The sequence below is a fragment of the Gallinula chloropus genome (assembly GCF_964237585.1).
Source record: "Gallinula chloropus genome assembly, chromosome: 3".
Classification (NCBI taxonomy): domain Eukaryota; kingdom Metazoa; phylum Chordata; class Aves; order Gruiformes; family Rallidae; genus Gallinula; species Gallinula chloropus.
This window is the reverse complement of record NC_140087.1, coordinates 34,670,493-34,792,388: the sequence shown is the minus strand read 5'-3', so window position 1 is coordinate 34,792,388 and position 121,896 is coordinate 34,670,493. Positions and strand designations below refer to the sequence as shown.

General features: G+C 44.1%; 4 protein-coding genes across 4 annotated transcripts; 1 reads left to right on the top strand and 3 right to left on the bottom strand.

Annotated features, from left to right (window-relative positions):
- Window positions 1-6,931: 6,931 nt before the first annotated feature.
- Window positions 6,932-24,298, top strand: LOC311189381 (solute carrier family 22 member 2-like; the record flags this gene model as incomplete). Its single annotated transcript, XM_084261051.1, is given in 14 exon segments — window positions 6,932-7,342; window positions 8,856-8,959; window positions 11,998-12,152; window positions 12,942-13,110; window positions 14,432-14,546; window positions 15,082-15,188; window positions 15,355-15,569; window positions 17,447-17,555; window positions 18,206-18,318; window positions 19,240-19,339; window positions 20,500-20,562; window positions 23,905-24,031; window positions 24,034-24,143; window positions 24,250-24,298. Coding segments are annotated over 14 exon segments (1,947 nt in total).
- A 520-nt stretch (window positions 24,299-24,818) lies between these two features.
- LOC311190546 (solute carrier family 22 member 2-like) lies at window positions 24,819-36,162 on the bottom strand. The gene is made up of 11 exons (XM_084262493.1): window positions 35,617-36,162; window positions 33,198-33,301; window positions 31,940-32,094; window positions 30,115-30,283; window positions 28,692-28,806; window positions 28,483-28,589; window positions 28,153-28,367; window positions 27,624-27,732; window positions 26,826-26,938; window positions 25,391-25,490; window positions 24,819-24,964 (listed from the first exon to the last, which is right to left on the bottom strand). Exons 1-11 carry the CDS (start codon window positions 36,025-36,027, stop codon window positions 24,898-24,900), a joined length of 1,665 nt encoding a protein of 554 aa, XP_084118619.1. The 5' UTR covers window positions 36,028-36,162; the 3' UTR covers window positions 24,819-24,897.
- Window positions 36,163-38,579: 2,417 nt separating this feature from the next.
- On the bottom strand, window positions 38,580-96,382 carry IGF2R (insulin like growth factor 2 receptor; the record flags this gene model as incomplete). The annotated part of the gene is made up of 48 exons (XM_084262492.1): window positions 38,580-40,295; window positions 40,674-40,743; window positions 41,356-41,520; window positions 42,628-42,811; window positions 43,300-43,484; window positions 44,999-45,145; window positions 46,096-46,210; window positions 47,255-47,391; window positions 48,378-48,612; window positions 48,898-49,044; window positions 49,444-49,651; window positions 49,795-49,956; window positions 51,004-51,153; window positions 51,902-52,114; window positions 53,754-54,016; window positions 54,958-55,080; window positions 55,461-55,587; window positions 56,197-56,387; window positions 56,759-56,895; window positions 57,741-57,838; window positions 58,526-58,656; window positions 59,011-59,217; window positions 61,192-61,279; window positions 61,646-61,824; window positions 62,488-62,631; window positions 63,211-63,378; window positions 64,132-64,306; window positions 64,998-65,099; window positions 65,815-65,916; window positions 66,934-67,113; window positions 68,611-68,773; window positions 69,192-69,307; window positions 70,374-70,551; window positions 71,701-71,848; window positions 72,174-72,305; window positions 73,215-73,361; window positions 73,746-73,886; window positions 74,192-74,356; window positions 74,774-74,877; window positions 76,111-76,291; window positions 76,432-76,594; window positions 78,119-78,233; window positions 78,866-78,986; window positions 80,126-80,255; window positions 80,651-80,749; window positions 82,393-82,517; window positions 87,966-88,099; window positions 96,153-96,382. 48 exons carry the CDS (start codon window positions 96,380-96,382, stop codon window positions 39,894-39,896), a joined length of 7,527 nt encoding a protein of 2,508 aa, XP_084118618.1. The 3' UTR covers window positions 38,580-39,893.
- Window positions 96,383-109,386: 13,004 nt separating this feature from the next.
- Window positions 109,387-110,376, bottom strand: MAS1 (MAS1 proto-oncogene, G protein-coupled receptor; the record flags this gene model as incomplete). The annotated part of the gene is made up of 1 exon (XM_084262052.1): window positions 109,387-110,376. The coding sequence occupies one exon, from the start codon at window positions 110,374-110,376 to the stop codon at window positions 109,387-109,389; it is 990 nt and encodes a 329-aa protein (XP_084118178.1).
- Window positions 110,377-121,896: the final 11,520 nt, after the last annotated feature.

The window sequence follows — 121,896 nt, the reverse complement described above, 5'->3', positions numbered from 1 at the left end:
GTAATTGCCTCTCTCATTAGACTGTGTTCACACCAGCAGTCCTAAGAGCTGCATGGTGATACACAATGAGCACGGCTGTCAGAAATTTAGAAAATCAGGTCTTCTAATGTTAGACCAGTTCTTACTCTGTTAGGCCTGGCTTGTGACATCCCAGCATGCCAGGCAACAGTCTTTTGCTGTCTCAAGGATTGAACGGGATTTCAGCAGGGGTCAGGCCAAACACAGGAGCTGCAGGAGGAGTCAGGGGGATCTGCCACAGATAGAGGCAGCAGGGAAGAGAGGCGAATCTGGGATCTTCAAAGAGGATCAACTGGTCTTCAAGGACAAGAGCAATCTACCTCCATGCCCTCCTATTCCTCTTCATTGTTCTGGGGTCAGGACACTTTGTCCAAGTGCAGGTCTGTCTGACAAAACAGAGGATCACCCTCACCTCCACACAGCTACCCGCTCCTCAGAGAAGAATCCCCTTCTCCTCCTCCCAGTGGCACCCCGCTGTGTAGGTGCTGTCCCCACTGTGTACATGTGGAGAAAGGCATGGGCTAGGACAGAGCTCCAGAAAGCAAGAATCTGGGGCCCCTGATGCTGGAAATAGTGGTGGGATGTGGTGCTCCCATGTCACCTTTGCTCTCCTGCCAGGCTGGCCACGGTGGCAGGGCCTGGACCAGAGCCCCGCAGAGGTGGGAAGGGAGCACCCCCTGCCCTGATCCCTGCAGGCAGAGCAGTCTCACCCCCTGCCACTACTTTTGCCCTGCTCTGAGCTGGGTCCCATCAGGCTGTGCAGCTGTGATACCCCATCACACAACACAGCAGTAAGCACGTGACTAACACACGCAATCTAGGAATTTATTAAGCAATCACACCCCCAAGACCTTTGTGCAAAAATAAATGCTTGCAATTAAGTATGTGTCTTATGTATGAGTCTTGCTTGCTCAGCCTTTGTGGAAACATCATTGTCTTTTGGCTGTCCTGGCAGCAAACCTGCTTACCACATGCCAGTTTGCTTTTTCCTATGGTGTTGGGTTTTTTTCTTTTTCTCTTTAAAAATCCGTCTTCCTTTAACCTGTGCTTCACCTGCAGCCTACTGAACTCACCTCCTCCTTCTTACTCAAGACAGGGAGCAGATGCCACTGCTGCAGGGTTGTGAGGAGCATCTATATATGGAAGAGGAGGAGTCAGTGCTCAGTTTGTTTAAACAACCCCAGAAATTACCATCCCCAGGCTGAGAAGAGTGAAATAGGTGCCTCCTCAGCCCTGGCCCGGTAACTCCAGGTACAGTTACCCAGCTCATTGTCTCTGACAATGAAACCTACCTCCGCCACCAGCAGAAACATACGTTGCGCTGCACCCTCAGTGCCCAGGTTCATTCCACCCCCATGTGTTTATCAAGTCCCTCCTCTAGGATCCAGCCTTGTAATACCTGTACCATTTATTTGCACTGCTCACTTCATGTCGAGTCCTGCTACCCTTAGAGCAGGTGTCAGCAGCTCATCTGCACAAATGAAATAACCAACCCAGGACTTCGACAGCAAGTCTCAGGGATGGGTCTTGTTCTTTCCAGCCATATGTGGCTGCTCACTAGGTAGCTGAAGCCCTGGGACCCATGTTCTTTAAGGTGACATTGGTGGCAGGTTGGGTCAGGACACAAGGGTACAGTCCCAATGTTGTACAGCCCCAGAGGGCTGGCCAGGTCCAACCTCAGCTGGAGTCACCCCCTCCAGGCAGCTCTGAGAGGAGTTTTGTGAACTGGATGGATGGGTGAGCTCAGGGAAAAGCCCTCTGATCAGCATTTAACAAAACCTGAGTGTTTTTCCTGAAGTGCATAGCACACCCTCCAGGCTCTGTGCTGGTAGTTACAGGGCTGCCGGGACTCCTTTGCTCCCCTTGGTAACCTGTTATCGCTGCCCTCTTTGATAAGAGGAGCTGTGCAAACCCCAGGCACATTGTGGAGTGACCTTGCTGTGTCCTTGGGAAGGCAGAGCAAAGCAGCAGGACCCTGGGGACCATGACACAGTTTCACAAAAAGCCAAGCTGCCCCAAGGCAAGTTCCCTTTCCCTGTCAGCTGGAGCATCTATTGCGCTGGCGTAAACAGCTCCTCACACAGCATTCAAGGAAGCTCATGGACCCAAGTACCAGTGGCACAGCAGCTCAAGAGCACTCCCACCCTTGAGAAAACCCATGCCACCACACAACCACAGAAATGAAATGTTCAGAGAACAAGCTCCAGCAACACGTCATGCGCTGCCATAGCAAAAACAGGGAGTGAGGACTGTGCACTGATCTGCCTTTGTCATCAAGGGAGATACTCCTAGGTTGCACAATACTAACTGGATCTAGACACAAATAATCAAAAACTAGAGGTTTTTTTGCCAAATATAGTGTGATTATCATCCAATAAAAATGTGTTAGTAGTATTTGAGCCAACCATAAAGTACACTTTGTTTCTCTCAGTTACAAAAAGCATACTCATGGTGCAAATAAATAAGAAGTGCAAACACATGTTGTTTGAAATTATTTGAGCAGTCTAAAAACAAGGTGTGTAGGCTCCCTCTATTGTCAGCTTTTAGATATCTAGCTCTCCGAGATGCCCCATGAGACAAAGCACCAGTGTATCACAGACTCTTTGGCAGTCTGTAGACTTGCTTAGATGTTTTTTGATGGGCACCTTTCTCCCAGTGGGATTCGCAAGAGATCAGGTGTTGACTGGCTACCCGCAGTCAACCCCATCACGTGCTCAGCACTTTATGCCCTGGTTAATTTGTCAGACATTGAACCCATGTGTCAACACCTCGTCCAGACTAGCTGTGTACTGCATGGTGCTCCAACTGTTATTAACAGCTCTGGGTGAACAGATCTGCTATTAACCACTGCTGCAGGATCCTGCTACACTTCTGGATATATGTATATATATATATGGAAATACCTGTCCTTCTCTATTGACTGGACAGGCCTGGACAAGAGGCCTGGACAAGTAGCTCAGCCTAGAAGCTCAGCTTCTATGAGGCTGACATTAGCTCAAGTGATGCCCTACCAAAAGCTACAAAACAAGTGGCTTCCCTGCCACTGCAAGGAGGTCATCCACTTCTTCCCCCTCCTTTCCAGCTCCCAGAAACTCCCAGACATGTAGTTCTCTCCCTTCCCTACACAGCTTGGTGTAGTTGGCCATTGTGCTGAGGGTGCACTCAATCCCACTGTCCATGTCACCAACATAGATATTATAACAGGGCCAGTCCTAATACTAACCCTTAAGGAACACCACTTTGCCACTGGTCTTTTCTTGGACATTGAGCTGTTGACTGCAACTCTTTGGGTGCAACCACCCAGCCAATTCCTTATCCACTGACAAACCCAGCCATCACATCCATGTCTCTCCAATTTAGAGGCAAGGATGTCATGTGTGACAGTGTCAAATGCTTTGCACAGTTCCAGGCAGATGACGTCAATTGGTCTTCCCTTATCCACCAACACTGTAACCCCACCATAGGAGGCCACCAAATTTGTCAGGCATGATTTGGCCTTAGGCCATATTGGCTGTCACTGACCACCTCCTTATTTTCCCTGTGCCTTAGCATGAGTTTTAGAAGAATCTGCCCCATGATCCTGCTGGGCACAGAGGTGAGACTGAATGGCCTGTAGTTTCCCAGGTCTTGCTTTTTTTCCTTTTTAAAAATGGGTGTTATGTTTCCTCTTTTCCTGTCGGTGTGAACTACACTGGGCTGCCACGACTTCTCAGATATGATGGGCACCTGTGCCTGTGTTACATTCACAGGAAACAGAGCTTTGATAAGGTCCATATGTGTATGTAGCCACTTAATCGAAATCATTACTAAACTGTGTGAATAAAATAACCCACAAGAAGAAATTCTTGTATGTGTACTCATATAAGAAGGCTTGTAGGAGAACATTTCAGGAGGCACCTGAATAGAAATGTCTGTCTGAAGCACCTCTAGTTAATCATTTTAGCCTCAATCATTTAACTCTCAAAAGCTTGAAAACCAGTATCTCTGAAGGGCTAGCCTGTTAGACCTTTTTGCCCCAGTTTCCCAGTCTTCAGGAATGATTTTGTCAGAAGATGCTTTCAGATCTCTGAATCAGGGCTGTTGTTTGACAGCAAAGAATTATATGTGCTGTCATTATCAGTATGCACTGATTTTATGGATGGATAAGACCTGTCTTGTATCTTTAATTTTTTTCTCCAGCAGTGTTTTAGGCTTTGCTCTGTTCACATGTCACCCTACCCTGTGGGCACACACCTAAAGCTCAGGCAGGTCAGTGCATGGGAATGCTTACCCCAGCTTTTGGAAGGCTGACATCTTTTAAAACCATCGTGGTAATGCTTCACTACTGCAAACTGAAGGGATTACTGATTGTATGGAGTGAACCTGTTACAGTTGGCACTTTCACAAACCTGTCACTGCAAGGCAACATGGGTCTTCTGTGGGAGGCACGGGTCCCCTCTGCTGCCTTAGGCATTATCACTGATTGATGTCATACTGCATCTGTGACAATAAGTAAAACAGGCAGGCCCATTTTTTTTATTGTGGAGGCATGGGGCATGGCATTGCTTATGTCTGTATATACCATCCCCAGTCAGAGTGATCTTTCTTCCTCCTGCCTACCAGAAGCAGCCTCTCTGGCACTACCACCCCAATCCTGCCTGGGCGTTCTGAGAACTGTGCTGAAGGGAATCAGGTGAAACAGCACAAGGGAGGGCTGTAAACCTTAGGCTGGGTGGATAGGAGACAGTGCTTCTTGAGCCCATACATAGTTCCACACAGTTTCTCAGCATGGATGTCACCCTGGAAAGCTGTCATGTGGCCTCCATTCACACGCACTCAGATCCAGCATCAGAACTCCGTGTGAGCCCGCTCTGGTCCCAGTGAAACAGAAAAAATCCTGCAGCAAAACATCTTAAAGAGACTGCATGAACACACTCAGGTGTGTCCAGGTGACAAGAGTGACATGCTCTTATGTCAGTCCGACTTCATAAGCCCTTCTGCTGGTGGGATGGACCACTCAGTTCTCCTAAGACTGGTGTCACCACACGCAGGAGGGAGTCTCAGCAGGATATTCGAGGGCAGTTCAGATGTCAGTAACAAAAACCACTGGACATCATGCAATGTGTGAAACTGCTCAGTGCTTACTCCCACTGTGGGACAATGCTCACTGGCAATACAAGAAAATACTCAAGTAACACGGGGGGCTTTCCCAGAGAAAGAGCATCGATTTGCCTCAAAGGCAGAGATAGAACCTTGTGCCAGCAAAACCCGCATGTGAGCACAACACTTGCTTCTTGCTCTCCCCAGCATGAAACTATGCTAGGCAGAATGAGTAAAAAGTAAAGCAGGTTTCCAGGATGATTTGTGCACTTCTTGTTGCATTGGATTTGGTTTTAGCTGTTAGTAAATGCATCAAATATGTGCACCACTGAGCAGTCCATGTGCAGGTGGGTGCAAGGTTTACAGGCTGCTGGTGCAGTGAGCTCCCAGAGCATTAACGGGGGGGGGGGGGGGGGGGAATTAGCCCAGAGCATTCCTTCTGATGTAAACCAGATCTGAACAGAGATAGGTAAACAGTTTCATAGTAAGTGGTCAAAGGTCTGCTATTTTCTTAGCTGGGAAATATGTTTATTATGAAGTACAGTCCCATTTGTGACTCTTGATGGCTCCTAGGCATGATGGTTGTTGTAAGTCGACAGGCTTCTCATAAATGACCCTGCAAGATATCATGTTACTTATCACCTCTGTTTTCCTCCAAGGTTCATCATTTACTTTTGTGCTTCATAAAACTCAGAGGGGTCACCATGTGCAAGTCGGGGGGAAATAAACTCCCTGTGCAGGGATTCCCTTCAGAAGCACTACACAAGCTACAAAGTCATTAGAGTCTGGCTTAGAAAGAGGGGTAATAAAATCTGCAGAAAATCTGCAGGCAGAAGTCTTTGCCTGTAGATATTTTTTGTCCAAATCCACACTTTTGATGTTCAGCTACACTGAACGTCTTCCAGTCTTCCATCATCGCTTACATTGTTTGACACAAGCTAATGGTTTACAGGGCAGGCAAACTGGGAACAACATGAAAGGACCTTATGAAACTGCAGCTATGGGAGCATGACATAAATCATCATCCCCCTCAGTAAAAGAGGCTGAGGATGCATCCATTGCTTAAGCACACATTTACACATTAGCATTGCCTAATAAATTCACATGAGTTAATTGTAAGGTATTTTTGAGATGAGACTGTGGTTTACAGCAGCCTCTGCCCACTGTCTCTCCAGGGTGGAGGGCAGGGTGGGCAAGCAAGGGCTGGTGATGGGACTCAGGGCCACTCTTGGCTCCTCGGGTGCAGGGCAGCCCTGTGTGAACCCCTGCAGGTTTGGTCTGGGCACCTCTGACTCACAAGTGTCAACTTGTACAGCAGCAGCTGGCCTACCTCTTTAGCTCTTAGGTGCCTAAAAGAAATCTGCCCTGTTGTGTCTACTTTGTTGCCCCCAAAGTAGCATGCAAGTGGTCATCTATACCCAGTGTAATTTGGAGTATGAAGTTCTTCAGCTGTGTATATGTGAGGGAGAGGACAACGTTGATTTCATAACACTTATGGCCTCTGAAAATGCTGCACAAAGGAATTGCCGCCTGCCCCGTACAGTAGTGACAGATTGAAGGGGCCATAATCTAAGACATCTGCTCTTGTATTTCAAGTGTGTCAAATACAAAGCAAAGTGAGAACAGAGGCCAAAACAAGAGAGCTGAAGTTTGTTTAGAAATGGCATTTGAGAAACAAAGGTTGTGATGCATGGCTTGACAGTTGACTAAGTTAATTAATTATTTGTTTGTGAGTTTTGAGCAAACACTTCAGCTGTTATTCAAGCATGTAATGAAAGCCAAAGGCCCGAAAAGCAGCCGGGTCAGACAATTTAATGTGTTGCAACACACAAAGATGCCAACCCTGGATGACATTTTAGAGCAGATTGGAGAATTTGACTTCTTTCAGAAACAAACCCTCTTTGTCTTATGCCTGCTCTCAGCTGCCTTCACTCCCATTTATGTGGGGATCTATTTCCTGGGATTCATCCCTGAGCATCGCTGCTTCAGCCCCGGGGTGGCTGAGCTGAGCGAGCGGTGTGGCTGGAGCCTGGAGGAGCAGCTCAATCACACGGTTCCTGAGTGGGGCAGCCATGGGGACAGTTTCAACAGCCGCTGCAGGAGGTACGAGGTGGACTGGAATGCAACGGGCATCAGCTGCACCGACCCCCTCAGCAGCCTCGTGGGCAACCGGAGCACCGTCCCCCTCGGTCCTTGCCGGGACGGCTGGGTCTACAACTCCCTGGGGACCTCTCTCGTGACTGAGGTAACACACTGTTCACCCAGCAAAATCACTCTTACCTGCATACCTTGAAACTAGAAGATGCTGGATTAGTAAGGTTTGGTTTGCTTTTGGTGCACAGCCTGAGCCTGACTGCTAATAGATGGTGAACATTAAGACTTGCTAGGGACTTAGAGCTAAGATTGATATGGATTAATAATGGTAAATGATTGCTTTTCCTGGGAGGGTAACACTGCAAGCTTGTCAACCATCAGACAACAGCTGTTCGCATAGTTCAGTATTTCAGTCACCAAGCTAAGGGCAGCACCCTGTAGCCCAGTCTTAAAAATTGCACACATAGGGGATAATCCAAACACATACTCACGTACAATGAACAGGTAGAAGATGGGGCTAAATATGTCAGATAATGAGTTAGCAAGAGAAGCGCTGTTTTCTTTCATGATACACTATCTAAACCAGGTAGTGAAAAACTCTGTAAATCAGTGCTAAGAGTTTAAAAGGCAGGAGCATAGGAAGGACCTTAAAAGCGTTCTCTTCTAATTCTCCTCCAGCCTCAAATTATTAACTATACCTAAACCATATATAGAAGATGTTTCTGTAAACCATTCTTAAAAAATCTCATAGTGGATATTTCACAGCTTCCTCAGGCAGGGAACATATATTCTCCAGCTTCACTGTCATCACCATTACAAACCAACTCCACCTCTGTTCCTCTGAGACAGACGGACTAGGGAAGAGAAGTGCTCTCTCAGCTCTCCTCCACATCAGTCAAGCCAGAGAAACCTATATAAGCTGTTTGGTACAGTCCCAGCAAACTTTTCTGTGTTAGAAAGGTTAATACCTTTCTAATACCTAATTAGATAAGCAGAGAGAGACATTCATGCTTCTTTCTGGGGCTGAAATCTAGTTATACCTGAATGAGTATTTCAGCTGTAGATCATTTAACGCCAGTTTGCCCTCCACCTCACTGGGTGCAGGTTGGTAACCTGTTAATTTCAAATCAAAAGCAAGTTACAGACTACTGATTCACAGCAGAGATAAGTCAACCAAAACCTGGGTGTTTTGCCAGAGCTAATGAGGAGTGGGACAGCCACCCCTTGGCTTCTCTCTGGCAGGGCTCATGGCAGCCCCACCACCCCTCATGCCCAACAAGGCTTCCACACAAGCGAGGTAATGTGTGTTTAGACGGGTCTTGGCATCTGGGAAGGAAATGACACTCCAAGTGTCTTCCAAGTTTCAAGCAGAAGGGAGGGGAGGAGAGGGTGAGATTTTTCTGAATTTTTAATTTGTTAGTTCAAAGTCTCTCTCTCTTTCTCGCTCTCCTCATGTGTCATTGTGCAATCATTTTCCAGGGTGTAACTTTTCCACAAGTTTTGGGAAAATCCAGGCAAAATGAATTGCAGATGTCAATTTAAGAGATTAGAGGTTTTCATTTCTAGGGCCTGTTTCCTAGTTGTGTGAGGTTTCCTTCCTCCTTCAAGTAGTCATGGGTTTGTGTTGAGTGTTCCTGCACTTCTAACTGTGGTTTCCCTTGCAGTTTAACCTGGTCTGTGAGGACTCCTGGAAGCTGGACCTCTTCCAGTCATGTGTGAACATTGGGTTTTTTATTGGCTCCATGAGCATTGGCTACATTGCAGACAGGTATGTAGTATGTGAGATGAACCATTTCCTCTGGTTATCTGCTTCTTTTGATGTCACTGAACAACATTCATGACACAAATTGGAAATGAATGCAATTAAAACTTGATTCACAAGGCCCATGTGTCTCTTACAAAGGGGTGGATGGTGGTTCCTAAGCCCCTGCTTCAAAAGGCTGCTGTGATCCAGGAATCTGTGGAAATGCCTTGGTCTGGCTCTGCTCTTACAGCCTCAATGGCTGCATGGGGAATTTGCATGTCCACAAGTGGAGAGATTTTTGTTTTCTTTCACAGTGGCAAACTGCACTGCAAGCTCAGAGTTTGAGATGAAATTTGAACTCGTGCACCAAGAATTATCTGCCCATCTCTGTGACAAATTTGTTTCACATTAATTTTAACAGTATCCAGGTGGCCATAAATCAGTTTCAACATAGGAGAGTTTTTCTCAGATGCAGAAATAGAAGTTGTTCCTTCCTTCCTAAGTTTTCTTTGGTCCCCTTTTTTCTCAGTTGGCTCTGTATCTAGCCAGATTTAGACATTATTATCCCTCATCTCCTCTTTTCCATCACAAATATCATTGTGTCATATATCTGTCTGGTGGGGTTATTTTTTAGGTTAGATTCTGAACAGATTTAATGCTTTGTAGCTGCCCTTCCTGTGCATATTTAACAAATTTTTCAGTAAAATGGGGAGAGAGGCTGTAACTGGAATATGAAGAGATGAAGGTAACACAGGGTGAACAGTCCTTCATTAGAGTCAGTCTGTCTTGGAGAAATGTTTGGGTTTTTTCTCTTTGTATTCTCCAAACACAGGAGAGCACAATAAGCAACAGCTTCTCCTCCCATGTTTATTAGGCCCCCCAAATCATCTCTGTTGGAGAGCTACTGCCACCATTCCCTGCTTTTCACTCTCCCCCTCCTTCAAGGGGGAAGGTCTGTGGGAAGGGACACAGGCATCCCCCACAGTACTTCTGCAGCATCACAAAATAAGGATGGGACTGTGTTTGACTTGCTGGTCCTTGATCCCATGTTTCATTTCAGGCAAATACATCATTGATTAGGTTGTGCACACCACCTGTGTGGGGAAAGCGGCTACCACAGTCCTAGCTTACCCTAACCTGTCTCTCCACACGGATAGACCTGCTTGTGAAGAAGCTCACCTATGCACAGACTGGACAGACTGCTTTCCAGACAAAGGCTGACATGCTTACACCAATTTTTGCTTTTCTTTACACACATTCTGAAAGATCTTGGTTCCTATTTCACATCAGAAACATACGTCCTCTCCCTTAAATCCAAATTCTCGTTTTCTGGGCAGTCTTCTAGTGACTTTGAAAGCATTTGGTCCTTTTTCCCAGAACTGATGCTTGGATAATGATGCACAGCTTAAGGCAGCAAAGGAGACGATACGTAGCAGCTACTCATCCAGGCATGACAGGACGGGAAACAACAGTGAGCAGATCCTGCGACCGTCAGAGGCACCACTCTTAGGATCACCTTTTCAGCACAGAGGTGGCTTAAGCAATCATGTTCACTAGCAAAGGCATTTCTTGGCAGCGTACGGCTGTGCGAGCCAACAGAAACCGGAGCTCGCAAGTCCACAGCCATTTATATCTGAAATACTCTCGCTCTCTCTGTGTCAAAATACCCAAGGATCTTTTTAGCAAGGCTTGTTATCAAGCAAAAGTATGAAAAGGCATGAAGGAGTAGGGTATCATTGCTGCTAAGATAAAAGCACATGCGTGTCATAGCACTGGGGGAGGTTGCTAATGTTCTGCTCACTGCCATCCTGCCCCAGCTCACCGTGGGCCCAGCACAGCAAGCACCCAGGAGCAGTACAAAATCCTGCATCCAGAGAGCGTCGTGCTTCTGGCAAAAAGAAATCCAGAAGCCTCAAATTTAATTGGGGGAGTGGGAAAAAGGCCTGGGAATTCTGTGTATCCTGGATTGGCGATATCCATCCCCTTCTCATCAGACAGCTGGAGTGCAGCTGGAGCGCAAATTTTCCTGTGCACTAGAGTGCTGCAACTCACTTTACTCAGGACAGCTCCTGCAAACACTTTGGGTGCTTCAGGGGAAGTTTCATAAGCTCTTCCCAAATGTGTATCTCTCTGACAGATTAGACCTGCTCATTTTCTTGATCAGTCTCTGGGCACACATCCAGTCACTGACGTCAGCATTCAGGAATCATAGGTGTCTTGGAAATGGCACCCCTTGTCCCTAGAGAGCTTCAGAGGTCAGCACTGACATGCAGCACTGCACATTCACCATTCAGAGCTGGGGCACAGGGAAGGAGCCTTCTCGTGAGAGGAGTCCTCACATGGTCTGAGGAGGCTCTCTTGGGCTGGCCATTAAGGCAAGTCAAAAATGTCTGCATGTCACGCTCATGACAGGAGGAAAGTTTGAATGATGGGATCTTATGGTGTTATTGTGGAGAACAGAAGACATTTTCTTTGGCTGGCATTTAGTGTTGTACTATTTTTGTTAGTGGACATTGACTAATTTAATGGGTTTTATAAATCATATTTCCAACTGAATATATATCTCTGTCAGCTAGAAAACAAATACCTTTCCAGTGTTCCAGTAAGTTTGTTTCTTTTGGAAACAATTTATTTCTGACTATTGATGAATCATGGTGAATCAGGGCATGATAAACAACAGGGACGTACAGTAACCTCTTCAAGAAGCACTTATCAGGGTTGAGGAAGAAATAGGTCACGATCACACTTATCAAACAAGATAGCCATTAAAAAAAAGCTATTGCAGCTCTCAAAGATGGGCTGAAGAGCCACATCAGAGCATTTCTTGAACTCATTATCTAAGTGATTGACCAGAAGTGCATGATGACCTGAAAACACAGGACAGGGGAGCCCCCAGAGCTTCCATTAAGATGAAAAATGCTGCAAAAGGAAAAACAGATGCAGACTTCTACCCAAAACAGGTAGAGAAGAGGGCTAGAGAGACCTCCTCCAGCCTCTTCAAACCCTTTGGCTTGCCACCCTGAACACTGAACCAGTTTCTTCTCTCTTCTTTCCCTCTGCAGATTTGGCCGCAAACTCTGCCTCCTGGTCACAGTCCTCATCAATTCGGCCTCAGGAGTTCTCATGGCCTTTGCACCGAGCTACACCTGGACAGTGATCTTCCGCCTGATACAAGGACTGGTCAGCAAGGGGGGCTGGCTGACAGGCTACGTCCTCAGTTACGGCAGCTTACTATCACTCTTTCAAGGCAGGAAACTCCTGCTCTGCAGCAGGGCAGACCCCAGTTGGTGCCTTCCAATTTTTAAGGAACCATGTGTGGCAAGAGCAGACAGTGACACTGTGCTATTTACAGCCAAACTTGCCTTAAATGCGGGTGTTTATGACCCAAGTTTGCACCAGCTCATAGATGTAAACTGAATAATTAGGAGGCAGCTCTGAAAACTAGCGAGCATTCATACCTGGAGAGGCACGTGCCAAAATGAAGGACAGGGCCTAGAGGCAAAATTAACTGAAAAAGCTGAGAAGGTGCATGGCACTCCAGGAAAGGCAGCAAGCAGTTCTGTGAGAGGTAACTCTTGTGTTTCACCGCCTAATTTCTGCTGCACTGCCTCCCATGTTTAGCGGGGAGGGAGGGTCTGTTCCCAAGCTGCACAGGAGGAAAGAGATGGAGGCAAGCGAGTGCCAGCCATTCTGTTTTCCATTTAGTTCTTAGCTAGTAAGAGTGGAATGAAGAAAGTAACCTTTGCCCTGTGTGGATGGGTGAGGGCCCGGCACCATCGACGGCAGGGGCAAAGTCCCCAGATGGCTGATAGAGGACAAATGGTCAGAACTTGCCCTGAGCTTCACACCATGAACCCATCAAAACCCATGCAAGTGCACAGCTAAGCACGGGGGAAGGGGGAGTGGGGGGGGGGGGGTGGGCTCCATGTGGTTTTGGCTGTCAGGACCTTCACTCCCCCAGCTCTCCAAACTAATTTATTTTCACTCATATGACTTGTTTTTGCAGTTGCAGAATTTGTTGGCTCAAAGTACCGCAAGGAAACTGGCATCATTTACCAGCTTGCCTTCACCATGGGACTCCTGGTCCTCACTGCCCTGGCTTACGCACTTCCGCACTGGAGGTGGCTCCAGCTGACGGTCACGCTGCCCAACTTCTTCTTCCTGCTCTACTATTGGTAAGTGCCCACTGTTACAGCGATGCTGAGCCCAAACCAGGGGACGGTAACTAGGAGTTGAAGCTTCTCTGTGAGGATCTGTGCCATAGTGCTGCACATAGGACATACAAGACAACATTGGCTCAGGTCTGGCATTTTCCTGTTGTTCTGTTCCCCATGCCCAGGAGTTTAGTCTTGATGACATCAGAGCAAGGGACTACCCACAACATGTTACATCACTTCTGCGTTTGCAGTCCTTGTCACCCATCACAAACTAAGAAGCTGTTATTTCTAGAGTAGTACTTGAGCTACTGTGAGAGTGAGTTTTTCTAACTGTTGGTTAAAATTGCTATTTTGTTGTGGTTTAACCCCACAGGCAGTTAAAACAAGCACACAGCTGTTTGCTCACTCCTCCTACCCCACAGTGGGATGGGGGAGAAAATAAATTTTAAAAAAATAAAACTTCTGAGTTGAGATAAATACAATTTAGTAAGACTGAAAAGGAAGACAATAATAACAGTGATAGAATAAAATAGAAAACAAGTGATGCACAGCACAATTGCTCACTACTCAAAGCTAACGCTCAGTTAGTTCTCAAGCCAAACTGCCTCCCAGCCAATCCCCCTGTTAGAAACTGAGCATGACATCATATGCTTTGGCCAGCCTGGGTCAGCTCCCCTGGCTGTGTCCCCTCCCAGCTTCCTGGGTGCCCCCCACCTCCTCATTGGCCAGGCCATATGAGAAGCTGAAAAGTCCGTGACTGCTTGGCAACAGCTAAAAACATTCCTGTGTTACCAGCACTGCTCCCATCCTAAATCCAGCTGCTAGGAAGACAATTGACTCTCACAGGCGAAACCAGGATATTTTTAAATGTAATCAACAGACTTTTGATGACTGTTTGCAATAAAATTGAGTGAAAATGCTCTTTATAAAATTCCATAACCACATCAGAGAACAGATTTGGGAAGGCTTTTTTTTTAAAAAAAAAAGTTTATTTTTAATGTGGAGAAGCTGAAGAATTTGGCTTACAGCTGTTCTTTTTTATACCCACAGACTATTATCCATCTCTGTAATATGTCAACAGAATTTCTCTCTGACTGTTTCCAAACTATAATAAACCGGTTTTAGCCTTAAAAAATAAAAACATAAAGCTACGTTGAGTGGAGCACAAATCAGAGTGCAATCACTGACAGACACAGTTACCACTGAGTTCAGTACCACCCTTGGATATTTGATATACTGCAGGATCCTTGTCTGAGAAACGTGGTCCCATGTTCATTTTCTCTGTGCCAGTAGTATGTGTTTTCCTGCCACCCAGCTGTGATGCTTATATGTGTTGCAGGTGTCTGCCCGAGTCTCCCAGGTGGCTCATATCTCAAAAGCAAAATGACAAAGCTATGGAAGTTATCAAGCACATTGCCAAGGGAAATAAGAAGCAGCTACCTCTCTCTTTCCAGGTGACCGCACTGCATTTGCTGCATCTATGCAAACCTCAAGGCAAATAATGTTATGAGTTTAGGATTGGTTTGGATTTAGAGTAGGGAGCAGCTTGGCAACGAAAAGCAATGTAGTTCCCTAAAGTGCAAGCGAGTTTTCCTCTCTTTGACTGCCAAGGACCCTCACAGAGCATATTTAGGAAAAGAGGCTTGCAAAAATAGCCAGCAGACAAGAAAAATTCTTTCTTAAATAGTATCAATCCACAGCAAACTCTCCAAATCTCATTAGTTAAAATTCTGAAAAATCCTTACTCTTTCGTTTTTTAAATGCTGTTCCTTGCCATGCAACAGCCTTATATGCATGTCTACATAGATATGAAGACTGTCTACACAAATGTTCATGTTTCCTTTCCCCAAACACTCTACACAAGTTATTTTGCCCTCACAAATGAAAATCCTCGTCCTCCCTTTAATCTAGAGGAAAATATTAATGTCAGTATTCACCACCTTGTCCCATGCCCACTGTTATCTCTTGTCCTATCACCTATGCTCCTAGAATCTCAACTCTGAAGATGAAGACGGAGAAAAGCTGAAACCTTCGTTTCTAGACCTGATCAGGACACCTCAGATCAGAAAACACACATTCATTTTGATGTACAGTTGGTAAGGGAAGGCTTTTGCAGCCCAAATAGAGGCGTGCGATTCGGTGCTTTGCTTTGTTACCATTAATTTAAGCCTGTTTTGCTCCCAGCCAGTCATACATCACAGTTCTTTGCATAAACTCTGTCCCAAAAGGTTTGTCATCATTTGCATCCTGTTGTCTGCCCAGGTTCACAAGCTCTGTCCTCTACCAGGGGCTCATTATGCACATGGGAATAGCCGCTGGGAACATGTACCTGGACTTCCTCTATTCTGCCCTTGTTGAGATCCCAGCCGCCTTCATCCTCCTGCTAACACTGGATCGCATTGGCCGCCGCTACCCCTGGGCTGCCGCAAACATGATGGCAGGTGGTGCTTGCCTCGTTACAGCATTAATCCCAGACAGTGAGTCATGCAAACCTCCTCCACCAATAAATTCTCTCCCTGTCTCTTGGCTATTGCCCTGGAAAATGGAAAACAATCCTTGTTCACTTGGCCCATGTCAGTATTGAACCAAATAAAGACAAATACCAGAAATGCCAATGTATGTCCCACCATCAGCATTCGTACCAGCTGATGAGAGGTTGGAGAAATGGGGTGAATTGAACTTCAAAAATGGCATCAAATCATATAATTATATAATTGCAGACTGGTTTGGGTTGGAAAGGACCTCAAAGCCCATCTAGTTCCAACCCCCTGACATGGGCAAGGACACCCTCTGCTAGATCAGGTTGCCCAAAGCCCCATCCAGCCTGGCCTTGAACACGGCCAGGGAGAAGGTAGACACAACCTCTCTGGGCAAGTCTGCAGATCATGAAGCATGCCATGTTAAGTCCACAATCTTTTGTCTGGCCTATAATTTAGATTTGAATGCACAATTCAGGGTTTCTATCAAAAAAAATCCCATGTTTTTAGTTTCTAGAAGGAAAAAATGTGTGGGCACATGCACACACTTAAACACCATCTGGGTACAGTAAGTGCTTTCTGCCAGGAATAGTGCTGCTGCCATGAGTGTAGGATGTTGAGCAACCCCAGTGACAAGCAGTTGGCTTTCGTGTAGCTAAGAGTTTGCTCCAAGCCCATGGTCTCAAAGCAATTTGTCCATTAAGGGCCATCAAATGAAATATCTTTCCTTTTTTCTTTATTGAATACAACTAGACCGAAACCATGGGCATAACAATGCCAAATAACTATCAGTTCACAGAGGGACAAGTACAAAACCACAAAAATGTTGTGGAAAAAATGTCATAGGCAAAAGCTCCAATGCATCCAGACAACCCGGCTCAGCCCACAGTTCAAGACCCTGCCAGGCAGCAGCACTCACCAGCAGAACCCAGCCTTCCCCACGTGCCTGTGTCAGCACTGCCAGCCTGGAGCTTATCCACCTTCAAAGCCCATAGCCCAAAGTCCAACCCTCCAGACAAGAGTGTTTTTTCACCCAGGCTGACTCTGCAGGGGTGGTGGGGTGGGCAGAGCCCCGAAAGGGAGGCAGAGATGGCTCAGGACTCCCACAGCTGCAATTGCTGCAAACCACGTGCAGCAGTGGCTGGTATCTCAGCCTGGGATGGGTTCTGTCAGCAGGGCTTACTGGCAGCTATGGGTCAGTAAAATACTTCCTGCGCTTGATGAGTCCTCCCGCTGACTAAATATGAGATAAACTTAGTGCTCCAAGTGTGCTGAAACATCAGAAGCCATGTTCATGGGTCTAAAAGTCCACAGGGCCTGCAGAGGTGTCCTGGATTGACCCCATATGCAGGCCTGGGGTATCCATTGGTTTGCAGCAGACATCTGCAGCTCCAGATGTGAAAGCAAATACAGAGCACACACTGAGAGATGGGGGGGACAACACATCTCAATTTGTCCCAGCTTGAAAACCCTCAGAAGCCTCTGTGCAAAAGTAAGGAGCATCTTGCTGTTAATCAGATTTCAACTACCAAGCAATGCAGCTGCCCTCCGTTTAGTTTTTGTGCAAGCAAGAAATGGTGTCTTGCTTAAGCTTTTGGTTAATGCACAGGATAACCCAATCTACCTTGTATCATTGATTTCTCTTCTGTGACAGCAACCTAGCAAAGTCTCAAGTTTTGATTGTTTGCTTGAATCACAAGACAATTGTATTCTAAATTCTTTATTCTGTGAAATGGAACACCATCACATGCTGTCCATTTGAGCTTTCATGATGGCAAACGTACGGTTTCCTCAAATCTCTAATGCTGTTTTAAGTCAAGAGCAGAAAAAAACCATAGTTTTGTATTCCAACCTTAAAGTGTGCAATGTCTTTCCAGGTCTCTATTGGCTTAAAATGACTACAGCTTGCTTGGGCAGGATGGGAATTACCATGTGTTATGAAATTATCTGTGTGGTTAATCCTGAGCTGTATCCAACATTTCTCAGGTAAGTGCACCATCTGCTGTGGATGCAGCTGAGGAGCCTGTGGCTCACATGCTGCCCTGGGAGAGGAATTTGTATCTATAAAGCATGCTTTTCAGGGGTGGAGGAGAGCTGTGAGGTGGTGCAGCAGAAATCCACCACCTTCCCTGGCCAAAGCCCCTTCCCCTTGTCTGAGCCCAGCACTGAAGCAGCAGGTTTCTGAGGGGACATGTAAGAAACCTTCCCAAACACTGTCCAGGCTTCCCCTTCCATTGCAGTTCAGCCAGGCAGCTCATTAACATCTCTCCTCCAATACAGGGCTAGCCTTAATGTATTGCCTCACCTAGCTCCCTCCTGACTTGCCCATTTCAACCTGTGGTGTCTCTCCATAGGAAATGCTCTGCCTGTACTCTCATTTGATTATGTTCACCAGAGTAAGGACCCGGCCTTTCTAAGCCCCTTCTTACGGCCCAGGGTGTCATCAGTTTCTTCCTTCCTGAGGCTCATGGCTCATCCCTCTCATCAGCTGCAAACCCCCTGGACAGGATGCTGACACTCCCTCATCCTGGCGGCAGGGCTGGGAAACACTGCTAGGGTGGGGAGCTGGATGAGGCACCCCCCAGACAGAGCTGATGACACGTGTGTGTGCACATACACGCGTGTGTGCTTTGCAGGAACCTGGGAGTCCTCGTCTGCTCATCCATGTGCGACCTTGGTGGGATCATAACGCCCTTCCTTGTGTACAGACCAGCAGAGCTATGGCACGAACTGCCCTTGGTCATCTTTGGTAAGAGAGCTGGGAGATAGGTCAGATGGCCACAGCCTAGATCAGTGAGCTTGGTGATCCACTTCCTACCTTTAAAAAAATACATGGAGAGGTATATATATACACGGGTATACACATGTAAGGTACAGCTTGGCAATTCTTTCATCTGGGTAATTGGAAGTTGAAGCAAAGTCACCTCTTAGCCCCTTTTGTAGAGAAGGGGACACCTTATTTCTGGAACAGCTCTTTCAAGCTTTGACTTGCTCCCACTGAGCCCTTCCCAAGGTAGGAAGATCTTTGGCTGCTGCCCCTCAACCTGCAGCGTGGTCACAGGACCACAGGTCTTGTCTCCCTACACAAAAGTCACATTCCACCTCCTCTCGGTGCCTCAGGGGACCTTGCCTGTCCCATGGCAATTCAGGGTGGTAAAGCAGCATGTCAGCCCTAATGTTAAGGCTGCTAATCTAAAAAAAACAAGGTTGCCTTGAATGTCTGCTACTGTCCATATTCAGTGTGCCTGCCTACACTACCCCAAGCAGAGCAAGGTCTAAGACTGATGAGAAGGTGGAATTGGCCAGATGAGCTGGTAGCAACCTTTCATGTGCATCCTAATCTAGACAAAGTGGGGATGACAGCTAGCTCCTATCACTCCAAACCTGCACCAGCTGCACAACCAGAGCCAAAACCTGTTTCCTTTGCATTCTGCTCACCTCTGGTCTGTGGTTCAGGATGGCTTTCCAGGCCCCAGATGCAACTCAAACATCAGCAATTACTCTGAAAAATGGGAATCACATAGATAGAGCCACATGTTAGTATCACTTTGAGGATTCCTTATTCAATTGCCAGGGCAGCTGTGTCTCACTGAGACTCTATTAGTGACTCAGAATTAAGCTTGGGCATGAAGATTGCCTTGCCTTTGTGATCCTTGTTCTGTGTGTGCAGCTGTGATTGGTTTAATTGATGGCGGCTTGGTTTTGCTCCTCCCTGAGATGAAAGGAAAGACTCTCCCCGAGACCATTGAAGATGCTGAAAATCTGCATAGGTATGGCATTAAAAGCACAGCAACTCTCCTTTACACCTGAAAATTCTGCTAAAAAACTTTCATTGTTCATCCCTAAGGATCTACTGGGTTTTGTTGTAGACATATAAATACAGTGGACGGCTGGTGGGTAACGCAGCCCCAGCGGCAATATCAGGCTGTGGGCTCTCTGGTATAATCTGCCCAGAATCTACTAACCTCTTACATGGGAGACAGACAGTAGGAAAAAGCACGGAAGGCAATTTCACCAGCATTCCAAAAAGCATCAGCCTGGGCTTTGGCCTTGGGAGGCATCTGTCAGCACGGGGAAGCATGTCCTCCTTGCCACAGTCAGCCACTGAAGGAGGCTTTCAAACAGGAAAGCACCATGGCACAATGGTAGGAGCTTTCAGCAGCTCATGCAGCCATCCTACCTGCCCAGGGAAGGTGAGGCAGAGGGGTGAAGGCATGGCTCCTCAGAGAAAGGCAAGCAGGTCAATATCATAGAACCCCTACTTGAGCTGGCTTTCACACCTGTGCAAAGTAAAGCCAAGGAACAAAACCCCCTTGGTCTCATGTCCCATGTGCAGCTGATGACCCCAGAGATGCTCACACCCAAGGGGACAAAGCTGGCTGAGGTGTGTTTTTAAATTTGAGGAGCAATACAGGAAATGTCTTGTGGTTTCAGTGCTTTCTCCTCCTGGCATGACTGGAGCACCTCCTAAGTGAGGGTAGAGTTCCACAGGCACTGGAGGAGCTGCTTGGATTTACTGAAGCAGATGAGGAGCCAAACACTTGGCCTTGTAAAAAATTGGTTGAGGCCAGGCCAGAAAGGCGTGGCAATGTAGAACATGGAGAGCCTGCATCTAGAAAAAGTTGGGAATCCATACATGCAATCACACACTCAGATATTATGTTAGAAGCCACCTAATTCAACAGCTTTCACAGTAGGAAGTGCCAGAGTTAACATTACTAATGCTGCGGCTGTGACAGGACTTCCAGTCAGCAGTGCAGCTGCAACGAGGCCACAGGAAGTCTCCAATTTACTCTTTATTCTGCTGCTCCTCAAAATAATGTAACCACATTTTAAAAATTGCCACTGATGAGACATCTGCCAAACCCAGTTTTTGATGAATGTAAGCACATGCATTACATCACTCTCCTTTTTCCCTTTCCTTCTACAGGCCCAAGAGAAGCAAAGAAAAAATGATTTATCTCCACATTCTGACTTCTGAAGATGCCCCCAAGTAAGAATCATATAACTATAGAATTGTTTAGGTTTTAAGATCAACTGAGTCCAACCATTAACCTAACACTGCCAAGTCCAGCACTAAACCACGTCCCTAAGCACCGCATCTATGCATCTTTTAAATACCTCCAGGGATGGTGACTCAACCGTGTCCCTGGGTAACCTATCCCAACGCTTGACAACCTATTTGGTGAAGAAATTTTTCCAAATATACAATCTGAACTTTGCCTTGGCACAATTAGAGGCTGTTTCCTCTTATCCTATCTTGTTGTTTGGAAGAAGAGATCCCTCAAAACCACATACAGGGTTTGAGCCAGGCCAGCACGATGATCTTTTCCCCACTGCACTCTCCCAGCTTCCACCAGTCCATGGCTTGGGGACTTCCCAAACCAGAGGTCATTTGCCCATATTTCCACTTCGATCCCTCGTGGATCATCCTTCCTTTCTATCTGCACTCTGAGCACATGTATGCTCCTGGGATCCCAGGGCATCTGACTGGCAGCAGCAACTCATATGGCGCGAGTGGGAAATTCACAAAGGAACATTCTTGCTTGTCATAAAACTAAAAATCTCTTTGTGCTGCTCAATCACAGCTCATTTCTGCAATGAGCAGGAGGGCACTCATGAGCCCACCTCACCTCTTCCAAGCTACACCTGATTCTGCCCAAAAGCAAGCATGTAGACAGTAACTGACTTACTGCCACAATTCCCCCTACACCCCTTTCAATTTCAGTGCTGCCAGTGGGTCTATGGCTCCTACTTCCCAGAGGCTGGCTTTGTGAGACAGCTCCTGCTGCCCAGCAGCAAGCACAGCCGCTGCCCCCCAAAGCCCCTGCCCCCAGAAGCCCCTATGCCCTCGCAGCTTACTCCTTCCAGAGAATTAAGTACAAAAAGTACATACGTTCTCAGTCCAGGCCTGCTTTTAAGTTTTGACATCCCGGAATTTCACTTGGTATTAGGCAAGCTGGAAAATGAAAAGGGAGGCAAAGAGGAGTTGGAGACAATGAAGCCATGTGACGTGGGCAGCTGCGTGCAACCATAACATCATTAGAGATGAGTGATGGGGAGGAGGGAGAAAGCCCCGTCGCGGATGCCCACTGGGAAAAGCAGGAAGGGTAGCAGGACACTACGCATATTAAAGCATATCCATGTTTGTATTTACACACGTGTCATGATTTAGCCCCAGCCAGCAGCTGATTGCTCACTCCTCCCTGCTGCCCAGGGTGGGATGGGGAGAAGAATCAGAAGAAAAAGGTATAATTCATGGGTTGGGATAAGGACAGTTTGATAGGACAGCAAAAGGAGAGGGGAACAACAGCAAACTTATCAAAGAACATATGAAGCGGGTGATACCCATCCTGCTTTGCTCACTGTCCAGAATCCAATGCCCAGCTGGTCCCTATGCAGCGACCCCTTCCCTCCCTGGACAGCTGCCCTCTTATATCCAAAGCATCACATCAAGGTATGGAATATCTCTTGGGCTAGTTTGGGTCAGCTGTCCTGACTGAATACCCTCCCAGCTTCCTGTGAAAGTTAACTCTGTCCTAGCTGAAAGCTGGGGCAGCTTGTTTGTTTTTCTAATGCCATGAGTTCATTTTTTACATGGCCAAATGCCAAAAAAAATGCGTAAGGGATAAGGACTGGGGTGAAGAGAGGAGTGGGGCAGGGAGTGGGAAGAGCAAAGGAAAGGATATGGCTTTCTAAGCAGATCTCCCTCAATAACATGCTGGAAAAAACACTGCTCTAGCACTTTTGAAGGTTGAAGGGTCCTCTCCACAGGCCTTTGGAAGCACTTAAAATGTGATTCACATCATATTCATCAACTTGTTTATATTCTCTGGATTTGGGGTTGTCTCTTGATCAGTCCCAATTCTGGGAAAAGGCACAATTTCTTCATTTTTAAAACATTTGCAGAACGTAGGATGATACAGTGCCATACAGCAGGGATGGGATCAGAGCATGCTGCAGATGAAACCTAGTACAGGCATTGTTTTGATCACACAAGCAATAGCAGAGCTGGAAACCACACAAGCTTTGTACTGGCCCATAGTATGTGATTTTCTGCCAAGTGATGGACACACACACACAAGAACACCTTGACACAACAACCATGTTAAGGTCAGACCTTGTAGACAATAAGCCTTAAGTCTTTGAGGCACCACAGAGCCTGAGGACATGTTTGATGGGATAAAATTAGCACTGGAGCCTCCCAGTGGGAGCTACGCTGGCAGGGAAGTGGTTGGATGGCAGCGCTGACAGCCGCAGCAGAGGACAAGAACAGTGCTTAGAAACTGCTGCCCTGGACCACAGCTGCAGCCAGGCTGTCCATATGATAATGCCAAGGAGGCCACCAAAAGCCTTGTAGAAGTAAATCATAGAATCGTAGAATTAGAATCATAGAATTGCAGGGGTTGGAAGGGACCTCCCTGAAACAGGGAGGTTTTATGCGGTTTTAAGTAGTTGGCCAGGACACAGGGGATTCTGAAAAGACCAGAGCCATTTTCATTAATCCGGACACAGGCACGTTCAGGCACTCCCTGTGTTTCCTGAGGCAGCCAGTGATGGGTCCCAAAATGCTCCTTCCCAAGCTCCAGGGACAAGCCCTGTCACTGAGCTGGTTATGCTCCAGCAGCCCTAGGAGCAGACAAGCTTCAGCTGCTATTCATGTGAAGGGAAGCTGGAGAAATGTTTTATCTCAAGCAGGACGTTAGACAGTTTGTCTCATGCCCTGGAAGAGATCCATTCCTACCACTTACCCAGGACATAAAACCTCTCTGCACTCCGAGAGCAACCACGTGCAGCTGCAGCAAATTTGACACATTTCATTGACTTCCCAGCTCCAGGAAGCAATAAGTGAATTGACAAGGTCAAGGAAATTGATGGAGGACATCTACCCTTATGGTCATTAAGGTGTCACCAGAAGCAAATGACAATGTGACTTGCAGATGACTGTGAAGAAACAGCTCCTACTGTGGCAGTAGGGGTGCTTGTGGAAAAAAACACCAGTGTGATGGGTCTCAAGAGTCAGCTGTTGTACTCAGTTATCCATTCTAGTATTTGGTTTGCCTGACTTCTTGTCTCCTCCCCCTTTTTCTTTCTGCACAGTGTTTCCAACAGGTTTCGGATCAATGAACCAGAATAAAGACAGATGCTCTGCCAGATGTCTTTTGTTGCAGAGTAGATATCACTGTGACCATGGCAGGACACCAGCTGTACAGGACACAATTATATGCCCACTGTCCTTCTTGCCCATCTCAGGACCACATTGTTCCTCTCTGGCCCTGAAGCAAATACTAGTTTTGCAACTGCCTGGGCCAAAGTCCCATCACTCCCGATCTGTCTTTACCTGGTCACAGCTCTGTTCAGCTGGACAACATGCTTCCCTGCCTTTGAGACCCTTTACAGCAACACTGAACATCAACCGGAGCTCAAGCCAGTCAAAAACAAGGGCAAGACCCCTTGCAAGTAATCCTGGGGGAACAGCACTCTGCCTGCCAGAGTCCAGCAACGCATCGCTCAGCTGGAAGCTCTCTCCCTGCAGAGGATCATTAAACAACCCCACACCCAGCATTATACATTGTCATACACCCTCACTGAGAGCCAGCATTGCCCGGGAGTGCCAGGGACCAGCAAGACCAACAGCAAAGGGGAGGCATGGTTCTGTTGGGCCTGTTTCCCTCTGCAGCTGCAGGACTGCTGCAGCTGCTATGTGGGAAAGGCTAGGAAAAGTGTGAAAGGCACTGGATATTGCCTTGGAGCACTGGAGGAACGTTGCAGGCCCAACGTTCCTCCAGTGCTCTCCAGGGCACAGGATCCCAGGCCAAATCCCAGCTTGGAGCACAGCTCACTCCAAAGGGATGCCACTACACAGCTGCCCCCTCCAAACACGCAGAGCTCCATCCTCAGCCTCCAGTGGAGCAGGACACTGGTGGGCTCTCAGTCCCCTGGCAGCTGGAATGCTTTTCCCACCCTGGAGTTCCAACATAGTATTTTTGATAAAACTGTGCATGCTTTTGCATGCACATTTATCATGCTATGGAAGCTTAGGAAAACAGCCCTGTACAAAAAAAAGGAAAAAAAAAAAAAAAAAGGATGGATTATCCACAATCAAGATGATATTAAGACAAGAAAATTGTAGTGGCTACACATTGAGAATACATACAGAGAGGGAAGCAGGTACACGATGATAGAGCAAATCCCATCAGACGCTGCCAAACGTTGTAAATAAAGGATAGGCAGACAAATTAAGAGGCATGTCAGAAGAGTGTTTATTCCAATTTGCTTTTCATGTGAGTGCCTTAAAGCAGGCTACCCCAAAAGAGTCATGCCTTCTTCAGCCACGTGCCACTTCCGACGTTTGGACATGGAGATAGATCTTTTTGGCCTTTTGAACACTTTGCCTGCAAGAATAACAGGACATGAGTAGCAAATCAGGAATGAAGGTGTTCAGTGATCACCCTGCTTCAAATTCTTCACTTGGTCTGCTTCTTCCCCAGAGAAAATGAACAGCTAATCCTCTAGTTTGGCTCTGACTCCTCAGTAGATACTTGCGCTCCACGCACAGCATGAGTAGCTGCTATCAAGAATGCCCTTTTCCCGTTCCCAGATCATTTGGGTTTTAAGAACAAATAACATTTACAATAGTCTTACAGCAGGTTTGAGAGACTAGTACAGCTATTAATAGGCCAGAGTCTGGAAACCAACTGTCAACTTCTTGGAAACACAGGAGGCAACCACGTAACCCCTGGGCTTCCCCAAGGAGCTCTGGTCAGGGAATTTGCACAATTTCAAGTAAAAGCTGCTAAAAGTTCATCATCCTGACTCACCCATGAAAGTTTTCAATGTCTTCAACAGTCTCAGGCAAAACTCTTCCTTTAGTTTCAGGTAGAAGCAACACCAATCCACCCGCAATCAAACCAAGAACAGCTTCAAACCAAGCAGATGCACCAAGAGTTTGTTAGCACACAGCAATTTCCAGCACATACACCACCTTCTACTGCCTGGCACAAAGGACTCGTAAACGGGATTTTAATTCCTCCTTCATGCAAGATGCACACATCAAAGCTCTTGTCATAGTTTTGTGTGGCTGGGTTCTGGTGGAGAAATGGCAGCTGCATGGTTTTTTTCCTCCTAAATGTGATTCCCAGAGGTGCTGTGACCTCTGGGCTTGGCCTTGGTCAGCAATGACTCTGGCCTTGAGTCAGCTGGTGTTTGCTCTCTGGGGCCTGCAGAGAGCTTCTGGCTGCTTCTGGCAGAAGCCACCCCGGCAGCCCCAACCCCCTCCAGCCCAACTCAGCCACACAAAGCTACAACAAGTCTATAAGCAAAATTGTCATGCCACCTCTGGAGAACGTGGCAACCACATGGAGACTGCAATAAGCCGAGTTCAGCAGGGAGTTCTAGACTGAACTGTGGTGGCTCAGGCTGGACAGATGACTGTAAAGAGGAAAGAACACTTTCCTAATCAGAGTGTATGCCAGGAAATGGATTAGATTTTTCTGCTATTTACATAACATTTAGAAAATACACACACAATTTATTATCGCCTACACAACATAATTAGCTTCTCCACTAATAATTTCTTCTAACTGCCTTTTATGTTTGGTCTTTACATTTTAATTCTACCAAACACCCTCCTAAATGTGCTGTCTGCAAAAACTTCACGTTGCCATTCAATACGTGGTTTATTTTTTATAAATAGTGACCTAAAGATTCAGCAGAGTTTTGCAGACCCTGACCCAAGAGTTCATGTAACTAGTCTGCAAACACTCATCTTGCATTTCTTTACCAACCTCTTTCCAAATAGCTGAAGAGCAGCCAGTTAATGGGCTGTCAGAAAAGCTGAAGTGTAACAGTCACGCTTGAATTCCATGAAATAGGCAATTATGTGACGCTCTAGGTTTTGGCTCTTGAACTGAGACAATATTCCACACAGAAAAGCAGTGATGGATCAGATTGGAATTTAGCAAGATATTAATTGCATTGAAACCTTAGAACATTTCGCAGCTCTTTGCCACCTGTTGAACCTGTGTTCACCTCCAGCTTCCTTTAAATTGCAAGGAACAACAATAAGGGCAAGGAAACATGAATGCATAAACAGACTCCAGGTTACTATAAACTGACGGCTGTGGCTTTTGTAGACAAGAAGGGACTCCTGATGAATTTGTGGAAACTGCCTTAGCTGGTTTTCCTTCCCTCTGAAACTTGGGCCTCACTGCTGCACCCCAGGAGTGGCTGGCAAGGAGGTAAGGTGGCACTTACCAAAGACTATCAGTGGCAGATCATGCCACACTTCCACCAGTCTATAGACAATGAATGGGACGATGATGCCACCAACATCACACAAGGAGGAGCAGACCATCACCCCGAGGTTCCTGGTTCAACAGCAAAGGGATTACATTAGTACCACAGAACTGTGGATGGAGGGGCACGGAACACAGTCCTGAGCCCTGCAGTGGGCATGGAGCTCAGCAGACCACGAAACACCAACAACACAGTTTGAAAAGGCCTAGTTTTGAACAGGTGGGCACATTCAGCAGTTATTTAGACACATCTGCAGGCAATGGCCAAAGAGGAAATTTTGAAGAATTAACTCCCAAGCTTTAGATTTCTGCAGCACGCTCTCCTGAGCTATTCACCCCACAGCCCACTTACAAATAGGGGGAAAAAATCCAGTCCTCACATGAAGGGCTTGAGTTAACATACATTCTCCATAGCAGACTCCACTCTGGACAGATCCATTTAAATGGTCTTGTTACTCAAATGAGATACAAATGTGAGCACTAAGAGGGACTTCAGGACTCTCATCCACCCAGGCTGTCTCCACTTTTCCCTTTACTTCAGCCACATGAATTTTCATCTGCCTTAAAGTATATTTGCTGTCCCCATGAATCTACTTTTTAAAGCACTTTACTCCATGTGTTTTATGTTCAGCAGTACCCGTGCAGTTCTAAAGCATTTGAGGATAACGTAGTTCAGCATAAAATGTAACATACCTGTTGGCCTCAACTACTTGTATCCAAGACAAAAGCCAATGGGGAGGAGGGAGGATGTACCTACCTGATGTATGTTGGATACAGTTCAGTGTTTACAAAGCAAACCATTTCAAAGGCTATTGTGATCCCCATTCTCCCGATGCAGGCAGCAGTCACTTTTAGCCAATGTATGTCTGCAGAGAAAAATGCATTCAACACTAAAAGTATCCCAGCAGGAGTCAGTTAAATACACCAGTGTCATTTTAGGGGGGGCTCTGATCCCATATCACTTGATGTTTTTAAGGGGCCTTGCTTCAGCTGAATGAGGGACTGGGAACAGCTGCTCCATGTGAGCTGGCATGGAGACCCTCCCAAAGTATCATGTGGGACATTGGGGCTTTCAGATTTATTAGAGTGCTATAAGTCACCCTCAATTTTTCTTCTGTATCATGAGAAGCACGGCTAAAAGTCAGGGAGGTGGCACCAGGTGATGGGTGTGGGTTTGCAGACCTTTGGGGCTGGACCTTGGGAAAAGGGAGAGAGAGGTGGGTGCTGACTCCAGGGGACAATGCCAGGCGTGGAAGCTGCCACATGGCCTCATGCAGATGACTCACCCTCTGGGATCAGGGCTGTTACAAGGCAGGAAGTCCCAGCCACCAGGTTTGCCACAGCCCAGGGGTAGCGCCGCCCTACACGGTCGATGGTGACGATGATGATGAAGGCAGCTGGGAACTCAACAAGTGCAGAATAGAGAAAGTCCAGATACATGTTCCCAGCAGCTAGTCCCATGTGCATGATGAGCCCCTGGTAGAGGATGGAGCTTGTGAACCTGGGCAGAGAAGAGCATCCCAGCTTTGTTAGTCAGTCAGAGGACTGAGATCTGTGTCTTGCTGAGGTCTCATAACCAAAGTTTCAAAACCAGCTCTCCAACATCGTCTTCTTACCAGTTGTACATCAGAATTAATGTGTTTTTTCTCATCTGTGGTGTCCTGACAAGGTCAATGAGCGAAGGTCTCTGCTTTCCACCATCTTCCTCTTCAAATTTAATATTCTGCAGAAGAGCAAGTGCAAAGTACAGTAAGCTTCTACTGGGAGGAATAGAGGGAAGGGACTATGATACTTGCTTATATGCATAAGAAAACTATGAGCTCACCTCAAAGTGGGAAGGCATCTTCTTCTGATTTTTTTTAGCCATTTGACTGATAATTTTCATAGCTTTGTCATTTTTTCCTTGGGAGATCAGCCACCTGGGAGACTCTGGAAGACACCTACAATACAAATTAATCCTATTATACACCAAAACTCACATATTACTCCCATATATGGATACTGTGGATAGAGGGGGTTGATTGAAGAAGCAGGTGTTTCTTTCTTTTAATATGGGGTTTTTTTGTTGGTTTGTTGTTGTTGGGGGGGGAGGGCTTGTTAGTTTTCTTGTTTTGGTGGGGTGTTTTTTGTGTTCCCTTACCATTAGGAAAAAAATAATATATACCACTGCTGAAGTGGGAACAGTAACAGTTGTGGTAGAGGCTTTACTCAGAGATGAGTTTATTAACGATAAATCGGTGAAGGGCTTTGAGCAAGAGTAGTGCTGCCACAGGGAGCTGTTTTGCAGCTGTGCCATCACAGGTTAAGAAGTAAACCAGCTGGAACTGGCTAACCAATTCCAAATATGACAAAAAAGAAGCCAAGGAATCATTTTCTACTATTCCTATCCTTTTGACCCATCTGGACAATTTCTCAAGTCAAAGCAATCAAACTGAAAAATATCAAAGGGAGGAGAGAATATGAAGTAAAGCACAACCTATGCATATAAACAGGAGGGGAATTGACTTTTTAAAAGGGTAGACAATGTCAGGACAAGGGGCAATGGATTGAAGCTAAAGGAGGGAATATTTAAATTAAAGATTAGGGGGAAGTTTTTTTTACAGAGAGAGTGAGGTGCTGGAACAGGCTGCCCAGAGAGGTGGTGGATGCCCTGTCCCTGGAGGTGTTCAGGGGCAGGTTGGATGAGGCCCTGGGCAAGTAGATCCAGGTTGATGGCCCTGCCTGTGGCAGGGGGTTGGAACTCTGATCCTTGGGGTCCCTTCCAACACAGACCACTCTATGAATCTGTGATTCTACCTGCCTTGTTTTAGTTGGACCACACAAAGCTGTGACATTTTTTCATTAAAAGAACACGTGAACAACCTGATACAGTTATGTCAGCATTTAACAATCTCTCAGTAACTATTTTTTTAGTGTAGGATCCACTAAATTATGTCAAACCATCTATTTTCCTTTATGAAATGCTTAATAAAAGCAATATATGATATTAAACAAGTCTCCCATGGTGTTCTTCAAAGTGGTCCTTCCTTCAAATAGAAGTCAGGTGCTGTGCACTGACTGAGATAAAATATCATCTCAGCTGCTGAAGGCTGCTGTTTCCCTCTCCATTTTGTACTAAGAGGAGCTACACAGCAAAGAGGCACACATAACCAAAAAGTGGTGCCAAATCTCCCTCAATGCAAAGCCCTGGGAGGCAGAGGCAGCTAGGTTTTGGGTTGTGGGCAGAGGTACAACAACAGCCAGTTTACCAGTAGTACAGCAATAAGAAGCAGGTCGGCAGGGTGACAGTGAGCTGCAGCCAGCGCCAGTGAGGTAAAGCATAAGCAATGGCATCAAAGACCAGGAGCCCAACAGAGAAGGCTGTTTGGTAGAGGATGCCCACTGTCCGCCGGTACTTCGGACCGACAACTTCCGTCACTGCAAACACACAGAGAGATAGGTGAATGACATCTCAGCACAGCACTGATTGACTCTGCAGGGACACTGGAAGACCAGTGCAGTGTTAATGACCTGAAGAAACCATCTTGGTAATCCTGGACTTCCTGGTATGAAGCCTTCAGAGAAAAATCCCCTGGTGCTCAAAAAGGAAGTTTTGCTTTTCTGTCACCAGCTCTCAGCAGACGAGAAACCCCTGCTCCTGCTCTTACACTGGTGGCCTAAGGCATCCTGTGCTGTCCTCTCTCATGGAAATTTCTGAGTAAATCAAAGCAGCTGAAGGATAATGTGACCCAGGAGACCATGACAACAAGGTTACTTATATCCTTGTACCTTTCCCTGGGCATTCAGTATTGGCCACCCTTAGGGAGAGGACACAAGGTTAAAGGTGCTTTTGGGCTGATTCTGTGTGATTTCTCTCTCATGAGAGTTTTGAGGCAAAACAAGAAGTAACAAGATTTAACTGAGGGCAAATATGAGGATAGGGCAAGTCATTGTCCTGATAGGGATTTTATGTTCTAAAATGGCAAAGTCCCCAGGAAGAGGTGATGAAGAAATCATTTGTGCCAGAAAAAAAGGGTTTAAGAGGCCAAGTCAGCATCTAGAATATGCACAGGAAGGAACAACCATGTTTTGGCAAAAGATGGTCTGGACTGTGGGCCAGATATTTTTATTTGATTTATATCAGACATCTGGATAACTGCATCAGCCACATATCCACACTAAAAGGCTTAATAGAAGTTTAGGGTGTTGACAGTTACATTTTTTCCACTATCACAGTGAAATGGATCACTCAGAGCTATTTGCTATGGCCACCCAACATCCTAATCCAGGTACAGCTCTATTGAGCGGCATTTAAAATACTTAATTTGCTGCTTTGGCCATGGCTTTGTGTTGAGTATTTTTGACAAGAGCCTGAACTCCACACCATAGGAGTCAGAGAAGTCCCAGGGAGCTCTACCACAGGCCAGAAAGTGGTCCTGAGCTGGCTCCAGCCCTGCTGCCACGCAGCCGTGCGTCACCGCCAGACGCAATCAGCACACGGCGTGGGGAGAGGCATCAGTGCAGCCTGGCTCCTCGCATTGCCCTGCAGTTGGCCTCAGCTCAGGCAACTGCATGGATACCCAAACAGTTTGTCTTTTCCACAGCAAGTACAGCCTGTTCTTCGGTTATTTTTAGGCTGCAAAGCCTGTGTTTGCCCTTTAATGCTCTTTGTGTTATAAAAATGCCTCCAATTTTCCCCACCCTCTGCCTGCCTCTTTAATGGCCACCTCTGTCATCACCCTGTCTGCAACTGGGCCTGAGCAGCTGCAGTCTGCCCCAGGGCTGTCTCCTTCCTCAGCTGGTGCCCTAGGGGTGGAGAGGAGCCCAGATCTGCAAACCGGAGCTGACACCACAGGGGAAAGCCCGCCCTGAGGCAACGGCCCTAATAGACCATCACTTGCTTCAGCTTTGAAGGCCACAGTTGCTTCTCCCTAAATGACAAGGCTTGAAAAAAGTCACAGAGAGAGAAAACTCTCAGAGGATAAAACAGCATGGGAGGCATTTTTTAAACAGCTTTTGTTCAGGGGGGTTTTGGGGTTGGTTTTTTTCATCCTCTGCAGCCAACCTTGGTCCTGGGAAAAGGTCTTAACTCACCCAGGATGTAGCCTGCGGTCCAGCAGCCCTTGCTGACCAGCCCTTGCAAGAACCGGAGGATGACTATCCACAGGTAGGTGGGCACGAAGACCAGAAGGATTCCACAGATAATGTTTGCAAGAATTGTATATATGAGGCAAAATTTACGACCAAACCTGGATTGGAAGATAGTATGTGTAAAGCAAAACACTGGCCATGGAAACACAGGCAGGTTAAATTAGTAAAAGCTTTGTGCATCTTTGGGGAAAAAAATAAAAATCCAGTTTTGCTATACAAAGGATAAAGACATACTGACTTTTATTCTTAGCCTGTTGTTCACTCATGTGCTTTTCTATACCCTGAGAAATTACTGTGCTGATTGCTCTGCAATCCCACAAAGGCTTTCAGGAAAAGGAAAAATTTCCCAAATTGAAGAACAATAATCCCCTGTTTACATTTGGACTGTGACTGTTATCCCTGGATTTCAAAACAGGCAGTTTAATAATCTGTTGCTTGGGGGGGGGGTTGTAACGGAGGCAAAAAATTATGGGTTAATATGATCCCGGTAAATCTTCTGCACCAGATTTATCACAGGTACATATACCACAGTCTTAACTCCAGAAATCTAGCATGTATGGACCTTGTTGTGAGTGGGATGCATTTCACAGCTGGAGCAACTCAGAGCCTGCTGTACTGACAGTCCTAGGCAGGAGGGGAACAAGAGGGAAAATGGACCTTCAAATACTGGCGTTTGCTGCTTCTTAATCCCAGCCTCCTGGGCTGGGGCAGCTGGCTCTGAACAGGGACCTAAAGGACATGGGGATTTCTGGTTTTTCACAGTCACTGCTGCTGTACCCATCTGGCAATGTCTGCATCTGCTATTTCAAAGTTTCTCCAAAGGAAGCAAGATTTTTTCCAAGCTGTAGCAACACAGAGCATGACACATTGAGTGGGGGCTCCACACTGGTGTTTCCTGGCTTCAGTTAATACCCCAGGGCTCAGGTGCAGCACAGTAGGGAGTTTGGGGTGTACAGTCCTAAAATAGTCCTTTGCAGGCTCTGCAAGACTCTCCAAGTGAAAGAACTGTGCAAGCCACCAGGTACGACTCAAAAGACAGAGCACTCACTCTTCATATCACGACTGAACATCCAGGTGGTTGACCTTATTTTGAGAACAGAGATGGCAGCAGTTGCACAACCTTTCTCTGCCTTTATCTAAGCTTAGCTGCTGAACACTGATAAGGGGGGGTCAGAGGGTTCTACTGTGAGCCCACACGTACCTGTCTGCAATGTAGCCAATGTTTATGGAGCCAATAAAAAACCCAGCATTCACAGAAGACTGAAAGAGGTCCAGCTTCCAGGAGTCCTCACATACCAGGTTAAACTAAAAGAGCAACCAGAAGCAAGAGAGTGAAATGAAGAGCTGGCTCACATCCATAAGTATCCTTTGATTCAGGTAAAGATCTTGTTTCTGTGTCCATGACCATTTAATCTGCACCCAGAAACCCTACTGACTTAAAATTAAGTGTCCAACATTAAAAAAAAAAAAAGGATCAAGCCCCCTTGAGCAGTTTCCTGGTATTGCCCATTCATGTCTCATTACTGGAAAGAACATAACTGAGTTATTACCTGTCAAGATTAGTACCCTAAGTTGTTTTAGGCCTCACAGATCAAGTTGGCATGGGCCTGATGACCACCCTGTGCTCTTCAAACAGCTTTTCTTGTAAATGATCATGAGCATTTCTAAGCAGTTCTGGTTGCCTCATACCCTCACATGCCACAGTAGTCCCTGCAGACCCCTCAAGACTATGGATGGTGCCTTCAGTAAAGGTATCCTAGACTCTTGCAGAAGTTCATCTCTCCACCTGCCTCCCTCATCCAGCTTCCTATGGAGCACCATCTCCCCAAAGAAGAGGTAATGAGGAGGTATCTGCATCTGTGTCTAAGGCCAGAGCGGTTTCTCCCTGGTCTGGCCTTTTGCTCTACTAAATTGACCTCCAGCCTAATGTGCCTGGAAACCCAGTATTGTGTATTCAGGGCCAAGCTTTATACCACACACGCATGCACATAGACCTGCCATTTGGCCTTAGTTCTCTTATCTCACTGAAGTAGACACACATAAAAGCTACTGAAGAGTCACCTATTTCCTAAAGCTGCCCTAACATGACTGAGAATCCCTTCACGTTCTACTGGTAACTGGACTTATTTAAAGCTATTCATCTTTAGTCAAGGTAGAAGCAGATACTTCTCCTGATGCTCTGTGGGGTTTCCCATGAGGGTATTCCTCCATGGGTAAGTTTGCTTTCCTTCAAGCAAAGTAACACACTTCACCCTTCGCTATTCTTCCCCTTGCTTAACTGCCAGATCAAGGGACAACATAACAGGGCCGAAGAGCCTTCACAGAAAAAGTCACATCCAGGAGCAAAACACATTGCCAAAATGCAGAGAGAGGTGTGTGATATTTCCAGCTGTCCTGTGAAGGAAAGAGGCCCACAGGTCTGGCCACGCACCCCCTTTAGGAAAAAGAAGTGAAGATGATCGATGTGAGAGTGTGACTGCACGAAGCAGTTCCTGCAAGATTTCAGCTTCCCACAATCTCAGGAGATCATGGTGAGTGGAACCTGGACCACAGCATCTGCTGGAGCCTTCTGCAGTGAGATGTGCCTGCTGCGCTGCTGCACCCTCCATTTGAGGTGTCTCCAGCTCCTCCCTTCAATACTGCACGGTCCATACTTTGCTGAAAGAAGTACACTTACAGTACACCACCTAAAACCTAGCTCCTACCGCTTGCAGAACTATAAAAGCTGAAGCTGCTAAAGCACAGAATTCACCTGCCCTTCTTGTGTGTTCAATAAGTGGGCAAAAGAATGCTGACATCCTTCATCTCTGAAAGGCTGGTGGAACTTTCTATGAAAAGTAAGTATCTGGGATGAAAAAATTGATTTTGTAACATTAAAGCACCTAAAACCCTAAGGTACCCCAAGAGCTTAAACACCATTCTCAGCTTATTTACATAATTGCAGAAATTGGATCTTCTGCAATTTATTCCTGAAATAAGATGGTTCATAGTAGGAGATGATTATCTTTTCCTTCACCCATATCCATTCAACCATATTTGAAACCAACATCAGAAGACTTTCTTCAAGAGAAAAAAAAAGAAGAAAGGAAAAAAAAGAAGAAAGGAAAAAAAAGAAGAAAGGAAAAAAAAGAAGAAAGGAAAAAAAAGAAGAAAGGAAAAAAAAGAAGAAAGGAAAAAAAAGAAAAAATTAAGACCTTCACATCTGGGCACAGATCCCAGGTATAATGGTGGGTCTGTGCAGCATGACCACTTGGGACCAGAGTGTTTTGTTTGTCATTCTGCGCGCTGCTGATGCCTCACAGGCGATGTTTACTCACCTCCACCAATCGGACCTCTCATGTGACGAGAGTTTCATTCAGAACTGGACTTTATCTACCGAGGGATTTATTTGCTGAAATATGCTTTGCTCCCCAGCTGGAGATAAAAGCCTCCTGAGCAGCCAAGGAATGCTTCACAGCAAGAGCAGAGGGGAGACAACTTGCAAAACTCCCTGCACAAGTTCACAAGAAGAGGATCCCCCTGTCCAGGTAAGCAGCCTGGGCTACACCAACCCTTTCCCACATCCCTCAGCTTGTCTGTAGCTGACAGGGCAAGCAAAGTGGGGGGCTATTTGTTTTTACCTCGGTCACGATAGAGGTCCCTGGGGAGTCGTAGACCCAGCCGTCCCGGCAAGGACTGAGGGGGACGGTGCTCCGGTTGCCCACGAGGCTGCCGAGGGGGTCGGTGCAGCTGATGCCCGTTGCATTCCAGTCCACCTCGTACCTCCTGCAGCGGCTGCTGAAACTGTCCCCGTGGCTGCCCCACTCAGGAACCGTGTGATTGAGCTGCTCCTCCAGGCTCCAGCCACACCGCTCGCTCAGCTCAGCCACCCCGGGGCTGAAGCAGCGATGCTCGGGGATGAACCCAAAGAAGACGACACCTACATACAGTGGGGTGAAGGCAGCAGAAAGCAAACACAGGACAAAGAAGGTTTGCTTCTGGAACCTGTCAAATTCTCCAATCTGCTCTAAAATGTCATCTAGGGTTGGCATTTTGGCATCAAAACCGCACCCAAAAACCTCATCTAGGTCTTCTCTGCAGCACTGATATATTTAGTTGGCAGCAAAGCTATTTAAGTAACAAAGACATTTGACCAAAAGTCAAGAGTAACTCCATAAATTATTAAACTACATGTTGCAAGCTTTATTTTTTAGGTTTCATTTGAAATCAGACCTTAATTCACCCAGGGGGAATTTGCATTTAACCCCTAATCAGAGCACATACATTCCTTTTTCCCAGAAAAGCCACTGAGAGCCATGACACTTTGGGCTTTGCTAGCCAAACCAGCTCCTCAAAGAAGGGGCATTTTAAGGAGCAAGTGCAGGTGAAGGAAAATTCCACCAACACGCAAGCAAGTGGAAAAAGTTTAAGGTAGCAGTTGCTGGGCGCCACATGTGAGCCGGGGCTTATCAACCAGGTTGTGTAAAGAACAGGCAAGCATGTTGTGAAACAGAAGGGTTTCCATTCCGAGCCATGTAATTAATAGGAATGGAACAGCATTCCCCCCAAGTCCAGCATCGTGTGTGCCTCACCCCTGCAGCCACCCTTGCTCCCCATGCTCCTCCATTTCCAAGAGCAAAGCTCCATTCCCATTTCCAAGGGCAAAGCTCTCCCACCTACATCAGCGAACATGATTCTCACCTGACCATGTTTTCACAGTGACACAAAAGATATAAAGCATTCACTAAGGAATCATGCACTAGGAATCGCTGGGAAGCCAAGTGAAATGCTTCCAAACCGATTTCATACCAGACAAGACCTATAAGACTTTAGGTAGAATTCATTGTGGGGTATCCCCCCAAAAAGTCCAGTTATATCAGGCTCCAATTATACATTATGCTGCCTACAGATAAACACTTGCTACTCCGACACCTTTTGCTGACAAAAACTGGTTCCATCAAGCGAAGGCAACACTTTAAAGATGGGGGCAGGAGGGAAAAAAGCAAAAAACAGTCTGGAAAGCAAATTGCACATACTAGGCAAGCAGACACACACACCCCACAGCCCTCCCTCTCAATACACTCCAGAAAAATAAGATGGCCTGGAAGGCCATTCTGGCTCCGGGACAGAAACAGACACCCCTCTCCGCAGCCACTTACAGCAGTGCTACACCAACCCCAGCACATCACCCCCCCGCCCCAGCATCTGACTTTGGACTCTGTGGCTGCAGGGGCTCCATGAGGAGCTGGGCAGCGGGACAGGGACACACAAGAGCATGGCAGCTGCCACGCTCACAGGACGTGTGCAGCCAGCCGAGGCCAAGGAAACTGAAAGCAAACCCTGCCTCTGCTAAGTGGGTGAGGTTTAAACCCATCAAGCTGCATCTTAACAACACACCCAAAAAACCCTCACATCACTTCTTCCCTAGTGGTTTTGGGCCATTGGATTATGCACATGTAAATTCCTCAGGAATTAAAAGAGTCAGATGCAGATCAGGCCTTTTCTCCTGCAGCCCAGACAGATTGGACAGTCACCATGCTGTGGGTCTCAGTGTCCCAAGAGGCTCGCTTCCCAGGGCGGAGACGCGCTGCTGAGCAGCAGGGCTTCTGCTCCTGGCCCAGCCATTTGTACATGCTGGTCTGGTCCCTCCCTATAGACAAGCAGGATATTCTACTGGAAAAAGAGTCTGGTGAAGTCACATATCCTGGTCTGAACAAGAGAAAACTCACCCGGCCTACCTACAAATGCCTAGGGAAAAAGTGGGCAATAGTTCCCAGACTAGGCACCGAAATTACTCACTGCTGTCAGCTGCATGCTAGGAACATATCGCTGACAATACTCAGATAAGTTCTCCCAGGCAGAGTATGTCTGCTCCCCCTAAGCATCTCTGGGCACAGCCACAGAAAGACTGTGCAGCGTTAGGCATTTAACACATGAGAAAGCATGTAATGCAGTGGATCATGGACAAGGGGCAATGGTTTCAAATCGGAGCATAGGAAGTTCTGCACCAATATGCAGAAGAACTTTTTCACAGTGAGGGTGACAGAGCCCTGGGACAGGCTGCCCAGGGGGGTATGGAGTCTCCTTCTCTGGAGATATTCAAGACCCATCCGGACGCTGACCTGTGTTGGACCCGATGATCTCTTGAGGTCCCTTCCAACCCCTACGATTCTGGGATAAAACAACTCCAAGGCTCCAAACCCCAAACACCTGGGGGAAAGGAAGCAGCGTTCTGGAGAGAACTGTGCCAGGGGTAACCGGCAGTATTAAAAATGCACTGTCGAGCCTCCCATTCCCCCCAATCAACTTAATGCTAAGTATTAAAAACACCACTTTTGGTTTAAGTATGACAAGATGCAGCTTTCTCAGAACTGATTCACAGCTTCACTGGTGACAATACAAGAGGAATTAACACCAGGTCTGCAAAAAGGAACGATACACCCCTGGGGCTAACCTATATATTCTGATCTTTGTCAGCAAACATCAGTTCTTGTTTTGAGCGAGGCGATTACGGTATTAATTATCCCAGCAAAAAAAAAAGAGTATCACCAGGCTGATGAGGGGCAGCATTACAGGCTGTAAGAAAGATACCAGACTTGAGATGTGGGATTTGGAATACCCACTTCGTATCTTTTATTGAAATTGCTGAATATATTACACTATTTCGATTCAAAATGGAGGTTTTTTTTATAAAAAGAAGCCATTGTTGAAACTGAGTAAGCCAGCCAAAAGGAACAACGAAAAGTTTCAAAAATTTCTGACCGACGCACATACTTGTACGATGCTTTGAAACCTCTTCATTGCCCATGATTTAATTTAGGAAGCTCCCGGGGAAGAGCAAGACTGCTAGAGGAAATTTGGCTTGTATTCTTCGCCAGCAACATTTCACATGAATCACCATGGCTGGGACCACAGCACAAGAGCTAGAAGTTAGGCTATTGGAAACATATTGGCCTTTTTTTTCCCCCCCTTGTAATTAATACCAGAAAGAGGTGTTGTGCTGACTGGGGCTCCTCTAGTTGTTGGCCTTGTCTTTGTGATGACAAACTGGGCAGTGCAGATGGTGTTATAGGAATTCTGCCCCTACGTCCTTGAAAACTGGTTCTCTGTGCAGTCGGCCTAGTCCAGCCATAATCTAGGGAAGAAAAAAACATCTTTGGGTGCTTTTCAGCTGCTTAGGCAAATACTGATGAAGTCAGTCATATGACCAGTACCAAAAAAACATCATGCAAAGAACAGCAACCATTTCAGGCTAAAGCTATACAGAGCTGTACCTTTCAGTCAATACCTTCAAACCAATGATCTGTTTAAATTAGAATGGATATTCAAATTTACAGGATAAATTAGACCAGTTCCAAAATTTACATCAAATCACCCCAACACACAAAAGTTATATTTTTCCTTGTCTTAGGATGGGTGAACCCATAGAACGATACCCTGCCGGCAGGAAGAACATGTTGCTATCAAGCAAACCTGAGTAGTGAGGATCAATAAATACAAGGAGTTAAAATGCTAGTAGTCGGATAACTTGAGTCTCAGGAGCCAGGGACTTTGTTGAGCCTTAATTCTTTCCTTTCAAAGGTTTCTCTTTTTTAAGCAAGCATTTATCACCTATGCTGAGGCTTAAAAAGAAAAAAAAAGAATAAACAAAAAAAAAAAAAAAAAACCCCAAAAAAACAACTGTCCTGGCTAGAGAGAGTCAACATAACTCAGCCAACTGGATGTTAGAAACCCAGTCATTACTGAACAGATCATTGTAAACAACCAAGAACTCTTTCTCCTCTTCCCTTTTCAATGGTTTCTTGTTAAAGGCAAAATTCAGAAAAATCTTTCAGGCTGAAGTCCTCATATTTGGTTGGAAATGTTGTCCGGTGTATATATAATCTCTCTATATATATTTGATTAGGCACAAGAGGGGTTAAACATTCAACAAGTCCTCATCACTATCATCATGAAAAGATACTGTATTTGTAGAGTTCTGTGCCTGCTGCTGGCCTGGCTTGGCTTTTGCTTTCCTTTCCTTTCCCCCATTCAGCAAATATGCTTTGTCATCACTTCTAAGACTGGGTTGCTTCTTTTGGAGCTGCTTGCTCTTGTCTAGTCCTCTTCCTGTCTGAATCTTTACATCTGGAATGGTTAACACTTCATCCTCACTGTCCAGGTCATCCACATGGAGAGAGTTAAAAGCTTCAGATGTAACAGACTTGGCAGTTACGTGACCGTTCTCCTGCCCCCCTTTTGCTGTTCTTTGACTTGGTACAGCAATCTCCTCCATAAGCCACTCTGTTTCGTTCTCATTAGCTTCTTCTTCGCTGTTTATCTGCAAGAATGACAAAAAACCATTTTAGAAACACAAGAGGAGGCTGCATATACCACCTGCTGATCTCCCCAGCTGCAGACCTCACAGCACACATGGCTGTGGGCTTAGCCTAGTCACAGGAGAGTAATTCTGTAGTTTATGTATTTGGCTATTTAGGCACTGTTCCTCACTTCCTCGACTCTATCTTCATTTCCCATTTCACGATATAAATGTAGATGCCTGGGCCATGTGGCCTTCCTGAAGCCACACTGTATGGTCTCCATGCACGAAAGGAACTAGAAATTAAAGAGGGTTGTTTATTTATTTATTAATTAATAAAAGCTTCATATTAGGAAAACTCAACAGGAAACAAACCCTGCTCTTTTGCAAAAGTATTACCTTTGTGTATTTATAGGAAACTCCTGATGTTCTTCTGCAGCAGTTCGTTATCTTGGTTATTACGATTTCCCTAAAGAAAAGGAAGAACACTGCATTAAGGAGACTGTACCCCCCTTACCAGCCTTCACTTTTCTTCACCACCAACAAATAGCAATTCACCAAGCCAGCTGCAAGCTACTGCACAAGGACACTTGACCCCAAAACACTCCAGTTATCAAAATTCAGTCCATGACAATGTGCATCTTTGCCCTTCCCACAGCTTCAGGGTGAGGGCTCTGAAACACCTCTGGCCTTTCTGTCTAAGGAGGGAAAAAAAAACCCAAAACCCAAACTTGCCTGGAAAGCAGATAATCAAGCAGGACTCGCACTTCTCCCTTGCTACCATTGTGTGGTTCCACCCTGACACCATAAAAGGAGAGGGATATCAAATACTAACTATCTTGTCACATTGTTTTAGCCTCCTTAATTAGCAGTTGCCCACAATAGAGACCATCTTAGTTCGAATGTGTACTCCAGCCCTCTGCATGGACCTTCAGACAGTAATTGGGAATTTGGAAAAAAACAGTGGTCCCACAGTTGACAGTGAGAAACAGAACTTGAATCGCTGGAGTTCAGTTTCCCTTTCACCCAGGAAACCAAGTCCTACCAAAGAAACTTCTAACGTTTCCCAGTCATTTCTTACCGCCTCTCTTTCTTGTAGAACAGCAAGATTATGAGGCATGCAGTGAGAACAACCAGGAGGACACTCAGCACAGCACCAACAGCCTGACTTCTCCTTGAAAGGCCTTTATGTACTTGGGCCTCCTGATCAGTCTGGTGCTCATTGTTTCCTGTATCACTGGTTGATCTAATAACATAAATTGGGAAGAAAAGGATGATTAAGATCTGTTGACCAGTTGCAGCAATCTGGATTAGAAACAAAAGGTTCAAAGAGATTAAACACGCCACGCAATCCTGTCAGTCCTGCCCAACAGCTGTAAGAACTCAACTCAGGGGATTTTGTTCTATATAAAAAACACTGAGAAAATAAAAGCATGCATACTGTGTCTACATCCTGGTCAGATGCATCCAACAGTGCATAAAACAAGCTGCCAAGCCACTCTCCATGACATTTGAAAAGTCACGGCAGTCAGGTGTAGTGCCTAGTGATGGCCATTTTTAAAAAGGGTAGGAAGGAGGACCCTGGGAACTACCAACCTGTGAGCCTCACCTCTGTGCCTGGGAAGATCATGGAACAGACCCTCCTAGAAGGTATGCTGAGGCACATGGAGACAGGGAGGTGATTCGAGACACCCAGCATGGCTTTACTAGGGGCAAGTCCTGCTAGTAGCTTTCTACAATGGAGTAACTGCATCAGTGGACAAGGGAAGAGTTACAGATGTCACCTATCTGGATTTCTGCAAGGCCTTTGACACGGTCCCCCACAACACCCATCTCTCTAAGTTGGAGAGATACAGATTTGATGGGTGGACTACTCAGTGGGTAAGGAATTGGCCGACTGGTTGTATCCAGAGGGTGATGGTCAGTGGCTCCAGGTCCAGATGGAAGATGGTGACAAGTGGTGTTCCTCAAGGGTCTGTGCTAGGGCCAGTGCTGTTTAATATCTTTATTAATGATATTGACAGTGGGATTGAGTGCACCCTCAGCAAGCTTGCTGATGACCCCACGCTGAGTGGTGAGGTTAATGTGCCAGAGGGACAGGATACCATCCAGAGCAATCCATCCATCTCTGTTTCCCATGCAAAACACGCATCTCCAGGCCCTGATCAACTCAGCAAACTTATTTAGTGGTCATGTGCCAAACACTGCACACAAGAAGCACAATTCCATCTACCTGGGGGTCTGCTTTTTTTAGCTTTTCATTTTTTTCCCAATCACATGAACAAAGGCAAAAAAAGCCTTTAGCTGAGAAGGGCTGACAAGAGCTGCTTTCAGAAAGTGGTTCACTACTCACAATGGACACACAGCAGACGTGTACCAGGTAAATAAATACTGGCAATCTGCTGTCTCATGGAGGAATTCAGGGATGCCTTCCTTTGCTTGTTGACTGCAGTGGAAGAAGATGGTTGAAGACACAAACTTTGATTTATCTTTACCGCATCTGGAGTCTGATGAAAATATGACATCCAAGTCATCATCTACAAAGAGAAGAAAACCTTATAGTTTACAACTTCCTCTATTAACACCAGACCCTGGAAAGTTATGGATTTGTTGTGCAGTAACAACTTATACTTTGCAGTATCTGCCAGTAAGCTTAATTTTATGTAGCTGATCCCATCATCTGCTATGAAAAGTGGGCTAAGCTCTTCACAAGAAAAAGCAGCTAGATAAAGGAGACCATTGCTCATGCAGCAGAAACACAGAGGAAAACAGGAGACCAAGTGTTTTATCTTGGATTGCTTCTGTCACAGACTTACATCAAGCATTAAGCCCAAACTCTATTAAGGCCACATCTGCAACTGAGCTTACACCATAAGAAAAAAGCCCCAACCTAAATTCTGCTGGGCAGACTCTGGATACCTCTACAGAAAACGATGAGCACAGATGTTGTGAAACAAAACCCATTTCCTGATGAAGCAACTCACAGGGAGTATCGAGCAATTCTGGCCACGGAGCAAGTACTTACCATCAACATAGTATTTAGCTTTAGTGGCAGAACCAATCCTCCGGAAGCGGCGCTCGTTAGTTTTAACCTGGCAGATGTTGGCACCAGAGCATTCTGGGAAGCTCGTGTTCCTTATGCCAGAAAGCTGGATTTCGTAGATGTATTTATCACTGTTCGTCCGTATGTCCCCAGAAGCTGTGTACAACCTGGGGGAACACAGAGCGAGTCTATCCTGAAGTCTAAACTCACGGATTTAGGTTATTCCCAAGACATAAGACCAGAAACAGTAGCAGCTGCTACTACTGGCTGATTCCAGAGTAAGTTGTGACTGATTCAGCAACCAGAAAAGAAGTCAGACCGAGGAAGGCTTCTTCCCTGAGCTTTACAAGTGAGGATTATCTTTAGCAGAATTTTTTGCAAGGCCACAAAAAGCAAGCTTTTCTGGCTGTAGTGCCCTCAACAGGTGTACGAGCATGTAAATACCTCCGAAGGACGACAGTAAACTGGAGGCAGAAGCATGGTTCAGCAGCTCACACACAAGCTAGCCTACTGACCATGAGAACTGTACTGTGTGCTCTGCAGCTGCAGCAAATAGCATAGTTTAACTGTCTTCTCCAGAAGGGTAACTAGCTCTACTCTAAGTGCCACCTAAATACTACTGACAATTGCATCCTTTCACACTGCTGGGCCAAGTGAGAACACTCTGAGATTCACAGATACTTGCTCTAGCCACCTGCTTGAAGGCTGAGCCAGCTCAAATATGACTTGCCTTTAGTCTCATGTTATAGCAAGTTTTCATTTTGTCCTGTCTTCCTCTTCTCCTCCATCCAGCCCTGTTTGATGGCATCATTTTGTTTTTTCTCTACGTTTGTGATGCCATCACCACATTTGCAGAGCAGGTTTATTCACAACAGTTCTGCTCAGGTACCCCAACCCTGCATGCTAGTGATTTGTGCCCCACAAGCAGGGTTTAATCTTCCCATAAAGCTAGTACGGACAAACTTGCTTCTGTAACACCAGCACTGAATATCTTCTGGACCTGAGTTACCTGCAATGTGTAGTGCAGTCAGTGTAGAACAGAACATTAAGAGTTGGAAGGGACCTTGAAAGATCATCTAGTCCAACTCCCCTGCCAGTAACTACTGATATGCCCCTCCCTCTCCTGAGTTCAGTCATGCTTGACCTCCAGAGCTGTCCTTCCTCACTTCTAAGGCTTCTGAAACACAGGTTCCTATTTCCATATGGATCCCATAAGCAGGAAAAAAGGTGCTACTTAAAAAGCCAAGCACTCAAGGTGGAACACGCCCTCCTCCCCCCCAATCAAGTTCTCTGGCACAGAATGAATGCCTACACACTACAGACACCAGCCATAACCCCCAATAAGGAGATCTAACACCAACCCATGTGCGTGATTTCTATGCGTCAGGAGTACAGCTGGAGACCCTCAAAGCTACAAGCCCTGCTGTGAGCAGCACTGTTAATCAGGCCTTGCACCACTCACCCATACAGGGTGAATTCAGTGCTTTCTCCGCTCAACAGCTCAAAACTGTTAAGGCAACACATAACATTCTCACCAAGCTCCCTTTTCTTAAAGTACTGCTCCAAAGGACTATGGTGGCGTGGGTTTTGTAGGTTGTTGGGCTGATTTTCTTTGTTCTGGATTGTTCGGGGGGGAGAGGGAAGGGGGAGAATATATATATATATTTTTCTTTTTACTTACTTGTAATAAACATCCCCTAAAGAGAAGTTTTTCCCCGTTGCAGGATTAATAACTGTTCCGTTCACCACCTCCACTTCTTGCTGCTTCACAGCACAAGCTGCACGTGTGTCCCAAGTGATGTAGTAAGCACAGTTTTCTTCATCAATCCTATCAAACAACAGACAGAACTGATGATTCCAGGAAACAGTAGCAAGTATTTTGAGAAAGGGCTAACACACAGCTGCTAACCCAAGTGTGTGAATGTCCCGCCTGATCATTATTCCAAGAGTAACCTAAAACAGTCAAGTAGTACTGAAAAAAAACCCCAAAACCCAACACAACACAACAGTTCAAGAGCTGCACTGCAGTTTTCTGCAGTTCCAAGACCTAAAAAGACCTGGCTGCATTTGAACTCCTTACTACAAATAGTTCCAGAAATCATACAGTTTATCAGAAGGTTTTGAGAAACTATTTTAGCTGACAAATGTGTCAGGCTGCTCTTGACAGGCTTAACACACTGCACATTATTTAACTAAGACAAAGAATATAAATGAGTCAGAATTTTCTGCCTGGTTCTTTGACTTGTACAGAGCATTTTGCTCAGTCTCCCCATTTCACAAACAGTATACAGTTAAGCGAAACAAGACTGAGCAAGGAGCCACCAAGCTGTCTTGGTATTTGTGAACATGCAAATATGCCTCACTTTGGACAGGTTCTAGTTAAAAAAATCTGTATTGAGGCAACAATAAACCACATTTTATTAGCTCAAGTCACTAAGCTACAGTAAGTGTTCTCTACTGAACAGATTTTGATCAAAGAGTGGTTGTACTACAATTGACATTGAGAACAACAGCATTTCAGCCATTGTCAGATCTAGTTTGGAAGTAGAATGCTTAAGTTTTTGCCCAGAAATTTTAAGACAAAAATGGATACAACTGTTTATGGAAGTGAACACGTGCAAGAACTCCAGAAGATCCATATTTTGTAAGTACAGACCAAGGATTATTTTAGGGACTGTCCAACAGAATGGACAGTCACTTCCTGAGACTTAAGAGTTTCCTAGAGAGGTACAAAGGAATAAACCATGAAGACTGGTGGTGTGTGAATTTGTTACTCACCTCTGCAGCACAGGCATGCCAACTGTTTTTGCACACTTCAGTTCTATAATAGTTGTTACTTTCTTGTTTTTCCTACATTCCTGCCCACTGGAGTAAGTAATATACACTGTATCACCTAGAAGAGAAAATGGTGACACTCAAGGTTTTGTAATGAGCTGGCAGAAATTCCCTTTGCTCATTTCCCAAACTTCATGGCTTTAGATTAACTTATAGGATTACTTTTTATTATGTTTTTCCCCCTGCATAGACTATGTATCAATTACAGCAATTCAGTAATCTGAGACCTTCCCACTGATGACCTTTCCACTTATTAAAGATAATAAATCACTCCTCAAAAACACCTTTGCATTTACATCATGCAGTGTGTTTAGGTCACCAGTATGGCCACAGTGAACTTTTACATTTAAGTTGTAATTTTTTTAACTTAACAGTAAATTAAGATAGCCATTTCTAAATGAACCAGGCAATAAACACATGCAATACATCCCTTTTATTTTGTAGATAGATGGAAAATTTCTCTCAATTTCACAAACTCATCAGCAATTTAAAAAATATTTACACTAAAAAATTTCGATTTTTTTAAAATTCCCTTTGTTAAGAGTGGAGTCAACTAATCATCTTTCACATGCTCCTTATACTGAAAAAATCAGTGGACACAGAACAAGTTTTTCAAAATGGGATGAACAAAAACAATTCCCCCCTCCCAACACTTATAAGACAACAGGGTGGTTGAGGTTGGAAGGGACCTCCTGAGGTCATTTGGTGAAAGCCCCTTGCTCAAGCAGGGTCATCTGAAACTGGCTGCCCAGGACCATATCCAGACAGCTGTTGAGTATCTCCATGTTAGGAGACTCCACAACCTCACTGGGCAACTTGCACCAGTTCTCAGTCACCTTCACTGTAAAAAATAACCAGTGTTTCTTGATGTTCAGATGGGTGATTTACTACTTACAGCGTTAATGACAACACTTTATCTGCTTCAATGCTTTCTCATGGTTTAAACACCACTTTTAAAGTTTGACTAGTAGCATTTACTGGGTTTGCTTATGAAGATTCACTGGTAAAGATATTTCAAATAAAGGTTTCACCATAATTTAAGAACCACTGGTGGTGAGGTTTAACCCTCTCTATCTCTCTACAGGAACAAAAGCAACTCTACCTGTCACATTCAGCTTCTGTGTATGAACAAGGCCAAGAACTTGAACATCTCCATTGTTGCTTTTCCTGCAAATACTGGCTCTTTCAGGGCAGCCTGTGGGTCCCTCATGTACCCTCTGACAGAGATTCACATAGTACCTATAGAAAACATAGTAGACAAAAATTCTTAAAAATTAATTTAGGCAAAAGTAAAAAGGGAGATATAAACTTTAGAATCCTCATGGGAAGCTAGCAAGGTTGAACAGAGTAAAATACTCTCATTAGCAGACACAATAAAGTATGTACTGAGGGTTAGCAGATTACTTCATCATTCTCAAGTAAATGACTCTCTGCAAAAAAAATTGATCATTTACCAGATTAGTTCACTAGCTGGCTTTGACCTAGGTCAAAACTAGAAATTGGAACTGAGTCAAGAAATGACCAAAAGTTTTTTCAGCTGTAAAGGTTATAGTCCTATCCAAAATTCAGCCTCTCTTCAGAGCTATACCAGTTAAATCCTATTGCAACAGAGGAACAGAGGCGGTGAATTCAGCTGTTTTGTTACCCCACAGTTTACCATAAATTTAGAATTAGATGTTCTCATCCCCACCAGTTCATTTTTGTTAGCTAGCTGGAGATGGGGAGAGGCTGGAGGGATTGATGACTTCCTGCCATTCATCTTTTTCTCTACATTGATACTTAGAGGAATGAGGGCAGAAAACCCTACTAAAACCTGAGACAAAGTTACTTGGTTGAGTCAAAAAACAGCAACTAAGTCATAAAGATTTTTGTTTGACATGATCAAGAATTTTAAAAAAGGATTTAAACTAATCAATAAGCTTGTTACAGTAGCAGTTTAACTAGAAAGCCTTTCAAAAGCTTCTAGTTAGACCTATTCATCCTTTAAATGGGTTACGGATAGAGGGAAGGGGTGAGAATGAAGACAGAAATTATTCACTGTCTTCAGATAGAATAGGCTCCTTTCTGGTTTTTTGTCTATATGCAGTGTTGTGTTTTGACAGTTTGAAGACACTGTCAGCAATTTAAAAAGAATCAGAATAGGGACCAAACAGAAGTACTGTGCTATGTTACAAATTCAGCTGTGTGATAAGCAAGCTGCTCCCTGGGAGCTGCTCATTACTCACGAGTTGCCATTGTGGAAAAAGATCCATGATCCTGTCAGGGAAGAGAGCATTCTCAAGTCGTAAGTTCTGTGTTTTTGGACAAATTTGCATTCCATCTTCTTGGGAGGACAAACAGCCTGAGTCTTCCATTCAAATGTCACAGCACAGCCAAGAGTTTCACTCAGAAGGTACGGTCTCCCAACACCAGCATTTTCATCACAAGTGAAGATAATGGTAGATTCCCTTTTTGCAGTTGCTGTAGGGGGAAGGTTGGGACAAAAATGAAAAAAAAATACATGCCTGAAAACCTCTCACAAAGTATGGGGTTTAGTGTAGCAATTTTGTGGTATCAAAAGTTTTTATCAATTATTGTTACAGATAGCAAAGACACAAATGCTTTACACAGCAATTTTATCCCTAGGTTAGCTTCCATACTTTTCAGAAAGCATTATTCCTTCCAAAATGACCAATGTCCTCAAAGCAGAGTCACCTCCCTGTATTAGCTCAGCTCCTTGAACATGAAGTATACAAAAGTTCTTACCATTGCCACAGAATCCCCACTTTCCATCTCCCTGGTAGTTTTCAGTTGTAGCACACCACGGCCTGTTCTTTTCTTCTGTAATACATTCCTTGTAGGTCTTCCCTTTGTACGTGAAAGGGAACACACAAAGCTCTCCCTCTTCAGTCGCTGAGAAGGAAAGAAACATCCTCTTAACATGCAGTAGAACAGCAGGCACATCCATACACAAGACCACATCCAAAGCCTGTATTTCAGTACTAAAGAATAGTCGCAGGCAGAGGCAGACAACAGGCATGCTGAAACACTGTGCTTAAACCCAACTAGAAAACTAGGATGCAGTGTCTGATTAGCTCTGATCATCCCTACAGAAAAGCTGCATTCTCTCACTTCCAGGAGAGATGTGTTGATGTTGCAGATTAACATCATGCGATTGAACAAAATGACGTTTCTATTAGTGCATGTAAAATCCACATTGCTTCACTCCTGATGCAACAAAACATTGTATTTTAAGGGTAAAAAAAGGCTGACAAGCTTTTTACATAAAAAATGGGTCTGCTTCAGTCTCACCTGGAGGGCAGCGGTCACCTCCTGTGTACTGCAAGACAACTGTTTCATCCTGGTGACTATAGTCCATCTTCATTTCCTCTACACTTCCAAACGATGACACACCACTTTCAGATATCAGACACACTGCCCCACCTTTGCATTTTCCCTGGGGCCAGTCTGCTGCCTTACTGCATACACCAACATGGTAGCTGTTGGCTCCAGAAAATACCTGTGTGGACATTCAAAAGCATCAGAAACAAGGCTGCCTCAGAGCCTGCCTACAGTCAACACCTACCAAGAACCACCCAAGTGCTTTATAAAGGAAGCTTCATGCAATTGCTTGCATAGTGCAGGAGGAAAATAAGGCATTACCTCAAATGATCTTCCAGAAAGGCTGGTCAGGTTAAATGTATAGTGTAGCTGTTCATCAGTCACAGAGCAGCCCAAAGTTTTCACTTTATCAGGACACACCACTGGAGTTTCCCACTCGAACACAAAACTGCAGTCAAGTTTCCTTATCATCTTTGGCTTGCCCTGGTACCAAAGAACACAGCAAGATACATTAGGTTTCTTTTTTAGAGAACTTGTTCTTCTTTTTGCATTTTCCTCCCACTTCAACAGTTAACCTCAGTTAATAGGACAAAACACCATGCCTCCATATTACCACAAGCAGCAAAACAAGTGCTGTACAAGTGAAGTACATTCTACTTAGCTCTAGAAAACAACCAGAGCAGTAGATGACGTACAGAAACTTTCTTATTATTTAGGGTCACGATTTTGATGTTCAATTTCATTGCAAGCCGCAACAAAAATGTGAGATCTGTGTTTCTTCATGGTAGAGAACATTAAGAAAGTTCACTGAGTTAAGATTTAGACAGGATGCCATTTCCTTTGCCAGATTTTAAATAAAAATATGAGTTTGGCCTGTGAAATATTCAGAGCTGCCTAGAGTTCGAGCTCATGCCCCATGTTGATGGAAAAAATCTCTGCTGAGTATCTTCAACAAGCTCTAGTTTGTCAAACATTGTACCTACCTAAGTGTTTCTCTACAGTTTGTTAAAGCATTTAAAAAGATTCATGAAGTGTTAGATTCATGCCACCACGCAAGCTTAATTTAATGTTCAGGTACCAACCTCAAATAAAGAGATAAGTGCCTAGATGCTAATTTTTTAAGTATGATTACAAAAAGGGTTATAACACAGGAAAATAATTTCACTATAATAACCTTGCAGTTACATTAGTTCCTGTGTTAGCTTGTGGTACAAGTACAAGGTTTTGGACCTAGACAAGGTGCAATACAGCATTAAGTTTAACGCCAGCAATCAGTTTTCGCTACATTACTTCAGTGGAATCTGATCCTTGAAACCATGAGAACCTGTTATTCTCAAGCCTAAAGTTCACGCACTCCATGAAATTTTGCCTGGTTAAGAATGCAAATACTAACTATATCCCTTGTTGAGCCAAGTCCACCCTCACAGGCTAGAAACAAATCCTCGATTTCATTTTAAACAAAGCTAACACTAGTTACTACTCACTTCCCATTGTGCTCCAGTATCAACAGAAGTTTAATAGATGTCTTACCAGACTAGTTCCTTGGCTGCAGTGAAATACAATAAGAGAAGTATAGTTCAATTTGTTGTTTATCTGACAAGGAGTTGTGCTGTTGTAAGTGATGTAAACTTCATTTACTGCCTCATTTAACCTGGGAGGTTCAGTAACACGACCAATATCCTACACAAGCAAAAATATGCATTAAGAGACACATGGGACACAACTAGATTTCAGATCATCCTAAAGATTCATCTGTTTGGTTTACATGGGAGCACAACTAGTGCATTTTTGGAAACCACATTCTGTACTCAAAGAACAGTTGTCTTATTTCAACACAAGTTGAGCAGCTCAAAACACAATTTGATTGTGCTTGACAAAAGCCAGGGAGATTCTACATCTTACAGGGAGATTCTTCTTTAAATCACTGTGTCAAAATACTGACACGTCTCTTAAAATAACATAGTATTAGCAATGGAGTAAGGTCCCTAGATCAACATGGAAGTTCATGGAAACAATCTCAACTTTTCATATGAGTCTTCTATAAACAAGACCATATCCTACTTTATATCACAACAGAATGTCATGGGACCAAGCATGCCATTCCTGTGCCACAGAATGGCAGACTAAGGGGCACCATAAAGGTGTCTTTATTTGGCACACAGCACTGCATGAAAAAAAAATTCCCTGTGGTAATTTTTCACATTTGTCAGAGTACAGAATCTTCTGATGCCCAGAATAACCACTGGGGTTCAGAACAGGAAAACACTACTTCGTAGGGGAAAAGGGATGAAAGGGAATTCTGCAGCATAGATTTTAGTTTCATATTCCCTTTGCCAAGTATCTAGTTCACGTCAAGCCTCTAGGCAGGGACACAGTTTTAAACGAGCAGGGAAACGCACATTTCAGTGACTGCAGGCACAGTACTTACTATTGGTGATCCACTAACAGGAACCATGCAAACAGCTGCTCCAGGTGGGCAGCTGACATCTTGGATGGGATTGAGGGGCTCACAAATGTTAATGTAGAAGTCTGGAGAAACATCTGTGATATCTTCATCCACAAATGCCTCATAATACCCAGTGCGATGGATCAGAGGAGACAGGTCAATAACAGAACTGCCATTCAATACTGAGCACTTCACCTACAAGAAAGTATGTTTTAATCCTGTTAATCTTTTATTACTTGCTTTGATTAATTGACAAATATCCTGTCCTTCACAGGCCTGGCTGCATTTAAGAGTTTGAAATTTGATTTAAGTAAATCAGCTTTTGTCACTATTTTTTGTTGTCTGTAGCTACTAAGCACCCACAAGCTGCATATGAAAAACCTCAGTCATTCCAATGTTCTTATGGAATCGAGTCCATATCAGAATACCAAGATGTAAAGCTCTGGCATGCATACTCCAGCATACAGAGTCGCTGTGTCTTCCTAATATCAGTAGATCCTACAGTTCCATCCTCTCCCCATTTTCCATACGTCACTGGACCACCTCTAATAAGCAAACTTGGTTATGACAACATAAAGTTGGTGTATTGCAAGTTGACAGCTTGAGCACTGTGTTGTGTTTCCTGGGAACCTAATCTTATGCATTCCTGAAGTACATAAGCTTGCTGACAACCTGCCTGTAACTTGGGAAGTCTGTTCTTGTTTAAATATTAGATAAGGAACACCAAAATTACCACTTAGTTTCAGGACAAATAATCACTGTTGCTACCCAGCTATCACCACAGTGAACTAGCTAGGGTCAACTAGCTAGGATACACTGCCAAGTGTGACCAGAAATGCACAAATGATCACTAAATAGAGATATTTGGTTTGAAATGTTTTTAGGCAGCGCTGATTTATATTGCAGCATGGTACATTCTACTGAAGAAGATACCAGAACCAAAAGAGGGAGAGGACACGTGACTGCTCCTGTCAGGGAAAGAAAAACTAGAAAAATGCTTTTCCTAAATAGAAGCAGGAGCTATGCTAGTATCGAGGCTGTGATGAGGAGGAAAAACAACTTGTCACAGAGAACGATGGTCACACTAGAAGTAACTGAGTCAGTGAAAAGAATTATTAGGTATCCACAAAGTTTACCATATAGCTCATTTAGCCTTCTACTCCCATAGCTGGATTTTACTCTGGGCGCCCACTGACTACTGGTAACAATTTAACTAGCTAAAATTAACTGAAGTTTAGCTCCAAGTATTGTCTGGAACACCACTTCTTCGAGAGTTGACCAAATCACGTTGCTACAGCAGGCATTATACAGTAGAGGCAGATCCTAAATTCATGCTATCAAGGTTTATCAGTTTTTGCAATGAGTAAACCAACCATACACTTATCTGGCCTCTAGTCACTTGCTTAAGAACAAAGATGCAAACATCCCTATGCACAGAGATGATACCCATCCCTCAAATCAACCTAAGCTCTGTTGGGTTGTTGCACTGGAGGATCTTAACCATCACTGCCCAAGAAGATGACCTATAGCTTCCATTTGAGCTGTACAGAAAAGCAGCTAAGCAGGTTCCACAGAGGGGTTATCCTGAAGCGTTAAAGTTTTAACTTGGCTCACCATGCAGACCAGGAGTTTGCCAAGTATTGTTCATCACTGCTAAAAAAATCAGTAGAAAAAGTATTTGAGAACTGCTATATGAACTTGGGTTCTGTACTACAAGGAAAGACCTTTCCCCTGAAGGAATTTAACACATACACTGCTATTATACCTAACACCCCATTCCTCCACCCCCACCAAATTTAGTCCCACAAGTGCCTCCCATAAAAGTAATTCTTACCTCTTCCTCACAAGCCAAGGAAGTATGCCAAGAGAAGTAACTAGTGCATGTCTGCACATCAAAAGACAGAAAAACAGGCCAGCTGTCACCTCCTACATCAGACTTGCATACAAAGCTAAAATAGCTTTTATGTTTCAGTTCAGGGTCTGCAGGGCAAGGATCTCCACCTTCATAGACAAGCTTTAACACTTGATCTTCATACGTTAAAGTTTTACTTGGTTTTCCAGCGTTAATTGGTTTTGAACCACCAGTGATGCAGACAGCTAAAGTAAAAAAAGAAATCAAGAAAAACAGATCAAGTCTGATGCAAAGTGCCATTCTGAAGGGCAGTTACAACACGAACAGCATTAAACTGAGCTGAACTGCATTGAAACTAAGACCAAATATTGTCTTTAATATTCCATTAACCAACAGAACGTGCTGCAGATACATATGTTTAAGCAAACACAGTGTTTGGTTACCACTTCTCTGAAAACCATTAGATTAATATGAAACGTCAGCCAAACAACATATTATTTTATTAAGATACCTCTTAAAAACTCAATCAATCCAATATTTTTTAACTACACAAAGATAATCTTTAATTCATAAGTGATACTCCTATTTTAGCATTTAAGATGCTTAAATATTCTCTCATATTTGCTTTGACAGAAAAGCTAGCAATTCAATCTGCTAGTAAGCAGCTTAAAATGGAAGTTAACATCTACTGATATTTCAGAAGCACCCAAAGCAGAAAAGAAAGTTAGCGAGAGGGGTGGTGAGGGTTTGAAGTACAGGCACAAGGCTTGGTGCAGACACGTTACAGCAATGCATTGCCATACAGCTATTTTTGTGTTCAGCTCACTTGAGCTGGAAGTTTGTGAAAAGGAGGAAGTTAAAACAGCCAAGAGGTGCAGTAGGAGCATCTACACCTCTGCCCTCATGTCCAAAAGTATACCCACCCATTTGGAACTAAAGGGATTGGACTGGAAGTGAGCCCATGGAAGTTTAGCAATGGAGTCAATAGGAATTCACAGCTTCATTTCCTAAAACTTGTTTTAGGATCTTTTTCCTAGCCAATTCAGCCACACAGGTGTTCTCTTCACACCTTCCACATTTGCATTAAAACCCACCCCTTGCGTTTTAATGTAAACTTGAACACAAGTATCTCCTTTGGGCAGTCTATAGTCAGGAACTACAGTATCAGAGAGGATAATATGCTTACCAGCTCCAGTACCACATGAACTTTTAACTTCAGCACAAACGTTCATCTCAATTTTCCTGTTGTGTGAATCGATGATGGTATAGCCAGACTCTCGCTTTAGCGATGTCAAGTCAAAGAGGTGACCTGTAGGCAGATCAGAGAATAATTTGATCTTTTTTTTTCCACATTCAAAATCAAGGTATTTCTTAGTATTAAAAGCTTTCAGGAACTTAATTAGGTAGGAAGGTCAACCAGCTTCTACTTTCCTGCAAACTTAGAAATGCAAGCAATTACTAATGCATATTAATAATCAGAGGTAAACTCAGATCTATAGACGACTTATGTTCCAAGGGACATTGCAGTACCTTACAAAATATTTCTACCCACCAATAAGCTTGTTATTGACTATCCAGAGCATGAGTCACATTGCCCTTTTGCAGTGAAGTCGTTACAGAACACAAAGGCAGCAGTGCCACTTCCAGCAGGCCTCTTCCACAGACAGAATCCTGAGCCCCCCTCCTTACCTGTGGCAGGGTTGGTTACCCGGCAGTCATTCTGCACGCTGCTTTTGAGAGGACACGCTGCCGCAGTGAACCACAAGAAGGTGTATTCACAATCTTCAATGGCCGCTATAATTTCCGGCTTCGATTCCTAAACATGAAACAGCAAAGAAAATGACATCTGTACTCTAAGATTTCATGCCATGGGGTTATCCCTGAAGCTCAACTCAAACACCAGTCCTGGGACTTAACAGAGCATCACGGCCCGATGCATTATCCCAAGGACAGGGTACTGAACTGTGACTATCTCAAATACACAACAGCACAGAGTCATTATCAGGAGCAATAAAATTGATGAGAAGAGAGCTAAAGGCAGCCTAGCTGGGCAAGAGAAAATCCAAAAAGGTGAGAGTAAGACATCTTGCCCCACAGAAGAGTACTTAATGGCAAGGCATATGGATGTGCAAGAGTTAAGAACTACACACACAATAGCACTATTTACCACTTGAAACACCTTCCAACCTGCAATGCATTGATCTGCAAGGTACAAACGGACAATCTGAAGCTATTACAGATGATAAAATCTGTGCTTGCAGATTGTACAAAGAGTATCTGAAGTACAAGCACTTATAAGCCAGTCTGCTTACAAGACTGAGAGCCACCCAACTACAGGTGAGAAGGGAATGGATAAGAACTGCCCACCATTCTCCATACACATACAGCAGTATGATCAACTTATAAAAACATAAAATCCACTTACAATTTTGCTTTCATCACACTTGAGACGCAATATTGTTGTTTTCTTGCGAATTTTATCTGGACACTGGTCCCCATTAATGTATTTCAGAACAGCAATACTATTTTCCCATCGGGGACCTTCTGCCACTTCCCCAAGACTTGTGCACTTTGTACCTTCCATGAGGGAGGCAGCAGCATCTGAAGGACAGGAACCTGTACAGATGTACGAAAACTATTACTCCAAACGTTATTAAGGCTTACTTGCCTGGAATAAAAACTTCCATAGAGAAAATTCTGAAGTTAACATCTCACACAAAAAGATTATTTTAATCTTTGAGAGCTATAGCAGAGTTTGGATAACGGTGGAAGAGCTAGACTGCTGAAGTTATAAAGAGAAGATAAGAGCTGCTAGTGAATCTCATCTGTCAAGCAGATGGAAATCAGGACCACCATCTACCCATCCATCTGGTACTGAAATTACACCACAGCTCCATATACTCCTGCTACTAACAACCAGCAGTACTGTCCTGTCACTTTCTCCCCTAGCTACAAGGAGAATACAATACATCTTTATTTGCTCTTACCTGCAGCACCATAAGGTACTAATGGCCTGCAGATATTTATATAGTATTTCTGTGCAGAAGCAACCAGAGTAATTGCCTCCCAATTCTCTCTGTGCCGTGTCAGAGATGAAAGGTCATAGAAGTTTCCTTCATCATCCCTGCAAGACAGACAAAGGATTCAAATTAAGAAACAATTTTTAAAAATCAAGTAATTCTAAGTTACAGTTCTTAAGTTAGTAGAACAAATTTTAACCTAATAAATCTATAAGCAGAGCATCATGCTGGAAAAGACATCTGTGCCAGACTCACTGCTCCCTACATACCTCAAATTCAGTACAGACACCTATCAGGGCACCAGCCATCCCCACAGTAACTTTCCACACAGCCTTCAGCCAATGCAAGAGTAATTTTGACTTTTCATTGAAGCAGACAGGCTTTCGGTGCATGACAAGCACAAACGCACAGTTGCAGTGGATTGCTTTACCTTAGGGTAGAAACCCATCATGATGCCAAATGTTAAAACTCTGGGCCAATTATTAGCTATGTTTGACCCCACTTATGAAACCTTAATGAGTTAACAGTTTGGTTGTCACAGAAAGAGATGACATTTTTCCCAGAGATTTGTTCAGTGGAAGTTCCAAACAGACAGCAGATTTATTCTTGATTAAATTAGCTATCATTAAATAATAAAATAGACACTTGGAAGAACATATGCTCAGACTTCAGCCATCAATAACTGCATACCCAACAGTTCACTTTGATACAAAGCTTATTCTCCAGAAGAAGCTCAAAGAAAGTATTTTTCATCGGTGAAATAAGTTTTAAGAAGTACAAACTGCAAAAGTTACTTACTGTACCATGCACTGGCACTGGAGGGCTGTGTTAGCTGGTTACCAAGTCAAAACACAATGGCTCAAGTGGCCCTATTGCACTGGGTTACAATAGGTCTGTATTTCTTTCTGTCCTCACACAGCTGCAAGTTAAGTTTGTGGAAATTACTTACTTGTAGGAGCATTCAGTAGATTTAACAGGTGGGCAGGCATACTGAGTGTGCCATTCAAACATGTAGGTGCAATCGGGAGTTTCCCTCAAAAATACAGGCTGAAAAAACAAAACACAAAAGGAATTCATTCATTCTTTGAGGGCACACTGCAGCTACTAAACATCTCAGTCTTGCTTCAAGATGATCCAAGAACTTGTATTTAAACCCAAACCATTCTACGATCGCCTTAGAGCCACACCATGCCTCTGGCCAGCTGAAAGCATGGCTTCTCCCAAACAGGAGTTCAGCCACATACACACCTCTGATAAAAGAGCAGTCACTAGGAGCTTCTGCCTCCTCCATGGAATAAGGGGAAGAGCAAAAGCAATGCTAGGCACCATTGTGCTTTCCTTTCCGTTCTTAGAGATATTGACAGCAAGTAGCCAGCTTAGCCTGGTCTATCCAAGTAATATCTGCTTTCCTGCAGATTTATCCTCTCATTTTTTTTACACAGAAATGGCTGGTATTGGTGGGAGAACATCACTTCCCAGCATCTCCAAGAGCTTTGGTAATGGCAAGCATCCCTTAAAGGAACAACATGCCCTGACTTCCTTGAGGCATGGCATAAATAGGAAATTTAAAACATTCCTCATTTTATATTACCTCAATCGCCTGTCTAACCTGTAAATGATCAGGCAGTCCCTGAAGGAAACTAGCTTGTGTTCTTCACCTTACCCTTCCACACATTAGGAAGAGGGCAACCACAGAATACAGTACTTATAGGAAGCATATGTTTTGAAACTAACCTCAGATGTTGTCTTGTCACAATAGAATAATATGGCAGTTGATCTTTCGTATATTTTATGACATTTTTCTCCATTGGTGTAATTAATCATTATTAAACCATTTTTGAAAGTCAGTTTTGTTGTAAGCAAGCCTAGAAGGAAAGAGTTAAGTAAACAGTTAATCCAGTGAATACAGGACCGCAGTAATGCCTCTGGGTTACACAGGCAGCAACAACAAGCACAATAAAGTACTGATAGAAAGACCTCAAACCTTCCTCTAAAACTAAATTGAACTAGTACAACTCCAGTACAGTAAGGCTGAGCCCATTCCCAATTTTGTGTCAAGACAACTACATACATGACATTTTATTTGCACACGAAACAGAAGTAGTAGAGTGCTTTATCTCATAAGACTTACAATATGAGCAAGAGCCTCTCTTGTATCACATAGTTACACACTGGCTAATCTTCCCATTCCCTAAGTTCCTTCCAATCAAGTGTTATACCTGATACTTTTCTGAAAGTACTGTCCGTCTTCTTTACTTGGCACGATGACACAGCGTGACCTGCCAGTTTGCAAGGTTCTGTTATTTCTCCACAGACTCTGAAGTAGTAGTCATACTCATCTGTGCTCACTTTTAAGTCTTTATTGGAAAGTGGCTTCAGGTTATAAACATGACCATACCTTGGATCTTTCACCTGGCAATCCTCTCCTTCAAAGAAAATATAAGAATTTAAAATATGATTCAATATCTATGAGTCATGACAAAAAACACTCAGGACAATTAAGGCTTCCTGGTATAAATAAGACAACAAAAATGAGTAGCTGGCACTGAGGGAGTAACACTGAAGAACCATTTTAGTCCAGCTAAGCAGCTCATTTCGGGATGTCACCAATATCTAGAGCTATGAGACTGAGCTACACATGGAACATTTTTTATAACTGCCACTGAAGCGAGATGTGAAAGTCACACTGCAGTTCAAAGAACTACCCCACAGTGGACTCACAGGTTCTTCCTTCAGCCATGCTGAAAGGTTAAGTACAGAACCAGAGATACTAAGTCCAGCGCTTGCTTAATTATCTGGAAAGAACAGCAAGGTCACAAGGCTGAAGCAAAAGCTGTGCTAGATGTCAGTCTTGTATGTCTTTTTAACAGCCATGGAGTTTACCGAGTTAGGAAATAATTGATCATAGGAAACGTCAGCTACACCTTACAGGTCTACCAAGATGTATACAGAAAAGGTTTGGCAAAATTCTAGATTCATGAGTCCAATCAGCTGATTCACATCAGTAACTTGGTGCCAATCAAGTTCTCCATCTTAAAACGATCCTTTGCTCAATATTCTGACATGTTTATTGTACCACATGATTACTATGCTCCCCTCAATTATCCAGCAAGTTAGTACCAAGTTAAAAACATCACATCAGTTTTGCTCCCTTCAAAACCAGAACTTGTTGTTAGTGTCCTTCACAGTAATTATGTGTTACAGAGCAGTAGCTTGTACGTACACAAGGCACAGAATCACAGACTGGTTTGGGTTGGAAGGGACATTGAAGATCATCTAGTTCCTCCCCTCTGCCCTGGGCAGGGACACCCTACAGTTAACCAGGCTGCCCAAAATCCCATCCAGCCTGGCCTTAAACACTGCCAGGGAGGGGGCAGCCTCAGCTTCTCTGGGCAGCCTGTGCCAGGGCCTCACCACCCTCACAGAGAATTTTTTTTTCCTTGTATCCAATCTAAATCTCCCCTCTTTCAGTTTCAAGCCATTAACCCCCATCCTATCACTCCATGCCCTTGTAAACAGCCCCTCTCCAGCTTTCCTGTAGGCCCCTTCAGGTACTGGAAGGCTGCAGTAAGGTCTTCCTGGGGCCTTCTCTTCTCCAGACTGAAGAAGTCCAACTCTCTCAGCCTGTCTTCATAGGAGGGGCACTCCAGCCCTCTGATCATCTTTCTGGCTCTCCTCTGGACTCCTACCAGCACTTCCTTGTCCTTTTTATATGATGGGGGCCGCAGAGCTGAACACAGGGGGAGTCTTAGAGTGGTACTCCGGAGTGGAATAGATTCATCTTATGCCATAAAATCACTGGTAGCTTCAGTAATGACTAGGAGTGTTGGGATAGATCCTCTACAGGAAGGCTGGATGTTTTACAATGTATTATCTGCAAGTTGCAAAGCAAACCTTCAAAGGCAGAGAAGATACCTGACTTCCCAAAGAGCCAACCAAGTACCAGATCTAGAACCTGTGATTCCTTCTTGCATGTCGTGGAGTCAACTGTGAGGTCTGATACTCTTCCCACTGGTTTCTCCTCCATTGCCTAACAAGGGTCAAGTTTACAGTGTAGCTTCCAGTCTTTACCAGGGGACAGGGACTTGCAGACATAGGATTAACTGTGCCCTCATGTAACTTGATGCTTTTTTAAGGTTTACAAGACACTAGCAAGTCTACCTGTGATGTAACAAGGTAGTACTGTGATTTGTCAGGGACAGCATTATTATTTTATTTCTTTCCCTATGTAGGGAAGTATCATTCTAAATTGTGTTTTTAATGTTAAATGTGACTCTTAGTTTGCTTAGAGCTCAGATGAGACATCCCTCCACAAGCCAAGAAACAAGCATAGCTTCATTAAGTATTTACTTCTTGTGCTGACTTGTTTGGTATTTTAAAGCTCAAACAACTACACTTACCTTCTGCTTTGTGAACAGGACATGCTGCCAATGTTCTCCAAACAAACACAAATTCACATTCATCCTCTTGCTCAAGCACTGGCGATCCCTACAGAAGAGAGCCATATGAAGGAGGCTTATTAACAATTACATTGCAAATCTCAAAATATACATGCAGAATTCTCTCTTATCACAGCTGCACAGTCTAAGATTTCTATTATCAAATAACAAGAGTACTTATTTTTAGCAAAGAGCCGCTTTTGACAGCTCACAGGATTCCATGGCAGAGTACCCTGTTGTGTTTTATAGGTTTAAAAAAGCAGTTGTAAGGCAAGATGAAGGAAGAGCCTGTATACAAGACACTACTTTTCAGAATTAATATCTCCATTCTAAGAGGAATAAAACCCTGCCTATTTTGTTATATTAAGCCTGAGCTGTAAAATTCTCTTTAATAGCAATTTGGATAGGAAATTACCATTGTTTGGTCGCACTGGAAGATAATACGTGTGGAATAACGCTGCTTATCTTTGCATGTGTCACCATTCAAGTAGGTAATGCTCAATGACCCATCAGTTGCAGCCTGTGGGCTTATCTGAATGACTCCGAGGTTTTGGCTTTTATCAGCGTATTTCACACAAGATCCTATGGCACCACCTACAGGAAAAAAAAAACAGCCTGTATTTTAATTCAGAGCTTCGACAACTAGAGATCATTTTATTGTAAAACAACACAATGGAGTAGCTTTAAGAGTCAGCCTTAATGCTCAAAACTCTGTCGCAAACCCCTGAAGCAGAACACAACAGAATACCTTCATAAATACACTCAGAGATATTGTCTACCTAAAGTCTTTGAGGCACAGAACAAGTTACAATCCTGCATTCACTGAAATCTTTAAAACTGCACTAACTTATCTGCTCCCACAGATGGACAGAAGTCTACAGCAACAGGTTAAATACATCTAACTGGCATAAGAGGAGGCATATGCTTCTCATTCTGGCCTCATTCACTTAGCAGGCCTCAAGACATTTAACTTTCTTCTTTAAAATAAAATCAAGGATACTGGCAAATCCTGCCCTTAGTGCATTTTTCTCAAATACATTTGCACACAACTCAATGCAAGAGTCCTGGTGAGCACTAAAGCTTGAGAAAGTCTGTTTATTATACCCTTGACACACCTCACCCAAGCCTATGCAAGTTCAGCGACTGAATGGGCAGGATTCAAGAAATCCTACTAAAACAACCAGGGGTATCAGTCTGCACGTGCTGTCTTGTATCAGAAGTCGTCACAGGGTACAAAATGCTTGCCACGTGGCTTACCAGGGCATCCAGGCACATAGGGCAAAGGTTTGCAGACATTCAAGAAGAACGTTCGCTTCTTTGCTTCCTTTGAAGTGTCTATAGCAACCCACGGTTCGCTCTCTTTGCTCAAGTCACTTAAGTCATACTCATTGCCAGCAGCATCTGAAAGAGGTATGGCGCACACACTACGTTGGAAGACAACCTACAACATTCTTGCAGCAGTATTGGGTTTGGAATGATAGAAGTTTCACCAATGAATACACAAAATTCAAAGTAATTTTCAGAATCACGTTAGATATCCATTAAGAGAAGGTATTGTTGCCATAAAAAAGTCACTAGGCCAAATGCAGAGCGGAGTTCCCTTCAACAGTTACTTCCCACAAGTAACTACTCCACAATTCAGAGGTCCATTTTTCTAGAGACCGATACTAAAGTAACCCATTTTCTTCAGAATTAGGCTGAAGCAGCACCCAGTCACGATAAGGATGAAAGGGTTTCAAAGTCATTATCGTCTCTCTTGTGCATGCCACTACGTTCCACATTAGCTTCTTGCTTACCTTCATAAATTAAGCCTGCTTCCAACAGCTTACCTCTTCTCCCTCTCTACAACTTCTATGAAGACTTGAAGTCTTACAAATGTCTTCACAAAAGGTATTCTTAAAGCCTTGCTCTGCAGAAGCTTGGTCAGTTATTCCTTCCAACGTTTCTCAGACAGAGCCCACCCAAATTCCAGGTACTTACCTGTAACCTGACAGTCTACTGGAGCAGGAGCACAGGCCAGAGCTGTGTGGAACTCAAAAAAAGTATCGTGGATGTTCAACACGCTGTTTATCTCCTCCCGCACAAACTTCAACTCCCCAGGGTAGGAATCATTGCAAATGAAAGTCACTGTGAACGTGTCTGATGTTCCTGTAAAACAAACACTTTCCTGCTGCTGGTTCACTCGGGAGTATTTGAACTTAAGTTTGAGCTTACACTTAACTTGGTAATTAGGAACTGTTAGAAAATTTTAAACTTCTTAAAGGAGAACACTACCTTATTGTTTAAGGGTTTTTAACTGTAGATACACAAGTCTTCTGTAGAGATCAGTGCTAGACTAGATTGCCTAGCAGCCACCACTGTCTCTCCAACTGGAGATCAGAATGCCATGACACATTCCCACAGCATCATTACCTTCACCGATCTGTGCTTCCTAGGTCTTTGATGAGATATATTTGAAGAAACAGAAACCCTATAAAACACCATGTCAGCTGTTCCAGGCATCTCTAAATTACATCACACAAAGCAAAGCTTTGGATTTGGGGTTTTTGTTTGTTGGTAAGAAGCTGAGTGTACTGACAACTGAATAAACAATGCTGATGCTATTTAAACACCGTATGTTCAATGCTGTTTAGGCCTCCTTTCCACAGCCCACAAGAAATGGAAGAATTGGGGGGGGGGGGGTGTTACTATTTGTCATCCACGTATCCTAGTGTTATCAAAGTGGTAAAAGGTTTCAAAGCAAAATATGAGAGCTAAATCACTTGTTTCCTGATGAATATTAGGTACAAAAACGTTATGACTGGGAAAAAGAGATATCACCATTTTTTGACCAATCTGACCATCGACAGAACATTTATATGATATCAACATCCATCTCCGCGGTGTATTTCCTTAACTCACCTAATTCCACATGAAGAGCACCTCTGTAGGTAAGGGTTAGAAACCCTTCACCAGACAGATACAGGGTTTTGTCCAATTCCACCAGCCTCACCGATGTCAGATTCTCTGCTTCACAACCAGCAGCTATCTTGCCATTGATTTTACCACAGTCTGGCATGGGTCCACAAATATTTAGCTAGAAGTTTTGAAAACATGTGGGTACACAGATTATTAACTGCATCAGAAAAAAATTAGGTCCACATAGCCATTTCTACATCAGTAAAACCCACTTGTCAAGAACTACTTCAAACAGCATGGAAGGTCTGTCCTTTTTAAACTGCAAGGCAACCAATTACAATACAGGAACAATATCCTCAATCTTCAGCTTACAGGGTCCACAAATTCTTCGCACTAGAAACTACAAGATGTGGTTTAGCAAGTTTGTTCTTTGACATAGAAAAGCACAAACCCAAAACAAACCCACTCTGATAGTATCTCTGGGCAGCCTGAGATAGATGTAGATCACATTAAGAACGCTGATATGGACAAATCAAGTCCCTTTCTAGGCTTTTACCGTCCATTTCTTCAGCACCAGCAAAAAGACAAACTGGTAACATAGAATAGAGCCCATAACTGGAAAAACATGCAGAGCCTCAGAAGAGTGGCTACCTTATGTTTGCTATGAACCAAAAGTTCAATGCTTTAAGACCACCTGAGATGAATCAAGTTATCTTTCATTCCTTCCCTCAAGCACAGTACCTTCCTGCCAACTGAAGTTTCATAACTGGACTGAGTCAAAGCTCCACCCGCGCACTAAGCAAGACCGGAAAAATGCAACAAGAGCATCGATATCCACGAGCGACAGATTGTACAGTCAGAGTCCTTACCAAGAACTTCTTCCCGATGCCAGTGGCCATATAGCCTTTTCCAGAAGCTAATGGCTGCAGATTGAACAGAAAGCCAGTGTTGGGATCTCGCACAGAGCAGGACTGGGGGGAAAAATAAAATTTAAAAAATTACAACAGCATTAGTTTCTCCATCTGTATTTCTTCCCTTCAAATTTGGCTCTTTAAACAAGTTAGAGGTAAAAGTAACAATTTGCACATTTTCCTGTTCATGTACCAATCAGCAACTTAAGCTACATAACCAGAATACAGCTCTGGCAGTAGCAACGCTTCAGTCAAACCTTTTGCACAGTTGCCCATTGACATCAGCAACATCTCAAAGAGCAATTTAACAGATGGCATATTTTATGTTATTTCAGCTAAGAGCAGGGAAATTTGAACTAATTTTTTTATGTTGAGACCTTTCAAGTAAAAACAACTGAGTAGCTCAGTGTAAAGAAAAACACACACACACACACACACAAAAAAGAAGCTTTGTTTGATGATCTGTACACAAGCAAGGACAACATCTAACCTTAGACAAACTCAGTTTTGCTAGCAACCTTGCAAGGGAACGAAGCATTCAGTGCCACAGAAAACACATTCTCAAGAGAGAGCACTTGAATACTTTTGTCAAAAGTTACATGTTTCAGGAACACTTCAAGAAGAAAGCAGTAAAATATCACAAGACTCCATCATGATGGACTTCAGCCTTCACTGAAGTTAGCAGTCTTGGAGATTTTTAAACACAGCTCCCAGGAGTACTAGGAAAAAAATAAATGCATTTGTAGTCCCAATGCACTATGTTCCCCTTTCTCACCTGAGAATCATCTTTTGTTTCTTTGATTGGACAAGCAGCCTCAGTTTCCCATAAGAACGTGGCCACACATTCCTGAATAGCTATGAACCGTGGGCTGCTACTCTGGAAACAGATTGCACAGAAAAGACCAGAATAAGTGTAACAGCCTCCTCATGTTTGAGATTCCACTTTATGAGAAACTGTCGGTGTCTTCTAAAAGACTTCCCTACAAATGTACACAGTTCCCACCCCACTTCCCTCTCCAAGTTCACTGGTGGAAGCTTTGTCTACCTAAAGACCTAGCATGTTGTTAAGCTTTAGCAAGGAACCAAATCTGACTTCCACATATGTAAACTAAATTCAATACTGAATCTAAACGTGCATAACCAGAGCTTGCCTCGATCTAAACTTTGAAGAGCAGAGTCTGCTATAGAAAAAAGTGAAAAAATCAAGTAACACAAAACTCTCTTAGCTGAAGTTACAAGGTAACAGGATTATTAATTATACACACTTGATTCCAGCATTTTCAGACAAAAGCAAAGCAGTTCCTAACTGCTCCAAGTCACAGATTTTCACCATATCTCTCGGGCTGAAGATTATATGAGCAAGGGGAGTAAGACCTGAAGGCTCATAAACCAGCAAGAACAAGTCTAGGCAATCTTCAGTCTAAAAATCCACTCAGTCCAAACTTCAGCATGTGGAGTTGTATCAGTAAAAATTTTAGAGATTTAAGGACTCCTCCAGAATCAACAAGCTACAGAGGATGCAGAACCTAAGTCTGAAAATACAGTTTACAACATTCTTCCTCTTAAGAGGGTCTGCAATGTTTGTACATATAATTTAATTCCTCAGACTTCAGGCCCCTGCATTTTTATGGTAATTAGACTAGTCTGAAATATCACTGTCCATTGAGGGTGTGCATTTTTAACTAGTTCTTGCTTATGATAAAACATTTCAGCCCAAGACACACACTTCTCTAGCATCCAAGTCAGCTTTGCTTTTACATATCTTTTTTAAATTCTTCAAGAATTCTCCCTTGTCACGAATCTGCTATACACTATACACCTTCACGTAGCTTCCTACTGCATGATGGAAAACCTACTATGTCGAAGCAACCACTGAGAGATCATTTATCCTTACAAGGGTGCCCTTGGAACACACAAAGTGGATGGAGGTGGTGTAAGTAGTTCTCTTTCCATCAGCATCAGTGCACACAGAACCATTCACATAGGTTAGAAAAATATGCCCAGGTCTTTCAATTACTAGTTCTTTGCTGGCAACACCAAGGTTACTGATAGAGGTGACTTCAGAGTAAGAAACCTAAAAATAAAGAAAAGCATGTCAGCAATTCTAAGGTGAAGTGAGAAGTTGTAAATTCCGTCAAAAAAGAAAATACCTACCACAATAATCTTGTGTACAGGTTATCTTGAGTTTTAGAGAAAACAAAGGCATAGAGTTTCCCCTGCATTTCTCTACCATTCTGTACTTAAGTTTCACATCTTTAACAGACAAGCACCACGAGCAGGCACAGTAAGGTTTTTCTGTTCTTATTTTTAGTACAGTAAGGTGCCTACTGTGCCTCACAACAGCTGTGCTCACTAGCTACACAGCTTAGGAATTTAGGGAGACCCATGCCTCATGCACAGTGAGTAGGATTTAAAACTGTACAGCTCTAAAAAACAACACTGGAAGACTCCAGACATTCTTAAAGTTGGCATTAGAATTCTGTCATGGTTAGCAAAGCCGAAATAACACTAGCAGAAACTGAGCATTAGAACAACAGTAGGTGCTACTGCCAAGGTCCAAATGTACCTTCACTTCTGCAAGATAACTGGTGTCTCCAATTTTTAAGAAACTATTTCAAGTTATCGACAGCAACAGGAGAATACACCCCCAAGAAACCTTACCCACAAAGACTTTTTTTTTTTATTAACAACTCTGCATTTAGGTAGACCCACTGTCCTCACTTTTTACTGCAGTGCCTTCAACAGTGAAATTATCAAGCCCTATTGTGTTTTGACACAAAGTAAATAGCCTGACACAAATACTGATGCAAGCACAGGGAACCAGTACTACTTAGTTCAGGTGCCATGATGGTGACATACAGGTTCAGTCACTCAGACATCCACTGTAACAGTGTGGAAGCAAGGTGTACTCTCCATTTCACAGAAGGAATTAGGATGTTGGTGAGCCTCTAGCTCAGCTTTCCCTACAGCTTTGAGTAGCACTGAAGCCAGGCCTTGGGCAAAGCATTCATCCAGCCTGTCAGCAGAGTCCCATGATAAATTGTTATACTTCAGAGAAATAGAGAAGTAGAAGTCTGTAACCACCATTTTTTTCTTTTTTTTTTTTTTTTCTCTCTGCTTGGCCACTTCTGCCTAAGCTACTCCACAAAGCCAAAGAAAGTTCAGAGTGTCAGAGGTGACAAAAAAAAAAAAAATCTTTAAACAATTTCTTCCACAGTTCACCCTACAGCATGACAGAATATCTAGGGGGGCAGTCTGTTCCTAAAGAAATGTAGCCTGAAACTGCAGCATTTTACACAGAGGAGATGCAGCTTGCCTGCCTCTGCAACACAAGACAGAGAATGATGCATGCCAAACACAACATTGGTAAACTTGTAAGAATTAAAGCTTTGGTCTTAGAAGAGGTGGGCAAGAGGCCTCCCATTCTGCAGGGATCATGCCAGCGTTTAAGGCTACACGGAATACCACTGTACTTTGCAAAGAAGCTGGAATTCATGTGCCTGTCTTCCATACCTATTCATCTTGCTTGCTTGGAAAACCTTCTCTGAACTGGGGAGGAAAGGCTACTCACGTGGTCCTGCCGATACTCCATCTGGCAGACAGACGCTCGCCGGTCGCACCCCAGGACAGCGATCAGTGGTCGACAGACGTTTATGTAGTACTTCTTCCGCTCGCTGGGCCTGGAGTTATCCATGGCATACCAGTTCCCACCCCTCTTCTCAGATTTCGCCAAGCTGAGCAGGAAGAGAAAATTATACATTAAGAACACACATCTGTCATAGGTTCTCTCCACCTTTCTCTGGCAGTCTCAAGAAACAGAGCAACCATTAGGCACTTCAGAATATCTTTTCCCCCTAATTTTTAAGTGTTAAAATTAAAAAGAAACACTGTAAGAAGTACAGAACAATTTGCAAAGCTTTCATTAACCAAAAACATCCCAAAATTCAACTTACATTTTAGGAGGCAAGTCAATATACTGGAGGGAAATACTGTTTCATTTCAAGATACCTGAAGTATTTCAAGTTAAGAGGTCATGACAAATGACACTTCTAGTGCCATATGCACAGGAAAACAACTTCATCCAGTGTTAAGCTATCAGCCAAAATACTAAACTAGAATAGCCAAGTTATGTTGTATATGTTGCTTTCCTACCTTGACAAGTCATACTGGTCCATGGTGACGGGATCAGTCACAACACATTCCAGTGGAATTTCAGGACAGGCATACTCAGTGTACCACTTGAAGTTGTAAGTATAGTTATCTTCTATCTGAAAGACCAGCGGAGTACGGTAGTGAGGCTTTCCACACAGAATACTTTGCAATTCACAGCTACTTCTTTACATGTTAAGCTTGTTATTTCCCCTTGGATTTGGGATATACCTAATTAGATCAATTTGAGTAGGTCTGAGATATCCAGTAAAAGGCGGGCATGGACCCATTGGATTGAGTCCAGAGAAGGGCCACAAAGATGATCAGAAGGCTGGACTCCCTCTCCTATGAAGACAGGCTGAGAGAATTGGGCTTGTTCGGTGTGGAGAAGGCTCTGTGTAGGCCTTACAACAGCCTTCCAGTACCTGGATGTGACCTACAGGAAATCTTAAAAAAGTGTAACTCTCTTTATCAGGGAGTATAGTGATAGGACAAGGGTAAAGGGCTTAAGATGAAAGAGGGAAGATTTACATTAGATATTAAGGAAAAAAAGTTCTTCCCTGTGAGGGTGGTGAGGCCCTGGCACAGGCTGCCCGGAGCAGCTGTGGTTGCCCCCTCACTGGCAGTGCTCAAGCAGGTTAGATGGGCCTTTGGGCAACCTGGTCTAGTGAAGATTGTCCCTGCCTGTGGCAGGGGGGTTGGAGTTAGATGATCTTTAATGTCCCTTCCAACCCAAACCAGTCTGTGATTCTATGTTTTGTTGTAGATCTCTTTTGCTTTGTCACCCACCAAAAATACTCTTTCCAAAAACTAGAGAAACTAGAGCAATGTAGCTGCCATCTGCTGTGTTACAGGAAACACAGAACACTTGTTGCTTCTCAGCCAGTTTGTTTGATTTTTTTTTTTCGGCTAGAAATATAAGATGATCAAAAGCACTAGTAATCACCCTTTCCTAACCTCTGGGCCATGTAAAGTAAGAATCTGGATCCAGGTGAAAAGCAGTGGGAAGAAAAGCTTTATGGATGCAACAAGAGGCAGATATACCAAGAGAAATAATTATTTATCCTATTCTGCTTTATAGATACTGAGTATTTCCATCCATGAACCTCCACTTGCACTGGCCTTGTAGTGATTACCAGGATGTTGGGATGGAGATTCTTCCCTTCCTCATACAGAGCTTCTTACCTGATATTCAGGCTGACCTTTTCCAGCCTGACGATCACACAGGAAAGTTATAAGTGTAGATCGCTGTGTTTTCTTCTCATTATTGTATGCTGTACCATTTTTGTAGGCTAACTGAACCAGACCATCGTAATATGAAAGTTTGGAACTGGGCAGTCCAAGACTCCAAAACTGATCCTTACTAGAAAAGAAAAAGTGGGATTTGAGACTGAAAATAATGCAAAATTAATTTTCTCTTTAAGAGAAGTTAGAAGTAGTAAGCACACAGGTAAGTTTACAGAAGACAAAAGAATTAAGTAAGGCTGACTAGATAGAAGTGAATCAGGATGAACAGAATGCTGCCAAAAATAAATTTCTTTGGAAAGGAAAGGAAGTTGTACCTTGTTTGGATGCATAGAAAACTTTAACACTCCCTTCTCAAGAAGAGTGACAGAAATAGCAAGTTCCGTTGTTCATAGTAGAATTCAAACTGCAGATACCCTAATGATAGGCTCAGACTGGTTCCATACAAGCAACATGCAGACACTGAAGCCCTAGCACTGTACAACAGCAAGTCTTCTCACTCAGAGAAGAAAACTTCCTTCACATGCTCTTAACTCAGAACCAACTTTGGTTCAGGGGGGCTTCTTTACTCTGACTTCACACTGGTTCTATCAAACCTGGCCACCTTCCCATGAAGAAGGTTTTTAGTGTCTGCAGTGAACTCTCTGGCTGGAGAGTAACTGGTAGAGACAACTCAAGTACAGCTGCATGTGCCTGCACTGTACCATATCCCTGCCAACAAGGCAGACCTGGAACCTCAAACATACAGATACTAATCTCAGACACAGCTTGTAGAGGGTAACAGCAGTGATGCCGGTAGAGTAGCAGTACACACCAAGACTGTGCCTGTGCAGCACTTTTAGTAATGGAAATATGGTGCAGCTCCCGAGCTCTGGGCTCTGCCTCTGCATAAGGCAATCCCAAGCACAGCAGTTCTGCTTTATACCAGCTCTTGGAATCCAGCTGAGCCCAAATCCAAATTGTGCATTGGTTTAAAAAGGCTGCAGCAGTAAATCTACAGCTTGCAGTCCCTATGGAAAACATAAAGGGAGCTATGGACACATTCAACTTCAAAAATTAGCTTCAGCAAGATTACATGTGGGCACTTTGCTTTAAACACCTGGCAGTGTAATTACTGCATTACCAAATAGTATTTTACATGCAAATTACCTGACTATTGCAGGCAGGACAGTAATTATTTTACATGCAAATTGTTCACTGTTACACACAGACAATGTATCAGACAACAAGAGATCTTCTGTTATACACAGCAGAACTAGTTACTCACCTTTGCGTTACTTGGCACACTGCTGATTTTGTGTGACAGAACTCTTCGGGCACACTGCCACAGATGCTTATGTAAAACAAGTATTCAGTAGTATTAACTATGTAGTACTCATTGTCGTTGGCCAGAGGTGATAAATCAAAAGAGAAGCCTAACCAGGAAAGAAAAAACTTCATCAGTCTTTTTTCAAGCCATCCCTCATAAGTTTTGATTCTACCAGTCACACATCTAGGTCACTTCCTTCCCCACGAATAAGTCTCCTGCCATGTAATTATTGTTCCAGAAACAATTTGGACATATAGAAAAGACTGTCCTGATCTTCCATACAAATGTACTTAAAACTGCTGGGCTCAAACGTTGGGGGTGCTTAAGACTTAAGCTGAGCTCGCTTTGCTCTTGTGCATGAAGAGGTCTCAGTGTTGTGACACAAGTTCTATCCCTCACAGCCTTTCATTTTGCTGAACATAAATACATACCTGCCTGAGGATCAGAGACTTGACAGTTATCTCCTTCAGTTTTAGAGAGGACACACGCAGCAGCCGTGTACCAGTCAAACGCGTACGAACACGCACCCTCAGACATCAAGATCGGAGCGCTTTCTAGATCACCTGGTATCACAAGAGCAATGTGTTACACACAGTCAGGCTGCCAAAAGGATCTGTGAATTTAAGCCTAAGAGCACTAACTCCTCCCCAACAGCAGACCATGATTAACTGTTTAAAGTTCCTCTTCTCTGAAAAGGAGGACTAAATTGAACCAAAAATTTGAACATTTCTTCGTACCCTCCTCTCCAGAATAAAATTTGAGCTTAGAGGTAAAGAGGCACTCCTCAGGCTGTTCCTGAGGACACTTCAAAAAAACCTGTTTGGTTTTATACACAAACCTAGCGTTTTCTCTAGAAAGCAACAGCTTTATTAGTAAGTAGTGCATGACTCGACCCTAACAGCCAGCATACATGGAGGACTCCCCTTCCCGAGGATGAGGCAGAGGAACACAAGCTTTCTGTTTCCCTGGGAAATCATTAAACCAGTGGGCTATTATATGGAGATGAACATCATTAACAACTTCTGCAAATGCTTCTGCTTTCCATAAACTGCAAGCAGCTTAGAGACAAAACACACTTATTAGCAAAGAAGGTTAAAGGATCTGATCTCAGTTCAGAACCAGTCTTTCCCATCAAGACAATCTGGGACAGAAAGTGCTTTGTCTAACTTCCAGGTATTTGTGGAGCTGCTTTAAACATACTTTCATCATGTTTGGGAGAATCTTAGTTTAAGAGACTTACTTGAGGGTCTTTAAAAAGTACTTGTATAAAAGGTGAACTGAGCTAAATAACTGCACTTAAGTTGCTATCATCCTAGTAAACAAATCACTATGCTTTCACATAGAAGGAAATAAGGAAATAAGACAAAAGAAATAAGGAAATCAGACAATGCATATATTTAGCACTTATGCCTGGGCATATTAAATGGCCTCCAGTTTTCAGCTTGGTCAGAGAACAGGGTGTGGATACTCACCTGGTCTGCACACCAGAGTGATGACAGTTTTGATTTTTTTGTTAAAACCACAGCTCTCTCCATTTGAATAGGTAAGTTGAATATTTTCTCCAACCTTTTTAGGAGAAGATACAAATGTTCCGAGATTCTTACTCTTATTTTGTTTATCTGCAAAGACAATAAATACATCCCTTTTGTTTCCCTGGAAACAAGTGAAGTAAACTATTAAGAGAATATTGACTAGCAAGTGTAAAGTCTTAGGAAAGCATATGATTACAAGTTTGGTTTTAATCTTGCCAAAACCATGCTGCAATGCCTGTAGCATGGACCCTGTAATACCTTTCTTTAGTTAGAAAAGACTGCTTGCATCATTTTTGGGAGCACAAAAGAAACATGCTCCTAACTTCTGCTTTCTCAAATAACTGAAGGTGCTCAGAGCAGCCAACTCCATTTACAGAGGAACCGCCAAGCTTTCAGAGCCTTTAAAAAAAGGAACCACAAAACCAAACAGCAAAACAACAACACACCCCAACCCAAACCAAAAAGACTCACCTACAGAACAAACAGCGGCATCATCTGGGCAGCCGGAAGCTCCTCCCCTCTTCAGCACTTTATGGCAGACATTGATGTAATAGTGCTTCCTCCCTACCTCCAAAAAGGTACTGTCCACAGCTTCCCAGTTCTGGGCTAACTCTGAAACACAGGGGGTCATTAAGACACGAGTCATGTGGCTTAGTTATTTTAGCCTCTCCATGCCAAAATGCCACAATCACTTCCCCCCCTCCGATTTAAAACCATTTAAGGTAACAGCAACCAAGGCAGCCATGTGTACAGCTACTTCCATAAGGCACTCGCTCCTTTTGGGATGAGAAAAGGGAACGCCACTGAAATTCACTAAGAAAAACAAAAGCTAATAACCCTTCAGCTAAAGAATTGCACTCAAGACAGCATGTAAGCTCAGGACAAAAGTAACTGAAAGCTAATTTTCATTGCCATACCTGAACTGCGGATCAGAGGTGACAAATCATAGTGTTTTCTCTTATCAGCAACTCTGCAAAGGAGATCTTCTTTCTCTTTAACACATGCATATTTTGTTTCCCAAGTAAAAAAATATGTGCAGTCCACTTCACCGGTAAACACTGGAGTTCCTCTACCATCATTACCTTAACATTGAAGACACACAAACAGATGTTAGTTTTCCAGTGGAGGAAGGGGAGAAAAGCAACGAGCTCCGAGGATGAGCAATAAGCAAGGAAGATAAAAATCCTTTTGCTGCACAGGACTTTGCATTTGTGTTTTGGATGTTGGGGTTTTGTGGCTGTTTGTTGGGGTTTTTTTACTGTTGGCTAAGAAATTATGGCCTTTTACACCTCAATATTCTTGACCATCAGCATAAGCTTAGAATAGCAGTGCTACCACAAGCAGAAAACAATCCTACCAACCAGATAAATTAGTGCTTACTCTAACAATATTTGTTCCATGTGTTAGCTGTGGCTCAAAGCATGCATTCCTTTGAACATAAAAGTCTAAAGCACAGGAGTCAAACCCTGAGGAGAGTTACCCCAGACTGTTAAACTCACCTGCTGTTTCACTGCACTCAAAGTTGATGACGGTCATTCTCTGAAAGCCGGAACTACATGCATCCCCATTCGGATAAATCAGCGTAAGATCCCCATCGGAGTATCTGAGTAAAAAGTCAATTTTAGACAGAAACATGGGATCAGACACAGTCACACAGTGTTCTTCGCATAACAGAAGCCATGCTCTTGTATATTTAATAACTGTCTTGCTGAAGGGGAAAGCAAATGCTTGTTCAACATTAATACTGACACTTCTACTGCAACAAAGGCTTTCACGTACTGATTTTTCTGGTTACTTTTCAATAACTGATATAAACCTCATGAGAATGCTCTAAAACTCTCCCAGCTTTGAACAGAATATCTGTGCTTTCAGTTAGAATAGACTATTTCAGTTGGAAGGGGCCTTCAACGACCACCAAGCCCAACTGCCTGACCAATTCAGGGCTGACCAAGTTAAAAGTATAATATTATGGGCATTGTCCAAGTGTGTGAAACACGTACAGGCTTGGGGCATCGACCAGCTCCCCAGGAACCCTGTTCCAGGGTTTGACCACCCTCTCTCTCAGTGAAGAAATGCTTCCTAATGTCAGGTCTAAACTTCCCCTTGCACAGCTCTGAACCATTCCCATATGTCCTATCACTGGGTCCCAGGGAGAAGAGTTCAGCACCTCCTTCTCCACTTCCTTCCCCCACAGAGCAGCAGAGCACAATGAGTGCCCCTCAGCCTCCTTCTCTCTAAAGCTGGAATGTTCCCATTAGTTTATTGCAAGGGTATTTCTGCAGGGGTAAGAAGTTCCTGGAAGTTCTAACAAGTCTGTCACGCTTCCAGACAGAACAGAAGATGGTATATATGTAAATAATCTCTGCTTTGCAATCTCATTAAACTGTTGTCCCAGTATTCCACTTGGGAATCCTGAAGTTCTTTAAAGTAAATAACTAGCAAAATTTTGGACTTCAGTAGTCTTGGATATTATTAACACATGCTCTTGCAAAGGAAGGTGAGACACCCTCTTGTTGAGGACAGTTCTAAAACATCCATTCCCAATGCCACTTTAAAGCTTAAGGAGGGCGAGAGGCAAGACAGCACAACCTGCAATTCTGACACCCAGCCTGACAGTGTCTACCCCAGCTAGGCAACAGCCTCTACACCAACCCCATCTCCTCCTTCATTTGCTAATGCTATCCTGGCGTAGTGTTGGTGTTTTTCTACATAAAACTCAGCAAAACCACTTGCATTTTGTATTAAATATTGCTTATGTGACAAGCAAGGGCATCAAATGACGATACAAGGATCGGTTACTCAGACAAGTTAACAGGGCTAAAGAGCCTTTACACACCTTAAGGTTTGGTTCTCAAATCTTCCTGCAACTTTTTGCTGGTTATTTGAAGGTTTTACTTGGCAAGATGAAATGTATCCCGTGCTGTCCTTACAGTTACCTGCAGTAGTTTTCCCACACACATTCAAGTAATAGTAATACTCCTCTTTGTCGTCTTTGGCTAAATACGGTGTAACATAATCTGGATAAGAAAAAAACCACAAAAGTGTTCTAAAATACAGTAAAAAAAGCCAAATATGTATAAAGGGTATTTTTCCTGCCTCCAAACATGGAGTTGGAAAACTGGTTAGTCACACTACCAAAGAAAACCAGTGAGCTTACCTGGAAGTTGAGTAAGGGGTCTTAAATCAATGGAGATATCATGTTGCTCATTAGTCAGAAGACAGTTCTTACTCTCCAGGTAATCCCTGTGACAGGCATACTCAGTAGCCCACTCAACTTCATACCGGCAATTTGTTTTTGCTGTGAGCTTGGGACCTGCACTCTAATACAGAAGAGAATTTAAGTTACAAGATCAGAAGCTTACTGAAATATAATCTTTAAAGCAACAGCATCACATTCGCTTAGGGTCAGTAATGACTAACTTCACCTGTAAATTGCTTAACAGCTGCAAAAATTGTCTCTGGCCTCTCAGAAATAATTGTTGAGAACAAAGTAAAACAGCTCTTACTAATGATGTGGCAAATAGGAAGTCTAAACAGAGGTAAAGTATCAGGCATTAGAAGAAGGTCAGCAGCTCTAACAGTACATTAAAAAGCACTTTTCCTTAATGCATTGGCAAAAGCAGACACAAGTGAGCCCAAAGTGCTAACCACAGCCTGGACTGTGTTTACCCCAGGAGTCCCCAAAGAAGGGAGGAGAGATCAAGTGTTCTCCAAAGGGAAAGCAACCTTCTAGACACTAGTGTTTTAGCAACTTTGACTTCGGCAGTCCAAGTCAAGACTGAAAAGCATTTGAGAACTCTTTAGCCAACACTTTCATCTGATGTATTTTCCATAGTGAAATATTTTTGCAGCTCTGGGAGAAGAAGTAGTCTTTCTCACTCTAAAGCACAGCATGTAGAAGCTCTCCTTGTATTTCTGCCACTCACTAAAACAACAGGCAGACACACAGGTTCAGTATCAGGTAGGTTACAGGAACAAATAACATTACCAATACTATTTATACTACATGTGGGCATAGCTTTAGTGAGGTATTACAAAGCGACAGCAGAGAAAGGTTTGTTTCTGCAGCAATCAGGATGAAGTGAGGTGTCTAAGTCAGGTGAGAGACAAAACATGAACCCAAAAGTTAGCCAGATGAGAGTTGATCCTTCACTAACCAAAAGTAGCTCCTTTGCGACCAAAAGAATCATGATAAAAATGGCAGAGCATTAGCAATAGCCACTCTGGTCCAATTTAAGGTGTGTGGGTGGCTAAGATTACCCGGTATCACATCAATGTGATCATCATACTGCACTGATGCTAGGCTAACACTATGTCCTGCAAAAGCTGAGCTGCTGCTTAACACTACACATTTTACTTCAAGGCATTAAAGAGTTAATGAGCCTGCTTAGTAAATGACAGACTCTTCCCATGATATAACACTTGCTAGCTGTACTTTTCCCCTGAGGAAGACCAGAGTAATAAAGAAATGAGTTACAGACAACAGCTGTAAGAACGCACAGCCTGACAGATGATGGAAGAGTGCTCATGAGCAAGCTGGCCTCTGGGTGAAGAACTGACACTGTACTAACTCTGTCCTGTTCTCAGAGGAAAGCTTTGAATGTAGAAAAGGACAACCAAATTCACCAAAACAAGAATGAACACACCCCTGGGAAAATTTTATTCCTTGTTTCTCTCTTATAAGCCTCAAAAAGTTTATGAGAATTTATTCAGATTCCTACACTCTTCACAAGCTCCAAACCAGGAGGATATCTGTTCCCTTCAGCCTTCAACAAAAATGAAGGATAATGCACACAAAAGTTAAAGTCCAACCACTTAACAGAAACTAAAACCAGCAAAGTTACCTCTTCTCCCCTCTTCGATGGGCACACAAAAGTGATCGTCACTGCTGGGTTATGACCTAGGCAGAAGTCTGGCTTTTCCTCATCACTGTATATCCTCTCATAACTCAACACCAGCCTAAAAACAGAAAATGACAAACCAAAAATACAAGTAAAACACTACGCGCTGTACAGAAGGATATTGTTGAAAGAATACTCACCCCTTGCCAGACAGCTGGGCAGTATATATCAAAGTTTCCCTGCTCATGAAAGATACTTTTATGTATCTTTATTCCTTTAACCTTACCAAAATAAAGACTAAGACAGTCCCAGAAAAATTGCTTAATACAGCATCCTCTTGAACCCCAGTTAAGACTATACTCAATGCCTTGTAACCTGCACCGTTGCAGCAACCTGGCTGATAGTAACAAGAACACTCTAGCTTCACTCTCAAACTGCTGGACAGTGGATGTTGTAAACATTCTTGCAGCTTTTGGAAGTAATAACCACTCATGTTTTACCACATTCCTATACGTTGCAACCTGCATACGTATAATCTCTCTCCATTCTGCCCTCAGAATTAAAAGCAAGATGAACTCATTAGCAAAGTGATGGGAGTGAGGCAACTGGGACAGACCAGACAAGGCGGGAGTAGGAGAATGTTAAGTACCAACGTTACAGTTTAGAAGACTCATCTGTTACCAAGACTGCTTTTTGGAGACCAGGTGACTGAGAAGTGTTCACAGAAGCATCGCTGCAAAAACCACATACCTGTCTTTGCCATGAAGTTTCAGCTGATCCTTTGGGTGGCCAACATCATACACCTGACCTTCGTGTAACAAGCAGGCGGCACTGCCGACAGGACAGCTTCTGGTCTCTCCACTAGAGCTGCCTGTTAAAGAATACACAAATAGTATATAGATCTCTGTTTCTAAACCCTGCTCCACCTGAAGTATCTTGCCATTTTATATGTGGACTAATGATTCATTGCTTTACCCCTTTCTAAAAATACTTTTAAGTGGTCTATATTGAAATGTGAAACTGGCAAGATAAAACCTGAAGTGCATGTGATATACAGAGGGAAGTTCATGCTGCCCAGCACGTGACATACAGAGGGAAGTTCATGCTGCCCAGCATGAATTTGCACAGCAAATTCATCCTTTCTGCCAAAGCAGCTGCAGATAGTTTCCAGCTGCTAGTACAGCTGCTGGATGTGTAGGGCTTTGAGAACTTCTAGAAGCCTGCCAAGTAGGCTTTTTTCTCCACAGTACCAAAATCATACCAAGCAATGGGTAATCACTCCTCATAGAGAAGGGTTTTTCCCCCCTCCTCTGTTTCTTATAAACCAACTTGTCCAAAGCTGTCAGAAAAAGGTTTCACACTAATGGAATTTTTAAAAGAATAAACCTGCCACTAAAATTAGAAGTTTTAAACCCTTAACAGAGGCATAAAATACATATTTACCCGCAGAGTAAAAAAACCAAAGTGGGAGTACACAGCTAAACTGGCCTTTTCAGCAAGTTTCAAATGAGTGATTTTGCTGGTTTAATGCCTTCCACATATAGCTCCCAACTGACATGGAAGTGCTAGCTATGCACCATTACTTACCCAAGCACCTAAACACTGTTTCAGATGCATCTCAGGACATTCACTTGGAACTAAGCAACAGCCTGAACTGAAGCCCAGAGTAATAAATTTAGAGCACATGAAGCACTATGAACCATCTCGGTCTTGGCAGCAAACACAAGCAGCTACAATGCAAGCTGAGCTCCTCCCCTCAGTCCTGTTTAAGTCAAGTTTTCTAACAGCACTTGCCCATCCAGAAGGGGCCTATCTCTGAAAAGCTCAATACCTGGACAGGAAGACTTGACTTCACAGAAAGCAGCTTTCAAACCACCAAAAGCAGCATGAAGCAATAGTACAAGTCCTACAATACCCATCTTTTGTCATAGAGCCACCTCAACTGAAGCACTACTGAATCACATTAATAGAAATCTGTATGTCAATAGGTGACAACCCTCGCGTTCACACCTATGTCCCTGCAGATGTTTATGAACAAGGAATCATCATCAGAATCATCCACCAAGTAGTGTCCAGAAACTTTGATGAGAGGATTCAGGTCATGTTTCTTCAAATCTTCATCAAACACATAACAAGGGACCTAGAAAACAATGAACAAATTACATGCAATCCACGCTACACAAGTAGGCAGAAGCTATGAACTAGTACATATAAAGCCAAGTTAACACTCAAAAACGGTTTTTACTTCTGGAAGGTAATAACCTTAAAGCTAGAAAAGCCAGATATGCTGCTGACTGAAATAAGGCATCCAAAGTGACTGTTCTGTTCGAGCTTTTAGAAGAGTTTTATTATATACACAAGCATCCAGATGACAAAAAGGTTGAAGAGCCATTTAAAAATCCAGCTCCACTTACTTCCAACAGACACTTCGCATGCCTATGAAAAAGTTAGGTCTATGGAGGTTGTTGGAGGTGGCTGGTGTAAAACTGCCAGATGTGTGAAGAGTAACTTCTGCATGGGCAGTACATAGCTTACCTCTTTCACAGGTTTAAACAAGTCTTTCTTACACGCCACAAAGGTCCTCCATTCAAAATAGTGCACACACTCTGTTGCTGTTACAAATTCAGGGGTACCCTATTTAAAAGGAGAAAAAAAATAATTTGAAAACCAGACTCCAGTTTTATTTTACATCTGTAAACAGCAAGAAGTTCATTCAAGCGATTAAGAAAGACTGAATACAGCATGCCACAGAGCAAGGGCAAACAGTTTCTTAACAGTGCTTGTTAACAAGAAGTTTGTTATTTAACAATTTATTAGTAAACTCAGGAAGATGCAGGGTGCCAAATACTTCTCAGCCTGAATTCTCAAATTAACAAGTGCCAGACTAATATCCAGTAATTGTACTGTATTTTTTAAAAGTACTCACTATGCCAGCTGATATTAGCAGAAGCACCAGTCACATCATGCTACTGGAAAGGAAAACACCCATGCAAATGTGTATAAATTGATGAATAGCAAGGCAACGCGTAGTTCACCAGTTTCCTGGCTTTTACCCTGTAAAGATGACTGATTACCAACCTCTTCTGCACACAGAAAGAATAACTCTGATCTCAGCTACTTATTTTTACAGGCTCAAGTTATACACATTTACATCCGTTTCCAGATAGGGGCTCTACCATAGTTCAAGGCTGGATGCTCAACTGAATTTCTCTACTTTGAGAAAGACAGCAATTAGATTTTTTTTTTTATTCTCCCTCCATCACCTCAGCTAGAAGCACTTCAGCATATTTAAACTGATTCTCCCCCATTTAACCCTGCCATAAAAGTGTTGGAAACAAGTTGTTCCAGACACTATTACAAAACCCTCTTACTAGGTCACATGAAGAATAGGTGTTAGAACTACACTAACTACAGGAAGTTTGAAGATCACTATGACAGCTGGAGTGGAGCAATAATTTGTAATTTAACTTAGAGTCATCTGCTGAAACAGAATAGGAAGTATTTAAATCTCTGCTGCACTGGCACGTTGTTTGAATTGGCTACATTTCCAAGAGGGGGTGTGCAACAGCATCACCAATGCCAACAGCAGCACTAATAACTACTTATTTCTGAAACACAAATATGTAAACTGATCACAGTCTGTACAGAATACCAAGCTGTGGTATCAGTTACGCATGTGGAAGGCATAACTCCAAAGTACGCGGAAGTAAACTGCATGCCCCTTGGAACTTTTTGGGGATCCCACTTTAAGCAGATTCTGATGAACAACTACTTCCCCAGAAACCCAGCAGGACGTGTGAGCGCTGTTGCTTCAGCTACGTGCACACAAAAGCTAACGCTTAGTGCTGTCAGCTACCATGACCCACAACAGAGGTCAGTCATTTCCTCCAACACTGTTCTGTTAAACAGCCATACTAGGTCTGCAGCTTGGGCACAGCCAGCATTCAAACAACAGCTCTCATTGTTACAGCACCCTGTTGACTCATTCCTCCACACTACGCTATTAAAATACTACAGCGCAATCCCTGTAACACCATTAAAGACCCAGAGGAGCCTGTGATCAGAGCCACGCAGCAGATACGCAATTATTTTCTACTGGGATTGAATTTTGAAAGCCACAGTAGATAATGACCTTAATTTGGTACTAAAACATAACCGGCTCTCCCTTCAGCTATGAAGCACAGTAATTAGTATAACCATGAGTACAGCAATTCTCCTTAAAAAGCAAGTTAGAAGCACTTGCCACATCCACTGAACAACACACAAATCAGACTCACCAGCGTTTTCCCACAGAGGAAGTTAATGTTGCTTTGAACTTGGTGCTGACTGCCTTGCTGAAAGCAGCTCTGTGTAGTGTTGAGTTCCAGAAGAGTTTTGGACATTTTTTGCAAGCCTATGTCACCTAGGGTTAAAAAAATACAAACAAAAGAATTTAAAAATCAGAAACCAACCAGGGGATATAATACAGCACCTTCACAGAAGGTCAGACAGGCTAATTTCAAGCACTAAGTAACAAAAGACATACAACTCCACTTAAAGATAAGTCTTTGAACAGAATACAACTGAAGACTCCTCCTGTGATTAGTTAGACTATATCTAAGTTAAAACAGTGTCTGATATCTCTAATATTTCTGTCTTGTGAAAGGGTTTTAGTAACGACTTTGAAAGTATAGGAGCCTGGCAGCACTTGCCACTACAAACCAGTCACTGCCTTAGAACAAGGGACTCCATCAGAAAACTGTTACCTACTAGTTTCAAGTACCACAGTTCACTCCTTCCTCTCACCAGCTTCTATTTATCAGCTTTTTAGCCTTTAGCCATTTATATAAACAGCATCTGCACAATATGAGAGTCAATCACAGAGTCATAGAATGGCTTGGGCTGGAAGGACCCTATAAAGGGGCCTAAATTCATCTAAGCCCAACCCCCCTGCAATGAGCAGGGACATCTTCCACTAGATAATTATTCAGAACCCCATAAAACCTGACCTTGAATGTGTCCAGGGATGGGGCACCTACCACCTTTCTGGACAAGCTGTAATATATCCTCCTTTAATTTAAAACCATTACTCCTTGTCCTGTTGCAAAAGGCCCTAGTAAAAAGTGTGCCTCTGCCTTTTTTAATAAACCCCTTCAAAATATCAAGAGGCCGCAGTAAAGCCAGCCTGGAGCCTTCTCTTCTCCAAGCCAACCACCCCAACTCTTTCCACCTGCCAATGTAAGAGAGATGCTCCACTCCTCTGATCATCTTCATGGCCATCCTCTAGACTTGCTCCAACAGCTTCTTATTGACTCTTAAGTCCTTCTTATGTCAGAGGCCCCAAAGCGGGATGCAGTACTCTAGGTGGGGTCTCACCAAATGGTATTCTGCAGTAAGCACCAAGCCCTTTCAGATCTAGCATGCCAACTATACCCTGTCAGGTTTTGATAGGTAGATATTAATTCTGCAAAAACTTTGGTTTGAACTAAGAGAATGCAATAAAATATGAGTATTGACCGGCTTCTCCCTTTCCATTTTTGTTGATGCCTACAGTAGGGAGAAAGCCAGTCAGTTCTGTAATCACTGCTGACAGGAGCTTTGCACCAAGGCCAGACATCGTTTCATCTTAAAAACACACTCACTGGAACTTTGCCCAGCCCGTTATCTCCTCATTCACAGCAAGCAAAACTATGCTACACCCAGGTAAGAGAGTTCTGAGAGCAAAAGGAGCAGAGGTAAGCAAACTGGGCAGGAGGAGGGTACGAGAGCCTCAAAAATACAATCAAGGCAATATTCTGCAGAAACACCACTCCAGGCACCCACACTCAAGGCTGTTAAGAGGTGCCAGTGTTTCTCCCACTGATGGGCACTGCTTGGCATCTTCTCAAAAAGTTCCCCAGCATTATTTTTCAATCCACCTCCTCTAGTAGGTCAGGGCTCCTCTATTCATGCTGCACATCCTTACAGGAAGGAACATTAAGATGCTCATGCCTAAGCAGCCTCCCAGTCTAACCAGGGTGACAAGTATTACAGAACGTTCAATAACCCTTGGCCTTCTCAAGGGAAGGTAAGAGTGGAGGACACCCCAGGCCAGAAGAGCAATGCAGACTAAACCTGTACGTACATACATACATGTCCTAGGGAGCTGCTTTGGCAGGGGGGTTGGACCCGATGATCTCTCAAGGTCGCTTCCAACCCCTACAATTCTATGATTCTATGATACAGGCTGAGACCCTGCAACAGTGGAGCATGTGACCACCAGTGTGGTGGTGACTACCAGATGTGGTACCCCCTTCCAGGCACTTGGATGCTGTCAGTGGTTCATGCTTTTTGTATTTCCTGGCACTTTTGTTAACAAAAGGCCACCTTCAGGTATTAAGACTTCCAGAACTGGTGCTGGCAAACGTACCGTGCAGCCCTTTCAAACCCAACTGCTCCTTTGAGAGCAAGACTTCTACTTATCACATTGCTACTTAGAAGGTGAGGGCAAAGTGGCTTCCTTGTGTTAAACTGGGGAAGAAAGGACAACACAACTTTCTATTCAAAAGAGCTGTGCATAGCAACAACAGGCACACACGATCACAAATGTTCACAAGTTTAAGCCCCAACTCAGCAGAGAACTTATGGCAGCACCACCTGAGGACTTAGCATAATGCTCTGTAAGCATCAGTTTTCTCTCAGCTCTGAGAACACACTACATTGCTCTAAAAGCCACTTGAGCTAACTCAAATTTCCTCAGTTAAAATTATATTCAAGAAAAATCAAGTTAAGCCAGTACATCTTATTCACTACAGGCCAATATACATAACTTCCTCCCCTCTGTACACTTAAAACTAGTTTGGGAACTTGCTAAAAGCTTTAGCAAGAATCTCCTCAGTGGCAGATGTCTTCTCCCATTCCTGCTCACAGAGCAAGTAGTCTTATGAACCATCCATCCCTTTGCACCATCAGCTTCCCGTGATCTTCCTTCTGGAGCACCAGTTTCACAACCTCGTTTCCCATAACATCAAGCTCTCTTCAATGATCCCTCCTGTTTCTTCATGACTTAAGAGATGCAATACACTAAGATCAGCTACTACAGCTCACAAAGATTAGCACCATTTACTTCGTATTTCACAATTCTGCTAAATCAGTATCACAGGCAGTGCCCACCACACCTTTTACTTATTGACTACTTCATGTGTTCAACTGTTTGGAAGAAGACAGACAATCATGGATGACAACTCAGCAGCTGTCCAGAAGAAGGGGCATTTAGGTGACAGCTACTGCTTCACATCCAGTCCTACTGCAGCTGGACAAAGCACACGTTTCACCACACAGGCTAACAAACAGTTACAGTAATAATTCCAGTTCTAATTTTAGTAGTGGTTCAGCTCTACGTCACATAAGTCACTAGGTGTCACACTAAGCACCACCACGTCATTTCCACCCTCGCTGACATTCAAGAACTAAGCATTTGCCGACACTTTAAAAACTTTTCAGGTCAATCAGTGAAGCTGAAGAGCTTTTCTAGGAGAGGCCTCTGGGATCCTAACACCAACACTGGCACCTCACAGTGGCACACAGTTAACACGGGCCACAAGGCCTCCCTTGGATACAGACCGGTTGCACACACAGAGCATTTGGCCTCACGCCCTATCAAAGCTGGGATCAACAAGCAGAACCAGCTCTAGAGCTGTTACCTCTTGCATAACTGATATTTAAAAGCAAAACTATTGTTTGCAGTACAAGCTTCTTTCCGAGAGAATGAAGAAGAGAGCTGATTAAGCCCATGCTAAATGAAATTTTACAACTTCAGTAAATTTTATCAGCTGGCAAATTCCCCTTCTTCTCCTCTGGCATACATATAATCTCCTATCAGATGGATTGCTTCAAGACAGGTACACAGCTTAGAGTCTACACACGGATTAATAAGAAGAATCTTCTTAATTTTTTTTCCAAACAAGAAGCTTGATAATCCATTAGCATGATCTCAGCTCAGTGTGCTGAAGCTCCAGTGCAACTAAAGGAAGTACAATGAAGCATGGTGGGTGTCACTAATAAGCCTTACCATAAACAAGACCAAAATTTATACAAATCAATCAATAAAACAAAGCAAAATTCAATGTTGATGCTAACTGCAGTGACTTGGTTCCTTACTTTATTGAAGAGTGCTTGAAAACATACCTTACTTGAACAGGGTTTGTGGCTTAACCCTTCAGAGTCAGTTCAAACAGGCTCTACAAGTCTAAGTTATGATTGGTGCCATGTCTTCTGCAGTCAGGCAATAAGACACTTAAAGTCTGCATACAGGAGAATACTTGACTCTGCTCATGGTCATCATCCAGCTCTGTTCTCCTTTCTACCTTCCACACGAGTCATGGAACAAAATCTATACAAGTCTCTAGGTCTCACACTTCCCTGGGGAGAACAGGCTTCCACAACCTGTCACATTCCAGTTTCACACAAAAAAGCATGTTAAAACAGATGTCCAGGTGCTGCTTCCTTTTGTAATCCACAGGCAATTGAAGCCTCAACTGCACATGAGTTAAGACCACATCAGCAGAAAACAGAATTTCTGCTTTACATTTTAGGAATGAAACACATTGACAGCGTGTGGAACAGGGTGCCCAGGGAGGTGGTTGAGTCACTGTCCCTGGATGTGTTTAAAAGATGGGTAGATGAGGTACTTGGAGATACGGTTTAGTAGAGGACAGATATGGTTGTACTCAATGATCTCAAAGGGCTTTTCTAACCTAGTGATTCTGTGACCGAAAGCATCAAGCAGTCTACTGAGATGTCACGATCCTCAGACTACAAGATGCTACATGCAACTTCAGTTAGAGCTCAGACACATCCACCCAGTCACCCCAGAAAACTCTGGATATACTGCACTACATAAAAAACTTGATGCAGCCATGAACTGATACACTTTTAGTCATGCACCAAATTATTTCATAAGCCTGGGTAGCAACACCAGTAGCTTGTTTGAAAAGCAGTAATTGACCACAGGCTGAAACCAAAGTATCTCTATGGTTAATGGAGAGGGGTGAGGAGAATGGAGGCTAACTAGCTGCTGTGCCTCTGCATACAGGCAAGAATCATCTTCCTCCTGACAATATTCCAGGAGTTCAAGCTCAAATACTTTTACTGAAAATCTCTTCATCTGTATTCATAAGTTACTGTTTCATTGGCTGAAGCAGAGATGCAACCTTGAAAGTGACAAGCATCCATGAAAATAAGCACATAAATACTGCTGCTTCTGATTGATGAAACCACGTGCAAGCACGTGTACAAGAATATGCCAGCTTCATATTTAGATCAGCATTCCTCAGAATACCAAGGACATCTGTGAACTACTGAAGCAGCCACCAGATTTGACAAGTGTAACTGAAAACAGAGGACTGCATGTAATTGACTTCCTTTCTGTGTAACAACTTAAAGATGACAGCCCAGAAGCTTAGCAACACTCCAAGATTGCATTACAGAGTAACCTGACTCTGAACAAAGAGCTGATGTAACATCAGGCTGGCTTGTGGTGTTTAGAGCTATAATTCAAGCTTTATTCTGTGTTCAGTACCAAGCTTCAAACACAGCTGCACACAGTGCATATCCTGCCACAGGTAGACACACTTATTCCTCCTACTTGAGATCATTAACCAGACCGTACAGTTAACGAGACCGTAAGTTTCACTACCCTGTGAGGTGCTTATCTGCAGTCAGATTACATTTTCCCAAATCTCCCCAGTAAACATACAACAGAATGAAGTTTTACACTGTTCTGAGAAGAAAGAAATCTTTGTTAACATGTCAAAGTCTGCAACAGTTGTAAAGTCAACCATCAGCATGACACTGAGGTACTTCAGAGGAAGGAGGACACTTGTTTACTTACCTACAGACGTATAGGTTTTCTTATTGATGTCATATGCACAGACTGCACTTGAAGTCCCACAATCCTCAATACCAAGACAGAAATTGATTTTATAAAGCACTTGTTTATCTGTATCAATTGCTTCCCATGTGTAACTGAAAAGAAAAAACAAAAAAAGTCCTGTCAGTTGACATTCCTATTGTCTGCACTGCCACCCTCTAGACACCAGTCCCCTAAATAACCAAGTTATAAAGCTAAGAGCACCACTAACTCGAGTTTCATATTTGTGTTCTAATTCCATAAATACCAGAAATAACTGTCACTATGTTGAGGCCAAGAACAAAACAGTTTTAACCACTTGAGGAATACAGAGCAGGTTCATTTTTCCCCTTATTGAATACCAAATAACTCACCCTTCTCCTTCAAATCTCTGTGAGGCCACTCTGACTAGGGATATCACAGCTTGTGAACCTTTTTCCTTGAAAACCTGATAAACTCCTCAAACATCTTCAGCAGGCTAACTTTATCAATATCCAATAACAATGGCAGAAGTGCTAAGCCTAAGTGGAACAGAATAGCCAGCCCCATCCTGCTGCCAGCAACAGTCACCTACCTTCATGGTCAAAATTAGGGTTGAGATTCTTGCAGCACTCAGACTGCTAATAAAGATGTTAATAATGTTTATTAGGATCTAGATGCACCTTTATGCATTTATATATATATACACACACACACATATTTAGAAATATCTCAGTATTGAAAGTACTGTTTCTGAAGGGTGATGTCAGAAGCTGGAAAGCAAGCAGAGCTGTGCATGAGAGACTCAGTGAAAGATCACACGAGTTGGTTACAGCTGCATCAGAAAGTCAGCTGTCTAAAAACTGACAAAGGAACACAAAGCTCTGGTTAAACGCAATAGGAAATAAATCAGAGTAACAGAAGAAAAAACAAACAACCCCCCAAAACCCTAAATGCAGTGTAGTTCAGAGACAGAGCATGGATTTGTTTCCCTTGTAGCAAGCGCTAAGACTGCAGCGAGATGTGGTCAGCCACATGACACAGCAGCACCCAGCTTAGAGGCAGGCCCAGGTCAGCTAGTTTGGAGTCAGGAGCTCTCTAGAGAGCCTGGCTTGTTAGCACAGCACTGTGGCCAAGCAGTTAAAAAGGCACAGCTTGGTAAACATCTGTCCTCAGCTTGGCTCTTCTGGGGCTGGCAGCAGCCTGCATCCTCTGGACAGTATTGATTTCTGCAAAATAAGAGATTTCCCAGCTTCCCTTCTATCCCAAGTGGAAACGCCAGTAGGATTTCATACAGAGTCATCACATCAGAAAACTGAGGTCAGCACAGTGACTGAATAGGAATTCCATTACTTACAGCTCTCGTGGGGCTTAATGCATCTATCTGACCCATGGCAACGTTTGCCTTACTCTACAGATTAGTACCAAATCCAACAAGAGGGGTCAACTCCCCTCCTTTCAACTATCAAGAAATCAGAAACTGACCAGAAGCTTCACCCATAAGGTTTATTTGCCTTAATCCCTATCTCATGGGTGTTGCATCTCTTGACATTTTCCCCAGAAGGAGAAGCCTTTCTTGTTGCCCTCTGAAGCCCATTCTTTGAGTGAGGAAGAGGTTACAGCACATCTGCTACTTAACTCTGGGTTTTGGATCCTTCGAGAACTCCTCTCAAATCCAGTGCATACCACCTCTAGCCAAAGGACCAGCAGTAAGATACCAAATACTCTTCCATTTTATTACTGACTACAGGGTTCTTGGCTTCCCTGTACCTCAGCAGCCTTATTAATTTCAGTCTGGAACAAGCTAGGGACAACTACAAGAGAATTCTCTCTGCAAACTGAAAAGGAAAAAGTCTTTGTATCCTAACTATATTGTGACATAAAGACTCAAATACAATAAGGCTCAAAAAATAACTTACCAGTACCAATTCATATCCAAAACACCAATATAATTGCTTTTTAATCAGATTCAAGGACTGTGTCTCAATCCTAGACCAACACTTGTCACTATTCTTTCTTACAGGCAGGCAGACCTGACATTTTACAGTTATACTGATTAGTTCTTTGAGCTAGTTTCTTGCATTTCTGAAGTGGATAAAGACAATACCAATGCAGGATAACAAGAATTAACCTACAGTACAGAATAACCGAAGTTCAGCAACAGAAGAAAGCTTGGTAACACACCCACAAAAAGTGAGAATAACCTGACACTACCTGCGAGGTCTCTGCAAACAGCAAGAGACTAAGTCAGGTTTACCTCCAGGAGAAAATACATTTCAATCAAAATGTAATTTCTTCACAATGACACCTCAGAAAGTTCACATTTTACTGAAAAATTCCCGAGGGCTCCAGTACATTTTGTTGACTGTTTTTGGAAGATGGCAAAAAGGTACCCTATAATACTATGGCACAAAGTTTTTGATCAAGCCAGAGTGTTATTCAGTGTGGGTTCTAGGGTTTTGGGGCTGCTGCTGGTTTGGTAGGGTTTTTGTTAAAATCTCTTTGTGAACTGAATGAGAATTTAAGTCCTTCACAGAACAAAATTATCACTCTCAGAGAGATTAAGTTTACTTTCCCAGTTTCATGTTATGAAACAAGAGTAAATCAACATCTTCAAGTCAGTTCACCCACATGCCAGCAGCAAAAGAGAAACAAGATGAGCAGCTTACAGAACAGAAGCAAAGCAGTCGCTGAAGCCAGCCCTTCCCTCCACCCTTTCACAGGCGCCTGGATAGGGAAGGCAGAGGAGTCCCTTCAGAACAGTCCACAGAAAGGAAATAAGAAATCCCATGTATAATCATGTTCCACGCTGTCAGTGGCACACAAAAAAAAGAAAATCTAATGCAGTTTCAGAGTGGAATTACTTGCAAAGAAGTTCAAGATACTTTCTTTTTTTTTAAATGGGTGGGAGGAGCAGGGTAAGATTTATTCACGGGGAGTAACAGGAGGCTGATGTAGCCTAAGCAGCTGTTCTCAGAGAGATGCAAAATACACTTTCACAGTAAAAGCAAGAATTATTTCTCTCACAAGTAAGACTTCTGGCATTAAATCAGTGCCTGGGAATAGTTTCAAGCTGCATGTGCTCTACTTTCCAATAAAACACAAGCTGACCTCTCTGCTGCATCCCCATAATGGAAACACACTGCTGACAATCACATCATCCACCCCCCAACCACGGCTGAGCCCCGTGGACCAGCTTCCTCCAGCAGCTCCACCAGCAGTGATGCCTCATGTGTCAGGGCCAGCCAAAGCTACCTTATCTGAAGGGCTTAGCTATCCCAGATTCAATGCAGTTGAGCTAGTTTAGGACGCTGTTATACCAAGAACTTTAACCAAGCAACCACCTTGGTCATGGGGCAGGGTGCAATGCCCCCTCTATCCAGGGGGATCAATGCAGCTACTACCTCACAGACAACACTCTTCAAGGAGCTATTTCTAGTACAGTTCAAGATCTGGACTCAAATGTGGTGTCTGCTTTTGAATCACAGATTGTTTTAGGTTGAAATGGCCCATTTAGTTCCAAACCCCCTGCCACAGGCAGGGACACCCTCCACTAGACCAGGCTGCCTAAAGCCACATCCAACCTGGCCTTGAGCACTGCCAGGGAGGGGGATGGATGCCTTGATTAAAACTGCCACAGTTATTTATGCTGAAGTCACAAGACAACACCTGCTGCTACACAGACCCAACTATGAAGGCCTGAAACACACACCTATGCCTGTCCCCATCCAGGGAAGGCTCTCCTCTTCTTCTCCCCACTTTTCCCCTGCCTGCTGCTGGCCCAGCACTGGACACAAGCTGGAATGAAGGACTGCTGTCTCTCAAAATCAACCCAGCAAAAACAACAGGTGCAAGCAGAGAGGGGACAGAGCCTGGCCAGCTCCCAGTCTGGATGGCAGCAGTTTCTGGCTGCGCACCAGCGGCAGCAGGCAGGGAGGCAGGCAGGCAGGGAGGGAGGATCCATGCTGGAGGCAGCACCAGCCCAGGCCATTGTCGAAAGCAGTTGTGCAAGAAATGTCCAAACAAGTTAATGGGAATAACCTTGCCTGCAGGTCAGCATTTCCAGCTACCTAGCTTTGCTTTTAAACCACTGAAGTGACAGCATGAAAAAGACAATTAGAAAACTTTTCAATAGGTTTTATGACCAAATAAGAGGGGTTTGGTTTTTTTTTTTTTTTGGGGGGGGGGGGGGGCTGCATGGGTTTGTTTTTTTTGACAAAGCAAAGAAGCAACTCAGAAAAAATTAAATGAGAAAGGGAAAATCGAGCCTGGTTTACCTTGCAAATCAGTAGTAGGTCAGGCGTTGATAGTCAGTTAAGTCAGCCAAGGTGCAGGTGGCTAACAGCTGCCACAGCCCGCGTGTCCCCACGCCAGAGCCGCTCTGTGCCCTACTGAACCACTCCACGGGCAAAAGAGCACCAGAAAGACTATGTCTGCCATTCTCATAACCATGAGCAAGTTTTTTTGTTCTCACTCAGACTCTTCCCCAAGGGATGACTGCTAAGAAGAGTACACCCTGCTTCAAACAGCTGTAAAGCGCAGTTACAAAGAAACATGCATTTGTTCTCTGGGGAGTGCATTCAAGTGGCTCATTTTGCTGGAAGGATATTACACAGACAACCCAGCAGTCTGACGGGGCAGCCTACAGCCACAGAGTTAGAAAGCAGATCTGCACGTGATTATGCATCCACGCGATTTTGTGCCCAGCAGCTCCTCAGCTGTCAGAACACTGTGCTTCAGCGGTAGCTGAAGCTCTTTATGTGAACAGGTTCAACCAGCACAATCAGAGTTTTCAGGATGGCCACTTCAAAGTTGAAGCCAGCAGCTCAGACCCACTACTCGTTACAGGAATCAGTATTAGACGTGCCTAACATTTTAGCACAAATATATGCAGCAAAGAAACTATGTCAAAGCAAATTCTTGTTATAGAAAATGAAACCTCAAATGGCACGAGGCACACCACTATCACTATGTTTCAAGGGCATTTTTAATGCACCCCCACTCATCCTTAGCTCTGCTCTAGCTACCCGCCACCTTTTCCAACCATCACACAGTGTGTATGTGTTCGGGTAAGTTTTCTCGCACATGCATCACACGTAACAGCCTCACAGTTACACCACAAGCTGTTCAGCTTTTTCCATCTGAAACACATTTGGTCATTCAGCCAACGCTCTAAACCCCACTTACTACATCATCTTACACAATGCTTAAGTAAAGGGATAGCAGTTTGAAGTTCAAGTTCGCATGTGCTGAGAAATCACATCCAAGCCATTGTAATGGCAGCTTCCCAGGCATGTGAAGCAACCATGTGCATATTCAAATGCATCCAGTAACGACTTACTTATGACATCTTCCACTTAAACATGCCAAAGCACTTAATAGAGCTGAGCCAAGTTCACTCAAAGGTCACCATTCTGCACTCGAGACTAAACTGAACACTAAACCCAGGTTTAACAGTGGCACACAAGAGCAGGGTTGTGGTTTCATGACAAAGGCTGAAAAGTCAGTGTTTGAACAGAACTGTATGCACGGTCAACTGTAGAAGCCATGTAACTAAAAACTACAACATTAAAGGTAAAGTAGACTTGACTTACAACCCAAAAATTGGAAAATTCTGCCCAACAGCAATCCTGCGATGCGCAGCAGTTTAAGGAGTTCTCCTTCCACTCATGGGCCTAAAGCTGTAGAAGTTATACACCAACTTCCATCCTTGCACAGGAGACAGGAGAATTGCCTGTCACCAAATCACCTCTCATCCAAGGTAGATTATCAGGCAAAGCAGCATGCAGGGGTGGCAGCTTGTGTTTGCTGCTCTACCATCACACTCAAAACATTTCCTGCAGGTTTGGGTTTGTTGTTTTTTTTTTTTAGAGTGGAAGGAAAGTTTTACTTTAATTCCCCGAAGTTACACAGAAGGTGAACCCAAACTGTCACGCCTTCTTTTTCTTTTTGAAGTGGGTGGATTTAAAGAACGACTCACAAAATTAACTTTCAGAACTTGTTTCTCCTGCGTTGTCATATGAAGGATGTAAGGGGAAGGGAGAAAGACAGGGAAAGAGGCCAAACTGACTCCTAACTTCCTACACCCAACTAGTTCCCTGTCCTGTTTCCCAGGTGTTCAGACTGCAGCAATTCTGGAGACACTTCCACAGAGAAGACAAAAAGGTAATTCAAATTGCAACTCACATGACAGCAATCAGCTGCCATCAGAGCACACAAGAATGAGGGGAAAAAGCATGATGAAAACAGTCACTACCAGCCATGACGTTTGACAAAGTTTTAGAGAACGAAACCTTTCCTTCTCTCCCCAGGCTCTTCAAGCATACTAGCAGTAATGCTACATGAAACCAGTAAGTAGCACCACACCACGGTTCTTGCACAAAACACTTTTGGCACCTTTCCTAACCTGGGTATCACTCTACCCTTATTTAAAGGGGAGTCAGTGTCTCTTCTAATCCTCCACATTTTCCTTCCTCGTCCACCTTCTGACATTCACACAGAGACCTCTGCAGCTTCGCTAGCCCTATTACACCACACAAAAGGCAGGACACTGTTTTCTTAAGAGTTGTAAAACACATCAAAACCTTGTCTTAAGGCAGTGCAAAAATAGGTTGGTCAAGGACTTGCCCTGCACACTCATGTTGCATCATTTGGCTGAGGTGTCTGGCAGTAGTGAACCCTTTCTGTACCTACCTGCATTATCTCTCACTTGGTAGATTTTCTGCATCTGTCCCCTATCTCCCTGGGGTCCTTCCTATCTGCCTGACTGCAAGGTCTCATTTTTTCCTTTACCCGTTCTGGACTACTGGGTCTAAGTCCTTCAAAACAGTTTTTCCCACCATGGCTCAAAAACAAGCCCGTGTTTTTGAAGCAGTCCATCTTAAAAGGAACACTGCCGATTATGCTATCTACTCACAAATCATTTTTTCACTTGCCAGTAACAAAAGGAAACTAGCTTGAGTAATTTGTATCCAAAAAGAGACTGCACCTTCTCAAGAACACTCCCAAACATTCCTATAGTCACAGACACGCAACAAAACTGAAACAGATGCTGATAGGACTTAACCATTCTCAAAATAGGAACTACTTGAGAACCAAGTAATTTAGGCTAGGGATGTGGGATTTTTTTGAATCATTAGAGTCACAGGAATTAAGTTCCCTCCAAAAACCTCAAGAGAGCTTTGCGCTTCTGTCTCAATTCTACAATTAGGACGGTCATCTGACAAAACCCATTCTCTGCCATCTTCTTAGGCTAGTTTTACAGTCACAACTGCTTTTTTCCCCTTTTCATCATTTAACAGTATCCTAACCAAGATCCCACCAGGAGGGGAGCCTATTCCCCCCAGCCTCTGCTCTCAGTGTTCAGTTCATTAGGTGTGCTGGTGCCTGCCCAGTGCCCCTGATTGAGGTAACATATTCCTAAGTACCTCTGTGTGGTCGGCCTAAAATACCGAGAAACAAAGACTAGCAAGGTATCATTGCCAGACTAAATCCAAGGCTGAATTCGGGCTAGGAACATGCCAAAACATGAGCAGTGTCATTTCCACATCGCAGTTCTCATTCCTCAAACCTTTCTTAACAGCTCTGTAAGTAACAGTGGCCATGCCCTTAGTAAAAAGGCCACCGGGGGATGCCCCTCCCAAGTCACTGGGGTTTTGTCACACTAGGGCAGACACAGTAGCATAAACCAGCAGCCCTGACCACAGGCGCCTCGAACAGAGCCGGTCTCCCCATCTTCTCACCGGCAAACTCCCCGCGCCCGCAGAGCCGCACGCTGGGATCCCGCGGGGGGCTGCTCCACGCCACCAGCCAGCTGACACCCCTCCGCCCACCCTCCGAAGAGGCTCCACTGACCACCACCACCACCCAGCCACCCCCCCGCGCTGCGGCGCACCCGCTACCGACCGCGCTGGCTCTTGCGCCCGGGCACACCCTCGCCCGCAGGCGGGCGCTTCCCCCGGCCCGGCCCGACCCTCACAGGCACGGGGGGCCAAAAAGCCGTGCTTGGGCCGCCTCGGGGACGGGGCCCGCCCCGCCGGGCTTCTATACTTTCCTCTCATTCACACGCGGCCCCGCGGGGGGCAGGCGGGAGCGCAGGCACCGGGAGGTGCCCATCGCCCCGCCGGTTAGAGCCCTTCCCCGCGGAAAAGCCCTTTCCCGCCGCCGCGCGTTCCGATCCCCGCTGCCCACCTGCACAGGTCCCGGTAGGAGTCGCTCAGGGCCGCGGCGACACCGCCGGCTCCCTCCGGCCGGAGGGGCAGCGACAGGAGGGCGAGGAGGAGCGCGGCGGCGCGGGGCCAGGGCGGCGCCATGCGGGGGGCGGGTGGCGCCGTGGGTACCACAGGTGCGGGCCGGACCGGGCCAGCAGGACGCGACTGCCCCGGGACGTCAGGCGGCGCCGGCGACCAGCGGCACGTCATGTGACCCCCGTCCGCCCATTCCCCGGTCATGTGACTGCCGTCATGTGCGGGCGCGACGCTCACATGATGCGCCCCTTCCCCTGCCGCGGAGTGGGCGGGGTCTCCCGCCGCCTCTCGGCCCTGCGCGGGCTGGGGACCCAGCGGGGCGGCGTGGCCCGTCCGTCTGTCCGTCAGTCAGTCAGTCAGACGGGGGCGTGGCGGGCGCATAACGGCTGGCGGCGCCAACTGCGGGCTCCGCCGCTGCCCGCTCACGGAAACGGGCGGCCCGCGTTGCCACCCCTCTGCATCCCCCGGTGCGGGGCAGACCTGCTGCCCCCCTCCCTCCCTCCGCTGCCGCGGGGCGGCTCATCCCTCTCTCGGAGTGCCGGCCTCGGGAGGCGTCCCGGCCTCCTGCTGTCCGGAGAGAGACGCGAGGCCCTGTGCCATGCGGGCTGGCTTCAGGGCGGTGGCAGGGGCTGGCCCTGTGAAGCGGGGCCTGAGCGGAGAGAGACCTTGTTGCTAAAAAACTAAACAGGGTTTCCAATAAGTTACTCAAAACGTGCTGCGAAGGCCTGACCAGAAAGCTGGAGCCGTCCGGGCTGGGGACCGCGGCACGGCCGTGTCACAGCTGCGGCAGGGGAGCGCGGCTGGTGCGGCAACCAGCCCCCGCATCCAGCGGCGGGTGGGAGGAGGAGCTTGCACAAGGCGGCAGCCTCGCCAGAGGGGAGTGGAGCAGGTACTGCCCTGCCGCCCCCGACACCTAGACTGCTGCGAAGAGCCAGCCAGCCCGGAGCTCGTACGATAGGTCATTTCCAGGACCTAGCAAACCTTGACTGCTGTGGTTAAGGTTCCAAAGGGGGGCTTAGTATTCAATGTTTATGAACTTGCAGTTAAGAAGCAAAACACCTTTGAGAGTGGGGACAGACGAAAAAAGTAGGGAGAGAGAAAAATAAAAATTACCCTCGTTGAGCAGCTGCCTTAATGAACTTGAAGAAATTCTGTTCAGTCAGCATGAATGCTTTCTAAAAGGGATTTGAACAGAGAAATGCAAAAGGCCTTCAACTGAAATGTTTTCTGGTTTCTTGCCTCATTCCCTGCCGTGCAAAGGATCTGCCCCTATGCTGGTTTATCCTGGTTCCAGGCTGCTGTGGAAGTTTCACATTCCACTTCCCTCCTCTTAAGTAGCATTGGTTCTGCAACAGGGCAGTCAACTGTTTGCAGGTGCTGATCTGGCTGAAAACTAACATCCTATTTTCATTGTTCTAGGTAATTTTTCAGCACTACAAGTTGCCTGACTTGCTCTGCTCGCTGTGTATCTGCACAAACACTGACACCAGCTGAAGGAAGGGGACAGGAAGGCATAGCTGGCGCTGCGGGGGCGGGGAAGAGTAAGATCAGCTTTCACTGCTGTGAAATTGCACCGCAAGTCAAGCCAATGGCTCCCCACAGCCTCTCTACACACACACGATGTGCTTGCTGGTACTTGTGTAAAGCCACCCAATTCAACTCGTTAGTCCAACTGAAAAAAAAATCACCTGCCAGAAAACAAGGAATGGGTTTCTGCTGGGTCAGCAGCTGTAGCAGCTTAGTGAGGCGAGGAATCCTTGTACAAGGACAGAGGAGCAAGAGGAAGGTAAAGCATAAAGAGGACTATGTTTGTTGGTCTCTTCAGCTGTGGTGGCAATTTAGCTTTTAAGGTTAGCACAGCAGTGTTGTCAGATGAAGAACTGTAATCATTATGCTGGAAAGAAACTTGTGACATGAAACAATAATCAATGTATCTTTGCTCTGACCCTAAGAAAAAAACCCAGGGAAGACTGGGTAAATGTTATCCTTGGCAGTTCTCTATTACTAGATGATGCATTGTTGCTAACTCTTGCTCTTTTGCTTTAAATTCAGTCGTTTCCTGAAAAATATCCAAATCTGATTACCCAAGGATCCCAGTTGTCTGCTTTTAAGTCTCTAGCATGTGTAGTTTGAAGACAAACTTGATAGCATGGACTGAAGGGCTCAAAAGAAAACAAAAGCAGTAGACTAAAGGAACACCAAGTTTATTATTTTTGTGGTTATGCTCTGCTGGCAGTACCAGCATCACTCACTCTAGACAGAGCAGTGGTTAAGTTCTGTCTCTGCTTCCCAAGCTGAATTAAAAATGTATTGCCCAAGAAATTCACTGCAGACAGCAGTGCAGGCAGACATACTGTAGCCTCTGATCTCATTAGCTACCCACGTTTCTGCAAACAGAGCCTTATTCCTGAAATTATCTTTGAGGACATTTAAGCATGTGAGTGACTCCGCTGAAGACAATGTGACTGCTCACCTTGCTACCAGTAAGAATGTGTGTAAAGATCTGCAGTGTCAGGGCCTGGCACTGCGTAAATGGTTCATTTCAGTTATCTGGTAAGAGCTAATTCAGGGACGTTCACTGACAAAAGAATGAAGAAGTTCATTAGAGTTAAATACTTCATTCTGCTCTGTATGCATAGGCCCCTATATTTGCACAAGGCTCAGAGGCTTCAGAGCAGTTTCTTTGTATACAGAGAAAAGTATGTATTGATACCATGCAGGGATAGGACAAGGGGTAATGGCTTTACACAGATAGTGGGGAGATTTCAGTTAGATATTAGGAGGAAATTCTTCCCCATGAGGGCATGAGGCCCTGGCACAGGCTGCCTAGAGCTGCTGTGGCTGCCCTCTCCGTGTCAGTGTCCAAGGCCAGGCTGGATGGGGCTTTGGGCAACCTGGTCTGGTGGAGGGTATTCCTGCACATGGCAAGGGGGGAGGAACTAGATGGGCTTTGAGATCCCTTCTGACCCAAACCAGTCTGTGATTCTATGTGAACAGCTACCTAACAAGAAGGAAATAAATCATAAATCAGAAAAAGAATCCCAATTCAAAGGAAAAAAAAAAGCCACCAGAAATTGTACTTCCATTTGCATTAGTAATACATATGCATCAAACTAGCAATGAATCAAAGTTGCAGCGCAGGAAGCATAGCCATGGAGCTGCATAAATACTGAAATATACATTGTAAATACAAATAGCTTTAAAAGAAAATTATAAAGTAAAAGTTTGCTGATTCCAATCCTGTGTCTGTTTCCTTTTCCTATATGCTTTCCTTAACTTTTATAACCTGGGTGATCCAGTGGTTCTCTCAAGATCCATGCAATTTCTCCCATATTTAAAGCTAAGTGCATGCATGAAAGTTGTCGGGAGTTCAGTGTCAGTCATTTTTGTATCCAAAACTCTGTTTTGCAAAGAGGCAGGAATGTTTCAGTCTGAACATCATTTATAAATAATATAAATATTTACCACCGTGTTTAATGATACCAGCATCTCAGCTAGCGAGATACCATGGGACAGTGTTAGTTAGTGAGTATTAAAATATTCTGAAATGTAATCTCATCATCTTACCTTTTCCTTTTCCTCAGGAGAGGCTCTGCATGGTGGCTGCTAGTTAATCCCAGTATACCTGAAACTCATGAGGAAAATTCCAAGTTGTGGATGGTTTTCAGTAGGCAGGTTATAGGTGCCAAATACGTAGGTCCCCTAAGATGCTTCCTTGTGGTTTGCCAGGTGTCAGATGCCACATCATTTCATGTTCTTTGGATTCACAGTCTTGCTTCATGTGGCCAGTGTTCAAGCTGGCCGAGAGGCAGCTCTTTTCTACTGTCATTGTCTCAGTTCCCTTTAACGCTCATATCTGATCTTTGTCTTCTCAATAAATAGGAACAAAAATTCTTTCGGAATCTAGAGCAGATCTTATCTTTAATTGTGGGAAGTATTTTCTCCAGTGAGGTCTGGACAGTTTAGCTGCCTGTAAGCTATGCTATGGTTAACTTTTTAAATACTTTTTGAAAACTTCTTTCATGGAGCCATGCTGTTCTTCAGAAAGCACAGAGGCACCGTTCACTGGGTTGTCCTCTCTTCTTTCTCTTTTTCTTGCTCGCTACATCTAAACTTCAGTCTTCCTAATCTTGCACCCATTGCCGTTATTTCTGAACGCTCCTTGTTCTTTTTGTTGCTCATTCAGTCTTCACCGTTTCTCTAATTCTTTCAACTCCTTTTCCTTCCTTTTCTGTTCCACTTCTACTCTATCCAGTTTCTCTCTAGCACTTTTCAAAGGCAAGCTCTTGATAAGAGTTGCCTTCTGATTTGCTATGATGCTTTATAACAGTTTAAAATAAGACTGTTGAGGAAAACAGCACCCAATGACCTTGCTTCATAGACAGGTTTAGGCTTCCCCATACAGTCAGAGAGATAATTAATGATATTTCTTAATCTAGCTGATACTGTGCAATAAAACTGTAAAAGAACATCAGCTTCATCTGAACACGTCGGCTATTGAAATCTTGGTCTTGTTGGGAAAGTGCTGCATGCTGTACTCAGTGCCTGTGCTGAAAAGGGCACTGCTTTGTACTGCGGCCGAGAAGATTAGGGGACGGCCCTAGTCAAGGCTGTTCTTGAGTCATTCCCTGAGCAAGTCTACAGCAGCTCCTCTACTCTGTCTCCTTTTTGCATCTTTGGTCTAGCTTTCAAGGAATATGACTCCTGGTTATTTATGCTTGAGTCAGAACTCACTGTTTCATAATGATCTGATTCCCCAGCTGGGGCCTAGGTTACTTGGTGGACTTGCACCAAGTAGAGCAAGAGCTGTAAAATACAAACCACTTCACAAGAGAAAACCCCAATAGTACTTTCATAGGTAATGGGTGAAATTTCACTAGCACAATTATTTAATTTTTTTTATGCCAGAGGAATATGTCTCTGCTAATCCTGTTTCTTTTGAAGCACCTACTGGAAATTTATCACAAATGAATTAACCTCAAAGCACCTTACCAAGGCTGTGAATGTAGAGTGAAAGACTCTTCAGTGGTTTAAACCTTGTTACCCTTGTCCTGGGCTCTTTTACTTTAGTGACACTTCACATTTTGTTCTGTTCTCCCAGGAGTTTTTGTCTCTGTGGTCTCTGGTTGGCAGCCATCCTTGAGCTAGCCACCAACCTTTGGTTCTGTGACCCTTGCTGATACCGGACGGGCCTGCAACGCGAATCTGCTCTCGCTGACCTTGCATTGTTCCCAGAGAGCATTCTGTCAGACAAGCAGATGTGTGGTGGTAGCAAACACAGCCCCTGCTTGCAAGGCAGGCTTTGGAAATGGAAATGTCCCCAAATGAAATTGTTATTTCAGAGTTATTTTCTGACAGTTCCCTCTATTCCCCTCCTGATTTACATTTGCCAGCAATCTCCCAGGCTGTTATGTTACCTGTTGTCATTCACCAGCTACTCCAGAAATATCACCACCTCTTTCTGAAAACCTGTCATGTTTTACCCTCCAGTAACTCGTTTTTTTCCCATCACTTCTTAACTTCTGGAGATGAAGTGTTTCTCTTTCCTGCATCTGGCACCTCCTCTATAACCTAATTATCTCAACGCAAGTTGCAGCTCGGCACAGAAGGATGTGATAATGCTCCCTCAGCTACAGTAGCTGCCAACAGCGGTGGTTCCTCTGCTGTGAGAAGAGCAAGCTAGTGCAAGGTGTGTAAAGACTGCTTGCCGTGGCAGAAACCTGCAGGCAGCTTGTGTGGAGCCGAAGTGGGTAAATGAAACTTCCTACATCTGGAAGGCTTCCTGCCCCATCGTGTTGTATGCATTATATTCTGAGACAAAAAACAACTACTAATTCAGAAGTTACTTTGCCTGATTTAATAGTATGGGAATAAGTTGTCATCTGTTCTGTCTTGATTGTCACGGGGTAGCTGATAAATTTCTGGTTTGCTTCATTTTTCCTGGTTCTGTGTAGTGTGACTTCCCTTGCAGCTGGAGGATGCTAAAATAAAAGTGGTGTCTTCAGCATCACACTTAAAAATGAACAAACCTCACGCACAGCAGAGAAACGACCAAACGGGTTTCGTTTGAAGCATCAAGGCTCAACCTACATTTTCTTTCTTCATATTCCTCTCAGGGGAAAGAAGCTATGCAAGACTTGTCTTGCATAATGTGCTATTTGAGGAGGACTGAAATATTTTATTCAGTTGATTCTTTTATCGCTCTGTCTTGCTAGAATATATTCACATATTCAGAGAATAATTTTCCATATTGTCTGTGTATTCATATTTGTTTTCATAGCCACATTTATAAATCTGTTTAGGCCAGTATTTAATGTCTTCTAGATATACATTTTATTTCCATTACATTTGTCTGTAAAACATTTTAAGGTATCTGGAGTAGAATAATAGGAAATAAGATTACATATAAACTCATTTAGAAGAAAAACAACAATCTATTTCTTTAATAATAGACACCAGAGTTTCCTGTATGTTTTATTTTCACAAGATGCTGAAGGAAATAGGGTAGAGAAAAAATAAATCCCAGTAGCAAGGTACATACGAGTGCCCAGTTAAGCCACTACAGGACTAATGCCAAATAGCAACATTGTATAAGTGGTTCGATTAAAGATTCATATTAGATGATAATAGATGTGGGTCAGAAGGCAAGTAAGAGATCTCCAAACTGCACTGGTTTGAATCTGTAATATCTGCACCTGAGTTGATGAAAGTAATCCAGATTTTCCTTACCTTTTTTTTCAGTCAGAACCTGAGTGAAATGAACAGAACACATGTAAATTTGACAGTGAATGTGCTAGGAAACATGGATCAGGTCGACATGGAATGACAACTGTCTTGAGTTTTCTGGCATTTTCTCATGTTCTGACATGAAATTTAAAGGTATGAGAAATGTTATCATGGAGAAAGAAATCTTACAACTCACCCTTACCTAAGTGAATAAAAACTGGTGGAAAATTTACTAGTCACAAGTATTGATATATCCAGACAGTTATATTCCTTAGCAGCTGAAATAAAGTGATGTTAGGAAATACCATGTATGTTCTCTTCCTAAATAGGATGGAAGGTTTGTGTGCCACAAGAGAGGAAGAAGTTTTCTCTGTGTATTGTTAGCCTTAATTTTCAAGCCCTAGAGCACGTGCTCTGAGAGAGGTACTGGAGGACCTGCTGCTTTCCCACATGCTGGCACTCATTCCTCCTTGAAGGCATCAGTTTTTACTTGAAGAGATTTTCTGCATCTTCTCTTCTTCCCGCTCCACATGAAGCAATGATGATTAGACTGACACTGTGATGGTGGCCAGCAGTGCCCAAAGTTTGTTCAGGCCGTGGGGAAGTGGTTTGTTATCCTAATGCCACAGGAGGTATGTGATCTCATAGGTGTGGTGGAGAGAGGAAGGTAATAGCTGCAGTCGCTGAGGAGGAAGGGTGGGAGGCACCTGGTTTCTGCAGAATTCTACAAGTCTTAGGCTAAAATTGAAACTGGAGGCAAATATGAGTGGAATACACAGCAGGAAACTCGGGGTGGAGAGGAAGATGAGAGATGTGTGCCATATACTTTGTTGTGGCTGCCCAGGGACTCAGCATACCTGTGCTGTAGACCTCATGTCTCCTGCTATGGGGATTGAACAAGGCAGAACCCACAGGGTGGCACACACAGTGGCTGAATGATGCTTTGGGAGGTGACATCAAACCCACACAAAGAAAAGTACGGGTAAAAGTTTCTCAACACCAAAGGCTGCTAAGAAACAGAGGCCAGTGTTGTACTTGGAAGGATACATGCTATCAGATAAAGGAACCAAAAGAGAGCTTATGATGATGAGTACGGTATTTACAGGGGACCTCAGTCATGCCAAAGTTAGCAATAGAGGCATTGTTCATTGCTCCAACACTGGTCTGACTGGCCCAGCCTGTCCTCTGGCTGGGACAAGTCTCTTCCAGGCCAGGGGAAAAAATTATCAGAATTAGCAAAAAAAAAAACCAAAACCCTGTTGATTGTATGTATTTATTTGTACCAAAATAATTACACTTTGCTCCAGTATGTAACCTGCTATCTTTGGTTTACAGGAATATAGAGAACTTTTTTTTTCCCTATTGTTGTGTTTTAGTTATATCTGAAAGACATATGTCACTCTTTGAGGCCAAAACTAAATCCAGGTAAACCAAAGACAACATGGAACAGAGAACACTTTCTTCCAGTGCCTTTAACCGAATGTTTTCTTCTGAGATAGAACAGTGACACCAGAGTCCTCACTCCACTGCACATAGCTGTTCGAAGATTTACATCTCTTTGCAGACTCTTTATAAATAAAAAATACTTTCTATTGTTGTTTAATTTATTCTTGTCCTAGTTTCATCTCCAGTAAAGTTAGTTTTCTTTCTAGTAGCTGGCAGAGTGCTGAATTTTGCATTTATCAGGAGAACAATGTTGATAGTGCACTGGTGTTTTCAGCTGTTGCTCGGTACTTGTCGTGTCTGCGTCAAGTCAAGGACTTTTCAGGTTCTCACCCTGCCAGGTGCACAAGGAGCTGGGTCAGCACCGCCAGGACAGCTGGGGGATGTTCCCATGTTCCCTGCCACAGGGTGTGAGGCTCTGGATGTAACTAGGGAAGCGAGCTTGGAGGTGGGATCACTGCTCAGAAACAGATTGGGCACTGGGGAGGGTTTCGCAGGTGGTGAACAATTGCATTTGTGTGATTGGTTTACATATATAGATCATCATCACCATCTTCCTTTGTTATCCTATTAAACTGTCTTTATCTGAACCCATGAGGTGTCTCTTTTTTACAGCCTCCTCCCCATCCCACTGGGAAGTGGGGGGGTGAGCAAGCTTCTCATGGTGCTTAGTTAACAGCTGGGTTTGTTTCCATCAACAACCCATTACCTTATATCATTAAAATTAAGAATTACTTGCTATAACATCCAATTGTCAAGGGCCATATTTGTCATGAAGTAAATGTTTAATTGGATAAAAAATTAATTAATTTAAATTTACTCCTATTCCAGAGACATGTCCAGGTCTAAAAAAAAACCCCACCACCACAAAATTGGTTGCTTAGTGTCGCTTCTTGCCTTGTGGCATTAGAATGATAGAATCCAGGAAAGAATTTAGTTCTTGTACCCTTGAGGACAATCCTTAAGGGTGACCATGAAATACAGAGGTACAGACTTGAGAGGAAAGATCAGCAAACAGTGTTAGTGGTGGAATAATTACAGTAAACTGGAGAAAGTTCACAATAAAAAAAATCTCTGTAACAAACTAATGTTTTAGTCGGGTTTTCAAACCTATGGACTAAAATTCCAGTTATTAGAAAAATACATTGTTTTTCTATTTGTTATGCCACTGAGTGCCCTGCCACAGTGTGGGCAGCAATCGGAGACGCAGTGAGGGCAGAGCACAGGGCAGGACCACGGTGGAGTGACTCTCATGTCAGAGCGTGGGGCCAAGGCGGCTGCGACTCTCCACGGAGCAGCTGGCAGAGGGGCCCATGAGAGAAAAGCATCCCCTGGCTTGACCAAGTAACATATAGAACCTGCTTCAAAATGGCACTGTCAAAATGTCACCAGGCAGTAGGTACTATAATACACTCAGATCCTTGCAGGGGCAATCAAATGTGTACAGTTGCACTCTATGTCAAGAAGGGAGCTCCTTAAAAGTGTGGAGAATTTTTTGGAGGACCCTGCAATGGAACCATTCCTCTTATCCTCCTCCCATAAAAGTTACATGAGGCATTACAGCAGGAAATTCTGTGCCCCTGTAGACTGTTCTTGTGCTAAGAAAGGGAGCAAGGGAAAGCTTCGTTCTACATCAGCAGCAGCCAGTACAGCTGGGGAGTATTTCAGCTTCCCTTAGAGCATTTCCCAGGCAAGGCTCCAGGCTAGAAGTAAACTGGGCAGTAGGTTCCTCCTCACCCCTCTGCCCTCGCTTCTCATAAGGGTCATTCACCAAGGCTGTGAGTTACAGAGGAAAGCTACTGCATAAACTCATCACATCCTTTTGGACCCAAACCCGTGCAGCAGCCTGCCCCATGTCATCCTCTCCAGCCAGTGGGTAGCCATGACAGCAAAAAATTCTCTGTGCAGTACCGAGGGAGGCAACTTCCCTCTCTATGCTTCCGACCACACCTTTATATCCCACAGCATTCATTAGTGTCAAGTAGAACAGAAGTGAGGTAAAAGGTGTTTTAATAAAGTAAACACTATACTGAGCATTTCTTCCATAAACAATTCTTTCTCTTGACTGCACTGAGTCTTTATTGCCCTGGACATTCGAAGAGATAGTCAACAGATAGCTGCTGTATCTGAAGAGTATATGTGAAGGCACAACACTGGAGACAAAATAATATAATCCTCATTTTATAGGCAGGAAAGGGAGGGGCAGAAAAATTAGATGTCAGGACTGCATTAAAACAGAACCCACATCTCTCACTCCATGACTGGTACTTTACCCACAGGACAATCTTCCCTGTTGTGCACCACTGCAGAGTGCTTATTAACATCATCTGATCTGCACAGGGTTATTTCACCCTCTCCTGCAGATGCAAATCACTTTTTAAAATGCAAGCTGTTGGAGAATCACATTCTTGTGCAACAAATTGTCACATTTTCCTTGTTTGTTTGGTTTTTTTTAAATCATGGAATAATGTGCTTATCAGTTCCCCTTGCTCCTCAGCCTGTCTGCATGGAGAAGAGTCATCAGGCACTGTGGTAAAGAAGAAAGAACATCCCTACGGTATTTTTATCTGTAGACTGTGAAACATTAATAACACTTTTCAGCTACTGGCTGTTCACTCTTATCCATCCTTCCGGGTGCTCATCTCATGATGAATGTTAATTTTGTCTGCTCGGTGAGCTGATCTGTGGATACTTGGCCAAATTCTGGAACATCTGAGGGCATGGACAGACAATGGGCAAAAAGGGGTAAGAAGCTAAAAGTCCTAGAGCCCTTATTCAACTCATGAGCACCGTGAGCTGCCTTGCTCTATATTGTTGCCTCTTCAGATCTATTGCCCTGGCTGCACCCATAGTGATCTTTAACCCAGAACTGTCATAATAATCTAGGTATGGTTAAGCACTGTAAATAATATGTCTTGTCTCACCTGAATCACTCTGAGAGAGCTGCATTACAGGTGGGGTTACAGATTTGCTCCTGTGTCTGGTTCTGCATGTGGTTATTGTAAAGTGTCTCAAGGTATGGGTATGAAATGGCTTCAGAGAAGATCTGGGCTTTCTTCCCTGGGCTACATCTCCACTAGTATTTAAGTTCGTGGCATTTATCAGTGTTGACAGATTCCCCAACCCCCAGCAGGTGCATACACACACAGGCCACGTGTACGTGGATGTCCCACACCCTCATTCCCCCTGACCCTCCCAGGGTGTCCACAGCCCTGCTTGCCATACCCTGTACTCACCATCAGCAGTGGGAAGCCGCTCGGCTGAATTTCCATCCCATCAGCACAGCACAACGCTGCCCAAAGAGAGGAGCAGACTGCACTCGACTGCCATCTGAATCAATAGATGGAGGTCACTGGCCTGGGACTAGAGTTCCAGAGAGAAAAACTGGGACAAATAGAGGGGCTGTCATAGGCAAAGGCTTTGATGGAGTGAGGAAATTAGGAAGACACAGGGGTAACCTCTTCCTTTTCCTGAGTCTCATCTGCAGTGACAGGCTGCAACACTTTGATGTGAAAAGGGCAGATGTGTAGAAGGAATATTTGTCCTTCTGAGATCTCTTCTCTCTGTGAATTCCCACCCAATCCCCATTCTTAACCTACCATCTTCCTTATTCCAAGACTGGCAATCTTTCAACAAAGGAGGGGTAGGTTGTATTTTTCTTTCCCTAGTTAGCTATTAAGTGTGCCAATGGAAACTTGGCGGGAAGCTGAAGATGCTGCTTCTGCCTGTGGCAGGAGGTCTCAGTTCCTGCTGAATTCGGAGCTGTGTGGGGCCCAGAAGCAAATGCATCTCCCAGACGTCTCTTTAAAAGTGCCACAGCTCTCTGACTGCCTAAACCCGCCTTATTCTGTGTGATAAACCTGTCCTAGCCCCATTCCCCCTTTGCTGTTGTCTTCCTCTCTGCTCTGCAGATTGTCCATAGTTGGGCAAGGAGCCCCAGGGAGTTAAACCCCACAAAATACCATCCCCAGTGCCCTGGAGTGCAACAGAAGGAGGGAGTCAGCTGGAACAGTGTGGCAGGGGTGTAGCCCGTCATGCATAGTGCAAGACCCTTTTCTGGTTTTCTGTTCACCCAAACCAGTTGCTGTAAAACAGAGAGGCCACGGGGGGAATGCACAGTCTCCAGAGAACAGCTAAGTACTCATGGCTGGGACAGCAGGTGTTGGGACCGACTTTCTCACAGACTCCTTGAATAACTAAACCTACAGGAACACTGACATTTTGGGGATAAGCCAGCTCCACCCTTCATAATTAGGGCAAAAGGCCTCAGTGAGTTGACAACATCCCTATGTTTCCAGCTACTCCTGTGTGTCGGGTACCGAATTGTCGAAGGACCCAGAGAAATGTTGACGTCACTGGAAATTACACAACATATACTTTGAAAAGAGGCTCTGAAGTAGTTCCTGATCCGTAGAGGACCTTGACCATTCAGTGCATACTTAAATGCCTCGCTAGACCAAAGCTACACGGCACATTTGTGGGTATGTATGGGGACTTATTCTCATACGTGGATTTCTTCCTCTGTTCCCCCCAGGGAGTGGCTCTTGTGCGCACTTAAACGAGCTGGAAACAGTTGAAACCAAATCCCAATATGTAACATGAATCCTGCCTTTAGTGGGTTTGACTTTTAAAAATGTGAATACACACAAGCCCTGATGACTTCAATAGCATTTATGGGTGCTCAGTGCTTGTATAAATGTCACACTATTTATAACATATTTCTGTGTCCTTTTTTATATTCTCTGTTGGCCTGTCTCTTTTCCACTGTGGTATCTTTGACTGACGTGGTCACGTCAGGATGTAGCATGTGTTTGAATAATTAAGAAAATACAAATAAAAGTTATCTTTATTCTACTCTGGATTTTTCCATTGCTCAACCACCAAAGATAACAGTACCATTTCACCACTTCTTTTTACATTCTATGGGAGAAAAATACTCTTGGTTTTGTGGTGGTTTATTAAACCTTACAAGTCCAGTTGTCTACCCCTAGAGATTCCCCCCACAAGCTTTAGAAAATCGTTTCAGCTATATCCAAACTCATGCCAACTTCCTGGCTTCTCGGCCGCAACCCATCAGCGAGCGCTCTACTGAGAACCACTTTGAGGCTCTCCTTGAACCTCTTCTTCTTGCTGCTTCCTACGAAGAAGTAAACAAGGGGGTTGATGCTACTGTTAACGGTGGAGAGAACAACGGTGACGTGGTTCTGCTGGCTGAGCAAAGACGACCAGTGGTGGTAATTGAGAAGATACAACAGCCTCATAGGCATGGCAAAGATGAGGAAGACAATGACTGTGACCACAATGATGATGTAGAGCTTCGATGAATGAGGTCTCAGGGAGTTGCGATGAATCCTAATAACCAAGATCAGGCTGGAGAGAATCATTAGAGGAATGAAGATCATGAAAGTCAGGATCCACGTAAAGATGAGCAGGGCTTGGCAGTGGTTGCCATCATCGAATTGTTCCTTCGTTGGATCATCTTTGCATGCTAAGTATTCCGCTGCTGTCATCAGAAAAGACAGAGTCCACAGAATTGCACACACAATTGCCGATTGGTGCTGTGACCGGTGGCATCGGTACCAGATGGGGTAAACAATAGACAAACACCTCTCAATACTGATGGCTGTCAGGAGATAGAGACCAGTATTATAGCCAAGAAGGAAGACAATAGACAGTGTGGTGGTTATATAATAGTAAAAGCCGTATGCGAATCCAAACCCAGCAATGTACTCAATTGACAGAATAAATGTACAGAGCAGTAAGGAGATGTCAGCAATGGACAGGTGTGTGATGTACGCAGTGAAGGGGTTTCTTTTGATCTGGAAGCAGAGGCACCAGAGGACAATTCCATTTTCACAAAAACCCAGGAAGGAGATGACCATAATTACCCAAAGTGGGGTCAATATCTCCCAGACCCTTTCCTGTGCAGAAATGTTTCTGTGCATTGAGATGTTCTCTGTGCCTTCGCTGGGATGAAACGTTACGTTTGACTCATCCATGGGGAAAGCTCAAGTTTGGATAGCACAGCTCTTCCTTCTGTAAATACGTATAAAAATATACTGTGAGCATTGTGTGCTCCTCCCCTCCCCTTTTTCTTTCTGTTTTGTGGACCCTCATTTTCTGGTCATATCTGAAAGACTTAGCAAAAAGAAAACCAGCCTTGATACATGGATGCTAGCTGAAACCCAGGTGGAGCTACTGCTGGAGATACTAAAAACTGCCAAGGCCATCATGCTAGCAGAAATACTGGGCTTTCTTCTCTATGGGCATCAGTGTATGAGTGCTAAACCACAACTAAAGAGATACCCTCAAAGAGCTCTTGCATAGGCAACGTCTCCATCACATTGCAAAGTTTTGGGACACAGTGGTCACAAATTAGCATTGGTGGTTCTTGTTGGAGCCCATGATTGTTCCCAGACAGGTCTATTCAGCTCCCATTGAGTGATATTAATTTCAAGTTAAACATGTGTATTTCATGTTAATTTGACTCACAAGCTTTTTATTAAAAAAAAAAAAAATATATATATATACACACACACACACGCACACGCACACACACACACACACCCCAACATCTTTTTACCAGGAAGGGCTTTAATTAAGTAAAAATAAGGGTTACTTGGCATTGCATTCCCTCTGAGTACAGAGGTGGAGGGAAAGCGAAATGTCACTGCTTTGAGACAGTCATTTTTGACCAGCCTGAAGTGTCATTTACCATAGCATGACATAATTTAACCTTGTTTGCATACTCCAAACACGTAGCACAACTGCGATATCCTATAAACGTTACAAGTCCAACCCGTTGTGAGGAGAAGTAGCTACCCGAGTTCCCTGTCATTGTCATGATGGTTATAACCATTGCTTTGCTGAGTTATGGAAAAAGTTCTCCTTTTTTAGGGTATTTTTTTAATCTCATAACAGACAATTAGCAGCATTTGCATCAGCTGATTTCCATAAGAATAGTTCATGCCCCCTTCCCTGTTAACTTCCCCGCTGCACCTGTGATGATACAGAGTCACACTCAGGACCCTTACAGGTTACTGATGTTAATGCAGACTGACTCGTGGCAACAAGCATGCCCACTGACCTGCCTCATCCATACAAGCAGCCTTGTTCATTAACATGCCATCATGGGAATTTACCCATATCCTCAAGCAGCTAAGAACATCAAATGCAAAGTACAGAAGCTTTACTGGGGCTAACTTTTGCAATTATTACCTAAAACAAGCAGTTCACCCAGTCATAAATTTTCTCTTACTGAGCCCTGGGTTTCCTGGGGTCAAAACAACTTCTTAAGATGCAATAAATATCACAGTCTGAAAAAAGAGCATTCAGTAAACAACCTGGGAAGCCCCAGGGCTTGCTGGCATTTAAACCCGCACAGAAATGTTAATGATAATCCCACCAGGATGTTGACCATGCTGCTCTCTGAGACGCAGTCAGAGGGAATAAAGAACATAGCTGGAAATGTGGTAAAGAATTGAGGGTGAATGCAACAAGTAAACACAGTGACCAGAATGAGCGTCAAGCCTCCCAAAAGCAGTGTTCTGCAAAAACTGCAGAGACAAGGTGCTCAGACACTGTGCTGCTGGGAGCTTCACAGGAGAGATGGAGAGGAGAAGCTATTTGCTATAAGTGTTAAAACAGACAGAAAAGGGAAAAAAATACCAGTATAAAAACACTGAAGAAAGTTCTTCATTCATATCTCCCTATAAATGGGGTATTTCTGTCTGGAGAGTAAAGCAAGGAGGAAAAAGCTCTGGACTTACTTTGGTCATTCCCACATGAGACCATTCAGAGATGAGAATGAAAACAGTCCTCTCCTTCCAGATACATCCATGGTCTGTTCAGATTTCCCTGAAGCTGTTGAAGAACTTCCTTGAAGAAGCTGAAGGCTACCTTGTCCAATGTCTTGCCTCTGGTAAGGAGGGGGAGCAAACAGTGACCCTGACCATGACTCCCTCAAAAAGAAGTGTGCAGTTCTCCCATTGCTCCAAATGACTGATGCACACCACGCGAAGGGCCCTGGGATCATCATCTGAGGCTGTGCTTCAAATGGCATCACTCTGTAGCTGGCAAGTCATCTAGCTGAAAGCCTGGGAGTTAACTCTTGTGGGAACTGAATGGCAGTGCATGGAAAGTTGTCCTGAGCCGCTACCATACCAAGAGACATAGTTTAAACAAACAAACACAAAGTGAGTAGGAAATCTATTTGGGGCTGAAGAAGGAAAAATCTCAAATTTAGAACTGTGCCATCAAATGCCATCTAAAATAATACAAGTTGATTTGTAAATTTGTCTCATATATTTTTTAATATGGGAAAACAAGCAAGAAAGAGGGGAAGTATGCCAAAGAAGAGAGGAAGGGAGGAAAACTAGTTCACAGAACAAAGAAAATAGAAAGAAAGAACCCACAGAGCGAAGAAAATAGCCGCATCATTGGGTTAGTCTCATACATCCATCCCTCTCGGTAAAAGCTGTATCTTCAGTTTATTCTACCAAAAAAACCCTCAAGCATGTGAAGTGAAAATCTGTTCTTGAGATTTAAACAGTCTCCCCTGAAAAGTTCAAAAAGGCCTAGGAGCAGATAAACTCTTTGAAAATCCCCTGAGGATGTCCCCTGCTTTTGCCCCAAGTATTAGGTTGTTTATGTATTCAGATATTAGCAGAACAAACATTCTTAGCCAAAAAAGGAGAGAGTTTGCTTGGTCTTCTCCTTTAGATGTTTCACTAAAACTACCAAATCCCCAAATGGGAGAAAGTACTAACTAATGTGAGAAATAAATGACCCCAAAAGGAGGGTCAGAATAAAGTTAGGAAAGAAACAGAGTGAAATAAGAGCAACTTCTAATTGCATTTGTTGGCTTAAGCTGTGATCCACCTAACGTCTGGCAGCTACGGGACCAAAAATCCCAAGCTACCTCTGAAAAAGAAAGAAACACATTCTCTTCCCATAAAATGAGGTATGCCTGTGAGTAATGAGAAGGGAAGACATTAACATATCAAGATTGACCAGATACCTGGGTTCGTAGCTCACTCAAGTCTGCTGTGCAAACACAATCCAAAATCAGGGATGCCCTGGCCCCCGTGTCTCCATGGGGCAGGTAGCTTGTGATGCCTCCCACACGCACCCAGCACCTCCTTCATCCCTGATCCATGGGGAGCAGTCATCTGTCATCTGCATGGCCAGTGCAGCTGAGTGAAACCTGGACTTGAGGCAAAGAGATCAGGAACACAGCTTATCCTCAGTGATTTCAGGAGTAATGTGATGGTTGAAGAGCATGAGGGGACCCCATGCCTGCTGACCATTGGAGTGTCTGTATTGGATGCTGCCAAGAGACAGAGTGGCTATTCCTGAATCAGTTTAACTGTTCAGGTGTGGAACAAGGGAACTGCAGTAACAAAGCATGGAACCCCAACAGATCTTGGGACTAAAAATTGCTATTGACAATAAAGACATGATGGACAATACAGATAACTCTGCTAATTTCAATCTAAACTGAATATACAGCAAGATGTGACATGAATGATAAGTTGCCCTAAAAAAATTCTCTCATACACTAACCTGGTGGGACAGAGCAGCCTTGCAGTGGATGTAAACTGAATCTCCTGATACTTTCAAATATCCTATATGCACAAAGCTAGCAGCATTCCTTTTCTATCATTTTTTCTTTGAGCCCTTGAATCATTTCATGTTCTTAGATCTCCAGTTCCTGGAAGCAGAAAGCAACTGGAAACAACTCACGGTTCATTCATTAAACAAAACTCAACAACCAAGGATTTATAAACCAAAGTAGAGAGGTTTATGTGGTTGATGCAGGTGCCAGTATATAAAAGAGTCTCTGTGTACTTGGGAGTCAGATCTCTGAATTACATACTTACACAAGCCATGACAAACCCCCGAGGGATGAGCTTTGGCAGCACTTTCAGGCAGCGGTAATTTTTCCTGACGGACACTCAATCATTACCACTTGCCAGCTGAAAACCATTCCGTAATTATTTGGCTCAAAGAAAGGTTAGGAGTTGGGCTTAGGTTTCAGAGGAGTGTGGATTGAAGAGCTGGTCTTAAATGCCTAATATAGGGCTGAGAGGCACCCTGAAAAGCAGAAGGATTATGAGATGAGCAAAGCCCAAGCAGAGGGCTCTAGGGTGCCATGGAGAGCAAACAGAGGGCTCTGGGGCACGCTGGGGACCAATCAACACGTTATAAGTGTCTTAAGATCCATTAAGTTTCCCAGATACTGGAAGAGCCAGAATGACTTGCAGCTATTCCTCAACAGGTCATATGGGAATATCATTAATGTAGGAATTAGGCTTAGGGTAAACCTCAGGGGTAAGTTTGCCTGAACTCAAAACCCACCACAGAACTTGCTAGACATTTTTTGTCCTACTCCTATCAGCCATCGTGTTAGTGTGTGCCCAGCTCCCTGAAGGGTGGCAATGGGTGGATTGTACTCACGCAGCAGGTGTGAGACCTGGATTTATTGTTGGTTCTGCAAAGCAGGGTGAAAGTGCACATTACTAGCTGCTTTTGAGGCCAGGAGGGATCTGTTTATGGTTAAAAGTAAAGCTACAGTAGGGGTTAAGATTCAAGAAAACAGAAGCTAAAGACTAAGAAGACTAAGTCCAGAATCAGGGTTAGGATGAAGACTCCTTGCTGGCTGCTCAACTGTTACAAGGTCAGTTGTAAAATCCTGTCAGTGGCAATCATATGATTGTGTTTTTATGAGAATGGTATGGAATAGCAGGCTCCAAAAGCAAGGATTAGTTCTTAATCCTGAAATTATACTGAGAAATTTTGATAACTGAAGCTGGTAGGGAAGTTTTTTTTCAGGGTGGTTAAGATCTGCCCCATGTTTTTTTATGCAAGTGGCAGAAGGCCTGAAAACTAGGTGTACTCTGAGAACCTGTGAAGAACCTTGTCTGAGATTAGACTAAGGTGGCTAGTGAGAGATGGACAGTTTACAGTTACTGTTGGGGCCACACAGGCCCCTGAAATAGTTTGGTAAAGCTATTTTCAGATTACTTTTCTTTGTCAGAGATGGTTCTGGATGGTTTGTGCATTTTAAGTTCTGCTCTGAAATGGCTGGTAAGAGAGTAGTAGTTACTAGTGGATAGATACTGGGGTAAACAGGCCCAAAACCACTGTGCAGGACTCTGGAAATCTCTGGAAGCATCTCTGGCACACATTGCCCAGACTGATGGCAGGTTTGAGGAATTGTTTACGTGTAACTTCATGGACTCTCATCTAAGCACAGGAGAATTTGGATATGTTCCTGCTCCGGGCATGAGCCGCACCTTCTTTTTTCCCACCTGCGCATCTCTGGGTGGCATGCCAGGGCTGGGCACTGGCGAGTGATGCCATGCAGTGGGAGGAGCAGAGCTCAGGCTCTGCAGCACTCAGGTGAGGTGTGTGCTGCTGGGGTGAGGTGTGTGCTGCCCGGGCACGTTTCTGCCACGGGGAAGGACAACTCCAGGCTAGCTCCACTTGTGCAACCACGCAGCCAGAGGGGAAATCAGTCAGCTTGGGTACCGAAGCTGTAAGGATATGTTCATATGATACCAGGTGGCCATGTTTACCTGCCTGGGTGCAGCACATGTGATGTTCTGGAGCTGAGATCATACTTCTGTCTACTGTCACAGTGCTGGTGAGAAAGCAGCCAGAGGGCAATTGCAGTGAGTTTCCCAAATCAGAGGGAGTTGGGGAGCGGAAGGAGAGAATGAGGTAGCAAGGAGCTCTTAGTGATCCTGCGAGTCTGGGACAAACTAATATAAAAGAACAAGGTTTCCTATGGACCATCTCTCTGTGTTTTTTGGGGGGAAAGAAAAAAATATAAAATTTCAGAAGTTATAAAAAAATGAATGGCAAAGGGATTCCTGGGCAAGGAAAAGAATACATACCTTTGGTAAAACCTGCAAGGGTTCACCTCTCAAACAATCTCCATAGCTTATCTCTGTATCTGTTGGTTTAGAAGTATCCTTTGCAAGTAGAAATGTGTTCCCACTCCAGCTGCCTCCAGTCATGCAGAGGAGGAACCTGGGCCTTAATGAAGGACAGAGCGGCTGTCACCTTTCTTCACAAACCAGCTTCATTTCTTTCTGTACTCCACCCCACTCTTGGTTACGCTTTGCCTGTCTGAGTCTTTGGCCATTAGCAGTCAGTCCCCTGCAAAGCCTCACCAACATTTTATTTCCTATCTCCCTTTTCGTGAGAAATTGCCATGAGTCCTTCACAAAACCTTGTGTGTTCACACAGCTCCTATTCTCAGCAGTGCTAAACATGAGTTCTCCTCTGTCCTTGGATTTCCACTGTCTGTAGACTTTAGTCCTAACATACGTTGCAGGTGGCGGCTCTTATCTTGGGGACAGTGGGATCTGTACCAAGCAGAAATATACCCTTGCTAAAATCATTCGTATTTCCCTCTTGGGACAGTCACTGATGACCCAAACACTAGCACTGAGCCCAGTGTCGCTGCACATCAGAAGAGACACTACACTGTGCCTGCCTGCTGGCAGCCCCACTGGCTACCAAGCGTCAGGGCCATCTCTGCCATGGAGTGTGAGACAACAGAGGAAACAGTATTTCCATTCTACATTGTCCTTTTATATACATAAGACAATATAGGAAACTGCTGGGGAGAGACTCGGGTAAGAGTGGACTCTCTAACTTGGCATATGTGTTAACTAGTATAGGCACTTCAGACCATTTCAGCTTTAGCCGTGCAAAGCAGAAGTTACAGGGGTAGAAATAGGAGAGGCACATGACAGAGACGAGTCAGGGCTTTCCATGATAAAAGGCTGGAAACAAAAATTGGAGTGCCAAGTAGCCACCAAACTTAGTGACTGCTGTATCAAGGCACCAGTACTTCAAAAAATCAAGGTAGATGACATAGGAATTGTTGACAGCCTTTTCTGAAGACTCTTTGGATTCAGCCAGGGCAGCACCTTTAGAAGTCATCTGATGCCATGCTTGCAAATGTAACTACTGTGCATGGTTGTAATTGGATAATGAGCAGTAAACAACGAGAGCTGTGTAGTGACGTAAGTGAAAGAGCTGTGTATTGCTGTATGGCGCTGGTGCTTAATAAAGGAATTTCTATCTGAACCATGAAAAGGGTCTGAAAGTCCAGGGATTAATTCAGTATTTTAAAATCAAAATTCCATCATGGCTATTGCACCCTGGTTCTACAGGGAAACGGCAGCCCAGTTTTCCCATGTCTCATTTCTCATGTATTGGGCTGAACTTCCCACAGTGCACCACGGAACAGGGCTTTGTAACACAGTCCTCTCTTCTCCTGGTGTCCGGCTGGGAGCCTGGCTGACAGAGATGGACCAGAGCGCAGTGCATCTCAACATCATTTCAGAAGGGAAATATTTCTTTCTACTTTCAGATTTTTCCCAAACGTTGAATTTTTAAAATTAAGAATCTCAAGTAGTCAAACATTTTCCTTTGAGTTTTTCTTTTAGTTTTAAACTGCTTCTAATACTCGTCTCTTTTCTGAGATAAAATGCAGACTCAGAGGTAATCTGTATTTTTCAAGGTGATCCAGCTTGATCCACACAGGTGCAAAACAAGCTCATGCAGGAGGTTTACTGCATAAAGCCCAAAGGTCACTGAATGAAACAGTCTGTCTCTTCTATCAAGCATGTATAACTGGAGTGGATCTAGAATCCTAAAATATCAAAGCCATCAAATTTTCTGCAAAGGGGTCTTTTCAAAGTGTAGAAAGGGTACAAAACAATGAATCTAAGAGTAGGTGAGGCCTGTGCTTATTCTGTCTCAGACTTCCTTACCCTCATCAAAATTCCTCCTCTGCAAAATGGGAGTAACATGGGAGCACTGGGAGGATAACTTCAAATACCTGAGATGCTTAGCTAACACAACAGTATAAATATTAAAAACACAATGATTTCACCTACTACTTCAACCTCACTAACGCAATAAAAACAGTTGATTCTGTTACAGTAAAAATAAGTGATCTTTGATTTTTTTTATTTTCCACCTTTTCCTACTTTCTCCTTTCTACCTTTGACAGAAATGGAACAATATGCTTAGCTGTGGTAAGTCATCACAAAGCCATGGAAATCGGTGTCACTAATCCAGGTAACAATTCAGCCCCTGCACACGAACAAAAGCTGCTCTTGAGGACTCCAGGATTTCTAACTCTCATAGTGATGATGCAGTGCATCTTCCCAAAGCTTCAGCACGAATATCTGTATTGGCTGTGTCACCCGTTTGATTCCAGAAACACTATTTACTTGTCCTCTTCTGTTCATAGGTTGGTCTGGTAATAGCATTTGCTCTGCAGAGCTGAGATAACACAAAATAAATTAGGTCATGAGCAACAACCAACTGAATTGCAGCTGCAGATAAAGAAACTGAAGTTCTGCATTTTTCAGGAACTCCACCACATCAAAACACCAGGCTGCTTCTTAACCTGGAGAGGTTAAAGACACCACCATGTTCTCCCTCCCCTTTACAGGGACTTCCAGAAACTAAAATGTGTTCAGACTCACTTGAAGTCTCAGCCTTCTGTTAACAAAAATATTTTCCTTAAAACTTAGATCTCCCCAGAACTATTTCCTGTTGAACATAGTTCTTAAAATTACGTGTTTTCTTCCTTGTTGTGCTTTCCCTTTATCCTTTATGATGTCAAGGACACACCATTTTTCTTGCCCTGTGAGCAACACTCCAGCATTTCTGTGTGTCTCTTGGCCATGCAATTCACGGTGCTGGCCACAGTGGGGCCAGACACTGGAAGGGCTTGAGGGCATGTCCCAGCTAGGATGTGTATCCATGGTGGGATAGAGTGGGGCTGAGCTGGCTAAGCAGAGGAGAACCAGGATAGTACAGAAATGTTCACGTTACTACCAGCCCCCCAAGCCAACACAGTCCCAGTTGGGGTTTAGCCCTGCCAAGGAAACACTTAGCTGTTCATGAGGTTAAAATCTGGAATTACAGAACCACGGGCTAGTTTGGGTTTGAAGGGACCTCAAAGCCCATCTAGTTCCAACCACCATGTCATGGGCACGGACACTCTCCACTAACCTAGGTTGCCCAAATTCCCATTTAAACCTGGCCTTGAGCACTGCCAGGGAGGGGGGAGCCTGAGCTGCTCTTGGCAACCTGTGCCAGAGCCTCACCACCCACACAAGGAAATTTTTTTTTCCTCATATCCAATCTAAATCTCCCCTCTTTCAGTTTCAAGCCATTACCCCTTATCCTGTCACTCCATGCCCTCGTAAACAGCCCCTCTCCAGCTTTCCTGTAGGCCCTTTCAGGTACTGGAAGGCTGCAGTAAGGTCTTCCTAGAGGTTTCTCTTCTCCAGGCTGAACAAGCCCAACTCTCTTATCCCATCTTCATAGTAGAGGTGCTCCAGCCCTCTGACCATCTTTGTTGCCCTTCTCTGCACTCACTCCATGTCTTGCTTGTACTGGGGACCCCAGAGCTTAACACAGTACATGAGGTGGAGTCTCCTAAAAGTGGAGTAAAGGAAGAGAATCGCCTCCCACAGCCTCTTAGTCATGCTTCTTTTAATGCAGCCCAGGATACAGTTGGCTTTCTGGGATGTAAGCATGCTTTTAAAGGTCATTTTTGAGCTTTTCATCAACCAACACCCCCAAGTCTTTCTCCTCAGGGCTGCTCTCAACCCATTCTCCACCCAGCCTGTATTTGTGTTTGGGATCGCCCGACTCATGTGCCGACCCACCTTTCAAGCCTGTCAAGGTCTCTCTGGATGGTATTCCTTCAGAGGGCCTCATCCACTAGGTTTTCCTGCTTGGCTGGCCTGTAGCAACATACACACACACACCCCCCCCACTGTCTCTATGCTCCCTTTAACTGTAGCCTATAAACTTTTGGTCAGCATCTCATCCATCCCCAGGTAGACCTCCGTGGACTCCAGCTGGTCACTGACATAGAGCCCTTCATCATCTTCCCTGCCTGTCCTCCCTAATAAGCTTGTATCCTTCCATTCCAACACTTCAGTCATAGGAGCCATCCCACCACGTCTTCAAGATGCCAGTGAGACTGTAGCTCTGCAGGCATGTGCATTTCTCCAGCTCCTCCTGTTTGTTCCCCAGGCTGTGTGTGTTTGCAGAGACGTTTCGGTTGAGCCCCTGATGAAGCTGGCTGCAGTGGCTGGAGTTCCTTTGAGCTCCTTCAGGTGCTCTCCTGCTGACCTGTGATCATTCTCCTGGCTTTTATTGCTGGCACTGGCATCAGACTGGCACGAGTGGGATGGACTGGGGTTCCTCTTCCTCAGCAACTTTAAAGCCCACCTGAGCAGCTCTGTATCATCTGTCCTATTTCTCTGTCTCACTGCCCTATAATTTTTCCTTCTGGTTTCTGGCCTAATCTTTTAATACCTTGTTGTAGTTTACACACACCCACGTTCCCACTGGTAGGAATACACATTCTTATTTAGGAGCAGAGTTTACAAGCATGACTCAAGCCACACTTGATACCCGTAACAGATTGAGTTTTCTCCACCTACGCTGTCATGCAGACTGTTCTGCTGTGGTACAAATAAATCAGACTTTGATCTGAGATACGTTCCCAGCAAAGCTATTTCCTTAGCACTCCTCCAAGCATGGACCCATGGAAGGAGATAACGAGGTGTCACAGCCACAGAGCTAGAGAGCATCTCTCCTTGTCAGGATGAATGTACCGATGCTCCAGATGACTGTATAGTATACAATGTGCACATATTTACATGCATACACATATCTTGCCCAAATTAAGCTTACTACTCTCTCAGGTGAAGAAAGGCTTCATTTCTGGTGTTTCTTTGGGAACAGGGACGGGCGAAGGAAGAATCAGTAGGAGACCAGAATATAGTCAATGGTGTGTAAACCATGTTAGTCAGAAGGAAAAAAGGAGGCAAAGAGATTAATAAAATAACTATACAGACAGTATCTCCTTCTTTTACTGAACAGGTTTTGGAGACATTGTGATGGCTGAAGAACAAAACCAGAGCTGTCTTTTGACACTGCATAGAGATCAAGTGCCATCCCACAGAGCTGCCAGGTGACTCCAGGGACAGAGTCCTGAAACAGGTGGAGGAGTGATAAATTGCCCCCGCCTTTTCAGGCAAATGATATGCTGGAATTAATAGTGGAGGAGCAGAACCACAGAAGCATGGGGCAAGGAAATGGTCACAAAGAGGTCAACCACGGGCAGGTCACCACTGCTGTGGGCCAGCAGCAGCCTGTTGGCCCTGAAGAGAAGGTGCAGGTGTCCAGTGCCAGCATGGAGCCGCTGTGGCCTCCCTCCTTGGTGTGTGCTGCCTGCCCTGCCTTCGACTGCCATGGCTTGTCTTGGTGCAAAGGGCTGTGCAGACAGATGAATTTCTGAAGGTGCTGCTGAAGGGTCTACCAGCAGCCATGCCCCTGCGCAGTGATGGTAAAGGAGACCATGGCACTCGCCTTCTCCTGCCACTGTTCACTGGCAGTGATGGGAAGCTCCAGGAGAGTCATGGAAAAGGTGGCTGGTTATCCCAGGAGCCATGCACCATGTC

What these genes read in the sequence shown, in the direction of transcription:
- LOC311190546 (XM_084262493.1), bottom strand. Translation starts at nt 36,027, where the DNA reads ATGCCAACCCTAGATGACATTTTAGAGCAGATTGGAGAATTTGACAGG. An exon ending in ATTGGCTACATTGCAGACAG is followed by an intron (nt 32,095 to 33,197) that starts GTACGTGTGGGC and finishes CTTCCAATCCAG; the next exon opens with GTTTGGTCGTAAATTTTGCC. An exon ending in TCTGCCACTGATAGTCTTTG is followed by an intron (nt 25,491 to 26,825) that starts GTAAGTGCCACC and finishes CTTGGTTTGAAG; the next exon opens with CTGTTCTTGGTTTGATTGCG.